This window comes from Melanerpes formicivorus, unplaced genomic scaffold (assembly GCF_026170545.1).
Source record: "Melanerpes formicivorus ecotype bairdi unplaced genomic scaffold, bMelFor1.0.p_v2 SCAF_63, whole genome shotgun sequence".
Classification (NCBI taxonomy): Eukaryota; Metazoa; Chordata; class Aves; order Piciformes; family Picidae; genus Melanerpes; species Melanerpes formicivorus.
Window position 1 is genome coordinate 4,013,820 of NW_027142415.1, and position 112,766 is coordinate 4,126,585.

Here is a 112,766-nt window from a genome sequence, read left to right on the forward strand (position 1 = left end):
CACTTCCAGTGTTTCTCTGTGGCACATCACAGATCTGAAGAGCCATCCTTGCTCTTCCTTCCTGTCTTCAAAGTACCACTGCTTGCTGCCAGACCTCCTCCTCAGTGTGCTCCCACAAGAGCTACATAAATCAGCATTAGGGATCAGCTACTGAGAAGACCTTGTTTGGTTTGGTTTTTTTCCTACTTTTAGTTACAATGCAAATTTATCATATAAATAGAACTTTTAAGGAAATAGAAGCAAATAAATTTGCATAAGCAGAACACTGAAAGACTCAAGAAAGGAATTGAATGAGAGAAACTGTACAGATTTGTACTGTGAAGGTACTTTTTTCAGTGTGTGTGTTTGAATATATATAGGTTTGTGTGTGTGTGTATATATATATATGGGAAGAGGGGGAAGCAGGGAGATGGGCAACATCCTAATTGAGTGTAGGCTCAAAATGTAGGCCTGCAAAAGTAGCATGTCCTGGGAGAAGATGTGCTGTGCTTGGAGAATTGCTGTTAAAGCAGAACTCAGGTGGGATTTTGGAGTGAGCAGTATTCTGCCCCACCACCGTAGTGCTGTTACAAGATGCTCACGTTGACTTCAGAGCCTCAGTGGAAGAATCTGATGAATTTTGTTTACCTGGAGAGATAAAGATCAGTTTGCCACAGCTGATTAGTGTGCTTGTTTTCTGCCAGCTCCTGCTTTTGTTTTCTTCTTCAAACAGTGGCTACAAGCACACCGTAGCTGTCAACAGGTATTTCAGAGTTCCATTTGGATTTGAGGGCGTGTTGCCCCTGTTGACCTTAGAGCAGAAATAGCACCTTTCTGACATCTGCAAATGAAGTGGAGAAGCAGTGACATTTAGAAGTTCCAAGCCTATTGTCAGTGCAAGTCCACTTAGGAACTTGATTTCTTCTGCTGTCAAACATCAGTTTGCTGTTTGTGTTCTGTCTGAGGTTGGAAAGCTGCCTTAAAATCGGTCTTGGGTTTTGAGTGCGTTTTCTGAAGCTATACTTCTTAGTTGTCTTTGGCTTACTCAGGGATTTTTATTCCTTTCTTTAAATGTCAAATAATGAAGATATTTTTGTATTATTTAGGGGGGAAAAAAAAAACCTTCAGACCTCAGAGAGTGAGATAGAGGTAGGTTGGGATTTGCAGCGCAGTCTGTAACGCGGTGTCAAACTGTTCCACTTGAGCATATTTTAGTACTTGAGATTAGCTGTAATTAACTATTCAGTGGCTTCATTTCCTTTCTTTTCCTGGTTCTTTCGAAAGAAGTGTGATATTCTCACAGTCTGGAGCTGTCTTCACTCTGCTGTGGTTGCCATTTTCAGTTTCTGATGGGAGTTACAGTCAGCTTTGAAATGAGGATGCTAGAATGAAGAGCGTAGAAAGGAAGACAGTAGGTCTGCGCTCATTTATATTCTTTGAGTGGAGGAAAGGAGAACACATCTCAACTCCTACCTTCTCATTTCACCTGGGCCATGTTGATTTTTATCAGAACAGATTAAAATCAAAGGGAAATGGTTCTTCATTTTCTACACATAGCAAAACCAGGCATCTTTGACCTTGTTAAAATGAGGGAGTCGAACCTCCCGTTCTCCGGAGAGGGGGGAAACAAAAGGACTGACAAATATTATTTGCTTTTGCTTTTCCATAGAACAAGGGAATATTTCAGGAGCTAGGTAAGGTAGGGATATGGAAGTCTCTTTCCATCCATATAAAACTATTCCCACTAAGTACATAAATACAGTTTTCCATCAATATTATGGCACATAACCAACCGAAATCTCGGTAGTACAGAACTTCATTCAATACAATGTTAGCTTTTAAACAGCCCTGCTCATACCTCAGGCACTCTTACATGCATCACGTTTGTTTTACAAGCATTGATCTCTCACTTTGAGAGAACTTGGTTGTAAAGAAGTCCAAGGATGTTTCTCTTTCATTAACTGGGTCTTTTTTGTGTGACTGTACGCTGAGGAAACCATCAGGCTGTTCTACCCCACCTTTATTAGCTGTAAACTTCATCAGGCAGCTGAATTAACCTGCTAAGGCAGAATTCCTGCTGCTGTCCATTGATCATCACTGATCACTGGGTTTGCTTTCATTGCATTTGATATTTAAGATTATTTATCCTTGTGCAAAGTTGTTGCTGATGGATATCTGTATTCGGACTTGGAAATGCTTAAATCCATTCAGCTCTAGCCTTCTCTTTCAAGCTTGCCTGGGAAATGGCTTTGCCCACCTGCTTGGACCTCTTCGCAGGCATGAGGTCAGAGCAGGCACCCTCCTGGCAGCACCATTGTGTGTACCTGCGCCTGCTGGGGAGGGTTGACTGGATACACCAGTCTGGAGAGGACTGCCTTCCCTTTCTCCACTTTCTCTGCTAATTAGCTGTATTTCATTAATTGGGTCAAGGTTCAGGGCTGCTCAGCCATGTCAGTGGCAGGATGAGTCTGAGTTGATGTTAGTCCTCAGTGTTTGGTATATTTGCAGAGCTTATCCAGGTGCATGTGACTGGAGGTGAGAATAAGAAGCTGATAGAAGTGAGAGGCAGAAGTGCAGTTGTGAGGAGCCTCACACTGCACCTGACCCATCAGTCTGAGCTCTGTACAAAGAAGCCTCACCATGTCTGTCCCAAACAGCACATTCACATCTCTCCAGTGTTATTGGAATGCAGTGAATCACTGTGTGTGATCTGTTACCTTCCTCTGGAGCATTACAAGTGTGTAAGGAAGGAGGAGTTCATCTTTGGCTCTTGGTGTTACTGATGCTGACTCCCTCACTCCCTGGCGCCTTAGCGGTTGTTTTATTTTACTGGTTCTGAAACATTGATCAATGTCAAGTTTTACTTTCTTGAAAGTACAGATTTGCAGGGCCTGTTGCCAACTTAACTCGGTGGTGGTTTGGATCACCATCAGGTATTCTTTTTAGGCAAGGAGCTTTCTGCTCTTCCAGAGACTGCCAGAGCTTGTGTGGTGTTGAGTGGTGCATTGGTAGGGCAGAAACTCTGTCAGAATACAAATCCTCCTGTGATTGAAGAGTTTCTCTTGCCAGTTAGATCTGAGAGACTGTTTAATATTCAATGGCCAAACAATTTGCCATGCAGACTCTTGAGGGTTTTAAATTTCACTTGTGATGTTTTGTTTCTAAAGCAAACCTCACATCGATCTTCATCCTCGGTATGATAACTGTGTAGGCCCAAGTTGTAGATCAGAAATGTGGATTGCTGTTACTGTTGTCATCTAACTCTTCTCTTGCTGATGAAAAGAATCCTGCCTGAGGAAACTATATTGGATAATTTCTTAGTTGCTCTCAGTTTTACAGCCTGATAGTTTCAGAGGGTCAGCTCCATTCCTGATGTCAGTCACAGCCCTGTTTTTATGCAGTGTGGAGTTTGCTCACACATACTTTGATAGAAATATCAGGAAGCATGTCAATAGCCCTTGTGCAGCCACTTCAAATTCTGGTTCACTTCTGAAGAAGCACAAACTACTTTGGAGCTTGTCCCCTCACTTGCAGAGAGATACCAGTGCTGTCATGTAAGTGCAGGAGAGGGCAGGGAATAGGAGAAAACTTCCAAATGACATTCAGGCCATAGGGAAATTGTCAGGGGTCAAGCTTTTCACATGAGAGAGACCTCCTTCGTGCTCTGAGTCACTGATCAAATTAAAACCAGCATCCATAGGTGGGATTAAATACCTGAACATCCTGCTTCCTCCAGTGTAACAGACACTAGCACAGTGCCAGAACTGGAATTAAAACTCTTCAGTATCTTTTGGACTTAGCACAGAAACTTGAACAGGGTGGCACACAGCATTGTCAGAGTTGCATTGCTGATCTGGTTGGTAGCTTATCTCGCTGCTGGTACATGAAAATCCAGCGGAGCCTTGATTCAGCTCCAAGCCTAGCAGTGTTTTCACATAAGTTAGGAAACAATACCCTCAGTTTGGGTTTGTTTTTGTCTTAGAACAGCAAATGTAGCTTCTTGCAGTTAGACAGGACTGCAGCTTCCTGGCTGATTCTTCCTTTGTGTGCATAAGGGCTCCAGATCTTGACAGTCTCTCTCCAGTAAGGAATGGAGCTCTCATACGAGGCAATTAATCACTGATGCCCCTCTTAGCCTGACAGTGAAACACCATAAGGTAGGGAAATGAAAACTGATCTTGGAGGGCATGCTCTGATTTCAAAGGTAAAAATGTGTAATAAGCTTTAATTACTCCCTAGGGGGGGAAAAAATTGACTTGCATTTCTAAGTGTATTTCCAGCTGTTTATTTCTAAATATATATATATATGCTTTAAAAAAAGAGTTCTAGCACCAGTTGGTTTATTAATAAATGCCTATTGGGCAAACATCAAACAACACCAGAAGCCAGCAAACCACTTTTGGGACCTTATTTGGCTTATGAAAGCTTGCAAAAGCAATCTGAAGTGCTTTGGCTAATCTGAGTCAGAAGAAATTGATTGTGTAAAAAGTATTAGGTTTTGGGGTGGGTTTGGGGTTGGTTTTTTAAGCATAAAGCTGGATTTTGCACATCCCTGCTTCAGCACTGTTGCATGCTCACCCCCTGCAGCGTTCATCCTGTTGAACACTTGTCAGCCTGGAAACAGTGTTGTTGAAATGGTCACCTCCTGTTCCACTGAGTGTGATGTTACGAATGCCATGCCACGTTTACCTCATTTCTAGAAGGGAAGTCTCCTTACAGCATCCACACAAGCTGTTCAGGTATTTTACACCTGTCCTGCAAAAAGGGCTGGTGCAGTCAAGAAGCATTTTCATGCCTTATGCAAGCTCTGGCTAAGAAGCAGGCGTCAGTCTTTAGTCATGGACTATCTTTTTGCTTCAAAAATGTGCTCTTAAGAGGTTTTCAGATCAATTTACATGCTGCTGCTTCACATCCAGCAATTGCAAGGACAGGGGTTAGATTTGCAGTTCACTGTTTACTATCTCAGCATGACATGTTTACTCTATTTCCATGTGTTTTACACTCCTTCCCTTCCATATGTCATCATTTTGAAAGTGACTTGTGAGAATGGCTGAAGGTAAAATGGGACCTGGCAAATGTGATCCCCCCCCCCTACAAAGCCATTTCAGTGATGCTTTACTTAAATACCAAGTGCTGAAATATGTCTTTCCTCTTCAGGGCTTTTCATTTTGTGGGGTTTTTTATTTTACATGTAATGAAACAGCACATTTGTCTCTGTTACATAGCTAACCACCTGAGTCCAAATAACTTCTTAAGGTATTTGATAATTGCTGTGACTGTGGGAGGGATAAGGATAATAGGTGCTGGGGTGGGGGATTGGGGGAGGGAACCCAACAGGAGAAACCTCTGAGGAGATTGTCCCAGCTGAACTTTATCCTAATTCTGTGACAACTGCATGAGAATTCTTCCCCTGCTTATACTTTAAGGTGAAGAATTCCCTCTAGAATAGAGTCAGTTTGAATGGCAGGAGGGTAGTGAGATGATGGATCACAGCCTTTCCAGTGTGCAGATTTCTGGCACAACTACAGTGCTGGCCAAAACACTGTGGGTTCATCCAGAAAGCAATTGCTAAGACCACATTTGGAATTGCTTACAAACTTAGGTGGCATCAGTGCTCAGAACTTTCTGTAGGATAGTTCTTAGATGACTAAGAAGTTATAAAACCTGAAAGTAGGCAATTCCATGTGGTCAACACTTGAATTCCAGCCTTGAGCTTGTTTTGTATGATGAGGACTTTTCACTGTGTAAGTGCCTTACTGCTTGAAACAAAGGGAAGTGTTGGTTCCCCTCCATAGAGCAATATGGGATGTTCTGTTTTGTGGACTCCAGCAGGCAGGTTAAGCCAAAGGAACCAATGCTGCTTTGCTCAGAAAGTTGATAATTGTTGTGTTAGTGAAGTTTTCTTCTCCTGACTTACAAAAGTCATCAGGCATATGTATTTTCATTCTGATGATCTCATTTCTGAGGTTTTTAACTTGCTGTGCCCCCACCCCTCTATCTCACTTCAAACTTCTGCAGAAATTCATCTGCTGTTCTTGTCAGAATGAGTTTGGTCTTGCAGTGTAGCCAGCTGTGAGTCTGCAACCACTTGAAAAGATGCAACTCTTTGGGGAAGAGTGTTCAGCTGAAGTCAGGCTAGACCACAACCTCTGTAGTAGATGTTACCTTCAAGCTCCGGGGCTCTATCGTGCACTAATTCATGAAGATGGAAGCACTGAGCTCCCACTTTTGTCAATCTATTGGAAGTCAGGTGCCAAGAATGAGCTACTGTGCTGAGATTATCTGGAATTGTAGGACTTTCTGATAGACCTGACCTCTTAAAAGATATTGAAGCTATAGAAAGATAGGCAGGAAATGAAGTGACTAATGCTAGGGGGTTCAGAAGAAAAATGATGCTTAGAAGATCTGTTCATTGTAGATTCATGATCATGGCATGGTTTTCACAATCTCAGAATGGTAGTGGTTGGAAGGAACCTCAGGAGGTCATCTAGTCCAGCCCCCCTGCTAAAGCATGTTCTCCTAGATGGAGTTGCACAGGAACGTGCCCAGGTCGGATTTGAAAGTCTCCAGAGAAGGAGACTCCACAAACTCTCTGGGCAGCCTGGGCTACAGTACTCTCAAAGTAAAGAAGTTTCTCCTTAAGTTTGAGTGAAACCTCCTGTGTGTGTTCTAGTTTGTACCTGCTGCCCCTTGTCCTGTCTCTGGGCACTACTGAGAAGAGCCCAGCCCCATTCTCTTGACCTAACCCTTTTAGATATTGATTAATGTCAGTAAGATCTCCTCTGTCTGCTCTTCTCCAGGCTAAACAGCCCAGGTCTCAGCCTCTCCTTGTAAGAGAGATGCTCCAGTCCCCTGACCATCCTCATGGCCTCTCTGTTGGACTCTCTCCAGTAGTGTCCTGTCTCTCTTGAACTGGGGAGCCCAGAACTGGGCACAATCCTTCAGTTGTGGCCTTACCACAGCAGAGTAGAGCGAGAGCAGAACCTCTCCTGACCTGCTGGCCACACTCTTCATGCAACCCCAGGAGACCACTGACTGTCTGGCTCAAGAGGGAACTTCTCCACCTGCGCTCCCAGGACCTTCTCCACAGAGATGCTTTCCAGCAGATCAGACCCTCACCTGTACTGTAACTGGGTTTGTACTTCCCCAGAGGGACCTTACACTTGTCCTTGTTGAACTCATGAGGTTCCCCTCCCCCAGCTTCAGCCTGTCCAGGTCTCACTGAATGGCAGCACAGCCTGAGAGGCTGTCAGCCACTCTGCCCAGTTTAGAGTCCCACTTTTGTCTGGCTGTGGTACATTTCCTCCACCAAGTGTGTGGGAAGGAAGGAAAAGAGGGAGAAATTAAGATGAGAAGAGCATCTCTTGGAACCTTCTGAAATTCCTGAGTCTGTCAGAACCATAGCCAGGTAATTCAGCTGTCACTAGCAATGCTGTTTCTTCCTGAAGCATCCCAGATGAGTGTTTAATTAAGTTTCAGCTTGCATATCTGAAGGTTTGGGTGATAGGGAATTTGATTTAGAGTTGTATTGCAATAAAATTGTAAGTGAATTATCACTCTTACAGATATCTTAATAACTTCTCTTGCAGTATTATCTCCCAAGATTTAGGCATTAACTAAGTTACTTTATAACCCATTGAATAGGAGGCACCATGTGTCAAAATATTTCTTCTGAGTTACTGTTTGTTTTAACAAGTTCTTTCCCCAAATGAAATTCTTCCCTTGCAGCCAGCGGGCCCACAACCAAAATGCTGATAAGGTTTTTCCCTTATCTTTCCCTTCTGTTTAGCAGATAACCATATTTTTGTGGTTGTTGTTGGATAGTAGTGCAGCAAGGCTCTTCATGCTGTAATCACTTGATGGAGATACTACAGAATGCCTTGGGCTGGAAGGGATCCTCAAAGGTCATCTTACCCAACCCCCTTGCAGCCAACAGGGACATCTCCAACTAGGTCAGGTTGCTCAGGGCCACATCAAGTTTGAATGTCCCCAAGGATGGGGCCTCAACCACATCTCTTGGCAAAACATTAGGTAGTCTTGGGCAATATTTTACAAAGAATCCATCTTTAAGTTGTTTGGGGTTTGTTTTTCCCAGTGGTGTACCAGTGCTCTCTGCTGAGCGTGCTGCCTTTGGGGCTGCTTTAGGTCCTGCCAGTGTTCTGTCCATTATTTCTCGCTGCCCTCTTCAGAGTGCCTTTTAATTTTTGGAGGTGTAGAGACGGTTCACTGAAGCCTGCTGTCAAATCTGCCATAGTGATGTCTGACTTTTAAACTGATGAATGTATAACTGAAAACCCTGTCCTCTAAAAAGCTGTAGTCGACACAGGTTGCACGTGCACACGTGCGTGCGCGGATACAAGGGAAGGTGTTCTGCCAATGTCCGTCCTGCTGGCCAGGACCTTTTGAAAAGTTTAAGTGAATTTTTTAACAGTTTTATTTTCCAGATGTTACCTCACTAGTATTCAGTGATAGGTTTGTCTCTGTACTGCTTCACTTTGCTCAATACAATCACCATCATGGTAGGCAGTTTCATTTCAAAGACTCTGCGACGCATCCGGTGTCTGAACCGCGGGTGAAGTTCCTGAGCCCGAACTCAGGGTGCTCGGTTTCCGTTGAAGGCATTCCTTTCACTTCCACTGATACCCTAAGCCCCTGTTACCACCCAACTGAAAATAAAGTGCTTCCCCATGATGAAATGGAAGAATGTAAAGTAGCATTTGAATGCAGTCCACCTGTCTTAGAATCAATATTCAGCGATGGGGAGCGGGCCGGGGTGGGGGGTGGGGGCGTGGATTTGATGGGTTGTGGGAAGACAAAATGCTGTACAGTTCGTTCACTTGCACACAGAGGGGTTTTACAATGTCATCCAGTGATGTCTACCCAATAAAGTTTTGGAAAAGAAAGGAAACTTGTCTGAAGTTTTAACTCTTCTTTCAAAGTCTGCGTGCAGGAATGACATTTGGCCAGCTCCGTGGGGTTTTGCTTCGCTCTGTGATGTTTTTGAGGACTCTGATGGAATTAGTGAAGAAAAGAAGAAAGTGCCACAGAATGACTTAAACCTCAGAACGTTTCTGTTCACAGACACTGTGTTGCAGGCCCTTCAGTCCAGTTGCTGATCACTGAAGAGCTCCAGAGAAGGGCAGTGAAGCTGATGGAGGATCTGGAGAACAGGTCTGGTGAGGAGCAACTGAGAGAACTGGGGTTGTTTAGTCTGGAGAAAAAGAGGCTGAGCGGAGACCACCTGGGTCTCCTCAACTCCTAAGGAGGTTGGAGTGAGGTGGGGTTTGGTCTCTTTAGTATCATAGTATCAGTCAGGGTTGGAAGGGACCACAAGGATCATCTATTTCCAACCCTCCTGCCATGGGCAGGGACACCCCACACTAGATCAGGCTGGCCAGAGCTTCATCCAGCCTGGGCTTAAACATCTCCAGGGACAGGGCGTCAGCCGCCTCCCTGGACAACCCATTCCAGGGCTTCAGCAATCTCATGGGGAAGAACTTCCTTCTCCCCTCCAGCCTGAATCTCCCCACCTCCAGCTTCATTCCATTCCCCCTAGTCCTATCACTACCTGAGATCCTGAGCAGTCCCTCCCCAGCCTTCTTGTAGCCCCCTTCAGATACTGGAAGCCACAATTAGGTCACCTCAGAGCCTTCTCTTCTCCAGACTGAACAGCCCCAACTCTTTCAGTCTGTCCTCATAGGAGAGGACAGTAACAAGTGGTAGCACATGAGGAAATGGCCTCAAGGTGCACCAGGGGAGGTTTAAGTTAGATAGAAGAAAATTCTTCACCAAAGGGGTTGTCAAACACTGGCACAGGCTGCCCAGCGAGGTGGTTGGATCCTCATCCCTGGAGGTGTTTCCAAGAGGCAGAGATGTGGTGCTGAGGGCCATGGTCTAGCACCAGTCTTGGTAGAGTTAGAGAATGGTTGGACTCAATGACCTTAAAGGTCTTTTCTACCCAAAATGAGTCTATGATTCAGTCCTCAACTGCATTAAAACACTGAAAAGGCAGGCAGGTAAAAACCAGTTTCCTGTGAGGGCCGTTTTGACATCAACACATCCTGCCATGCAATGTCATCACTCAGCCACTGCTTTCATTTTCAAAGTCCTCTTAAGATGCCACACCACATTTTGACCTTCTCATGACATGTTAAAGTGTTAGCTTAAAATACCACACTACAAAATGAGGAGGAAATACAGTGCTGGAATCCCATCTTCCCACTCCCTTGTTAGGACCACTTCCTAAAGCTCCATGTTTCTGAAGGACAGCTTGGAGAGAAAGCAGCCTGCAGCTACACACTCGAAATCTGTAGTCCTTTGTGAGCTGACAGTATTGATGGCATGTTTTGTTTGATGTGCTGGGGCTTTTTGAAGCACTGTGCCTGATTACAAGATTGCATTTGCATCTTGGAGGTAAAACACTCACCTGCAGTTTTGTTTCTGCAGGCAGTAAAGCTGGAAAGCGATTCCCTGCAGTGGAACCCGCAGCAGAAGTCCTGAGGCCTGTGCTGGGTGCCTCTTGCCAAGGACAAACCTTTCAGCCCTCGCCCCAACCCCCTCCCAAACAGTCAAGATTTGCAATGAAATGTCAAGGGCATCATACCAGAGGTTCCTTATCTGCAGGAATTCCAGCAGGCCGCCTGCAGCAGGGGAAGGATGGTCGGGAGGCCAAAGAAATCGATATCCCTGGGGCTCAAGCTGACGTTACAGGCTCGCTCCTCACCCACAATCTCAAACTGGCTGACAAAAGGCAGCAAAGCAGACTTTGATCGTAAACAGGGGTGGGGGTGGGGGTGTGAGGGGGTGGGGGTCTCTAAGGAAATGGCACTAATGTGCTCATTACAGCCTGGCAACTGCAATTTCTAGATGCTTCCCTTCAAGCGGATTGACGTGCTTCTGTGGGTACTTGCAGCGGTGATGACAGGAAACAGAGAGAGGTGTTCTCCCTAAATCATTCATGCACTCATGCCTCCTCATAACAAATAGCATCTGGCCATTAACAATTAAGTTAACATCCCTCAAATTGTCAAATGAATATTGGAACTTCTCATGCATTTGCTTAGCAGTTTGGCTGCAGCACAGCAGAACGAGGCCCGGGCTGTGCTGGAACGCGGGCTCGGGGAAATAACCAGCTAATGAGAGCAGGGTTAGAATTAGCAGCCACGTGGGTGAAGCTGTCCTGCTGGAGGAAAGTCACCGTGGCTTTTAGGAAAGGGTCTTGCTTTCCCAACCACAAGGTTCATTTGGCAGGTCAGGAAGTCATCCTGTTTGCATAGCCCTACTGGAAACTTGGGAAACCTCTCCTGGAATTTCTTACTAACAGCCTGAAATGAATCGTGGGCGAAGGATCTGGCATGGGCAACGCGGACATCGTGTGGTCAGAAGACAGAATGTGGTTGGAGTAAGTAGCTGTTTGTGGTGAAGAAAGGATGGCAGCTGGGCTCTGCAGAGAGCTGTGTGTGGATTTGGCTCTTGAACAGGTTTCCAAATGATGTGAAGAAAAAGGTAGGTGACAGGGTAACAAACAATGCTGACAATGGAGAGCTACCCGGCACGGTAAAGATGAGAGCTGGGAACAATGGCTGAATGGGTTTTGGCCAACAAGAAGCAAAATAGAGGGAGACTCCTCAGCATGGGAATGATAAAACTGATACATGGTGGTTATGATTGTAACAAAAGTCTTCACTCTGCAGTGATGTTGGAAAGACAGAACAGTGACCAAGTATTTCCTTTATCTGGGAAGATGATGAACCAGGGAGCATCCAATGAGGCTAGCAGGAGCTGTAATTAAAACAAAGCAAAACAAGGAAGCCTTTATGCAAAGAGCAAAAGGCTGATGGGAAAGGACATTGGAGCTGCTGAGGGCTGAAGTGGAAAGTGGAGCAGTTTATAGCAGGGAGATTTGTGCCAAGTCACTACATGTCCAGGGACCTCATCTGTGCCTTTGGAGACCTGGGTGGTAGTAGGTGGTGGCATTTGTTTGCTGTACCCTGCACCCTTTCCTAGACATCTGGGTTTGCTGACTGTCAGATGAGAAATTGGGCTTCCTGAAGCATCATTCTGAGACACTATTTCTAGGTCATCCTCTTATTATCTTTACTTTGTAAGTCACTGTGTAGGGAAAATGCCATAACAGATCCCAGCAGTGATGCAGTGGGGATGGGTGGGGAGGTGTCCATCCTACTTGGCTGTGGAGGACGCTCCCCTCCTTCTCCTCAGGTGGAGAGATGCTGATTGGTAAGATACAGACTTACAGAGCTGAGCAGTGGTGCAAGCCTGTCCAGTGTCTAGAGTGCTGTTGTCACTGTTGCCTAATTCTGTTTCACCTGATCTGAGCAATGCTCTTGCCTCAGCCCTCATTTCCACCTGGCTTGTCCATTTTACCCCCTTTTGGGTCACCTCAGCCTTTCCCAGGCTGGTTTGGGTTTGGCCTTTTTTGCTTGGTTGCTTTTTTTCCCTCTTCCTTAACACTTCCCTCTGCTGGAGTTCTGAAATAGTCTGAAGCTAAGCTTTAGGTTTGCTGCCCAGAACATCCCTGTCTGTGTTCTGTGCTGGACCAGATTTCCTAGAATCATAGAATCAACATGGTTGGAAAAGACCTCAGAGATCATCAAGTCCAACCTATCACCCAACACCTCCTGACAACTAAATCATGGCTTCAAGAGCCACATCTAATCCTTTTTTGAACGCCTCCAGGAATAGAATAGAATAGAATAGAATAGAATAGAATAGAATAGAATAGAATAGAATAGAATAGAATAGAATAGAATAGAATAGAATAGAATAGAATAGAATAGAACCAAACTGAACCAGGTTGGAAGAGACCTTCAAGACCATCAACCAATCCAACCCACCTAAACAACTAAACCATGGCACCAAGAACCCCATTAAGTCTCCTCCTGAACACCTCCAGGGATGGGGACTCCACCACCTCCCTGGGCAGCACATTCCAATGGCCAACAACTCTCTCTGGGAAGAACTTTCTCCTCACCTCCAGCCTAAACCTAAACCTTCCCTGAAACCTCCTTCACCAACCTGGAAATAAATATATTACTTCTTTCTCAACACTTGTATTTCTTAGCTAGAAAGCTGCAATCCTAGGGGTCCATTTCCCCCTTTTGTCTGCCTTCTGCCTAATCAAATTGCATTGTATTTTCTTTTAGATGAAGGTTTCTCTTTTCCTCCCTTTCATGCTAAAAGAAGTGGGATGGCTTCTCAAAATGTTCTAGTAGATGGGAAGGAAAGTGTAGTAAATCAGTGTAAAACTGCAAAGCCAGTTAAGCCTGAAAAGCAGCATTTTGTGACTAAATAGCACTCTGCTAGAGATTCCCCTGCTGGCAATTGTGCACTTGCAGGCTCCTTGGTTTGTGATTTTCATTTGGGGTGGGGGGTGTGGCATGTGTGTGATGCACCTAAAGTGTTACCTCCATACTGCTTGGTGTTTGTTTCTGCTCTGGGTTTGGGTTTGGTTTTGGTGGTGGTGTGGTTTTTTTCTCTGCCAGGGTCAGTGTATGATTGAGGTGATGGCCCCAGCCAGCAGTGTGCCTAGGTGGCCAAGAAGGCTAATGGCATCCTGGCCTGCATCAGAAACAGTGTGGCCAGCAGGAGCAGGGAAGTCATTGTGCCCTGTGCTCAGCACTGGTTAGGCCACACCTTGAGTCCTGTGTCCAGTTCTGGGCTCCTCAATTTAAGAAGGACATTGAGACACTTGAAGGTGTCCAGAGAAGGGCAACAAAGCTGGGGAGAGGTCTGGAGCACAGCCCTGTGAGGAGAGGCTGAGGGAGCTGGGGTTGCTTAGCCTGGAGAAGGCTCAGGGGAGACCTTCTTGCTCTCTACAACTACCTAAAGGGAGGTTGTAGCCAGGAAGGGGTTGGTCTCCCAGGCACCCAGCACCAGAACAAGAGGACACAGTCTCAAGCTGTGCCAGGGGAAGTTTAGGCTGGAGGTGAGGAGAAAGTTCTTCCCAGAGAGAGTTGTTAGCCATTGGAATGTGCTGCCCAGGGAGGTGGTGGAGTCCCCATCACTGGAGGTGCTCAAGAGAGGGTTGGATGTGGCACTTAGTGCCGTGGCTTAGTAGTCATGAGGTGCTGGGTGACAGGTTGGACTTGATGATCTTTGAAGTCTTTTCCAAGCTCTCCTCACAGGGCTGTGCTCCAGACCCCTCCCCAGCCTCCTTGCCCTTCTCTGGACACCTTCAAGTCTCTCAATGTCCTTCTTAAACTGAGGAGCCCAGAACTGAACACAGGACTCAAGGTGTTGCCTAACCAGTGCTGAGTACAGGGCAGAATGACCTCCTTGCTCTTCTCCTAGCAGCTCTCCCCAGGCCTTCTTGATGTTTCCTCTCAAACAGTGAATAGCTTACCCTTTAGTGTGACCACGTGTTGATTATTTATTAGAAAAGCTTTCAAAAACGTGGCTTCATCCTGGATTCATCTAACTTTTATGAGGCAGTGGACAAGTCCAAGCTAATAATAAATAGGTAGTGGCCAACCTTTGCCAAGTCAAACAAGCATTAATTCAGCCAAGCTTTCCAGCAACACCTTCAGTGTTTCAGTGTCTGCTGTTGCCTTTTACTCAGATTCCTTTACAACAAGCACTCTGTGTCAACTCCCTGCTTATGTTGTTAACAAAACACCCACCCAACCCCCCAGATTCTTTTTCTACCATGTTGTGGTCTCAGGCCCAGCCCCAGCCAAGCCCCATGGAGCAGCTCACACATCTGCCCCCCTCACTCCCCCAGTAGGATGGGAGGAAGGAATTCGGAGCCAAATGCAAGCTCCAGTGGGTGACATACAGAGAATTTCACAGAATGAAGCCTCCCATAGCCTAGCAGGCATGATGGTTATGGGATGGAACACTCCACTGCTGGGTCAGCTGGCTCTCCTGGGCATGTCTTCTCCCAGCTTCTTGTGAAGAAAATGAACCCTGTCCTAGCTGCACCCAGGACACACCACCATAACAGTTTCCCTCTGGGGAGGGACATTTAAGGTGTCAGGGAGTGATAGGACTGGGGAGAATGGAACTAAACTAGAAATGGGTAGATTGAGATTGGATGTTAGGAAGAAGTTCTTCCCCATGAGGGTGGTGAGAGACTGGCACAGGTTGCCCAGGGAGGTGGTGGAAGCCTCCTGCCTGGAGGTTTTTACAGCCAGGCTGGATGTGGCTGTAGTGTGAGGTGTCCCTGCCCATGGCAGGGGGGTTGGAACTGGCTGATCCTTGAGGTCCCTTCCAACCCCAGCAATTCTATGATTCTGTGATTTTCCTGCCCTGGGGAAAGACAGAGTTTTCTGCTGTCTCACTTGACCCCATTCAGAGTCTTTATCCCCATTAGAAGAACCAGCTACAGAGAGGACCTAGGGACTTATACTCAGGACAAAGCACAGCTAGAACAGCAGGTATGCTGCCTAAGTGCTTTTTACAGCCTTTCTCTTCTGGAGTAAAGCTTTTTTTGGAACATCAGTCTGGAAGCAAGTGCTCACCCACATGTCACCTTCCTGCCTGGCAATAGTGAGATTAGCAGTTGGCTATAACCTCACTTGTCCTTTTGCCCTGGTTTTGGTTCAGCAGGAGCCATTCAGTCTGTCAAAGCCATTCTCCTTACCTAGATGGAGGCTAAAACCGGTAAGGTAAAGAGTTCACTTTCAGAAGTTCCAGTGTAGCTCAATGTGCTGGGAAATGTGGTTCTATGGAAAACCCTTTCTGCTCAGACTGGTTCTGTTGGCAAAGCTATGAAGCCTTAGAGACAAAGTCCTTCATTTTCCTAAGTCTCTTGTGTCCCTGCTCCCTTAACTTTATTGACATCCCACCATGGCAGGTAAAGGAAATGATCAAGTGAGTTAAGAGACGTGGCATTAGATTTATTGTGTGCTAGTGGCTTACATCATGTTGAAGTAATACTGTCTGACACACTCCTCTGTAAGCAGACACTTCATGAAGTTGTGCAGGAGCTAATGGAAGTTAAAAATGACACCCCACCCCACCTCCCAGAAGAGCAGCACATCCAGCATGTTTGCTATGATAAACTGAATTAAGGCATTCTTATGAGGCATTTTGCATGGAATGTAAATAGAATGGTAGAATGGTCCAGGCTGGAAGGGGCCCCCAAAGCTCATCCAGTCTGGGCCCCCCACAGTCAGCAGGGACATCCCCAACTAGATCAGGCTGCCCAGGGCCTCGTCAAGCCTCACCCTGAATATCTCCAGGGATGGAGTCTCAACCACCTCCCTGGACAACCTGTTCCAGTGTTCCACCACCCTCATAGTGAAGAACTTATTCTTGATATCCCACCTAAATCTGCTCTTCTCTAGTGTGAAGCCATTGCCCCTCATCCTGTCCTTGCAGACCTTTGCAAACAGTCTCTCTCCATCCTTCCTATAGCCGCCTTCAGATACTGGAAGGCTGTTCTAAGGTCTCCCTGGAGCCTTCTCTTCTCCAGGCTGAACACCCCCAGCTCCTTCCACCTGTCCCCGTAGCAGAGGTGCTCCACCCCCCTGCCATTTCACTGAATAAGACTGTTGTGCTCTTTGCTCATGAACAGGAAAGGAAATTGGACTGAACATAATCACTGGAGTGCTGCTCAGAAATGCATGGAAATGGGATAGGGTCACTGTAAGACAGACACTGAGGTTCTAGAGAGTGTCCAGAGAAGGGCAGTGAAACTAGTGAGGGATCTGGTGAACAGGGCTGGTGAGGAGGAGCAGCTGAAGGAACAACATTTGTTTGGCCTGGAGAAAGGGAGGCTGAGGGGAGACCTCCTGGTTCTCCCCAACTCTTTGAAAGGAGGACGGAGCCAGGGGAGTGTTGGTCTCTTCTCCCTAGTGACAAGTGACAGAATAAGATGAAGTGGCCTCAAGTTGCACCTGGGGAGGCTTAGGTTGGGTATGAGAAGAAACTTCTTCACTGAAAGGGTTTTCAAAGCCTGGCACAGGCTGCCCAGGGAGGTGGTTGAATCCCCATCCCTGGAGGTGTTTCAAAGACACAGAGATGGACGAAAGTTTCGCAGTAAAACACCCTACATATTTTGTTCTGAGCATTGCAGTCTGAAGCAGGTGGCCTCCATTTCTCACTAAAGCACAAGAGAAGGGGTTTAGGTGTTCTGCAGAAAGAAGGATGTGTTAATGACCAGACTGAGATGCTAGGTGAACAAATACATGTTTTTGTTACCATAGTATCCCATGGCAGGGAGAGGTGCAGCCTGGCAACACATCACTGGAATCATGCTTGTTTGGAATTTGGAATTCACACTGGGTGCCAGTATGTGTTGTATGGGAAGAGACAGCTGCCAGCCCCTGCTCACTGCTTCCTTGTCACTCATGAGACTTGTGTGTCCCCACCATAGTGGTATGTGAAAATCTCCTTGTTCTCCCTTGCCCAGTGAGTCGTTTCCAAGCTGGGGAGCCCCAGCCTGGGAGGTGCTTACACAGCAGAAATTCCTCCAGAGCTGTCCTGTTTGTTCTCTGTTCCTTTTCTACTTCTGTCAGGTCTTTTTTGAGAGGGGTGGTGTAGTGCAGAAGGTAGATAAGACATGCTTGTGCTCCTGAATATCTGGGGAAATAGGGAATTGTGAAGTGGCTTGGTCATTTTTCATGTACCACTGTCTTGCTCTTCCTCTTCCTCTCTTCATTTCCTTTTCTCTTCTAGTGCTGAATTGCCCCTACACCCTAATATGAGGCTGGCTGCCTCATATCAAATCAATCCGACCCTCTGCCTCATGCCAACCTAAGCCAAGAACCCCCAGAAGAATCTTGTGCTTGCTCTCACCTGACTGCCAACCCCCAGAAGAATCTTGTGCTTGCTCTCACCTAGCTGCTAGCCCCCAGAAGAATCTTGTGCTTGCTCTCACCTAACGGCTAGCCCCCAGAAGAATCTTGTGCTTGCTCTCACCTAACTGCCAACCCCCAGAAGAATCTTGTACTTGCTCTCACCTAACTGCTAGCCCCCAGAAGAATCTTGTGCTTGCTCTCACCTAACTGCTAGCCCCCAGAAGAATCTTGTGCTTGCTCTCACCTAACTGCTAGCCCCCAGAAGAATCTTGTTCTTGCTCTCACCTAACTGCTAGCCCCCAGAAGAATCTTGTACTTGCTCTCACCTAGCTGCTAGCCCCCAGAAAAGTCTTGGGCTTGCTCTCACCTAACTGCCAACCCCCAGAAGAATCTTTTGCTTGCTCTCACCTAACTGCTGGCCCCCAGATTAATCTTGGGCTTGCTCTCACCTAACTGCTCACAGTGCTGCTGAGCTGCAAGCTGAGTCGGCCTCGCTCCACTGCTGAGTCAACCTGCTCAAAGCAGCTGATTTTATTCTGGGCTCGACTAGAACTGAGATGCTTGCAGATGGTGAGGACAGGATGCTGATTTTGGAAATGAGATGACTATGGGGGCGGCACCCACACTCACAGGGATGTGTTGGGATGAAAAGAGCACACTGCAGACGTGTGCCTGCCTAGCTGGCCTTGGTGTGAGCACCAAGGGGGGTGGGCGTCTGAGAAGGGGAGGCCGGATGAATCACTGGCAGACACACACACTGAAAACAGTGTTTATTGCCGAAGTTACAGCAGTCAGCAGTAACACCTCAGAGTCATATATCCACTGTATCAAAGAGAAGTGTGTGTGTGTTGTGAAGATTAAACAGAAGACACACTTCGCCTTAAACCCTGCTCCAAAAGGTGACCTGGTTGGAAGTGGTGCGTGCCTTGGCTCACTGTGCAAAGCATCTGGCGCCCTCAAGTGGTGAAACGTGGTACTGCTCACCCAGAGCATTCGTGGCATAGAACTGAGAGCAATTCACAGAATCGAACAATCACCAGGCTTGGACCTCTAAAGGTCATCCAGTCCACCCTCCCTGCAGTCAGCAGGGACATCCTCAGCTACATCAGGTTGCTCAGAGCCCTGCAGAGCCTCACTTTGAATATCTCCAGGGATGTGGCCTACCTTTCTGGGCAACCTTTTCCAGCACTCAACCACCCTCATTGTAAAGAACTTTTTTCTAACACTCAATTTAAATCTCCTCTAATTTCAAACCATTACCCCTTATCCTGTCATTGCAGGCCCTTGGAAACAGGCCCTCTGCAGCCTTCCTATAGCCCCCTTCAGCTACTGAAAGGCAGTTATTAGGTCTCCCCAGAGCCATCTTTTCTCAAGGCTGTACAACCCCAGCTCCCTCAGCCTGTCTTCATAGGTGTTCCAGTCCCCTGATCATCTTTGTGGCCCTCCTCTGGACCTGCTCCATCAGATCGATGTCCTTCCTCTATTGAGGGCTCCAGCGTTGGATACAGTACTCCAGGTGAGGTCTCAGCAGAGCAAAGAGGCAGAATCCCCTCTCTGGATCTGCTGGCGATGCTGCAGCATTGCAACGATGCAGCCCAGGCTGTGACTTGCCTTCTGGGCTGCAAGCTCCCACTGGCTTGCTCATGCCCAGCTCCTCATCCATCAGCACCCCCAAGTCCTTTTCCTCAGAGCTGCTTTCTATTTGTATAGCTGTAGGTTAGAAAGGAGCCTGATGGAATGTTTGAACCCATTGTACTGATGGCATTTGAAATAACTCCTGATGTTTTCTCAGGAGTTAAATGTTTGTGTTTCTAGCAGAACTAATTTGGATTCATAATCACAAAATCATAGAAGGGATTGGGTTGAAAGGGCCCTTCAAGATTCCAATCCCTCTGCCATGGATAGGGGCACCTTCCACTTGACCAGGCTGCTGAAAGCCTCATTTAATCCTGCTTTGAACACCTCCAGGCATGAGGCTTCCACCACCTCCCTGGGCAACCTGTGCCAGTCTCTCACCACCCTCATGAGGAACAACTTCTTCCTGACATCCAATCTGAATCCACCCATTTCTACTTTTGCTCTAACCCCCCTGGCCCTATCACTATGTGACACCCTAAAAAGTCCCTCCCCAGCTTTCTTGGAGCCCCCTTCAGATACTGGCAGGCCAGTACTGAGTGGGCTTGAAGGGGACCAGTCTGCAAAAGAGACAACTGCAGGCAGGCAAACTGTGCAGCAGTAAAATACAGACTTCAAGAGAGCACAATTAATTTGGCTCTGAAAGCATAACAACAACACAGTCCTTTGGTAGGCCAAACCCAATTCTGCAGTCTGAAGAGACTGTAAATTATGCAGCAATCATGCATCATTTCAATCAGCACCAGCCATGCTGCAGGTAACACTTAATATATGCATAACTTGATTAAAGAAATAATTGACCTACCTGTGGGGTAAAATGGTCTATAATTGCCCTGGTTGATTGTTACATAAATGTTTGTAATTTTGCCAGTGTGTGCTTATCAAATAGAGAGAGAACCTTTTTATTTACCAAAAGGAAGAGGGAAAAAAAAAACAACCCCACCTTGCTCCCATGAAGTAACCTTTTGCATTGCTTAAATGATTTTAATGAGAAGCAGGCTGTAGTGGATGAGATCACACAGCTGAAGAGAAAGGAGAGACAGGCAGGTGAGCTGATCTCTGAGAAGGAATGGAGATATGTCCTGTGAGGACAGACAGAGGGAGTTGGGGCTGTGCAGGCTGGAGAAGAGATGGCTCCAAGGAGACCTCATTGTGGCCTTGCAGTATCTGAAGGGGGCTACAAGAAGGCTGGGGAGGGACTTCTGAGGGTGTCAGGGAGCGATAGGACTGGGGGGGATGGAACAATAATATTTTAGAATAGAATAGAATAAACCAAACCAGGTTGGAAGAGAACTTCAAGATCATTGTGTCCAACCTATCAACCAATCCAACCCACCTAAACAGCTAACCCATGGCACCAAGCACCCCATCAAGTCTCCTCCTGAAAGATAATCGAGTCCAACCTGTCACCACAGACTTCATGACTAGAGTAGGGAGGACACTACTGCCCAGTGCAGGCTTGAACTCGTGACCTTCCCATTAAGGGTGTTATGCACTACCAGCTGAGCCACATGAAGGAACAGAAATAGAAGAAATGAAGGAATAGAAATAGAAGAAATGAAGAAATAGAAATGGGTAGATTGAGATTGGATGTGAGGAAGAAGTTCTTCCCCATGAGGGTGGTGAGAGCCTGGCACAGGTTGCCCAGGGAGGTGGTGGAAGCCTCCTGCCTGGAGGTGTTTGCAGCCAGGCTGGATGTGGCTGTGAGCAACCTGCTGCAGTGAGAGGTGTCCCTGCCCATGGCAGGGGGGTTGGAACTGGCTGATCCTTGAGGTCCCTTCCAACTCTAAGATCCTATAACTTATGCCAGGCAGGTACTGAAAGAGCAGAACAGACAATCCTTACCTTTCAGTCAAAGGCATTTTCCTTGATATGACTGAACAGCTCAAAGCAGGCATTTGGATTGACTCCTCACCTTTATCTGAGGACAATGAGGACAAATCTGAGGACAAATATCTGTTGCAGGAGAATATTTCTTCATTTTGCTGTGGGTTGTGGCAGGTTGAAAACTCCTCCCAACAATCAATTGCCAGTCCAGCCCAGCCCAGTGGGGAGCAAGTGAGGCTGTATTTACAAGCAAAACTACTATCTACAATGAAATGCAAAGGATATGTACAAAATACACAGCATTTGCAAATGCTTACAGGTGTTTATAATGGAGAGAGTGATTGCCCATTGGAATGGACTGCCCGAGGAGGTGGTGGGGTCACCATCATTGGAGGTGTTCAGGAGGAGACTTGGTGGGGTGCTTGGTGCCATGGGTTAGTTCATTAGGTGGGTTGGATTGGTTGATAGGTTGGACACGATGATCTTGGAGGTCTCTTCCAACCTGGTCTGGTCTATTCTATTCTATTCTATGAACAGCACAAGAAACCCCCTGGCCCAAAACTAGGGGAGCTGCTAATAGCTTCCCACTCCCTGCAATCCCAGGCACAAATCCAGGCTGGGCAGGGACTGGTTGGAAAGCAGCCCTGAGGAGAGAGACTTGGAGGTGCTGGGGGAGGAGAAGCTCACCAGGAGCTCTCAGTGTGCACTTGCAGCCCAGAAAGCCAATCAGATCCTGGGCTGCAGCAGGAGAAGTGTGGCCAGCAGGGCAAGGGAGGTGATTCTCCCCCTCTGCTCAGCTCTGCTGAGACCCCACCTGGAGTACTGCCTCCAGTTCTGGAGCCCCTATTACAAGAGGGATGTGGAGGTGCTGGAATGTGTCCAGAGAAGGGCCAGGAGGATGAGCAGAGGGCTGGAGGACAGACTGAAGGAGTTGGGGCTGTTCAGTCTGGAGAAGAGAAGGCTCTGAGGTGACCTCATTGTGGCCTTCCAGTATCTGAAGGGGGCTACAGGAAGGCTGGGGAGGGACTGCTCAGGATCTCAGGGAGTGATAGGACTAGGGGGAATGGAATGAAGCTGGAGGTGGGGAGATTCAGGCTGGAGGTGAGGAGGAAGTTCTTCCCCATGAGAGTGGTGAAGCCCTGGAATGGGTTGTCCAGGGAGGTGGTTGAGGCCCCATCCCTGGAGGTGTTTAAGCCCAGGCTGGATGAGGCTCTGGGCAGCCTGATGTAGTGTGGGGTGTCCCTGCCCATGGCAGGGGGGGTTGGAACTAGATGATCCTTGTGGTCCCTTCCAACCCTGACTGATACTATAATACAATGATACCCCACTGGACACGAAGAAAGAAGAGAAAAGAGCAGAGAGTTATTTTGTTAGGATACTCAGCCAAAACAACACAGCCAAGGTCAAGCAGAAGCAAGGTAGTGTCTCCTACAATGAGGAAGCCAAGAGAGAGAAACATAGCTGATATTACCAGCCTGATATTTGTTGTCTGTTCAATGGGATCAATTAGAACTTCTTAGTTTCCTTTTTACACCCCATAGTGATTTATTGACATCCCACCACTGTCTGCTCAAGATCTAAAACTACCACAGGGGTGAAGAAGATGGAGTTCAGCTTAAGAGAAAATGAAATGATCACTGTTGCAGTGGAAATTTCTTTCTTTAAACCCACTCTTCAGTCAGAGAGGCACAAAAATTCAGTAGCAGATGAAGCCTTAATTCTCTTCTCTTTGTCTGAAATCAGTGTTAATTGAGCCTAGGATTCTGCTGTTAGGAAGAGGAGAGCATATGCTGACTCGAAGAGGATCTTTGAAAGTCAGGATGCTCAGCATCTCCCCACATCCAAAGCTTGTAAGGTTAAGGTTTTCAGAGATCTTTTGGGCCTTCAAAAAGGGACAGGGAATTTGGAAGGTCTTCACAAGGTCTTGAGCACACTTTAGGAAGCTGCATGTAGGAAAAGTCCTGAAATGGTCTTCTTAAGGGCTGGGTGTGACTGCAGTAGCTTGGCCAGCGTCAGGAAGGGACAACATAGAATCATTTCAGTTGGAAAAGAGCTTTAAGATCATTGAGTCCAACCATTCTCTGACTCTACCAAGGCTGGTGCTAAACCATGGCCTTCAGCACCACATCTCTGCCTCTTTGAAACACCTCCAGGGTTGGGGATGCAACCACCTCCTCGGGGACATGTTCCAGGCTTTGAGAAGCCTTTCAGTGAAGAAGCTTCTTTCAGCTTAAACCTCCCCTGGTGCAACTTGAGGCCATTTCCTCTCATCCTCTCACTTGTTACTGGGGAGAAAAGGGCCTTTGATTCCAGCAGCAGGCAGAAGTGCAGTTTGTCCCAGTGTGAAATGCTGGAATCTCAAACACAAATGCAGAGAAATCTCTGTTGTTTAGTAAAATGTCACCCCTTAGTGATTAACTGAGACCAAAATGTGCAAGGCTGCCTCTCTTAAAGTATCACAGAGGAAAGAAAGGCAGACAGACACCTGTCAAAGAGAGCTAGGGATAGAGACAAGGGAGATGTGCTGAGTTTTATGAAGCCTACAACAATTCTTTTGTGCAGTTCCCTTGTACAGACCTCAGCCACTCATCCTAAGAGAGTGACTGATAGCAGCAGTCTGCTGTCATCCTCCAAACCACAGCCTTCAGCAGGGAAGAGGAGGGGCTGCTGCAGGCTTTGTTGTCAGCAGGGAAGATGATCATGCAATGGCAGCTCAGTGCTCTGCAGGCAGAGGTGCCCCAGCTCCCCCCAGGTGCTCCCAACAGGAGCCATGTGTCCCCACGTTGTGTGGTGGGTTGAAATTTCCCCCTCCCCCCCCCCAACATTTAAAAGGCATAGCCTAAAACTACCACACGGTGCCCAGCTCCAAATGCACACAGTCACACCTTGCCTTCAGCTCGGCTCTCTGCACACAGCTGCCTCCTGTCCCTCTTCTGAAAGGCAAACTGCTGCTCATATCTGCCTCCCAAAGCTTTTGTAGGCAGGCTCTGAGTGTTTCATTTCAGGCCTCTGAGAGGAGCCTGCTCTATAGATCATAGACTCAATAAGGTTGGAAAAGACCTCAAAGATCATCAAGTCCAACCTATCACCCAACACCTCCTGACTACTAAACCATGGCACCAAGTGCCACATCCAATTCCTTTCTGAACACCTCCAGGGACTCCACTACCTCCCTGGGCAGCACATTCCAATGGCTAACAACTCTCTCTGTCAAGAACTTTCTCGTCACCTCAAGCCTAAACCTCCCCTGGCACAGCTTGAGACTGTGTCCTCTTATTCTGCTGCTGGTTGCCTCAGAGAAGAGACCAACCCCTTCCTGGCTACAACCTCCCTTCAGGTAGTTGTAAAGAGCAATAAGCTCTTCCCTGAGCCTCCTCTTCTCCATCACACATCCTTCCACTTGATGATCCTCACAGCATCTTGACTCTCCCTGAATTCAGAATTAGCAATGCCCAAAGAAGCAGGCAGGGATGTCACCTCATGGATAAAGCCATGCCTTAGCAAGTGGAGCTGGCTTCGAGGCAGGCTGCCAAAGTGCACAGGCATGTCACAAAGAATATGTAATCTGTGATCTAATTGTTTCCAGTGAGGGTGGGGAGACACTGGAACTGGTCACCCGGGGAGGCTGTGGATGCCTTCTCCCTGGAGGTGTGCACAGCCAGGTTGGATGGGATCTTGAGCAGTCTTAGAGATCACCTAGTTCCAACCCTCCCATGGGCATGCCATGGCAGGGGGGTTGGAACTAAGTGATCTCTAAGGTCCTTTCCAACCCAAATCATTCTGTGATTCCATGATCAGGGAAAGATGAGGAGCCAGTAGAGGCCTTGCTCTGTTTCTAACCACTCATCATTAAGCAGAAGACGAAATCAGGCTGCAGCAGGTTGTCAATAAGCAAACTACCTCTTCTCCTAGTGTACTGGCAGCCCAAATTAGTGGCATGTTTCACAGGCCAGCTGTCAGTTAAGCAAAATTTCAGTCCTCATGGTGATGCTATTTTGCCTCCTTGTATGTGTACCACGACCAAGGTAAAGCACTGCACAGAACAGCAACCAGCCAAGGAGCAGCCCCCACAGGAGGCATTCTGAAACTGCCAGTGGCTGTGCTTGACATGGAAGAGGAAGTGTGTTCTAGAAGGTAAACCAGCTGCAGTGGTTTGGCTTATGGTAGGAGGGATTTTGAGGACACAGGACTCAATTCCAGACCATTCTATTTCCAGGCATTGATTGTGTTCCTAGGGAGGCTAAGTCACTCCACCCGGGCACCCAGCTCTCTGAATGCACTCTGCTCGTTGTGATGAGTCATTGACAGCTCTCCCTTACTCACTTCTCTCCAGAGAGAACAAATAATGAAGCTTTGTTCTGAGGGCTGCTGATTCTACAATTGATTCTGCAGAGGCATCCTTTCCACCATGAACCCCTTTTAAAGAAATCCTATTTCCACCCCCCTCCTTTTTTTTCCTTAGAAGAATCAATCTCCAGTGTTTTGCATAAAGTGGAAAGAAACCTTAGAGACTCCAACCTTTCAGTGCAGTGTGATTCACGTTTGCATCATGATGGTAAATGACTGCTTATGTAAGGGCCTAAAAAGAGAGTTTATACATAATCTATTCCTTCCTGTTGGATATATTTATTTGTTAAAGAATTAGAATTCCCCCTCCCCCCCCACCTTGGTGATCTAGATAATAAATAGGCAGGAATGCAGTCAGGTTGGTTCAGTCACTACCAGTCACATGGCAGGATGAACTTAGAGTCATAGAATTGTCAGGGTTGGAAGGGACCTCAAGGCTCAGCCAGCTCCAACCCCCCTGCCATGGGCAGGGACACCTCACACTACAGCAGGTTGCTCACAGCCACATCCAGCCTAGCTGCAAACACCTCCAGGCAGGAGGCTGCCACCACCTCCCTGGGCAACCTGTGCCAGGCTCTCACCACCCTCATAGGGAAGAAATTCTTCCTCACATCCAAGCTGAATCTACATCCAATCCCCTCCTGAACACCTCCAGGGATGGGGACTCCACCACCTCCCTGGGCAGGACATTCCAATGGCTAACAACTCTCTCTGGGAAGAAATTTCTCCTCACCTCCAGCCTAAACTTTCCCTGGCACAGGTTGAGACTGTGTCCTCTTGTTCTGGTGCTGATTGCCTGGGAGAAGAGACCAACCCCCACCTGGCTACAACCTCCCTTCAGGGAGTTGGAGAGAGCAAGAAGGTCTCCCCTGAGCCTCCTCTTTCCATGCTAAACAATCCCAGCTCCCTCAGCCTCAGAGATCATCAAGTCCAACCTGTCACCCAACACCTCATGACAACTAAACTATGGCTTCAAGTGCCACATCCAATGCCTTTTTGAACACCTCTAGGAATAGTGACTCCATCACCTCCCTGGGCAGCACATTCCAGTGGCCAATTACTCTCTGGGAAGAACTTTCTCCTCACCTCCAGCCTAACCTTCCCCTTCATTTAATGCCCATTGTGACAATCATAGAATCACAGAATCATAGCATCAATAAGGTTGGAAAAGACCTCAAAGATCATCAAGTCCAACCTGTCACCCAAGATCTCATTATTACTAAACCATGGCACCAAGTGGCACATCCAGTCCCCTCTTGAGCACCTCGAGTAACACCTAAGTATGCAAAAAAGGTCAGTATTTTGCTTTTGATTTATGCTGTCTGGCCTCTTTAAAAACCAAACAAATTAACCCCCCCTCAACAAACACAGCAACCAACCACCAAACAAGAACAATCAGTCTTCAATTTCAGCGTGATGGGAGAGACAATGACCATTCTCAGGCAAAAACTAAGCTGCTATGGCTTCATTGAGACCTTCCAAGAGAGAGAGAGAAAACAAAGTCTGAATTATGTCAGCCTCTTCAGAGAGAAAAGTAGGGGGAGAGGGGAGGAGGAGGGAGAAAAATCTCTCACAAGGCAAATTTGATGAGGAACCTCAGCAAATCAATGGTGAGTGTGGAACAACATGAAAATGGGTCCTGCTGTAGGTGATGCAGAAAATGAAGCAGCTACTTGACAATTACATGACATCATTTCAATGGGATATTAGTTTCCCAATCAGATTTGCCTTCAGAGTGCTGACTCCTAACTGTATGTTGCAGGAGAGTATTCACTTGTAAATGACTGATTTGTCTTGCTGTGTAACATGCCATGAAATGAACTATGGATCTCATAGGATTATAGGTTTGCTTCCCTGCAGGTATTTATGAATCTCTTCAGATGTGGAACCAGTTTTGTTGATTGCTAATGCTTCTTAGGTGAAACACTGCTTGTATTATCTTTAGAGTGCATTGCTACTGTGGAGAACTAAGTAATATATATGAATATAAAGAATAAATCAAATACAGCAGAATCATAGAACCATAGAACCACAGAATCACCAAGGTTGGAAGAGACCTCAAAGATCATCAAGTCCAACCTGGCACCACAGACCTCATGACTAAACCATGGCACCAAGTGCCACATCCAATCCCCTCTTGAACACCTCCAGGGATGGGGACTCCACCACCTCCCTGGGCAGCACATTCCAATGGCTAACAACTCTCTCTGGGAAGAACTTTCTTCTCACCTCAAGGCTAAACTTCCCCTGGTGCAGCTTGAGACTGTGTCCTCTTGTTCTGGTGCTGTTTGCCTGGGAGAAGAGACCAACCCCCTCCTGGCTACAACCTCCCTTCAGGTAGCTGTAGAGAGCAATGATGTCTCCCCTGAGCCTTCTCCAGGCTAAATCATAGGATGGCTTAGGTTGGGAGGGACCTTAAAGACCATCTAGTTCAAACCCTCCTGCCATGTGCCTTCCAACAGACCAGGTTGCTCAAGGCCTCATCCAACATGACCTTGAACAGCTCCAGGAAGGAGGCATCCACAGCCTCCCTGAGCAACTTATTCCACAGTCTCACCATCCCTATACTGAAGACTACTTCCTAAGATCCAATGTAACCCTTCTCTCCCTCAACTTCAAACCATCCCCCTTACCCTATTGCTAGACACCCTTATGAAAAATCCCTCTCCAGCCTTCCTGTAGGATCCTTTTTGAGTGTTGGAAAGCAGCTCTAAGGTCTTCCAAGAGCTCTCCTCTCCCTCTCCCCTTCTCCTGCTCCCTCTCCCCTTCTCCTGCTCCCTCTCCCCCCTCTCCCTTTTCCCCTGTCCCTCTTCCATTCTCCCTCTTCCCCTCCTCCCCTTCCCCCTCTCTCTCCCTCTTTCTCTCCCCCTCCTCTCCCTCTCCCTCTCCCTCCTCCCTCTCCTCTCCCCCTCTCCCTTTTTCCCTTCTCCCTCTTCCCCTCCTCCCCTTCCCCTCTCCCTCTCCCTCTTTCTCTCCCCCCCTCCCCCCTCCCTCTCCCCCTCCCTCTCCCTCTCCCTCTCCCTCTCCCTCTCCCTCTCCCTCTCCCTCTCCCTCTCCCCTCTCCCTCTCCCTCTCCCTCTCCCTCTCCCTCTCCCTCTCCCTTTTCCCCCTCCCTCTTCCCCTCCCTCTTCCCCTCTCCCTCTTCCCCTCTCCCTCTTCCCCTCTCCCTCTTCCCCTCTCCCTCTCCTCCCCCTCTTCCCCTCTCCCTCTCCTCCCCCTCTTCCCCTCCTCCCCCTCTTCCCCTCTCCCTCTTCTCCCTCCCTCTCCTTTATTCTCTCCCTCTCCCCCCTCCCTCTCCTTTACTCTCTCCCTCTCCCCCCCTCTCCCTCTCCCTCTCCCTCTCCCTCTCCCTCTCCCTCTCCCTCTCCCTCTCCCTCTCTCTCCCTCTCCCCCTCTCCCTCTCCCTCTCCCTCTCCCTCTCCCTCTCCCTCTCCCATACACACTACCTTTGGTACCACTTTCTGTTGTTCAGTAATTGGAGCAGCACATGCCTCTGTAAGATGTTTAATTATGCTTCTCCATAAACAGTGTTATTGTTGTCGCAGCCCTGCAAGTAAATTGAGTGCTCAGTTTTCATTACGCTTTGTAGGAGCTGCTTGGGCTGAGTTAGAAAACCCTTGCCTGTATTTGCAGGAAAGTGCATGTTCTAATTATGCAGACAGAGACACTAATATCTATTATACCAATGATGCTGGGAGAGAAATTTCTCAGCTGCTTCATGCATCTCTTGCTGGACCTGAATTTGTGTGTTGTTGGTTGGCTTTTCCCCCCCCCCCACACACACGCAGGAGTCGATGGCATTTCAGAGCTCAGCTCTTGTCACGGTGGGATGTCTCTTTGTTTGAAATGATAAGAGTGCAGGAATCCATTCTTCTGACAACCTCTATTCTGCTCTTCTAAGTGGTAAATTCCAGCCCAGGGAGATGTCAAACCACAGTGAAGAGAGGCTGGCCTAGAAAAAAAAGAACAACTAATGGTAATTCATATTCTACAGCGATTCCAATTCAAACCCACCAGCGTGTGCATGTTAAACCAACACACCAGCAGATGTATGCAGATTAAAGCTGCCCTGGCCTTAGCTTCCTGATTTGTTAGAAAAGCCAAGTTGAGAAATAAGTAAATGTGACACTTTGCTCTGGCTGCCCAGGGAGGTGGTGGAGTCCCCATCCCTGGAGGGGTTCAAGAGGCAAATGGACGTGGCACTTGGTGCCATGGTCTAGTCATGAGGTCTGTGGTGACAGGTTGGACTTGGTGATCTTAGAGGTCTCTTCCAACCTTGGTGATTCTGTGGTCCTGTGATTCTTCTGGCTGGATGATGTGTTTAGAAGGATAAATTGCAGCATAGGGTTCTCAAACACTGGCATAGGCTGCCCAGGGAAATGGTTGAATCCCCATCCCTGGAGGTGCTTCAAAGAGGCAGAGATGTGGTGCTGAGGGACATAGTTTAGCAACAGGCTTGGCAGACTTAGAGAGTGGTTGGACTTGATGATCTTGAATGTTTTTTCCAGCCAAAATGATTCTGTGATTCTATGTCCCTGCTCATTGCAAGGGGGTTGGACTAGATGGACTTTGAAGATCCATTCCAACACAAATAATTTTGTGATTCTGATGTGCCCTTGGATCCAAGAAGGTCAGTGATATTCTGAGGTGCATTAAGGTGTGTGGCCACAAAGATAATGAGGGGACTGGAGCATCTCTCCCTGATGAGGAGAGGTGAGGAGAGGCTGAGAGACCTGCGGCTGTTTAGCCTGGAGAAGAGCAGATGGAGAGATCTTACCAATGCTTATCAATGTGTAAAGAGTGGGAGTCAAGAGGATGGGGCTGGGCTCTTGTCAGCGGTGTGCAGGACAGGATAAGGGGCAACAGGCACAAATTAGAACACAGGACAGGCACAAATTAGAACGCAGGAGGTTTCACTCGAACTGAAGAAGAAACTTCTTTCATGTGAGGGTGCAGGATCAGTGGAGCAGGCTGCCCAGAGAGTTTGTGGAGTCTCCTCTGGAGACTTTCAAAGCCCACCTGAGCACGTTCCTGTATAACTTGATCTAGGAGACCATGCTCTAGCAGGAAGGACTGGATCTGCGGAGGTCCCTTCCAGTCCCCACCACGCTGGAATTCTCCCCGAGGGCAGAACCGCAGTAAGCCGGGAAGCTCTGCAGTCCGAAGGGCTCTTCTTAATACTCATCCCGCGACCCCAGGGGCCATCACCCCACCGGCCGCCCGCCGGCGCCCCTCACCCGTCCCAGCCCCGCCTGGGAGGCGAGGGGCGGTGGCGGTGAGCGGCGCAGGCGGCACCCGGCCAGCAGGTGGCGTGGTGCGCCCCGCGCGGTGCTCGCGGCCCGTGGGCGGAGAGCGGCGGCAGCGGCAGCTTGGAGCCGACCGGCAGCACCGCCACAGCACCGGGACCGCGCGGCGCGGCGGCGGAGCACCCCCCGCCATGGAGCCGCAGGCGCAGGGTGAGTCTCCTCGGGACACAGCCCTCCGGGCCGGCGCGGGGAGTCCTGTTCCTTCCCTTCCGACGCTGGGGAAGGGCCGAGCTCGAGGGGGGTCAGCCGTGGAAGGGACCCTCGGTGGCGAGAACCTGGCCGCGAGCCGCAGCCCGGGGCACCGCCCAGCTCGGCAGGGAGGGACCCGTGCGGGGAGCGCGGCGTGAGGGAGCCGTGGGAGACTCCCTGGCACCCCGGCAGCGGTGGCGGCCCCGGGCTGCGCGGGGGAGCGCGGCTCTGCCCGGCTCCACAGCTTTCCCGCCGTGATGCCCAAGTCCTCCATCCCGACCCGAGCTCCCTTTGGCTTTCCTTCTTTTACCGTTCGCTTGGGATGGTGACTGCCGTTTCCTCCTTCTCCAGGTTTCAATGTCGCACGGTCGGGTAGCTGCGTTACAACTTCGCGTTAATTTCGGGGAGGGTTTGGGGCTCGTAAGGTTGTCTGGAGGGTCCTGCCGGTTCTGCAAGCGCAGCTGTAGTTACTTGGAAGCGAACATTTTCTGTTGCAGCACTTGTGGTTAAGCTCGCTGTCCGTATCTCTCTGGGTAAAGTTAATTGGCATCTAAGGAGGAGAAGAAACTTTTCAAGCGAGGTTTAGATGATGTTTTGGGTCAACATGTGCAGATCTTACCTATATGGCCTTGCTTCTCTACCGAAGAACCTTATGGCTTGGCCACAACGTCCATAGGTGGACAGTTCTGACCAGGAGCTTCGGATAGTTCTGCAGAAGCAGAGTGTTTAGAAACCGTTTTCATATCATCTGCAAAACTGGGAGACGGAGTAAAGGGGAGGCGTATGCTCCTTGAAATTAACCAGCAAAAAGAGTTAACGACTGTCCTAAACGAATGCACATAAAAGAGGCAAATGCTGATGGCAGACACAGAAGAACACAGTGGGAAATTTGAGTTTCTGATGCTTGTCAGAAGAAAGCCTATCTAGCAGAAGTGTGGGGGATGGTGTTGCTACACGGCTGAAGCACATGGGCAAAACAGGTCTGTGCTCAGCCCTCCCCCCAGGGGTTTTAAAAGTCAGTGTTAAGATTATCGATGAACACTCACTCTCCCTTCAGCTAATTTTCAGAATACATCTATGCAGATACTGTGGTGGGAGCTCCTGCTCCTGAGACAGGAGCTTCATATGGTAAAAGATTTGATAATTTCTTGTTTTGCAGAGCTGATGGAAAACTGTGTCTGGTTCTAACTAGCCAGGTGGTGGGATATGTGCATGGGATTCTTTTTTTTTACCTTCCCTGATTAGTAAGATGAGTAAATGTGTTCTGAGTACACCTAAACAATTCAAGCCAAATGTTTTGCTAACATTTGTTTTGGTCAGCAACTCTGTCCTTGCTGCTGGCCTTTCGGTGTTCAAGAGGGGATGGGACGTGGCACTTGGTGCCATGGTTTAGTCATGAGGTCTGTGGTGACAGGCTGGACCTGATGATCTTTGAGGTCTCTTTCAGCCTGGGTGATTCTGTGAATATTTGTTGGCAAGTGAGGGAATATAAAACTAATGTGATATTTAATTTTATCTCATTAGAGGTTGTTAAGTCCTTGGCTTTTTCTGCATGCAATGCAAGAGCTCAGGAGCCTTTTTTTGGTAGTCTTATTTGGTAGAAAGACAAACACAGAACTTGAGTTTAGCCTTGAAAAGCCCTTAAGTCACTTTTAGTCTTCTATTTCCCACCTGTGTGTCTTATTTCCACAGTTTCTCAGAACAGCTTCATGTTACTTGAAACAATCTTTCTTTGATGCACAAGCTCAGATTTGTGTGGTAGATGTTTGCATGCCAGCAAACCTCTATTCCAAAATATCCCTCTTTCCCTTAAGACTTCATTCTGTGCGTGCTCCTGCAGTGAAGGAGCCTTGCTGGCTAAGAGAATGTAACCTGTATGTGTCTAATTCGGTTGAATTCATTTAGGCTTATTTAAGCCTTGGCCAGAAATCTGAATTCTGCAAGCCCACTATGCAATTTGCAGAGCACAGGACAACCTTCTAGCATAGCAACCTCCTAGTTCTAGGAGATTACTTGCAAAACAGTAGCAATTTGCTTGGAGAAAAGGGAAACAAAACCAAACCACTTCAGGTATCTGCTTAAGCAGCAGGAGAAACCTGTATACACCTTAATGAATTTATGAGCTGCTTTTAAGGAACCTACAGAGAAACAAATCCTGAATGGTTTGTTGCAGCCTGGTCTGCCTGGAGATTGCATTCCAATTGAGAAGACAAAGTAGGAGCTCTAGGTCTGAAAGCACTGCCACATTTCTCACATTTAACACTTGAAATGTTTTCTTCAAAAGGACTTTTCTACATAATTTAGCTAGTAGTTTAGAAAGAATAGAATAGAATAGAATAGAATAGAATAGAATAGAATAGAATAGAATAGAATAGACCAGATCAGGTTGGTAAACACCTTCGAGATCATCGAGTTCAACCTATCACCCAACGCCATCTAATCAACTAAACCATGGCAGCAAGAGCCCCATCCAGTCTCTTCTTCAACACCTCCAGTGATGGTGACTCCACCACCTCCCTGGGCAGCACATCCCAATGGCCAATCTCTCTTTCTGGGAAGAACTTCTTCCTAACACCCAGCCTGAACCTCCCCTGGTTTGTGCCATTTTATAGCATCCTGAAGGGAGCCTATGCCAGAGTAGATGAATTTGATGTCCCAGAAATACACTCATGCTGTCTTCAGGAAAATAACTTTTGTCAGCATTTTTACATAACCTTAGAAATCTTAATGCAGCTATAGACAGAGGGGGAAAAAGAGAAAGGTTTGTTACCTGTGACTATCAAGGTACTGCAAAGAGCTCAGAGCTAACATGAGGAGACTCTGTGTGGTTGGAGGCACAGCAGAAGGTTTGTCTACACCCCAAAGACTGTGAAAGTGAAATGCACTGATGTTTATCTCAGAGCAGTAGGGAAGGTTCATGCACTGAAACAGAGTCACTATTGTGCTTAAGGTCTGCAGAGGGACCTCGACTGACTGGACAGATGGGCAGAGTCCAATGGGATGGCATTCAACAAGTCCAAGTGCCAGGTGCTGCACTTTGGCCACAGCAACCCCATGCAGAGCTACAGGCTGGGGTCAGAGTGGCTGAGAGCTCCCAAACAAAGAGGGACCTGGGGGTGCTGATCGACAGCTGCCTGAATATGAGCCAGCAGTGTGCCCAGGTGGCCAAGGCCAATGGCATCCTGGCCTGCATTAGGAATAGTGTGGCCAGCAGGAGCAGGGAAGTCATTGTGCCCTGTACTCTGCTTTGGTTAGGCTACACCTTGAGTCCTGTGTCCAGTTCTGGGCTCCTCAGTTTAAGGACATCAAAACGCTTGAAGGTGTCCAGAGAAGGGCAACAAGGCTGGGGAGAGGCCTTGAGCACAGCCCTGTGAGGAGAGGCTGAGGGAGCTGGGGTTGTTTAACCTGGAGAAGAGGAGGCTCAGGGGTGACCTCATTGCCCTCTACAACTACCTGAAAGGTGGCTGTAGCCAGGAAGGGGTTGGTCTCTTCTCCCAGGCAACCAGCACCAGAACAAGGGGGGACAGTCTCAAGCTGCGCCAGGGGAGGTTTAGACTCGAGGTGAGGAGGAAGTTCTTCACCAAGCGAGTCATTCGTCATAGGAATGTGCTGCCCAGGGAGGTGGTGGAGTCACTGTCCCTGGTGGTGTTCAAGAGGAGATTGGACGTGGCACTTGGTGCCATGGTCTAGTCATGAGGTCTGTGTTGATAGGTTGGACTTGATGATCCTCGAGGTCTTTTCCAACCCTAGTGATACTGTGATACTGTGAATATCTCTTGCAGCATTCATGCTACCGAGATGAAACAATCTACCAGAAACAAATAGCCACTGGTGGTAACATTGTGTTCTAAAGAGGTAATCATATGCTCCATGTAAATAAATGCATAGGTATAATAAGAATCATCAATTGTTCTTTACATCAGTTGTTCTTTAAGGCCCCTTGGGTGTGTTTATCTTTGGTCACTTTTTTCCCTTGATGGTCCCAGACCTGGCTAATCCCCGGAACACAGCAGCTATACTGGATGTTAAAAACTCTCTCAGAGCCTATTTGTTTTCCATCCTGTGGCTGTCAGTCATTTGAAAGTGGTAAGTTTGGGACAATGTTTCTGAAAGGCAGGAAAACCAGAAGTATGGATTTGCCTCTTATCATACTCATTCTGCTCCAGGTCCAGAGTAACTCACTACTGTAGTCCTGCTTTCTAGTTTGAAACTGAACATGCTGTAATGATGTCTTCATCTGTCTGATCTGAGAATCCCAGGTGACTTTTAACACTAGAACTTTGCTCTTTGTAGGTGTCTCTCCTTTTGCAACAATTCTCCTTTTTTTCTTCTTCTTCTTTTTGTATCCAGCTGTAATTGCACCTCCTCCTTTCTCTGTTGTATCCTGTCTTGATCCTCTCCCTGATAAAGCTTTCTGCCCTTTTACCTACCCAGGCAGCTCAATCAGCTTCTTGCACTGCTAATGGTTTCTGAGGCATCTCCTTGTCCTAGCAAGACTTCTCACAGGTGTCCTGCATTCTCTGCCAGTCATGCTTGTAGTGAATTATCACAGCTGTGGCTGTGCATGCCCCTTGAAACTGTTGTGGTGAGAGCTGTACTTAGTCCAGATCACAGAATCAAGGTTGGAAAAGACCTTTAAGCTCAAGTCATAGAATAATAGAATCAATAAGGGTGGAAAAGACCTCAAAGATCATCAAGTCCAACCTGTCACCCAAGTCCTCATGACTACTAAACCATGGCACCAAGTGCCTCATCCAGTCTCTCTTTAAACACTTCCAGGCATGGTGACTCCACCACCTCCCTGGGCAGCACATTCCAATGGCTAACAACTCTCTCTGGGAAGAACTTTCTCCTCACCTCCAGCCTAAACTTCCCCTGGTGCAGCTTGAGACAGTGTCCTCTTGTTCTGGTGCTGGTTACCCAGGAGAAGAGACCAACCCCCACCTGGCTACAACCTCCCTTCAGGGAGTTGTAGAGCAAGAATGTCTCCCCTGAGCCTCCTCTTCTCCAGGCTAAACAATCCCAATTCCCTCAGCCTCTCCTCGTAGTGCTTGTACTTGAAGTCTCTCACCAGCCTCATGAGAGGCCTCAAGCATAAGCCCTACGAGGAGCACCTCCACCTCATGAACACCTCCAGGGACAGTGACTCCACCACCTCCCTGGGCAGCCTGTTCCAATGCCCCATCACTGTCTCAGTAAAGACATTTTTCCTAATATCCAACCTAAACCTCCCCTGGCACAACTTAAGCCCATTTCCTCTGGTCCTATTGCTCATTACTTGGGATGGTAGATGACTCCTCCTCTAGGCCTGCAGCACTGCTTTCCTCTGCTCTCTGCATCTAACTTGCTCCATCTGTGATTTTCAGACCAGTTGCATCTGGTGTGTGAGGTTACAAAGCAGAGAAGCAGCACCTGAGTGGGCATGTGCCATCTGGCTGGTGCTTGCAATCAGAAGGCAATCATTGCAAGCTGCAGCACAGCCCAGCGGCCCTCCCCCTGCCACAGTGGCACCTGTCATCTTACAATCAGGTGGTGTGAGATCTCCCTTGGTGGGAAGCACTGGTGAGAAGGTGTGGAGTTACCTGTGATAAGACTGGCCCAAACTGGGCATTGGCACCTTGGTCAGCATTCTCTTTCCATCTTGATCTTCACTAACTGCTCTTGTGGTTACTAATACAGATACGAATCTGGATGGAGTGGCAGCCTCAGGGTTGGGAAGGTGAGGATTAGGAACACATAGAATTGTCAGGGTTGGAAGGGACCTCAAGGTTCATCCAGTTCCAACCCCCCTGCCATGGGCAGGGACACCTCTCTACAGCAGGTTGCTCACAGCCACATCCAGCCTGGCTGCAAAAGCCTCCAGAGATGAGGCTTCCACCACCTCCCTGGGCAACCTGTGCCAGGCTCTCACCACCCTCACGGGGAACAACTTCTTCCTAATATCCAATCTCAATCTACTCATTTCTAGTTTTGCTTCATTCCCCCCAGTCCTATCATTATCTGACACCCTAACAAATCCCTCCCCAGCTTCCTTGTAGCCCCCTTCAGATACTGGAAGGCCACAATGAGGTCTCCTTGGAGCTTCTCTTCTCCAGATTGAATAGCCACATGGAGATATTACTTCACTGTGGCAGCAGTGCTGTGGTGGTCACACCAGAGCATAGTCTTGCTGGAGAGGAAAGCATCTTCCCTAGCCTTACAATTAGACTTTTGTCATGTTTTTGTAAGAACTGAAAGTATTTTTAACAGGCTCAGATTAGTATTCAGTGCAACACAGGAGCTAGGGCTCTAGTGGAGCTTTGGCAAAGAGAGATACAAAAATGACACTCTGAAAGCTTGCTTTCATATTCATGAAAGCCTAAAGTTCCTATAGATATGGTGTTGGTTTTCCCAGTGAAAAGTAGAAGAAAGCTGGGGAGGGACTTTTGAGGGTGTCAGGGAGTGATAGGATTGGGAGGAATGGAACAAAACTAGAAGTGGATAGATTGAGATTGGATGTTAGGAAGAAGTTGTTGCCCATGAGGGTGGTGAGAGACTGGCACAGGTTGCCCAGGGAGGTGGTGGGAGCCTCCTGACTGGAGGTGTTTGCAGCCAGGCTGGATGTGGCTGTGAGCAACCTGCTGTCCCTGATGATGTCCCTGCCCATGGCAGTGGGGTTGGAACTGGCTGATCCTTGAGGTCCCTTCCAACCCTGACAACTCTGTGATTCTATGAAAATGCTTTTGTAGCAGGCAGTGCAGTTTATATGCATCTGCTTTCCTGCTGAAAGGACTGCTTTTGTTTGCTGCTTAGTGAAGTTGTAGTTTGCTTTCCCAGGCCCCACCAGACCAGATCCTGCCCTAAACTATTTCTTCCTCTTTTGAGAACCACTCTTTCTGCTATTCCTTTCCATTTGTACAGTCTGATTTCTGTCTAGCTCTTGCTTTTACTCCTGAAACAGCCTTCCTCTTTAGCCACACAAATATGGAACTTGTCTCTCTTTAGTAGCTGTTCTACATTTTAAAGTGGTACTTAATAACTGCCTAATAACTGAAGTTACTAAATTTTAGATTCACAGAATGCAGTGGGTTGGAAGGGACCTCTAGAGGTCCTCTAGTCCAATCCCTCTGCTGTAAGCAGGGACAACTTTAACTAGAGCAGGTTGCTCCAAAGAGCCTGACCTGGAATGTTTTCAGGGAAGGGGCCTCCACAACCTCCCTGGGCAACCTGTTCCAATGTTCCACCACCCTCATTGTGAAAGGATGTCCTCTTAATGTCAAATCTAAGTCTGCCTTTCTCCAGTTTAAAGCCTTTGTACCTTGTCCTAGTGCTACAAGCGCTTATAAACAGTCTCTCACCAGCTACAGGTACTGGAAGGCCACTATAAGGCCTTCCTGGAGCCTTCTCTTCTCCAGGCTGACCATCCCCAACTCTCTCAGCCTGTCTTTGTGAGAGAGGTGCTCCAGCCCTCTGATCATTTTTGTGGCCCTCCTCCATACTTCTTATGTTGAGGGCTCCAAACTATATAAGTAAAGTATGGAAAGCATGATTAAAAGCAATGCATGGTGTGGGTTTCAGAGGCTGAATGGTTTGTATCTGGTAAATAATTAGAAATGGGGGCTGAAGGGAGCTGATACTTAACCATGTTTGCTTCTTCAGTAAAGAGTTAGGGTTTTCTGTGCTCCAGGCAGAAAGGGACCTGGGGGTACTGGTTGATAGTAGGCTGAACATGAGCCAGCAGTGTGCCCAGGTGGCCAAGAAGGCCAATGGCATCCTGACCTGTATCAGGAACAGTGTGGCCAGCAGGAGCAAGGAGGTCATTCTGCCCCTGTACACTGCACTGGTTAGGCCACACCTTGAGTCCTGTGTCCAGTTCTGGGCCCCTCAGTTTAGGAAAGAGGTTGAGTTGCTGGAAGGTGTCCAGAGAAGGGCAACAGAGCTGGGGTGGGGTCTGGAGCACAGCCCTGTGAGGAGAGGCTGAGGGAGCTGGGGTTGCCTAGTCTGGAGAAGAGAAGGCTCAGGGGAGACCTTCTTGCTCTCTCCAACTCCCTGAAGGGAGGTTGTAGCCAGGTGGGGGTTGGTCTCTTCTCCCAGGCAAGCAGCACCAGAACAAGAGGACACAGTCTCAAGCTGTGCCAGGGGAGGTTTAGGCTGGATGTTAGGAAGAAGTTCTTCCCAGAAAGAGAGATTGGCCATTGGAATGTGCTGCCCAGGGAGGTGGTGGAGTCACCATCACTGGAAGTGTTTAGGAAGAGACTGGATGGGGTGCTTGGTGCCATGGTTTAGTTGATTAGATGGTGTTGGGTGATAGGTTGGACTTGATGATCTCGAAGGCCTCTTCCAACCTGGTCTGGTCATTTCTATTTCTATTTCTATTTCTATTTCTATTTCTATTTCTATTTCTATTTCTATTTCTATTTCTATTTCTATTTCTATTTCTATTTCTATTTCTATTTCTATTTCTATTTCTATTTCTATTTCTCTATTTCTATTTCTCTATTCCTATTTCTATTCTATTCTCACCTGTTTGCTCAGGTGCTCTCTTTTAACCCCTTTCCTCACCAGGAAATCGCCTTGCCACCTGGCTAGAACTAAGGTGGTGCAGGTTTGTGGTTGCCCCAAGAGGCTGCTCATAACCATCATAAAGTTATTAAATACTTCTGCATAGTTTCCTTGGCATAATTATTTTCCTTGTTTAGGTGGAGTTAGTAATAAGTTGTCATGCTGATGTTGGCTCAGGTATTTTAGGTGCTTATCTCATCCCTCAGTGTTCCACACTTAAATGAACATGATCTTAACTCCATTGAGCAGCTCACACAGAGGTCAGTCTAGGAAATGCTGGCAGGTTTTTGAGGGGATGATGCAGAGCCCATGTGCTTAGGCCTCAAATACATGATGTTCTTTCTCTGCTGGTTTTGGTACACACCAAATTCTCATGAAAAAGTGCACAGAGAGAGTTGTGTTTAAACACAGCCAGCTTTCCCTTAGAGACGAGTCAAATACATGTACATGGCAGAGTTAGAGGGGCAATTATGCCAGGAACAGAAGATTATCTTCTGCTCAAAGTATTTTAATAGGCAGATGGCAGCTATTAACTTATTACTGTGGGAGGAAGGAATCAAAGTCATAATCAGGGAGAATGATGTTTGCCATGCAATTAAACTGCCTAACCAGTGCTGTACACTGCTATGTGCTATGAGAGCAGTGGAGAACCAGTGAAGTTGTGTGGTCTTGCAAGAGTAAGTCCTTCAGTTGTGTTGTGGGTCAGATTTAATAGCAAAGAGAAGATGATGGCAGCCAAGGAACAATCACTGGAACGACCTGACTGATTTTAAACTAATAATAATGACAGGAAAAAGGCTGCTGAATAATGTCATTCACAGAACCTGACTCACAGTGTGGTTGTGCACATTTAAATAAGGTCTCTGCAGAGCTATTGTCAGGAAACTGGAATTCATACACTGCAGGTAGAGGAAAAATGTCTCTATTGCTTCAAGCACTGGAGAAGTGTAGATAGTGAGCAATAGAGGTGTAGTCTATACATTGAGCACAAGAAGAGTATGCAGTGATAGTTTGTACCCCTTTGAGAGAGGTTCAGAGATAACAACTGGATTTAGATCTAGATCCTCCCCCTCTACTCAGCCCTGCTGAGACCCCACCTGGAGTACTGTGTCCAGTTCCGGAGCCCCTATTACAAGAGGGATCTGGAGGTGCTGGAAGGTGTCCAGAGAAGGGCCACGAGGATGATCAGAGGGCTGGAGCACCTCTCCTATGAGGACAGACTGAAGGAGTTGGGGCTGTTCAGTCTGGAGAAGAGAAGGCTCCGAGGTGACCTAATTGTGGCCTTCCAGTATCTGAAGTGGCCTACAGGAAGGCTGGGGAGGGACTGCTCAGGCTCTCAGGTAGTGATAGGACTAGGGGGAATGGAATGAAGCTGGAGGTGGGGAGATTCAGGCTGGAGGTGAGGAGGAAGTTCTTCCCCATGAGAGTGGTGAAGCCCTGGAATGGGTTGTCCAGGGGGGTGGTCGAGGCCCCGTCCCTGAAGGTGTTTAAGACCAGGCTGGATGAGGCTCTGGGCAGCCTGATCTAGTGTGGGGTGTCCCTGCTCATGGCAGGGGGGTTGGAACTAGCTGATCCTTGTGGTCCCTTCCAACCCTGATTGATACTATGATCCAGAATTACAGATTCTCAGACTGCACTGGTTTGGAAGGGACCCTCAAAGGTCATCTTGTCCACCCCCCCTGCAGTCGGCAGGGACACCTCCAACTAGATCAGGCTGCCCAGGGTAACATCAAGTCTGATCTTGGATGTCTCCAGGGAGGGGGGCCTCAACCACATCGCTGGGCAGCCTCTCCCAGTGTTTCACCACTCTCATTGTGCAGAACTTCCTCCTAATGTCCAACCTAAATCTCCCCTGCTCCAGTTTCAATCCGTTGCCCCTCATCCTGTTACTACAAGCCCATCTAAACAGTCCCTCCCCAGCCTTCCTGTAGGCACCCTTCAGATATTGAAATGTATCACTAAGGTCTCCCTAGAGCTTTCTCTGGCTAAGCTGAACAGCCCCAGTTCTTTCAGCCTGTCTTCATAGGAGAGGTGCTCCAGCCCTCAGATCATCTGTGATCATCAGCTGCTCCTCTGTGTCCAGGCTTGCACAGAAGCACATAGCATGAACATGTCCAGAAAGGGGAGCAGCAGTATTCTAGTCCTACTTAGATGCTGCATATGGTCACCAAGGGCAGGGAAGGATAAGAAATGCTAATATTTTAACAGTTAAGTTGAACAGAGACAAAGATGTGGATGGAAGTTACTAGCAGAGATGCAAGCTTCGTATACTGGTTTATATTGGGGAGGAAAATGTGATATGTCCATCCTGCAGCCTCCTCAGAAAAACCTTACACAGAGTAGTAGAAAAGTGAAGAGAAGACAAGGACTGGCTTGTGTCCTCTTCCTAGAGCTTGTTAAGGCACTGAAGTTAGCATAAACCATTGGAATGTGCTGCCCAGGGAGGTGGTGGAGTCCCCATCCCTGGAGGTGTTCAAGGGGGGATTGGATGTGGCACTTGGTGCCATGGTCTAGTAGTCATGAGGTGTTGGGTGATAGGTTGGACTTGATGATCTTGGAGGTCTTTTCCAACCTTGTTGATTCTATGATCAACATGATAACACATTAGGTGATCTGTATGGATTAGGGTAGAGGTTTGAATCATGTTCTTGCCATTGAGTGTGATCTGATGCAGCCTCCAGGGTGTAGCAGCTCATGCTATGTGCTTAGATAAACACCTTCCATCTCCCATGAACTGGCCTGATGTTACCTGTGTCCAGAGCAGCTGTCAGAAGAGCTTAGGGTTTATCTTCCCTGCTGGCCCTCAAGGAGTAGAAACCATATTCTGTGACAGCTGCTGGTTTTGATTGCATTTGAGGGTGAATCAGAGACCTCAAAGAAGCTGTACCATGCATCTGAAAGTGCCACTGGGTCTCCTGGTCTGATAAATAGCCTCCCCTCCCACAGTATGGTCATTCGTGTAACTTGGGCCAACTGCAGAGGCTGCCTTCTGTCTTCAAACCCAACCCAATGAAAGAAAGTCCAAGAAACCTGTTTCTATGGGAACTTCACAGCTATCCAGGACCTTAAAGCCCAGATGTCTCCACCCACAGCCTCACCAAGCAAGCACATTTCTTTGTGTGCTGCAGAACATTGAGTGGGCAAAGTCACAAAATTAATGATCCCCCAAACTCTGAAGGCCTTGCCATGGAGCTTAACACGGAGAGCAAAATGATAAATGCTTCATTTCAGAGGTCAGGGTGCTGGCAAAAGCCTGGAGGAAAAACAAATGGACCTTTGAGGTGAACTGGCCTGGCTAGATGGTGCTGTGCCAGTGGAGAAGTATTTTGTGTGGCCTGTGTCCAGGGAATTGGCTCCAAACCCAGCTTTAGGAGAGCAGCCCACTGCAGCAGTGACTGCCAGGCTGTTTGCAAGCAGGGAGGTGGTGCAGATTAAAGCTGCTTTGCTGCATGTTGGGAGTCTTTGCTTTAACAAATAATTCCATTTAAACAGAGGTTTGGGGGGGGGGAGTTGTATCTTAAACAGGTTTCCTGTGTTAGGGAATACATGGCCCTTGTCTTTGGTGAAATGCAGTGCTTTCAGGTAACATTGATATAAATGAGCTTTATAGTCATTGGTTTTAAATGGGAATTCAGTTGTGTTGCACGTATCATAGAATGACAGAATGCCAGCTAGGAAGGGGCCCCAAGCATCCTCTGGTGCAACCTTACTAGGTGTGATGGGTTATGCCTATCCTGAAAGCAGGGTGAGGAGGGCTTGTGAGAGCTTTGCCCTCCCTGGAGGGTGTTTTCCCCCTGGGAAACTGAGTTAGTCTGTTCCACTCCCTCTTCCTGTCCAGCAAGGCTAGAAAAAGGAGGACACTGCAACCATTAGCTCTCTTGTCCCCTGCCTTTGCCTGGATGAGGACTGTTGCTGGCTCCCTGCTTCTCTGCCACGTGGTCCTCCCTGCTACATCCACACCTCTGCAAAGGACTGGGTTTGGATTTCATAGTTTTCCCCCATCCATCCTTGTTCCCTACCCTTGTGAACCCTTCCTGTTATTGTGACACATATGTATATTGTTTAAAGAGAACTCTTTACCTCTCTACTTCCAAGCCAACTCCAAGTTATTTCTTGGTGGATTTGCTCCTCCCCTTTTTTTTTTCCTCTCTATTGGAAAAGAGAGGGGGGGGGGGGGGAGTGAGGGAGGTATTCTCAGCCTTGCCCCCATCTGAGCTCTTAAATCCCAGTTAAGGCTCAAACCACCACACTAGATAATAGCATAGATGAAATGAGCTGGCCCAACACTGTGTCAAACTGAGGCAGCACTGTGCAGTGTAGGGGACTCCACTGCTTCCTTTGGGAGATGGTTCCCATGTCTGGTTGTTCTCATGGTGAAACATTTTCTTCTGGAACTCAGTCAGAACCTCCCCAGGTAGATGCATCCATGAGCAGGTCAGGTTTGTTTAGGGAAGCCTGGAGGAAGTCTGCACTGGCAGATGACCCTCCCTTAAGAAAGCAAAAGTGCACTGATGCAAAGTAGCTGGTCTTCATTATGATGGGGTTAGGGGGTGTAGCAAAGCAGGAGATGCTTAAAACAATGGAAGAAGTGAAGAGTGTAGGACACAAGACATGCTTGCTCTCAGGTGTGTGTTGATTCACTGCCTCTTCCTCATATTCATCATGGGAATGATGAATTTGAGCCCAAAGGGAATAAAGAATCTGTTGTGTACCCAGTTATAATCCAGCTCTGATGCCCTCAGCACAGAAAGGATGTGGACTTGATGGAGCAGGTCCAGAGGAGGGCCACAAAGATGATCAGGGGGCTGGAACAGCTGCCCTCTGGGGACAGGCTGAAGGAGCTGGGGTTGTTCAGCCTGGAGAAGAGAAGGCTCCAAGGAGACCTAATAGCAGCCTTCCAGTACCTGAGGGTGGGCTACAAGAAGGCTGCAGAGGAACTGTTTCCAAATGCCTGCAGTGATAGGATGAGGGACAATGGTTTGAAATTCCAGAAGAGCAGGTTCAGATTGGACATTAGGAACAAGTTGTGCACCATGAGGGTGGTGGAGGACTGAAACAGGTTGCCCAGCAAAGTAGTTGAGGCCCCATCCCTGGAGATATTAAAGGTCAGGCTCAACAAGGCTCTGAGCAACCTGCTCTAGTGAAGGGGCCCCTGCTGACTACAGGGGGTTTGGACTCAATGACTTTTGGAGGTCCCTTCCAAGCCAAATCATTCCCTGATTCTATGCTAATTGTTTGCTGTGTGCTTTCCCTTATTGAGTTTAGAGGCTCAAAAGTGACACATCTGCCTTGCATCTTGAGATGGCAGGATGGAGCTGTGGGGAGAGCAAGGACCTCGCTGTGGCTGCTGCAAGAGTTAGCTCATCTAACAATTAGACTTCCAACAGACTGGTTAGCTAGGTGTTTTGTGAGCTAAAGGAGACAAATTGCAGCTGCTTGAGGAGCTGATTTCCAAAGCTACAATGTTATCACTTCTTGCAGCAGAGGTACTTTTGGGAGAGCTAATTGAGGAGGCTTGTGAGTTGAATTACGCTGCCGTGAGATCGCTGTCGAGCGCCGTTCTCCGGCACCTGGCTGTAGGAAAGTACAACAAACTGCCTCTTCCTTGGGAAAGGAAGTTTATTCAATCCTGCCATCAGGTCCCTATGATTTTATTTCTAATTCAGTGAAGCAGATGTGGAGCTCAATTGTGCAGTTGATGGGATCACAGCCACTGATGGGACCCAAGGTGCCTAAGTGAGAGATGAGAAAAATGCACCTCGTGTATTTTTAGTTTGAGAGGGTGGGTTTGAGAAATGTGACTGACAACTTCCACCTCTGACTGCCAGTGTTTCCATGTCACAGCTCTTATCTTCCCCTACATTGCCTTTTCTGTGGTCTGATTATCTATGCTTTATTCCTTCATTTGATTTCTGCAGTCTGTTAGAGTTTCTAGAGCACCTTCTCAGTAGAGAACAAGTCTCTTTTGTGACTCAGTGTCATCCCCTCTCTCATTCCCTATTATTCCATCATGACTTGATATTTTAATATCTTTCCCCCTGTTCTGCCTAAAGAAAGAGATCACAGAATCACCAAGGTTGGAAGAGACCTCAAAGATCATCAAGTCCAACCTGTCACCACAGACCTTATGACTAAACCATGGCACCAAGTGCCACATCCAATCCCCTCTTGAACACCTCCAGGGATGGGGACTCCACCACCTCCCTGGGCAGCACATTCCAATGGCTAACAACTCTCTCTGTGAAGAACTTTCTCCTCACCTCAAGCCTAAACTTCCCCTGGCACAGCTTGAGACTGTGTCCTCTTGTTCTGGTGCTGGTTGCCTGGGAGAAGAGACCAATTCCCTCTCGGCTACAACCTCCCTTCAGGTAGTTGTAGAGAGCAAGAAGGTCTCCCCTGAGCCTCCTCTTCTCCAGGCTAAGCAACCCCAGCTCCTTCAGCCTCTCCTCACAGGGCTGTGCTCCAGACCCCTCCCCAGCCTTGTTGCCCTTCTCTGGACACCTTCAAGTCTCTCAATGTCCTTCTTAAACTGAGGGGCCCAGAACTGACATAGGACTCAAGGTGTGGCCTAACCAGTGCTGAGCACAGGGCAGAATGACTTCCCTGCTCCTGCTGGCCACACTGTTCCTGATGCAGGCCAGGATGCCATTGGCCTTCTTGTCCACCTGGGCACATGGCTGGCTCATGTTCAGCTGCTGTCTATCAGTACCCCCAGGTCCCTTTCTGCCTGGCTGCTCTCCAGCCACTCTGACCCCAGCCTGTAGCTCTGCATGGGGTTGCCATGGCTAAAGTGCAGCACCTGGTACTTGGATTTGTTGAATGCCATCCCATTGGACTCTGCCCATCTGTGTAGTTGGTTGAGGTCCCTCTGCAGAGCCCTTCTGCCCTGTAACAGATCAACATCTGCTCCTAACTTGGTGTCATCTGCAAATTTGCTGATGACTGACTCAATCCCCTCATCCAGATCATCAATGAAGATGTTAAAGAGCACAGGGCCCAGCACTGCTCCCTGGGGCACACCACTGGTGCCTGGCTGCCAGCTGGCTGTGGCACCATTCACCACCACTCTCTGGGCTCGGCCAGAGATGATGATAGCCCTTCCACTTGTGGCATTGTTTTCTTACCCTTGACCTCAGGGAAAGCCGTACAGAATGAGCAAAAAGAATGCACAGTAAGTGGTACAATGCTGCCATTAACTTTCAGTATTGACATAACAGAAAGAAGGATCTGCTGCCTTTAAACTGTTACATTTCACAACAGTTGCTTTGTATTTCCATAGCTACAGCTTTGAAAGCAATGTCTGCCCCGTCCTCCCCCAGGCAAGAAAGAGAGAGAGCTATTGTGGCCTTCCAGTATCTGAAGGGGGCTACAAGAAAGCTGGGGAGGGACTTCTTAGGGTGTCAGGGAGTGATAGGACTGGGGGGAATGAAAGAAAACTAGAAATGGGTAGATTCAGATTGGATGTTAGGAAGAAGTTGTTCCCCATGAGGGTGGCGAGAGACTGGCACAGGTTGCCCAGGGAGGTGGTGGAAGCTTCATCCCTGGAGGTGTTTGCAGCCAGGCTGGATGTGGCTGTGAGCAACCTGCTGTAGTGTGAGGTGTCCCTGCCCATGGCAGGGGGGTTGGAACTGGCTGAGCCTTGAGGTCCCTTCCAACCCTGACAATTCTATGATTCTATTGGACAAAATGGGCAAGGTCCTGCCTTGCATTTCTGGAGGGTTCAGGTAATTATTTCACTTGGAATTTCAGTTCCCAGGTTGAAGCTTGGCCCCTGCTTATAGACTTCATTTACTTTTTAGTGTGATTGCTTTCTCACTTTTCTCCATTGCACTTCTGTCTCTGGGATGATTATCAAACTCTTTACCTTTTCAGTGAGGAAGTCAAGCAGTGGAGTCTGTTTTCTGCCAGTCATTTGTGTGTATGTGGATTGAGTCCTTTTGCTGGTGTAGATTGGCAGCTGTGTTAATGGCTTCCAGAGGAAAAATAACCCAGAGAGAGAAAGAGATATTCTCAAAGTATGATTAATTGCTTTCTATTTCACTAAAACAGAGGAAAGAAATAGCACTTTACGACTGGCTGTTTATTCAGGAGCTTCAGATAGAAGTGTTCCACTGTTTGGAAACTTGCCAATCTGTCTTATAGCTGTGAAGGTTCAGAGATGGAATGGAGAGCCTTAGTAAGGTCTTCTCATGAGCTACTCCAGGGCAACTGGGGACACTTACTCTGAGATGGCAGACTACACCCTGGAGCTCTTAAACACCCAAAAGCTTTGCTGCTTCCCTTTACCTGACACCACCCCCAACCTACAGCCCAGTAAAGAGGACATAAAGACACTTGCCCACCCATGTCTCTCTTCCAAGGATAGGATAGGATAGGATAGGATAGAATAGACCAGACCAGGTTGGAAGAGACCTTCAAGATGATCACGTCCAACCTATCATCCAACACCACCCAACCAACTAAACCATGCAACCAAGCACCCTGTCAAGTCTCCTCCTGAACACCTCCAGTGATGGTGACTCCACCACCTCCCCTGGCAGCCTATTCCAATGGGCAATCACTCTTTCTGTGAAGACCTTCTTCCTAATATCCAGCCTAAACCTCATACTCAGGGCAAGGCAGTTTGAGCCTCCATGGTCATAGGAAGTAGAATCTGCAGCTTTCTTTAATGTTTACCCTTCTGATCTACACAACCTGTGCAACCTGAGCTCTTCCTTCTCTGAACCAAGACAAACCCAACCTCTGGGTTTTGTTTTCACATCACAGCTCCAAAATCAGCCTTCCTTCCCTTCTGAGTTCTGAAGTCCTCTCAGCAGAAAGGCTGTGTGGGAATTCCTATGCTCAAACAGTTCAGACTTGACCACAGTTAGAGCCAAGCACAGAAGGGAAGGTCTTCCTTCAGGTAGTTTGTTTTCTAGGGGGATGATATGAAAGGATGATATGGGGGTGCTGATCGACAGCCACCTGAATATGAGCCAGCAGTGTGCCCAGGTGGCCAGGAGGGCCAATGGCATCCTGGCCTGCATTAGGAATAGTGTGGCCAGCAGGAGCAGGGAAGTCATTGTGCCCCTGGACTCTGCTTTGGTTAGGCTGCACCTTGAGTACTGTGCCCAGGTCTGGGCTCCTCAGTTTAAGAAGGACACCAAAACACTTGAAGGTGTCCAGAGAAGGGCAACAAGGCTGGTGAGAGGCCTTGAGCACAAGCCCTATGAGGAGAGGCTGAGGGAGCTGGGATTGTTTAGCCTGGAGAAGAGGAGGCTCAGGGGTGACCTCATTGCCCTCTACAACTACCTGAAAGGTGGTTGTGGCCGGGAAGGGGTTGGTCTCTTCTCCCAGGCAACCAGCACCAGAACAAGGGGACACAGTCTCAAGCTGTGCCAGGGGAGGTTTAGACTCGAGGTGAGGAGGAAATTCTTCACCGAGTGAGTCATTCGTCATTGGAATGTGCTGCCCAGGGAGGTGGTGGAGTCATTGTCCCTGGAGGTGTTCAAGAGGGGATTGGATGTGGCACTTGGTGCCATGGTCTAGTCATGGGGTCTGTGTTGATAGGTTGGACTCGATGATCCTCGAGGTCCTTTCCAACCTAAGTTATACTGTGATACTGTGATATTTTCCTACTTAGAGCCTCCCATGAATCCGTCAGAGTGGGAAAATGGTCCTGGAAATCCTTGCAGTTCTAAATATGTAACATTTTTATTCTGATCAGTTTAGCTATTTACTGTGCATGCTTCTAGCCTGCTTTCCCCCTCCCCCCTCCTTAATCTTTATATCTGGCATTAAGGCTACACTATAAAGACGATCAAAGACACTAATGCAATGTCTGGACAGTTCCTTTGTTCTTCTTACCATTTCATCCCTTTGAAGACTTAATTGCAAATCTAAATCTGTAAACAAGTGTCTCCCAGGGTTAAAATAGGAAACAGTTCTGCTGCACACCTTGGAATGCTGTTAGCTCTGTGTAGTTACCTGGCAAAAGAAGCTAGAAGGGTTATATAATCCCAGATGTGCTCTCATTATTTGCTATGCACACAAGATAACTAGGTGGGGATGCTATTTTTACTTGATTGGGGAGCAACAGCAAAACCCAGCAAAAAGCAAATCCAAAGCAGTAAAAGGGCTTCCATTCCATCCTGTTTCATCCCATCCCCTGTTTCATCCCATCCCCTCTGTTTCGTCCCATCCCCTCTGTTTCATCCCATCCCCTCTGTTTCATCCCATCCCCTCTGTTTCATCCCATCCCCTCTGTTTCATCCCATCCCCTCTGTTTCATCCCATCCCCTCTGTTTCATCCCATCCCCTCTGTTCCATCCCATCCCCTCTGTTCCATCCCATCCCCTCTGTTCCATCCCATCCCCTCTGTTCCATCCCATCCCCTCTGTTCCATCCCATCCCCTCTGTTCCATCCCATCCCCTCTGTTCCATCCCATCCCCTCTGTTCCATCCCATCCCCTCTATTCCATCCCATCCCCTCTATTCCATCCCATCCCCTCTCTCTCATCCCATCCCCTCTCTCTCATCCCATCCCCTCTCTCTCATCCCATCCCCTCTCTCTCATCCCATCCCCTCTCTCTCATCCCATCCCCTCTCTCTCATCCCATCCCCTCTCTCTCATCCCATCCCCTCCCTCTCATCCCATCCTATCCCATTCTATTCTAGCAAAGGATTATTATATATTTCCCTGAACTGAGTATCAGCAAATGTCCAGGAGCAGAAATTTGGTGTTCTTGCCTCAAATTCTTGCTGTCATGATTCATTCAGCAAGTGTCACAACCAGCAGTGTGAGCCAGGTGGTTTTTTTGCTTGTTTGGTTATGTTATGGGTTGTTTGGGGTTTGTGGACTTGGTTGCTTGGGTTGGGTTTTCTTTCAGCATAGTCAACATACAAGTATTGCTCTGATACATAATGCTTCAGAACATGGGTCTGAGATGAATGTCTTGAGGATCTTGAGAGCAGTCTTGAGGAGAAGGAGTTGGGAGTGTCAGCTGGTGAAAAACTCCACATGAGCTGGCAGTGCTTGAAAGCAGCCCAGAAGGCAGCCATGTGCTGGGATGCATCAAAAGCAGTGAGAGCAGCAGGACAGGGAGGGGATTCTGCTTCTCTGCTCTGGTGAGACCTCACCAGGAGTACTATGTCCAGTTCTGGTGCCCCCAGCACAAGAAGGACATGGAACTGCTGGCACAAACCCAGGGGAGGCCACAAAGATGATCAGAGGGCTAGAGCACCTTCCTTGTGGGGACAGGCTGAGAGAGTTGGGGCTGTTCAGCCTAGAGAAGAGAAGGCTCTGGGGAGACCTTTGAGCAGCCTTCCAGTACCTGAAGGGGCTACAGGAGAGCTGGGGAGGGGAGTTTGACAAGGGCTTGTAGTGACAGGGTGAAGGGCAATGGCTATGAGCTGGAAGAGGGGAGATTGAGACTGGAGATCAGGAAGAAATTCTTGATAGTGAGGGTGGTGAGACACTGGAACCAGTTGCCCAGGGAGGTCATGGATGCCCCCTCCTTGGAGGTGTTCAAAACCAGGTTGGATGAGACCTTGAGCAACCTGGGCTGGTGGGAGGTGTCCCTGCCCATGGGAAGGAGGTTGAACTAGATGGTCTTCAAGGTCCCTTCCAACCCAAACCATTCTATGAATCTGTAGAAACACCATAAGAAAACCCTAATTAATAAACACCTTCCTGCAGGTCCTCTTCAGATACCAACCATACACAGAGGGACAGCGCTGAAGCAGTTTGTGGGATGGAATCAGATTTAACAGCAGGCTGTAGGGTTTGGGTTCCTAGTCTTAGTACAGCTAGCATGACCTTTGGGAGAAAACTCCAACCTGCCCATGAAGTGTCTCAGCAGCCTGCAACTCTTTGTGTGCTTGCTGTATTGTCATCACGTCGTGTGAATCCTGCAGGAGATCGTGTTCAGTGTGTTCCCCCAGCTATCCACCTCCTACTTTTGCTGTATAAATATCCTAATACAAAGGGTTGTCTGCTCAATCATTCTGAGTTAGCTCCTTCTGTATGACTTGCAGTTCCTGGTGGCTGAGAAGCCCATACTTTTCGTGCTTCCTGCATATTTTATCTCATTATCTGTGACAGTAGGTACTAAAACTTTCTTTAAAGGAAAAGCCAAACAGCTCTGCACTGATCTATACCTTCTCTACGCTTCCCTACACTTGATGGGTTTGGGTTTCATTTGCTTTTGAAGTAAGATATGTCCAGACAGTGCCTAATCTGCCTGTTTTGGAAGGATAGGTGTGTTGCACATGAATAGCACTTTTATTATGAGTGTAATTTGCAGTAGGAATGAGCATGAGGCCATAGGGACCTTCAGGTTGTCTTCCCAGTAACCTTAAGCCACAAGAAAGCCTGTCTGGAAGAGATAATGAGGCAGGTGAGCTGAGTTTTGCATCCATCTCTGAGCAGGGGCCTGTGATGGGACATGGGGCTCAGAGCCAAGTCTGGATTGAGCCTGATTCCAGCTGGAAATGGAGGAAAGGAAATAGACAATGAGGAGTCCACAGCTGACAATGGAGAATGAAGGATGAGAAGTTTCATAGATTCATGGGCTCACAGAATGGCTTGGGTTGGAAGCCACTAGGAACATTGTCTGGTTCCAACCCCCCTGCCATGGGCAGGGATGCCTTTCACCAGCCCAGGTTGCTCAAGGTCCCATCCAGCCTGGCCTTGCACACCTCCAGGAGGGAGGCATCCACAACCCTCCTGGGCAACCTGTTACAGTGTCTCACCACCCTCACTGGAAAGAATTTCTTCCTAATCTCAGTCTAAATCTCCCCTCTCTCTCATCCTGTAATTCCAAACCCTTGTAAGAAGTCCATCCCCAGCTTTCTTGCAGGTCCCCTTCAAGTATGGGAAGGCTGCTGTAAGGTCCCCCTGCAGTCTGCTCTTCTCCAGGCTGAACAGCCCCAGCTCTCTCGGGCTGTGGCCACAGGGGATGTGCTCCAGTCCTCTGATCTTCTTAGTGGCCTCCTCTGGATTTGCTCCAGCAGTTCCACATCCTTCTTGTGCTGGGGACACCAGAACTGGATGACTCTTCTTCCCTGCTTGGTTTCTCTGATGAGCTCATCTAGCATTCTCTCTGTCTGTGAAATCACTTTAAATCCTCTCTGCCAACTGACTGGTTTCATCTAATTCTGTTTGAAATCTAATGCAGAGCTCAGTGGTTATTAGAGGGCAGACAGGCACAGGCACATGAAAAAATAAAGAGTAAGAAGAACAAAGTCTTGGGAAGCTTGCCCACATCCTTTGCTGTGCAGTTGCTTGAAATTGAGGATGCTAAAGTCTCTAGGACATAAATCACAGGGACAGAAATTGTTGTTTACATTCTCAACAGGCAGAAGGAGTCAGAATCTCTGCTGCCTCAGGAAGCCTCTTTGCTTCTTATTAATGTCTTCAGGTTTTGTTCCTCCATTCCCTAAACTGAAGACTATGGCAGGAAAATTAGAGCAGTGGTCTGTGAGGGCAGCCCCAGACACTGGTGAAGGGACCTGTCCAGTTGTGATTCAAGAGATTTGTTTCTGTTGCTCAAGTGGGGAAAAAGACTGAGAAATTCAAAAGACTTAGCCCTAGACCTGAAGCATCCAACCTGTGCTGACAGACCTGGCTAGGACCTAAGTGGTCAGAGGATGCTGGTGAAATTGTCTTCAACAGAGTAGAATGGCAGCAGAACATGAGGTCCAGGGCTGAGCTGCTAGGTGTGGCTGGAAAAGACAAGGATCATGAAGGAAAGATGGGGACTGAGAACAGCAAGGGAAGAGTGAGGGAAGGTTGCTCATGACGGGGCTCATGTGGGGAAGTTTCACATCTGAGACTGTCTGAAAGCAAACTGTGATCTGCAGTGAGGTGAAGGGACATTCAGACTGGAGCTCTGAGGTGACTGAAGCAAAGGCTGTGTGGGAGGACAGTGACCATTAGGGAGGACTCTGGTAGTGGCTTGAGCAAGCAGAGACTGAAGGATCAGATTAGATTTTAGAGGACTTAGAGGAGAAGCAAGGCACAAGAATTGGGTCTGGTGCTGGGTGAGGTTTCAGAGGGTCATGCAGAAGTCTGACATGTACGTGCTAGTTCAGAATGGGTTGTAACTGCAGCTCAGTCTTGAAGTTTGAACTTCACCTTTGGGTCTAGTTAGGTGTTACTCACTCATCCTTGGTGATGCCCGTGCTGTCTTCCATCTGTACCTACAGGCTGCCCAACAATCCTGGGCTCTTTACCTAGACAATCCCAAACTAATGCTGCTCCTTGAGCACAGATCTGCCTTTTCTTTTTTTAGCTCAAGTATCAGTTGCTCCAAGATCACCTCACATCTACCCCCAGACTTCCCTTAAGGGCTTCCAGGCTTAGCCCTGTTGCCCCTGGGATTCACAGGCAGTATCACAGTATCACCAAGGTTGGAAGAGACCTCGAGGATCATCGAGTCCAACCTGTCACCACAGACCTCATGACTAAACCATGGCACCAAGTGCCACATCCAATCTCCTCTTGAACACCTCCAGGGATGGGGACTCCACCACCTCCCTGGGCATCACATTCCAATGGCTAACAACTCTGTGAAGAACTTTCTCCTCACCTCCAGCCTAAACTTCTCCTGACACAGCTTGAGGCTGTGTCCTCTTGTTGTGGTGCTGGTTGCCTGGGAGAAGAGACCAATCCCCTCCTGGCTACAGCCTCCTTTCAGGTAGTTGTAGAGAGCAATAAGGTCACCCCTGAGCCTCCTCTTCTCCAGGCTAAGCAACCCCAGCTCCCTCAGCCTCTCCTCACAGGGCTGTGCTCCTCTCCTCTCTCCAGGCCCCTCCTCAGCCTTGTTGCCCTTCTCTGGACACGTTCAAGTGTCTTGATGTCCTTCTTAAACTGAGAGGCCCAGAACTGGACACAGAAACTCTTCCCAGGGTTTCCAAGAGCTGCCCTCTACTGCTGCTCCTCCATCCAGAAAACAAGAGACTGCTTTCCAGACCCTGGGGACTAAGCTTAGCCTGATGCTCTTAGCAAGGCTATTAATCTTCAAACAAATACCAAACAACAATTGTGTTTGGAAGTAGAGGGATGTTAATAAAGGTGAATTGGGAATATTCCTACTGGATAAATGTGCTTTGCTTTTGTTGTGACTTTGGCAACCTAGGTTTTTCTGGCAGGCTGCTTTCTGGGTAACAGCTAAGGTATCAACTACTGCAGTATGCTTTTATGATTCTTAAAAGGGTTTGTGCTTAAGGGTGGTGCTCTGTTCTTGCACATGGTGCCAGGCAGGAGCTCAGCACCTGTGTTGCTGCTCTTTATCTTCCCACTCAGGGGAGGCTGTAATTAACAAGGCTGAGTTCAGCACATTGTGCTCTGCAGTGAAGCATGAATCGAATCTGTTCTGTTCTATTATACAGGGGGAAATCCAGGTACAGTGGGGGACTCTAGGTGAAAGAAGTGATAGAAAGCTGGAGGGAATTTTGCTCTCTGCATGAGGCTGTGAAGTACTTGATTGCAAGCTGTGGAATTGTTGTTTGCCATTGGAATGTGCTGCCCAGGGTGGTGGTGGAGTCCCCATCCCTGGAGGTGTTCAAGAGGGGATTGGACGTGGCACTTGGAGCCATGGTTTAGTCATGAGGTGCTGGGTGACAGGTTGGACTTGATGATCTTTGAGGTCTCTTCCAACCTTGGTGATTCTGTGAATACTCCAGGCTTGCTGCTTGTGACCTCTGTTCCCTGCTGCCAGACTTTGCCAAGGTTAAATTCTAATCTGCCTGTACCAGAGTACACAGGCCCCTGTGGACCTGAGAAAGGAACACTTCTCTCCTGGTTTAAGCAGGAGAGAGATGTCAGGAGTCAGCTGAAGTGGCTGATTACCCCACTATAGCTCTGGAACACAGGGAGAGCGCTGTCCCAGACATTTTGCACAACAGAAGTGGATTGAGGACTTTAAAACCAGTTCCAAGAGAGCAAGAATGTTTTGTGTTATCCCACGTTTTGTGTTGTTTTCTTTGCAGACAGTGAAGAATGAGAGGCTATCAATGGCTGGGACCCCAGCACACCTCCTCCTCTTGGCTGAGTGATGAGGAGATAGGGTGTGTTTTGTTTCCTCTGGATGGATTATGCCAGGCAGGCCCAGGGCTCACAAACATTTCTGCACGTGCTTATCTTGGTTATCATACCTGCTGGTCCTGGTCTTGGGTATGCAGGAGGAGAAAGAAACGGGAGGTCCAGCTTAATTGTTCACCCTTGAGAGGTTTAGATTGAACAATCAAGATATGCCTCTCCCTAGTGTTTAGAACATTCAAACAGGGGATCTGGCAATTGCTTCTGCACACTGTGGAAGGGTTGCAAAGCTCTGCAGTCAGAGGGGCTCCTCAAGCAAGCTTGGCTCAGCAATACTCTGCCTCTGCTAGTGTACAGCTCCCTCTACTCACACCAGTGAACCACACCAAGCAGCTTTCTTATTTTGAAGAGAAAGCTTTCTTTTTTTCTTTGCCAGTGTTGTTAGAAGGACAGAAATGCCTCACCAGGGACTGCTGGGGTGCAGGGTGAGTATTTTTTGGTCTGGGACTGAGTGGTGCTTACTCATCTCAAATTGCTTTTGTGCTAGTTACTATCCAACACTTCCAACAGCTTTTCAGGAGCCAAGAGAAGCAGAATGCCCTTGACCTTTAGCAGGAAAAGGTGGGTTTGTTTTTCACTTGGTGGTGCTTGTTTTTTCCCCCCAGTGGGTTAATATCATCTCATCCTTAGATTTTTAGGGGAGGTCAGCATCAGAGCTGGGAAAATGGGTAATGTTTGTCTTGACCTTTTCTCTCTTTTACTTTAAGGCCTCTTGGAAACCCATTCTTTGCATGAAGCAGATGAAGATGTGGTCACTGATGTTGATTTCACCAATGTGATTTCTGAGGAGGAAAAAGAAGAGTTAAAGATCGAGCTAGCCAAGGTAATGAACTTGGATTTCTGTGAGTGTTACTCTTTCTGCTTCCCTCAAACCAGAAAGTATCAATTGTAGGATGAAGTCACCATAGAAGTCTGCTCTTCCTTGTTAGTAAAATGATTCTAGACTGCAATAGTGCAAAGCAATTTGCTGCTTTAGATGTTTGTTAAGACAAAATATCAGTTGGAGAGAGAAAATTCAGTTCACCTTACCAGTTGAGTCAAGACCTGTGTCTTCATTTCTCAACCTGCCTGTCTAAAGGATGAAAAGTGTGCTGCTTAGATCTGTGGTATCATTGTTGCAGTGGTTGTGACACCTGAGGGAAAAGCTGCTTTGTGTGCTGCTCAGAGGAAAAGCTGATGATGGTGCCTGCAGGAAAAAAAATATAATAATAAACCAGGTTGGAAGAGACCTTCAAGATCATCAAGTCTAACCCATCAGCCCATCCAACCCACCTAAACAACTAACCCATGGCACCAAGCACCCCATCAAGTCTCCTCTTGAACACCTCCAGTGATGGTGACTCCACCACCTCCCCAGGCAGCCCATTCCAATGGGCAATCACTCTCTCTGTATAGCATTTGTTCCTAACATCCAACCTAAACCTCCCCTGGCGCAGCCTGAGACTGTGTCCTCTTGTTCTGGTGCTGGCTGCCTGGGAGAAGAGACCAACCTCTGCCTTTCTACAACCTCCCTACAGGTAGTTGTAGAGAGCAATAAGGTCACCCCTGAGTCTCCTCTTCTCCAGGCTGAGCAACCCCAGCTGCCTCAGCCTCTCCTCACAGGGCTGTGTTCCAAGCCCCTCACTAACTTCATTGCCCTTCTCTGGACATGCTCCAGCAAGTCAACCTCCTTCCTAAACTGAGGGGCCCAGAACTGGACACAGGACTCAAGGTGTGGCCTAACCAGTGCAGTGTACAGGGGCAGAATGACCTCCCTGCTGCTGCTGGCCACACTGTTCTTGATGCAGGCCAGGATGCCATTGGCCTTCTTGGCTGCCTGGGCACACTGCAGGCTCATGTTTAGCCTACCATCAATCAGTACCCCCAGGTCCCTCTCTGCCTGGCTGCTCTCCAACCACTCTGACCCCAGCCTGTAGCACTGCATGGGGTTGCTGTGGCCAATGTGCAGAACCTGGCACTTGGATGTGTTCAATCTCATGCCCTTGGACTCTGCCCATCTGTCCAGCCTGTCCAGGTCCCTCTGCAAAGCCTCTCTACCCTCCAGCAGATCAACACCTGCCCCCAGCTTGGTGAATAAACCATGTTGGAAGAGACCTTCAAGATCATCATGTCCAACCCATCAACCAATTCAACCCACCTAAACAAGTAAACCATGGCAGTGATGTCATAGAATGGTCCAGTCCAGAAGGGAGCTCCAAAGCTCATCCAGTCTGACCCTCCTGCACTTAGCAGGGGCATCCCCAACTAGTTCAGGTTGCCCAGGGCCTCGTTGAGCCTCACCTTGAATATCTCCAGGGAAGGAGCCTCAACCACTTCCCTGGACAACCTGTTGTAGTGTTCCACCACCCTCATAGTGAAGAACTTGTTCCTAACATCCAATCTAAATCTGCCCTTCTGTAGTTTGAAGCCATTGCTCCTCGTCCTGTCACTGCAGGCCTTTGCAGACAGACTCTCCCCATCCTTTCTGTAGCCTCCTTCAGGTACTGGAAGGCTGCTCTAAGGTCTCCCTGGAGCCTTCTCTTCTCCAGGCTGAACACCCCAGCTCCCTCAGCCTATCCTTGTAGCAGAGGTGCTCCAACCCCTGATCATTTTCATCACCCTGCTTCTTTTCCTTTGGCACTGATGTCTTTGGAGAAGTTGATATTTTCAGTTTGCATTTGGGTTTTGCTTAGTTAAAGAACTCCAGGAGATGTCATGACACCATGGAGAGGCTGTCAGCCATTGGAATGGGCTGCCTAGGGAGGTGGTGGAGTCCCCATCCCTGGAGGTGTTCAAGAGGGCATTGGACGTGGCACTTGGTGCCATGGTCTAGGAGTTATGAGGTGTTAGTTGACAGGTTGGACTTGATGATCTTTGAGGTCTTTTCCAACCTTACTGATTCTATGATTCCATGATAAAAAAATAATAGCTAATGACAAGGAGAGGGGAGGAAAAAGTTGTGAACCCTGTGGTCTTTTTCTGACAAAGGTTAAAGAGATTGCCTAGGTTCAGTCCACAATGGGAGGATGGATTCAGTTTTACTGCTGCTGAATCAATACTGCAGAAAGAGAAGTGGAAGCCTAAAATGGAAGATGAGAGGGTGAGGAAAAAGGGAGGGTTTCCTTATTTTAGATATGAGACAACAGAAATGGCAGCTGCATGAAGAGGGAGAGTTGTCTTTTGTCTGAATTGAAACACTGAGTTTTGAAGGCAATTTCACGTGGCAGGAGTAAAATAGCAACACAGCTGAAAGGTAGGAAACCCAGAATTTGGGACTGTGAGGGTAATACCCTCCAAGTGTAAACTGCTGAGGGAGAAAACAGCCCTTCAGAATTGTTCTGTTGTGTTCTGTGAAGCTTTTACTGCAATTACACACAGGATGGGATGCCCAGAGGCCAGTTCCTTTGCAAGGATTGATCCTGTCATATCTGTAAATAAGGAGGGGGAAGCTGAAGCTTTCCATGTGCATCACACAGAAATCACAGAATCATCAAGGTTGGAAGAGACCTCAAAGATCACCAAGTCCAAACTGGCACCACAGACCTCATGACTAAGCCATGGCATCAAGTGCCACATCCAATCCCCTCTTGAACACCTCCAGGGATGGTGACTCCACCACCTCCCTGGGCAGCACCAGTGAAGAACTCTCTCCTCACCTCCAGACTAAACTTCCCCTGGTGCAGCTTGAGACTGTGTCCTCTTGTTCTGGTGCTGGTTGCTAGAGAGAAGAGACCAACCCCCTCTTGGCTTCAATCTCCCTTCAGGTAGTTGTAGAGAGCAATGAGGTCTCCCCTGAGCCTCCTCTTCTCCAGGCAATGAGACAGGAGTTGGGATGTTTATTCCAGGCTTTTCATTATGACCACAGAAACACAGGAGGTTCCCTCTGAACATCAGGAAATACATTTTTACTGGGCGTGTGACTGAGCACTGAGTTTCCTGGAAAGGTTGTGGAGTCTCCATCCCTAGAGATACACCTGAGTACAGTCCTGGACCATTGGCTCCACATGGCCCTGCTTGGGCAGGAGGGTTGAGACCAGATGACCTGCAGAGATCCCTTCCAAATTCAACCATTCTGTTGCCCGGGGAGGTGGTGGAGTTGCTTTCGCTAGAGGTGTTCAGGAGGAGACTTGATGGGGTGCTTGGTGCCATGGGTTAGTTGGTTGGGTGGTGCTGGATGATAGGTTGGACATGATGATCTTGAAGGTCTCTTCCAACCTGGTTTCTTCTCCTCTTCCCTTCCCTTTTCTCTTCTCCTTTTCCCTTCCCTTTTCCCTTCCCTTTTCCCTTCCCTTTTCCCTTCCCTTTTCCCTTCCCTTTTCCCTTCCCTTTTCCCTTCCCTTTTCCCTTCCCTTTTCCCTTCCCTTTTCCCTTCCCTTTTCCCTTCCCTTTTCCCTTCCCTTTTCCCTTCCCTTTTCCCTTCCCTTTTCCCTTCCCTTTTCCCTTCCCTTTTCCCTTCCCTTTTCCCTTCCCTTTTCCCTTCCCTTTTCCCTTCCCTTTTCCCTTCCCTTTTCCCTTCCCTTTTCCCTTCCCTTTTCCCTTCCCTTTTCCCTTCCCTTTTCCCTTCCCTTTTCCCTTCCCTTTTCCCTTCCCTTTTCCCTTCCCTTTTCCCTTCCCTTTTCCCTTCCCTTTTCCCTTCCCTTTTCCCTTCCCTTTTCCCTTCCCTTTTCCCTTCCCTTTTCCCTTCCCTTTTCCCTTCCCTTTTCCCTTCCCTTTTCCCTTCCCTTTTCCCTTCCCTTTTCCCTTCCCTTTTCCCTTCCCTTTTCCCTTCCCTTTTCCCTTCCCTTTTCCCTTCCCTTTTCCCTTCCCTTTTCCCTTCCCTTCCCTTTTTTTCTGGTGAAAGGGAGTTGAGAGACATGTGGAAATGAGAAGCAAAGCAACGAACCCTTGCAGCCATCTGGGAATGATGTGCTTCTCCCCAGAGAATCAATCTCAAGGGTTTCTGGGCATCCTTCCTGCTTGCTGATTCCTGTGGGAGCAGGGAGCTCTCAGTAGCTCATGGCAGAAATGCTTTAATTCGTGTACCAACACACAAGTGAGAGATTGCCTTTCAAATATTATGATCTTGGCTGACATAGAAATGATTCTCTGAATTGCTCACAGCAGTTTACTGGCACACAACTTAGGCTTGGAAAAAAAACCCAAACCCCACAACACACCACCAAAATAAAACTGATAATTATACTTCAAAAAGAAAAACAAGGGGGATTGGGAAACTTGAATTTAGAGTGAGCAAACTCTTAGCTTAAATGAGCCTTATGGTGCTTTGTGGGAAAAGCAAGTGTAAAACCTTGACTCCTTCAGAAAGAAACCCCTGGGGGAATTGGTTCATGGTTCTCTTTGAAAAGCTCTTAGGCTTTGCTTCCAAGCCCCTTCTGCTCCACTGGTGGTAGTTTTGTTTTCTTCCATGCCCTTATGTGCTGGGTAATACCTGTGTGAGCCTGCAGGCTCTCATTGCTCTGAAAGGGTCAAACCTTCCTCAATCATAGAATCAATAAGGTTGGAAAAGACCTCAGAGATCATCAAGTCCAACCTGTCACCCAACACCTCATGCCTACTAAACCATGGCTCCAAGTGCCACATCCAGTCTCCTCTTGAACACCTCCAGGGACAGGGACTCCACCACCCCCCTGGGCAGCACATTTCTGTGGCCAATTACTCTTTCTGGGAAGAACTTTCTCCTCACCTCCAGCCTAAACCTCCCCTGGTGCAGTTTGAGACTGTGTCCTCTTGTTCTGGTGCTGGTTGCCTGGGAGAAGAGACCAACCCCCACCTGGTTACAACCTCCCTTCAGGGAGTTGTAGAGAGCAATAAGGTCTCCCCTGAGCCTCCTCTTCTCCAGGCTAAGCAACCCCAGCTCCCTCAGCCTCTCCCCTAACAACTCTCTCTGTGGAGAACTTTCTCCTCACCTGGAGCCTAAAGCTCCCCAGTGCTGCAGTCACTCAGTAGTTGATATAATGGGGAGCTGTTGTGCATGTTTAAACACTACACACATGTGCAGTGCTTAAACATCAAAAGGGAGAAGGGAACTTTGTTCTTCTGACTGTTGCACCTGGAAGGGAAGCAGAACTAGAAGCTTGTATTTCTGTTGCCTGAAGCCCTCCTTTATCAAAGAATCCTAGAGGCAAGCATTTTATCATAGCATTGTTGTGGTTGGAAAAGCCCTCAAAGATCATCGAGCCCAAGCATCAACCCAACCCCACCACAGCCACTGAACCATGTCCCAAAGTGCCATCCATGTCCACATGTTTCTTAAACACCTCTTTCCAGAGCTGTGGCTTTCTTCACTTAGCTTCTGTAGTCTGTAGCTCCATGAGATGCACCTAAAGAAAGCCTTCTGTGACTGTGCTATCTCCTCATTCCCTCACAGCTCCCAGCTGTGCAGCCCTCCATGCTGGCTGACCTGACCCCCAGGTCCTCCAGGTGGGCATTGCCCTCACCCAGCAGCATGGATGTTGCACTCTGCCAGTTCCTGCCTGGTGGTGTCTGTCAGTGTCTCAGCCTGGCTTCTCCTGCTGAAGCCCAGCCTGTTGTGCAGCAAGAGCACTCCAGCAGCTTTTGCTGCAGTGCTAGCCCATATGGAAAGCATTCCTGTTTAACTACACATAGACATGCTGCTGCTGGGTTAAGTTCTTCAGCAGTGCTCCTCAGACAAACTTGTGCACTAGCTGGTTTGCTCTGGGTAGGAAACAACTAAAAGGAGCTGAGGAATGGATCAGAGGCCTGGCAGCCCTGCCATGTGAGGAAAGGCTGAGAGGAGTGGCTTGCTCAGTCTTGAGAAGGCTTAAGGGAGACCTTATTGCCATGGACCAGTACAGAAATGGTGGCTGCCAGGAGGATGGAGACTCCCTTTTAACAAAAAGGCAAGGGGGCATGGGGGCAAGTTACTGATGGGGAGATTCTAGTTGGACTCCAGATGAAAGTGTTTCCTCAGGTTAAGAAAGATGTTGAGTTGCTGGAAGGTGCCCAGAGAAGGGCAACAAAGCTGGGGAGAGGTCTGGAGCACAGCCCTGTGAGGAGAAGCTGAGGGAGCTGGAATTGCTTAACCTGGAGAAGAGGAAGCTCAGAGGAGACCTTCTTGCTCTCTCCAACTCCCTGAAGGGAGGCTGTAGCCAGGTGGGGGTTGGTCTCTTCTCCCAGGCAATCAGCACCAGAACAAGAGGACACAGTCTCAAGCTGCACCAGGGGAGGTTTAGGCTGAATGTTAGGAAGAAGTTCTTCCCAGACAGAGAGATTGGCCACTGGAATGTGCTGCCCAGGAAGGTGGTGGAGTCACCATCACTGTTTAGGGAGAGACTGGATGAGACACTTGGTGCCATGGTTTAGTTGATTAGATGGTGTTGGATGATAGGTTAGACTTGATGATCTCAGAGGTCTTTTCCAACCTCCTCTGCTCTATTCTATTCTATTCTATTCTATTCTATTCTATTCTATTCTATTCTATTCCTCATGATAACAGTCAGACCCTGGAATCCTCTCTCCCAAGGGAAGCAGCAGAGTCCCCTGCACTGCTCAGTGTTCAGACTCATCCTGCCAGGCTCCTGGCCAGCTCATTTCAACTACACCATCACCTAGAAAGGTTGGACCAGATGATCCTTGGGGTCCCTTCCAACCTGGCATTCTGTGAATGCTGCCACAGTGATTTCTTTTTCCTCTTAGCATGTCACCAGTTGCCCTCTCAGAAGAGAAACTCGAGATGCCTCTTGACAGCTTTTCCTTTGGAGGATGGGAATGAAACGGAGTATAGGCAGAGTGGCTGGAAAGCAGCCCAGTGGAGAAGGACCTGGGGGTGCTGCTTGCCAGCCAGCTGAAGATGAGCCAGAAGTGTGCTGATCTGAGAGGTCTTTTCCAACTGGAACAGTTCTATGATCCTGTAAAGGACATGGGGAGGAATAAAGCAACTTTAAGTATGTTGGCATCACAGATGATAACTGCTTCACTGAGGTTGTGATCCTGCTCTGGGTTCAGTCTTGGGGCTTAATTCCTGAGCTGCTTGAATAGGTTAGGCAGCAGGTAGTGACAGAGCAATAGCTGGGGGAATCAAAGGTGAGACTCTTCATAGAGCTTGCAGCCAGCTTCAGAGGCCAGGGGAATGTGTCAGTGTGTAAAACAAAAGCAGTGCAGGTTCTGCCATCCTAAATATAGGCCTGGAGGTCAGCAGCTGACTCAGCTGGTGCTTGCCTCCTTCCCTACAGCCTATGGAGTTAAATCACAGGAGGACTCTGGTTCCAGGGAACTTAACATATGGTAATCAGATACATTACCATATGTTATCCTAATAACATATGGAGGGAGGAACACAGTTGGTAAGGGAATTTCTAAACCTGAAGTGAAAGGCAGCTGCTCTGGTGTCACTTGCCCTTGTTAGCTCCAGTACCTCTGAGTGCTGCTGGTGTAATTAATTGGCTTGGGAGGCTTCATGGTGAAGAACACAAACTGTGCCCACAGGAGTGCTGCTCGAGCAGGAGCATCCTGAGCCAGTGGCAGCCTGCTTCAGGGGTCCTTTCTCAGCCAAGTGTTCTAGCCCTTGCCCTGCTAAAGCACTGGCTCAGTTTAGATGTTCCAAAGCCCTCTGCAGGGAGAATGATGCTGAGCTGCATCTTTACAGCTCGAATCCACACAGTTTGGTTAATGACTAGGAGCTCTGAAAAGACTAATCTGCTGTGTCTGCTGAATGCTTCTGTGCTTTAGGTAGGGCTTCTTCGCTCATTTTAACAGTCCATCTGCTACATAATTTTTGTTAACCAATTTGAAATAGAGAAGGGCCTAAAATACAGAGATGTGACAAGGCTGTAACTCATTATGAGACTCTCAACCACATTGCAATGTGATGATGTTATTGTTGTTGTTGTTGTTATTTTAACCTGCTCCTTGAGAATTTGCATCTGTTTTATTGAGTGGAAGACTGAAAAGCTGCAAACATGAAATTAAAAGCCTGGGCATTCATTCCAGAGACATTTGCCTGGCTTGCCCAGTCTTCTCTTGTTCTGCCTGTTCCTGTTTTACAAGTGAGTGACAAGCTGATCTTTGAGACTCTTAATGCTCTGTGGCAGATCTTGGTCAAGCCTCTGACTAGTCACCTCCTCCCTGGAGAATTCCCTCTTGTTAGATGCCTGATGGTGCACACAGGTGACAGTTTGGGACATTGATTTAATGGAGTGTCAGCTCTGCTCTGATCATTTCTTTCTTGTCTGCACAAGCCCTTGAACCTCTCCCCAGTCACCTAAGAAAAATGCAAGTCTGTGTGAGATCCATTTAATCTCTGAGCATTGTGTTCATCCTTCTGTGGGAACTGGTTCACACCTTTCTCCTTTCCCCTCCCTCTTTTTCTCTCAGCTAGAGGATGAAATTTCAACTCTGAGGCAAGTGCTAGCAGCCAAAGAAAAGCACCTGGTGGAGATCAAACAAAAGCTTGGCATAAGCCTGATGAATGAACTGAAGCAGAACTTCAGCAAAAGCTGGCACGATATGCAGACAACTTCTGCGTGAGTACAGACCTTGCACAAACTCATCCTTGCATGCTGTGGAGCATGCTGGGGGGATTGTCTTGATGAGCCCTGCTATGAAATTCACCAGCTGAAATACCTGCCAGGAGGAGCAGATGGCAGGGGTGAATCTGTGAAGCTTTGCAGAGCAAGGAGGCCTGAAAGCAAGCCTCCCGTAGTCGCCAAGTGCTTTGCTGCTGTGTTGCATCTCTTGCAATGTCACAGCAGCTAAAACTGTTGTGCTCCTGAGCTTGTGCTCCTGAGGTTATTCTCCTGTCTCACTGCACATGCTTACAGTCCATGCTGAGGAGAGAAGGAGCCTTTTTTACTCTCAATGTATTATTGTTTAGCCTGGAGAAGAGGAGCAGGGAGGTCATTCTGCCCTGTGCTCAGCCCTGGTTAGGCCACACCTTGAGTCCTGGGTCCAGTTCTGGGCTCCTCAGTTTAAGGAGGACATTGAGACACTTGAAGGTGTCCAGAGAAGGGCAAGGAGGCTGGGGAGGGGTCTGGAGCACAGCCCTGTGAGGAGAGGCTGAGGGAGCTGGGATTGCTTAGCCTGGAGAAGAGGAGACTCAGGGGAGACTTCATTGCTGTCTACAGCTACCTGAAGGGAGGTTGTAGCTAGGAGGGGGTTGGTCTCTTCTCCCAGGCACCCAGCACCAGAAAAAGAGGACAAAGTCTCAAGATGTGCCAGGGGAAGTTTAGGTTGAAGGGGAGGAGAAAGCTCTTGACAGAGAGAGTTGTTAGCCATTGGAATGTGCTACCCAGGGAGGTGGTGGAGTCACCATCCCTGGAGATGTTGAAGAGGGAATTGGATGTAGCACTTGGTGCCATGGTTTAGTAGTCATGAGGTGTTGGGTGACAGATTGAACTTGATGATCTTTGAGGTCTCTTCCAACCTTGGTGATTCTGTGATTCTAACTCCCAGTACAGAATACAGAATTAACCAGGTTGGGAAAGACCTTTGAGATCATCAAGTCCAACCTATCACCCAGCACCGTCTAATCAACAGAACCATGGCAGCAAGTGCCTCATCCAATCTTATTTTAAACACTTCCAGTGATGGTGACTCCACCACCTCCCTGGGCAGCACATTCCAATGGCAAATCACTCTTCCTGTGAAGAATTTCTTCCTAACACCCAACCTAAACTTCCCCTCCCAGCATTGCTGTGGCCTCCTCTGACCCTGCTCCAACAGGTCCCTGGCTGTGCTGAGGACTGCAGAGCTGCCCCAGCACTGCAGGTGAGGTCTCTGCAGAGTGCAGCAGAGGGGCAGAATGTCCAGAAGTGGTTATGTGGCTCTGAGCAGCAGGACTCCATTTGTGGCATTGAAAACCCTCCCTGATCCAACTTCCATATGATTCTGGCTGGCACTGGTGCCAGCACACTGATGCCAGTACAAGTCATGGCAATCTGGCATTTTTCAGAATGGAGCTGTTCAATAATAGGGGTGATTCATTGCTGCTGCACCAAAATAGCACTGGGACAGCATTACTCACCCAGTTTCTCTGAGTTAGAGAGAATCAGAGAATAGAATCATAGAATCAAGAAGTTCTTCACCATGAGAGTGGTGAAGCCCTGGAATGGGTTGTCCAGGGAGGTGGTTGAGACCCTGTCCCTGGAGGTGTTTAAGCCCAGGCTGGATGAGGCTCTGGCCAGGCTGATCTAGTGTGAGGTGTCCCTGCCCATGGCAGGGGGGTTGGAGCTAGATGATCCTTGTGGCCCCTTCCAACCCTGACTGATTCTATGATTCTAATAAGGTTGGAAAAGACCTCAAAGATCATCAAGTCCAACCTATCACCCAAGACCTCATGGCTACTAGACCATGGCAGGGAGGTGGTGGCAGCCTCCCGCCTGGAGGTGTTTGCAGCCAGGCTGGAGGTGGCTGTGAGCAACCTGCTGTAGTGTGAGGTGTCCCTGCCCATGGCAGGGGGGGTTGGAACTGGATTAACCTTGAGGTCATTTCCAACTCTAACCATTCTGTGATTCTATGATTCATTGAAAACTGTGTGAGCAGCTTAGTTGTGCTGATAGGGAACCTGAGGACACTCTTATGGGTTTCCACAAAGAGTGGGAGCTTCATATTTTGTAGTTCAGGTTTCTGCCAGGTGATGAGAAAATGGAAAGCAGTAGCTGCACTGTGTGGGGTTTAGCCTACAATCTGCAGTACCAGCAGTTTTAATTAGTATAACTTTAAATGCATACTTTAAACACATTCCAGAGGTTCAGAGCTTTCTCAGGAAGTTGGATATGATTTAGGGACAGCCACAGTCCTGCTGTGACTCTGGAGTGTTCAGTGTACCGTGTTCCCACACACATGCTTGTTAGGAGGGCTAGTAGAAGAGCTGTGGGTGTTGCTGCTCCTTGCAGTGTGTAATCACCTTTTGACATTTTCCTCACCAGATTTGCAAGAAAAATGAAGCACTTGTGTAAGGGAAGAAACTGCCTGTTGGCTTCAGCAGGCACATTGCCCATGGGTGAACCTGTGCTGTGTGGAAGTACAGGCAGCCCTCCCTCCTTTCAGCCCTCCCTCCCTTCAGCCCTCCCTCCCTTCAGCCCTCCCTCCTTTCAGCCCTCCCTCCCTTCAGCTCTCCCTCCCTTCAGCCCTCCCTCCCTTCAGCCCTCCCTCCCTTCAGCCCTCCCTCCCTTCAGCCCTTCCTCCCTTCAGCTCTCCCTCCCTTCAGCTCTCCCTCCCTTCAGCTCTCCCTCCCTTCAGCTCTCCCTCCCTCCCTTTCACTGGCACCACAACAACTTACAGTTCCCCTCCAGCAGCACAGTGAAATAAACACTTAGCAGAATTCAGACCTCCTCAGTTTGAAAGTTAGGAAGTTGATCATAGAATCACAGAATCAATAAGGTTGGAAAAGACCTCAAAGATCATCAACTCCAACCTGTCACCCAACACCTCATGACTACTAAACCATGGCACCAAGTGCCACATCCACTCCCCACTTGAACACCTCCAGGGATGGGGACTCCACCATCTCCCTGGGCAGCACATTCCAGTGGCTAACAACTCTCTCTGGGAAGAACTTTCTCCTCACCTCCAGCCTAAACATCCCTTGGCACAGCTTGAGACTGTGTCCTCTTGTTCTGGTGCTGGTTGCCTGGGAGAAGAGACCAACCCCCTCCTGGCTGTGTGCCCTTTGGGTCAGAGCAGGCAGTGTTCAAAGCCTTCTTCAAAGCATTTTTGTCTTGCTGCTTTTCCACATGTATCTCTGACCTCAAATTTGGAGGAGTGGAGGTAGAAGGTTGGAGAAAGGACTTCAAGAGGGTTAGCTTAGGCTGTTCTCATCAACCCTTTTCTAAGAGCTGTGTCCCCACTTGTTTACACCAGAATCTCCAGCTAATGGAAGTTCCCCAGCAGGGCCAGGTGAGCTGCTCCAGATCAATGGGTCAAGTGATAATTCCCTGGAGCTGGAACTATCCCACAGCTGCTTGTTTTTTCCCCTGTTCTATGCAGCATTGCACCAATTGTGCCTTTCACACTACTGCATCCCAGTTTTTTACCAGGTGTTTTGAAGATTGCAGTGCGGGACAGCACAGGCTATTTGTCACCATTGCCTGGCACCTTTCCTGACCTCCAGCCTACTGAACAGTTGTCACCTCTAGTGTGCTGTGCACAGATTTCTGGCCTCAGGCAGGTCCCCTGCCACCTGCAGAAGTTTGGTTCCTTCCCCTCTCTGTGGGAGAGGAACTGCCTGGGGCACACTTCCTTGCACTGATCTAGGCATATGTACCCATCCAAGTGCCAGCACAACAGTTAACTAATTGTTGACCTCGATGGCAAAGGGAAGAATGTCTAAAGAAGTTCATCTGACCTTTGCTTTTGAAGCTGAAATAAGTATCAGGTAAGCACTAAAACCAAACCCAACCAAACAGGAACCTCCAAACAGACAAACAAAAATGCACAACACCTTAGAGTCCATTTGGGGGCAAAATATGAACCCTCTTGGAGTATGTTTTGTGTAGCTGTTACCTGCTGTTCATCTGTGCATTGAATTCCTGTCAGCATTGGCAGGGTTTAGGTAGAAACATAGAATCAATAAGGTTGGAAAAGACCTCAGAGATCATCAAGTCCAACCTGTCACCCAACACCTCATGACTACTAAACCATGGCACCAAGTGCCACATCCAGTCCCTTTGTGAACACCTCCAGGGACAGTGACTCCACCACCTCCCTGGGCAGCACATTCCAGTGGCTAACAACTCATTCTGGGAAGAACTTTCTCCTCACCCAAAGCCTAAACCTTCCCTGGCACAGTTTGAGACTGTGTTCTCTTGTTCTGGTGCTGGTTGCCTGGGAGAACCAGCACCAGAACAGGAGGTAATGCTGAGCCCTGCTTCTCCCAGAAAACCAACAGGAGAGTAGAGTAGAGTAGAAGAGACCAGAAGAGACCTTCAAGATCATCGCATCCAACCTATCATCCAACACCACCCAACCAACTAAACCATGCTAGCTGAGAGTTTGTCAGAGATCCAGATGCTTTAGATTGATTCCAGAGCTGCCATTCTTAAACTGACTAATGGGAAAATAAAAGGAAGCAAGCTCCATAGGGCATGGCTTGTGCCACCAGGCTCTGCTCTGCTCTGTGGATTTGTTGTCAGTTGTTTGCATTTTGTTGCATCTTGTGTCAGCTTGCATCACAGAAGAGGGTTTCTCAAGGGGAGTAATTTTCCAAGCAAGCATTGATGGAGAGGCACAATGCTGAATGATTTTCCAGTTAGCAGATGTTGGAATTTTGCAGCAGCTGAGTTTGGATTCTTCACTTTGCGGTAGTAGGTTGAATGCGCAGCTTGTGTTCGTAGCCTCTGCACTGCTCCTGCAGGGGAAGGTTGGGTTTATCTCTGCCATGTGAAGAATAGAATGGAATGGAATAGAATAGGAATAGAATGGAATTGGAATGGAATGGGAATAGAATGGAATTGGAATGGATTAGGAATGGAATGGTAATAGAATGGGATTGGAATGGAATAGGAATGGATTGGAATAGGAATGGATTGGAATAGGAATGGATTGGAATAGAATTGAATGGAATAGAATGGAATTGGAATAGGAATGGAATGGGAATGGAATAGGAATGGAATGGGAATGGAGTGGGAATGGAATGGAATAGGAATGGAATGGGAATAGAATGGAATAGGAATAGAAAGGAATGGAATAGGAATGGAATGGAATTAGAATGGAATGGGAATGGAATGGAATAGGAATGGAATGGGAATGGAATGGAATAGGAATGGAATGGGAATAGAATGGAATAGGAATAGAAAGGAATGGAATAGGAATGGAATGGAATTAGAATGGAATGGGAATGGAATGGAATAGGAATGGAATGGGAATGGAATGGAATAGGAATGGAATGGAATAGGAATGGAATGGAATTGGAATGGAATGGGAATGGAATAGGAATGGAATGGGAATGGAATGGAATAGGAATAGAAAGGAATGGAATAGGAATGGAATGGAATTAGAATGGAATGGGAATAGAATGGAATAGGAATGAAATGGGAATAGAATGGAATTGGAATGGAATAGGAATAGAATGGAATAGGAATAGGAATGGAATAGAATGGAATAGGAATGGAATGGAATAGAATGGAATGGAATAGGAATGGAATGGAATAAGAATAGAATAAACCAGACCAGGTTGGAAAAGACCTTTAAGATCATCGAGTCCAACCTATCACCCAACACCATCTAATCAACTAACCCATGGCACCAAGTGCCTCATCCAGTCTCTTGCTAAACACCTCCAGTGATGGGGACTCCATCACCTCCCTGGGCAGCACATTCCAACATTCAGGTGTTTAGGAAGAGCCTGGATGAGGCACTTGGTGCCATGGTTCAGTTGATTAGATGGTGTTGGGTGATAGGTTGGACTCAATGATCTCAAAGGTCTTTTCCAGCCTGGTTAATTCTATTCTATTCTATTCTATTCTATTCTATTCTATTCTATTCTATTCTATTCTATTCTATTCTATTCTATTCTATTCTTTATTCTATTTTCTATTCTATTCTATTCAGCACCTGGCTTGATGCTGCTCAGCTCAGGGAGGCTGTGGTGACTTTGTGTCAGTTTAAGGAAGGCACAGAGTGTAATGATGTGTTGGTTTCCAAATGCATGCCGTGGGTTGGATGGGAGGTGGGACTGCTGGGATCTCTCTGTCCTAAATTCTCTGAGTTTGGCTCTGCTGGAGCATTTCTGCCTTAAGTTTCAGGGTCAGTGCTCTTATTTCAGCTGACTGCTGAGATTCTGGCAGCTGTACTGATGAGCTGGCTGGTCAGTACATGTCTAAGATTTGCTCAAAGGATGAGAGTGTGCAGGTGGTGGAGATGACCAAGCATGCTGGAGCAGATGGTGGTGTTAGGAGGACAGCCTCTTCTGCCTGATGGCAAGTGACAGGACTAGAGGAAATGGTTCCAAGCTGCACCAGGGGAGCTTTAGGCTGGATATTAGAAAATATTTCTTCATGGAAATGGTTCTCAAACATTGGAACAGTCTGCCCAGGGCAATGGTGGAGTCACCATGCCCGGTGTGCAGACCTGGTGCTTAGGGACATGCTTTAGTGGCAGCCTTGCAGTGCTGGGTCAAAGGCTGAACTGGGTGATCTTGAAGGTCTCTTCCAGCCAAAGATCCTCTGTGATTCTGTGGCTTAAGCCATATGTGCAGCACCTTTCCCAATGATTAAATGTCAGTAGGTGTTACCTGGAGTATCCATCTTTCCTTTTGCTCTCCAAGGCGTTTGGAGACCAAAACATCTGTTCAGTGCATTAAAACAGAACTGCAGGCTGCTGTATTCTGCATGAGGATATGAAAACTGCTGGCTCAGGTTGTCAGTGCCACCCCCAATAGAAGACTGGCAGAGGTCAGGGAGAGTGTGCTGAAGAGATCATTGCTACCAGAGTGTTTGGCAAGGTATCAAATGAACGCTGTAAGGATGCTGATAAAAATAGCTGAGCCAAAACCCCTGTGCTGTGTATAGTCCAGAGCATCCCTAACAACTGTGAGGAAATGTGCTCTGTGGCAAGATTATTTATTGATGAAGAAGGCACAGTGATATGCACAGTGGTGGAGAGGCAGGGATGCAGGGGGCTTGATTTTGAAGCTAGCAGTGAGCTCTGTTAAGATGCAAATCACTCTTTGAGCTCTGCTCTACTAAGTCTCTGCTGACAGGTAGTGCAGGCTGCAACGCATTTTTACCTTTGTGAGTTTGTTGCTCCTTAAAGATCCTCCTGAGCACTGCCAAAGGCAGGAGGGGTTCACATCCCAGGCCATTTCTGTTGAAGTTGGTGCTGAAAAAAGGCCAGTTGTGTAACAGCCTTAGCTGGCTTTACACTGTTATGTAATGTCAAAAGCATTAGGAACATAGAATCATAGAGGGTAGAAGAGCTCTGCAGAGGGAACTCAACCGGCTGGAGAGATGGGCAGAGGCCAACAAGATGACATTCAACAAATCCAAGTGCCAGGTGCTGCACTTTGGCCACAACAACCCCATGCAGAGCTACAGGCTGGGGTCAGAGTGGCTGAGAGCAGCCAGGCAGAGAGGGACCTGGGGGTGCTGATTGACAGCTGCCTAAACATGAGCCAGCAGTGTGCTCAGGTGGCCAAGAAGACCAATGGCATCCTGGCCTGCATCAAGAATAGTGTGGCCAGCAGGAGCAGGGAGGTCATTCTGCCCTGTGCTCAGCACTGGTTAGGCCACACCTTGAGTCCTGTGTCCGGTTCTGGGCCCCTCAGTTTAAGAAGGACATTGAGAGACTTGAAGGTGTCCAGAGAAGGGCAACGAGGCTGGGGAGGGGTCTGGAGCACAGCCCTGTGAGGAGAGGCTGAGGGAGCTGGGGTTGCTTAGCCTGGAGAAGAGGAGGCTCAGGGGAGACCTTCTTGCTCTCTACAACTCCCTGAAGGGAGGTTGTAGCCAGGTGGGGGTTGGTCTCTTCTCCCAAGCAACCAGCACCAGAAGAAGAGGACACAGTCTCAAGCTGCACCAGGGGGGGTTCAGACTGGATGTTAGAAGGAAATTCTACCCAGAGAGAGTGATTGCCCATTGGCATGGGCTGCCCAGGGAGGTGGTGGAGTCACCATCACTGGAGGTGTTTAGGAAGAAACTGAATAGGGTGCTTGGTGCCATGGTTTAGTTGATTTGATGGTGTTGGGTGATAGGTTGGACTTCATCTCAAAGGTCTTTTCTAACCTGGTTTGTGATGTGATGTTCTATTCTATTCTGTTCTATTCTATTCTGTTCTATTCCATTCTATTCTATTCTATTCTATCCTATTCTATTCTATCCTATAGGGAGGGTGTTTATTAATCTCCAGGGCATTTTGGCACACATTTACAGCCTTACAGAATGGGTTCAGAGAGGAATCAGAACCAGTGGAACTGTATTTCTGGTGTGTTGGTTTTTTTCATGGCCAGTCCTTCAGCTCATGCCTACCAACGCACACCACAGGACACAGGGGTGATTAAATGTGCTCTCTTTTTGTTACTGGGTCAGTGCTTCTAATTCTGGGCTTGTCTGCATCACCAGCAGTAGCAGATCACGTACTCAGAAGGGAGCCTCTGAGATGCTCAGAATCAGTTTGCTCAGCAAAAAAGCCTCTGTGCAGAAAGGCTTATTGATTCCTCTGGGAACGAAGCTTAGGTGTGCTGAAGAGCCTGGCTGGGTCAGGGCAAACAGTGCAGGTCAGGAAATGAAGAGAATTCTGGGTTTGAATGTATAATACAGAGAATGGTTTAGGTTGGGAGGCACCTCAGAGAGCATCTGCTCCAACCTCTCTGCCATGGGCAGGGATGCCTCTCAACTAGACTTGGCTGCTCAAAGCCTCCTCCAGCCTGGCCTCGAACACCTCCAGGGAGGAAGCATTCACAGCTTCCCTGGACAACCTTTTCCAGAGTCTCACTGCTCTTGTACTGAAGAACTTCTTCCTAAGATCCAGTCTAAACCTACTCTCTCTCAGCTTCAAACCATTCCCCCTTGTCCTATTATTGGACACCCTCATGAGAAGTCCCTCTGCAGCCTACCTGTAGGACCCCCTCAGCTAATGGAAGGCAGCTCTAAGGTCACCTCAGTCTGCTCTTCTCCAGGCTGAACAACCCCTGCTCCCTTAGCCTGTCCTCATAGCAGAGCTGCTCCAGCCCTTGGATCATCTTTGTGGCCTCATCTTGACTCAGACCAGCAGTTCTGTGTCCTTCTTTTTCTGGGAGCACCAGATCTGGACACAGTATTCTATGTGGGGTCCCAGCAGAGCAGAGTCAAGGGGCAGAATCCCCTCTCTTGCCCTGCTGCCCACTCTCCTTGTGGTAGTTTTAGGGTTAATGTTGGGGGGGAATTTCAACCCACCACCACTCCTCTTGATGCAGCCCAGCATATGAAGTAAATGCCCTAAAAAAGGATTCAGGCCTGATTAGAACACGCTCTTGGGTTTTTATCTTTCTCTCCCCTGTCCCTCCCAAAACCTTCTTCCTTTAAAGGCATTTTCCTAATTCTAGCAGATGGAAACCATTAGATCAATTTTGTCTAATGAGAAATCATTCTGAAGCACAGCTGTTACATGTACCAAATAGCTCTATGCAGGGAAGGAGAGCAGACCTGCTTATGTCCTGCTTCTTTTCTCTGCTTTAGACAGCAGGCTTTGCTCCCCAGTCAGTGCCTGCTGCAAGGATGCTTATTTGAGGTAAAGTGACAAAATTGCATCAAACAGCTTCAGAAATTGCATCAAAGAGCTGCTCAGCAAATCACTGGGGTCTGCTTTGAGCCTGCCTGCAGTACTGTGTCCAGTTCTGGGCCCCTCAGTTTAAGAAGGACATCGAAACACTTGAAGGTGTCCAGAGAAGGGCAACAAGGCTGGGGAGAGGCCTTGAGCACAGCCCTGAGGAGAGGCTGAGGGAGCTGGGGTTGTTTAGCCTGGAGAAGAGGAGGATCAGGGGTGACCTCATTGCTCTCTACAACTGCCTGAAAGGTAGTTGTAGCCAGGAAGGGGTTGGTCTCTTCTCCCAGGCAACCAGTACCAGAACAAGAGGACACAGTCTCAATCTGCACCAGGGGAGGTTTAGACTTGAGGTGAGGAGAAAGTTCTTCACCGAGCGAGTCATTCGTCATTGGAATGTGCTGCCCAGGGAGGTGGTGGAGTCCCCATCCCTGGAGGTGTTCAAGAGGAGATTGGATGTGGCACTTGGTGCCATGGTCTAGTCATGAGGTCTGTGTTGATAGGTTGGACTCGATGATCCTCGAGGTCTCTTCCAACCTTAGTTATACTGTGATACTGTGGTACTGTGACCTGCTCAGGGGTGTTCTCTGCACAGGGGAGAGGCACAGTGAACTGAATGCTCACAGGAGGATTAAACTGCACTCAGGAAGCTGTGCAGGGGCAGCATCTTTAATTTTTGTGCTACAGTTCTTTTTTTGCTTCTTAACCTTCCAGTGGGTGATGGTCTGGTAAGATGTGGAAATAAGGGGACAGTGAATTGATTGGAGGGGATTCTATAGCATCTCTTTTTTCAATGCTTATTACTTATGTCTGTTCTCTTTCTTTGCTTGTTTCCAGTTACAAGAAAACACATGAGACCTTGAGCCACGCAGGACAAAAAGCAACAGCAGCTATCAGCAACGTAGGAACTGCTATCAGCAAGAAGTTTGGAGACATGAGGTACAAGGCTCTACTCCTCCTCTGCTTTTATTTTGAAGACAAGAAGCATAAGTTTATCTGTCAGCTCTTCTTTTTCCTTCTGCATGAGTGTTGTCAATGTCCAGGTAGTTTGTAATCAGAGTGTTTCAGAACGTTGCTGGTGTCAACCAAAAGAAGAAAGGATAACAATGACTTAAGGTAGAATTCTTGTTTCACACAGAGTCACCCAGAGGGAGTCCTAGCTTTTAAGTAAGTGCAATTTGAAGTCCTTTTGGAATAACTGTGCAAGCTTCAGGGAGTGGAATGGAATGGGAATAGAATAGAATAGAATAGAATAGAATAGAATAGAATAGAATAGAATAGAATAGAATAGAATAGAATAGAATAGAATAGAATAGGAATGGTATAGGAATGGGAATAGAATAGGATAGGAATGGGAATAGAATAGGAATAGGAATGGGAATAGAATAGGAATAGGAATAGAATAGGATAGAATAGAATAGGAATAGAATAGAATAGGATAGGAATAGAATAGGATAGGAATAGAATAGGATAGGAATAGAATAGAATAGAATAGTAATAGAATAGAATAGGAATAGAATAGAATAGGATAGGAATAGAATAGGATAGGAATAGAATAGGATAGGAATAGAATAGAATAGAATAGTAATAGAATAGAATAGGAATAGAATAGAATAGGATAGGAATAGAATAGGAATAGGAATAGAATAAGAATAGGAATAGAATAGAATAGGAATAGAATAGAATAGAATAGAATAGGAATAGGATAGGAATAGACTAGAATTAACCAAGTTGGAAAAGACCTTCGAGATCATCAAGTCCAACCTATCACCCAGCACCATCTAATCAACTAAACCATGGCACCAAGCACCCTATCCAGTCTCTTCCTAAACACCTCCTGTGATGGTGACTCCACCACCTCCCTGGGCAGCCCTCAGGTCCTCTTGCTTGTGCCTTGCATAAGATGAACTGCAGAGGGAGAAATGTCTTCGCAGTAACGGAGGACTTTAGTATTTCCCTTTATTAACAACTGCTGCCAGATTCCTTTGTCCTACCCCTCAGTGCCAGCCCCCACCCCCACGATGATGCTTCTGACTAGCACTGGGCAAGCAGATGGGTGACATTTATCCCATTAGCCAAAGGCTCAGAGCAAAGGCTAAGTCCATCAGCATTTTGATTAAGCAAGAAGCTTGATTCCAGAAGCTGATTGGGAATTGTTCAGGAAAAGAGGAGCTGCCAGCATTACCTTTTTTTATTGTGTGGACAGTTACTGTTTTCAGTAACTTACTAGGGTGTTCTTGACACTTGGTAATGAAGAAGCAAGTGGTACAGCCAGGCCTACACAGTGACACAAAGAAGGCATGGCTTGGGCCTTCTACATCTGCTAAACATCCTAAATGTGGGCTAGTGGTCAGTAGGCTCCCCTCAGCAGCAGAGCTGCCCACAGATCTTGGCTCAACTTGGGCAGGTGCAGTTCTGTGGTGCATTCACCCTGTAAATCTTCTCACTTAAATCACCTGCTTTAAAAATCTTAGAATCATAGAATCAACAAGAGTGGAAAAGACCTCAAAGACTATCAAGTCCAACCTATCACCCAACACCTCAGGACAACTAAACCATGGCTTCAAGTGCCAAGCCCAATCCCCTCTTGCACATCTCCAGGGACAGTGACTCCACCACCTCCCTGGGCAGCACATTTCAGTGGCAAATTATTCCTTCTGGGAAGAACTTTCTCCTCACCTTCAATCTAAACTTCCCCTGGCACAGTTTGAGACTGTGTCCTCTTGTTCTGCTGCTGGTTGCCTGGGAGAAGAGACCAACCCCCTCCTGGCTACAACCTCCCTTCAGGTAGTTGTAGACAGCAAGAAGGTCTTCCCTGAGTCTCCTCTTCTCCAGGCTAAGCAACCCTCAGCTCCCTCAGCCTCTCCTCACAGGGCTGTGTTCCAGACCCCTCCCCAGCTTTGTTGCCCTTCTCTGGACACCTTCAAGTCTCTCAATGTCCTTCTTAAACTGAGAGGCCAAGAACTGGACACAGGACTCAAGGTGTGGCCTAACCAGTGCTGAGTACAGGGCACAATGACTTCCCTGCTCCTGCTGGCCACACTATTTCTGATCTTCCCCTCTCTCACTCCAGTGCAAGCAGTGTTTGGAGCAGTTTGGAGGCATTCATTCTTTTATTTCAATGCTTGCTTGGGTTTTTTCCTAATCCAAATAATTTTCAGTGGTCTAGTGTATGGATTATCACCACCCCCTCCCCTCAGGCTGATTTAAACCCACATCAAATTCTCCCTTAATTCTCTTGGGCAGGCATTAAAGCTGATAGTCACCAATGGCATCCAGATGCAAAATCCTGCTCTGCTTTCAGCCAGAGCAGACACTTGAAACTGATTTCTGAAATCATAGTATCAGTCAGGGTTGGAAGGGACCACAAGGATCATCTAGTTCCAACCCCCTGCCATGGGCAGGGACACCCCACACTAGATCAGGCTGCCCAGAGCCTCATCCAGCCTGGGCTTAAACACCTTCAGGGATGGGGCCTCAACCACCTCCCTGGACAACCCATTCCAGGGTTTCATCACTCTCATGGGGAAGAACTTCCTCCTCACATCTAGCCTGCATCTCCCCACCTCCAGCTTCATTCCATTCCCCCTAGTCCTATCAGTACCTGAGATCCTGAGAAGTCCTTCCCCAGCCTTCCTGTAGGCCCCCTTCAGATACTCATCATTCCAGCATGTTCAGTAGTTTTACTCCCTGCCTGTGGTGATGGTGATTTTGAAGGGGTCTGCAAGTCAGCCTCACTCTAAATAGAGTAGAGTAGACCAGACCAGACCAGACCAGAAGAGACCTTCAAGATCATCGTGCCCAACCCATCAACCAATCCAACCCACCTAAACAACTAACCCATGGCACCAAGCACCCCATCAAGACTCCTCCTGAACACCTCCAGTGATGGTGACTCCACCACCTCCCCAGGCAGCCCATTCCAATGGCAAATCACTCTTTCTGTATAGAACTTCTTCCTAACATGCAGCCTAAACCTCCCCTGGCACAGCCTGAGACTTTGTCCTCTTGTTCTGGTGCTGGCTGCCTGGGAGAAGAGACCAACATCTGCCTGTCTACAACCTCCCTTCAGGTAGTTGTAGAGAGCCTGCCTTCTTTGTGAGACAAAATGCTGTCTCCCAGCTTCCTTGCAGTGTGGAATGTTCAGAGCCCCACAGGAAGCACAATGCTGTCCTGAAGATGCAGGATCTTCATTTTCACCTTGGATTGTCTCAGAACACACTGCTAAAATAGTCACCTCTCAGGAGGAGGCCAGAGAGATTCCCCTGGGGTGCTGTTTTGCTGTGGTGGAGCTTGAGATGAAATAGATAAGAAAGGGAAAACAAATGACTAAATTCCATGTGTGGTCCAAAGAACAGGAGCCACTCTGTGGGGACAAAGTGCTTTTCATACAGCTGCTGTGCTTCTCTTTCATCCCTACCCCAGCTTCCCAGCATTACAACTCTCCAACTGGCTTGGTGCATGAATAATCACTGGGGCTTTACAGCTCCTGCCCTTTGGATTGATGATTAGTGCTGGCAGGGTCTTGTTACAGTTGTAATCCACAGAAGGACAGAATGTTAGGGGTTGGAAGGGACCTCTGATGGTCATCTAGTCTGTCCCCCCTGCCAAAGCAGCATCACCCAGGGCAGGTCACACAGGAACACATCCAGATGGGTTTTGAATGTCTCCAGAGAAGGAGGCTCCACAACCTCTCTGGGCAGCCTGCTCCAGGGCTCTGTCACCCTCACAGTGAAAAAGTTTTCCTTCTGTTCCCATGGAACCTCCTCTGCTTCAGCTTGCACCCATTGCCCCTTCTCCTGTCCTTGGACATCCCTGAGCAGAGCCTGGCTCCAGCCCTGTGGTCTCTCCTGTGTGAGCATGGAGACAATCTGAGTATGAGATGGAAACCTTTTGTTCTCCAGGCACAAGTGCAGGAGTTACAAAGAACAGTAAAGAGAAGAGAGAGTTGCTCCAGCAGGGGAGCTGCACTGCTCTACCATGAGTGGTTCTCTGATCCTGGTACATGGGCAGCAGATCCAAATTTGAGTAGGGAAAGATCTGGATGAGGCACTTGGTGCCGTGGTTTAGTTGATTAGATGGTGCTGGGTGATAGGGTTGGACTTGATGATCTCAAAGGCCTTTTCCAACCTTGATTCTGTGAAATTCCATCTTCATATGTGAAATTCCATCTTCATCCCCAGCAATGAGGGCAGCCCTCAGGCAATCTCCCAGGAAATCAGCATCAGAACAAGAGGACACAGTCTCAAGCTGCACCAGGGGAGGTTTAGGCTGGAGGTGAGGAGGAAGTTCTTCACAGAGAGAGTTGTAAGCTATTGGAATATGCTGCCCAGGGAGGTGATGGAGTCACCATCCCTGGAGGCATTCTAGAGGAGATTGGATGTGCCACTTGGTGCCATGGTTTAGTAGTCAAGTGGTCTGGAGTAACAGGTTGGACATGATGATCTTTGAGTTCTGTTCCAACCTTATTGATCCTATGATTCCTCTGCTCCAAGCTCAAAAGCCCCAGCTCCCTCAGCCTGGCCTCACAGGGAGATGTTCCACTGCCTGCAGCAGCTTTGTGGCTCTGTGCTGGACTCTTTCAAGCAGTTCCCTGAGGTCCTTCTTGAAGTGAGGGGCCCACAACTGGACACAATACTCTGTTTTTATACTCCTAGAAATGCCAGCAATGGACAGGAAACCAGTGCCCTGATTCTTCTGCTATGGGTCACAAACCAGGCACTGGTGATATATTTAAGGCAGGAGACTCTTCATTAGTAGCTCTTGGGATGAATTATGTGCCATCAGCATTTCTTGTTACCCCTCCACTTAGCCCATACTACGTCGTTTAGCATTTTCTGACATGGAAAAGGAAGGCAAAGAGGAAGAGGGGGGGTCCCAGGTCACTCAGAGGGCAGCAGTGTGGGCTGAGCTATTAGGAGCAGAGGTGACACTAACATTTCAACGTGGCTCTTGCCCTGCAGAGCACAGAAGTCATGTGGAGGGGAAGGATCCTTGCTTCTTTGCGTGGTGGTGAGGCTTGGAGGAGCTTTTCAGGCAGTAGTGCTGGACTGCTCTGCAGCTGTCTGTGAGGAGTGAGGAGTTTCAGCCTTGCTTGATAGCCTCTGTAGAAATGTGGTAATCAAGAGGGAGACTTTCTGAGCTTTGGAGATGCCTTACAAAAAAGAGGAAAGGAGGAATAAAAAAGGAAACAAGACACTACTTACTCCATGCACACTACCACATATGTTACTGCCACATAAGTAAATGTGTTTAAGCATTAAGCTAACAAAGGCTTGCATGCAAATGAGGATGTCAGCAGTTGCACTGCTTCTGCATCCTTCATTCAGCTGTCTCACAGATTTCCTCAAATTGCATGATCACAGGGACCCTTTTCAAATGCAGTGCCTGGGATGAGCCAGCTCTCAAGATGAATGAAGGTAACACAAAGCCTCATTACTGCCAGGAGTTGGAAGGCACCGAGGAAAGACACAGCCGACTGCAGGGAGGGAGAGCTTGGGGGCATGAGTGGCAGCCGAAGTCCCTCAGAGGTGGCAGGAATCAGGGAAGAAGGTGTATGTGGTCCCAGAGGGGTGGGGGAAGGCAAAGTTCATCCCTCTGGAAAGGGGCAAGGGAAGTTCAGGGAAATGCTAAGCAGGTACTGGGGGGTGGGGGGATGCATTAACCTGTTCTTTTCTAGGCAGCTAGAAGATAGGATGATGGCAAAAACATAAAAGGGTTTGTCAGGAACAATTACCTTGAGCTGACAGCACCTGTCAGAGAGAACAGAGAGGAGGCAGGAGATGTGCTGGAGCTTGGCTTTGATAAGGCTGTCCACACTGCTTCCACAGTGCCAGAGAAATCCAGTCTGGGTGTTACTGCTTTTGCAGGAAGAGGGGACAGGGAGCTGAAAATTGCACACAAAGAGAGTCACAGTGGCTCACAGCAGCGCTGGGTTTTGCAGGCACCTGTCCTGACTCTGCTGCTCTTCAGCATTTTCATTCCTGGTTGAGATGATGGCATGGTGTGTGCATTTAAAACCCCCAGATGACTGCAGTGGGAGGGAGTGCAAGCACTTTAGACACCAGGATTAGAATTCCCCATTATTTTCAATGATAACATCCAGTGCAGGAGAGTGTAAGATGCTTCCCTGACAGATGGAAGAATAAAACCCAACCAAAAGCTGAGATGGGGAGCTCTGACCAGGCAGCTGAGCAGTGGCTTTGCAGATAAAAGCCTAGCAAGTGCTGGGCTGGTGGCTTACAAATGCAGCTGTCCAGGGGCACAGGCTGCTCCTGGATCTCAGAATCATAGAATCAATAAGGTTGGAAGAGACCTCAGAGATCATCAAGCCCAACCTGTCACCCAGCACCTCATGACTACTAAACCATGGCACCAAGTGCCACGTCCAATCCCTTCTTGAACACCTCCAGGGATGGGGACTCCACCACCTCCCTGGGCAGCACATTCCAGTGGCAAATGACTCTTTCTGTGAAGAACTTTCTCCTCAGGCTGTGAAATTGGAGGCTTTTAGAAGCAGGAGGCTTTTTAGGGGCAGCTGAGGCCAGTATCTGTTGGAGGTGGCACAGGTAATCTGCTTTAGTGCTGGGGGAGTTGCCTTTTGTGGTGGTGGTGGAGTTCTTGCACAGCCTGGTGACTTGCATTTCCAGGATGTCTGTGTTCTGGGCACTTAGAACTGCTGCTGAACTCACTGGGAGCTGAACTCCTGGAAATGCTGTATTTGTCATACCCCAAACTACCCTTCTTAAACCTGTCTCTGATGCCCCTTATAAAGGAAATAGTAATACTGCCTTGCAATTCCCCAAGCCTTTCTTTTGGTGATGGGTGAAGCAGTTACAGAATAAACCAGGTTGGAAAAGACCTTTGAGATCAAGTCCAACCTATCACCCAACACCATCTCATCATCTGAACCATGGCACTAAATGCCTCATCCAGTTTCTTTTTAAACACCTCCAGTGATGGGGACTCCACCACCTCCCTGGGCAGCACATTCCAATGGCCAATCTCTCTTTCTGGGAAGAATTTCTTCCTGACCTCCAGCCTAAACCTCCTCTGGCACAGCTTGAGACTATGTCCTCTTGTTCTGGTGCTGGTTGTCTGGGAGAAGAGACCAACCCCCTTATGGCTACAACCTCCCTTCAGGTAGTTGTAGGGAGCAGTAAGGTCTCCCCTGAGCCTCCCTTCTGTTTTCTCTCATTTCTACTGACACTTGCCCCTTGATTTGTGCTGTTTCAGAGCTCTGCAGTCGCACAGATTTCCTTATGTGGCTCTACAAGTGTCTGTGTTAGCATGGAGAAGGGGTTGGGTGCTCCTGGGAGCCAGCAGGTAGTGGCTGTGTATGGCAACATTACCCAAGTTGGTTGAAGGAGAAATGGGTTGTGGAGAGAGCTCCATGAACGTTTGGGGAGACCCCAGAGTAGGTGAGGATGAGCCCTGTAAACAGCCCTGAAGCACACAATGCTGTTCTCCAGAGTTGCTATGCAGTAAGTACTGCATCACACCACACACTGACAAAAGGATGTGAGAAGTAAGTATTGCGACGTTCATTAAGTGTGCACCAGCTCTCTGGCTCCCTGCAGGAGGCAGGTGCTGCCTTGAAGTGGTCTGTAATTAAAGACTACATCAGCAACACACAAGATGAAGGAGAGGCTGGCTGCCTCATTTCTCAACTTCAGAACCTTAATGACACCCTTGGAATATTGACTATCAGTGTGTCTCTCCCATTACCTTGCTTCTGAGCTGGAAAAGAGAGGCAAAGTGTCTCAAGTGTTGTTTTGAACAAGAAAGAAGTATTGCAGTAAATGCCACTTGGGCAATGAAAAGCCCCTTATTCCCTCCCCCCTCCCTTCCCCCCCAACCTTCTCAATTGAGAGATGATTAAAAAATCCAGAGGGGGGTGGGGGGGAGAGATTTGCTGCTGATGTACAATTTCAGTTCACCTCCACTTTCACTTATGTGAGATCAAGGTAAGACCTGGGGAGGGAAAGCAGTTACCACTGCCACAATCTGACCCTAGGAGGAGAGCACACAAGTTCAGGCACCCAAAGCTTGGGTGTTCATGGCACACAGAACAGGTGACTGCAGAGTGAAGGAATGGAATGGGAATAGGAATGGAATAGGAATGGAATAGGAATAGAATGGAATAGGAATAGACTAGGAATGGAATAGGAATAGGAATGGAATAGAATGGAATAGGAATGGAATAGGAATGGAATGGAATAGGAATGGAATAGGAATGGAATGGAATAGGAATAGGAATAGAATGGAATAGGAATGGAATAGGACTAGGAATAGGAATGGAATAGGAATAGAATGGAATGGAATAAGAATAGGAATGGAATAAGAATAGGAATGGAATGGGAATAGGAATGGAATGGGAATGGGAATGGAATGGGAATGGAATGGGAATGGAGTAGGAATAGGAATGGAGTGGGAATAGAATAGAATAGAATAGAATAGAATAGAATAGAATAGAATAGAATAGAATAGAATAGAATAGAATAGACCAGACCAGGTTGGAAGAGACCTTTGAGATCATCAAGTCCAACCTATCACCCAACGCCATCTAATCAACTAGCCCATGGCACCAAGCACCCCATCAAGTCTCCTCCCAAACACCTCCAGTGATGGTGACTCCACCACCTCCCCAGGCAGCCTGGGACACTGTTTTCCTTTGAAGGGAATCTCAGCTGATCCACATTGCAAGTCTGAATTCCAGCACTGGGATTTGAATGGAAATGATTTGCTTTTTCTCCTCAGGCACTTTGACTTGCTCCAGCTATGTATGTGTGGTGTTGTTACAATTTCCTAACACTGTTCACCCTTGCTCTTCTTCCCTTGTGCATCCACCCCAGATCGCATTCAATTGGGTAAGACACATTAATCTCCTTGAATGCTGCCTCTGTGTGTGACAGGATGTGTTTTGTGGGCTGGCATGCAGTAACCTCTTTCCTTTCAGCATTGTTGTATATGACAGAAACATATGCTGCTTAAACTGCAATGCCTCACTGCTACAGCATGCTGAGTATAATGTGAAAAGGACCAGGTGGCCAGAGTGTTTCTGCCTTGCTCTTAAGCTGATTAGTCTCAGATTCAAATGAAGAACTCGTAGAATCAGGCATAGAATTGTTAGGGTTGGAAGGGACCCCAAGGGTCAGCCAGTTCCAACCCCCCTGCCATGGCCAGGGACACCTCACACTACAGCAGGTTGCTCACAGCCACATCCAGCCTGGCTGCAAGAGCCTCCAGGGATGAGGCATCCACCACCTCCCCGGGCAACCTGCTCCAGTCTCTCACCACCCTCATAGGGAAGAACTTCTTCCTAACATCCAGTCTGAATCTACCCATTTCTAGTTTTGTTCCACCCCCCCCAGTCCTATCACTCCCTGACACCCTCAAAAGTCCCTCCCCAGCTTTCTTGTAGCCCCCTGCAGACACTGGAAGGCCACACTAAGGTCTCCTGGGAGCCTACTTTTCTCCAGACTGAACAACCCCAACTCTACTCCAACCTCCCATCCATGTGCAGGGACACCTCTCAGCTGGACTCAGCTGGTCAAAGCCTCACCTAACCTAGCCTTGAACAGCCCTAGGGAGGAAGCATCCATAACCTTCCTGGGCAGCCTGTTGAGCAGGAGCCTACACAAACTGGGGGCCACTGACTGAAGCAACCTCTTGCTTGGGCAGCCTGTTGAGCAGGAGCCTACATAAACTGGGGGCCACTGACTGAAGCAACCTCTTGCTTGGGCAGCCTGTTGAACAGGAGCCTACACAAACTGGGGGCCACTGACTGAAGCAACCTCTTGCTTGGGCAGCCTGTTGAGCAGGAGCCTACACAAACTGGGGGCCACTGACTGAAGCAACCTCTTGCTTGGGCAGCCTGTTGAGCAGGAGCCTACACAAACTGGGGGCCTCTGACTGAAGCAACCTCTTGCTTGAGCAGCCTGTTGAGCAGGAGCCTACACAAACTGGGGGCCTCTGACTGAAGCAACCTCTTGCTTGGGCAGCCTGTTGAGCAGGAGCCTAACAAAGTGGGGGCCAGCACTGGCTGTTTGGGCTGTGCATGCTGTACCTGCAGCAAGGGCAAGTGCCTGCTTACCTACTGCCTTAAGCCAGGTCTGCCTGTGCTCCCAAACCTGAGGAGCCCTGCCCATCCCCTGTCCTTGTGGGACATGGAACCTCTGTTTCTCTGTTGCATGCTGCATGTCTCTGCAGGTAGCAGGGCTCTGTGCCATTTACATGGATGCTCCCAGGAGCTGGTTCTCCCCACTCCTTGGAGCCCAATTAAATTGCTGATCACTCCACCTGAGAATGGGTGGTGGTAGGCTCTTCAGTGCTGCAAGTGAGCTGGAGGTCACAGGTGAGTTTCACAAGCTGCTGCCTTCAGGAGAGGAAGAATGCCTCAATGAAAAAAAAAGAACGAACCCAAAGCTTTTCTTAAAGGTAATACAAAGTGGTTTAATCTTAAGCAGTTTCAGGGAGGTTACAAGTGAAGTGAAAAATGTTGTCTCTGTTCTGTGTTGCAAAGTGGATTTTACAGCTTTGTTTCTTACCTTCTGCTTTCACCTCCCCCAGTTACTCCATTCGCCACTCCATCAGCATGCCTGCAATGAGGTAATCTGCTCCCCGTGGTCTGTGTGCTGTGGGGATGGGTCAGAGGGGGTGGGGGGGATCTGCAGGCTGTGAACCTGATCCTGCAGTGGTTAGCTGGGTGAACAGCCCCACTTCCATCATTAAGGTTACATAGAATTACACAGAATAAACCAGGTTGGAAGAGACCTTCAAGATCATCGTGTCCAACCCATCAACCAATCCAACCCACCCAAACAGCTAACCCATGGCACCAAGCACCCCATCAAGTCTCTTCCTAAACACCTCCAGTGAGGGTGACTCCACCACCTCCCTGGGCAGCACATTCCAATGGGCAATCACTCTTTCTGGGAAGAACTTCTTCCTAGCATCCAGCCTAAACCTCCCCTGGCACAGCTTGAGGCTGTGTCCTCTTGTTCTGGTGCTGGGTGCCTGGGAGAACAGACCAACCCCCACCTGGCTACAACCTCCCTGCAGGGAGTTGCAGAGAGCAAGAAGGTCTCCCCTGAGCCTCTTCTCCAGGCTAAGCAACCCCAGCTCCCTCAGCCTCTCCTCACAGGGCTGTGCTCCAAACCCCTCCCCAGCTTTGTTGCCCTTCTCTGGACACCTTCCAGCAAGTCAACCTCCTTCCTAAACAGCCTGAGACTGTGTCCTCTTGTTCTGGTACTGGCTGCCTGGGAAAAGAGACCAACATCTGCCTGTCTACAACCCCCCTTCAGGTAGTTGTAGACAGCAATAAGGTCACCCCTGAGTGTCCTCTTCTCCAGGCTAAGCAATCCCAGCTCCCTCAGCCTCTCCTCATAGGGCTGTTCATGCAGATAAGGGCTGCAGGCCAGGCCAGCTGTGGGGACTTTCCTGTTAATTGTATTAAGTGTTTAATCCCTTGTCCGAGCCTCTGAGTAAATGAAGCAGCTCTGAGATGTGTTTAGGTAGTTGACTGTCGTCAGGTTTGCATTCCTGAAGCTGAAATTCAGTTGCTCTGCTGTCTCTACAGCATCATCCAAAGCCCATTAACGTCAGAGATGCTTTCTGCTCCTGCCTGCTTTGGATCATGATCCTGTGGAGGGATTTTAGGAGTGCTTTCAGATTTTAATGGCCATAATCATGCTTTACTTGACTGCAGCCAAATATTGATGTCTGCTCAAGTAAAGCTCCATCTGTTTCCAATAAATACTGGATCCAGCTCTCTTTTTTACCCCCTTGGCCTCTAAAGATATGAATATCTCCATTCCCTCCCAAGCATGTGGGGAAAACAAATCTCCTCACTGTGTGATGGATGCTAATTGGTTCAGCTTCAGCAGGGGGACAGTGTAAGGCAAGCACTGAGCAATGTGACCTATGGGTCAAATGGGAGTCATCAAACTCAGTTTCTCTCTCCTTTTGACCCTTCTTGCCCTATGAAAGGTTTGTCACCTCCTGAACAGAAAGCAAATCTGTATTATTTTCCCAGCTGGCTTCTGTTTGCCCTTTTCTTACCTTAGGATCAGTTTAATTGAGGCTGATGAGGGATATGATGTACATGTATCTACAGACATTTCCATCATGGAATCAGGGAGTCAGAGGGTTTGGTTGCCCAGATTTTATTTGGTTATATTCAGCTCACAGTTGTTTTGAAAACCAAGGATGTGTTCTGTTCTGCAGGGAGGGGAGGGCAGAGGAAAGCTTAACTTTGTCACAGGGGCACCCTAGGAGCAGTCTTCTTAATGTCCTTGCCTTTGAAAGCAGCAGGATACACCTGCAGGCACAAAACCATGCAGCTGGGGACTCAGGCTTCCTCAAAGCCATTTGGGAGACCCTTCCTACATCATAGAATCATAGAAGTGTTAGGGTAGGAAGGGACCTCAAGGCTCAGCCAGTTCCAACCCCCCTGCCATGGGCAGGGACACCTCACACTACAGCAGGTTGCTCACAGCCACATCCAGCCTGGCTGCAAACACCTCCAGGCAGGAGGCTTCCACCACCTCCCTGGGCAACCTGTGCCAGGCTCTCACCACCCTCATGGGGAACAGCTTCTTCCTAACATCCAATATAAATCTACCCACTTCTAGTTTTGCTCCATCCCCCCAGTCCTATCACTCCCTGGCACCCCAAAAAGTCCCTCCCCAGCTTTCTTCTAGCCCCTTTCAGGCACTGGAAGGCCACAATGAGGTCTCCTCAGAGCCTTCTCTTCTCCAGACTGAACAGCCCCAACTCTCTCAGTCTGTCCTCACAGCAGAGCAGCTCCAGCCCTCTGCTCATCCTCATGGCCTTTCTCTGGACACCTTCCAGCACCACCAGATCCTTCTTGTAATAGAAGCTCCAGAACTGGACACAGAGCTCCAGGTGTGGTCTCACCAGAGTGGAATAGAGAGGGAAACTCTCCTCCCTGGCCCTGCTGGCTCTGCTTCTCTTGCTGCAGCCCAGGATGGGATTGGCTCTCTGGGCTGCAAGTGCACACTGCTGGCTCCTGTTGGGCTTCTCATGCACCAGCACCCCCAGGTCCTTTTCTTCAGGGCTGACATCATTCCAATCCCCTTCACTCCAGCCTCAGAACATGACACTGTCACCTTTTTGGGGATGTAGGTTATGAATTTGCTCATCAGCTGAAAGGAAAAATGGATTTCTTGCCAGCAGCACCACCAATGAGTCAAAGCAGCCAAGTGCAGCAGTGGAGGTGCTGCTGTCTGGTTGCTCTGAGAGCAGGCTCAAAGGAGGAGGAAAGGGAGGCCAGGCCCTGCTTGGGTTCAGTTTTGAGGCAGGTTGTGCTTTTGCTCAGCAGCACTCACACAATCATCCCAATCAGGTTCGAGTGGCAGGGCACAAGTGACTGTCCACAACTCAGTCTGAAGCCCTGTGCTGCCAGCCAGCCTCCTCTCTGCCCAGCACTGCTGCCTGGGAAGAACTCAGCAGCATCTGCAGTTACCTCATTCATTATGCTTGCAACTGACTCTTCTCTTTCTCCAACTTCCTTTTTCTCCTAGGAATTCTCCAACATTCAAATCATTTGAGGAGAAGGTGGAGACCACTGTCACGAGCCTTAAGGTACAGGTTCTAACCTTGACTTGTGTGGCTGTGCCTGTCAAAAGGTGACAGCTTAATTGTCCCTGCCACTTGTGCAAGAGACTGGTTGTAGTCACTGCTCCATCAGGAATGAGATGGAACTGCAAGAGCAGTAATGGAGGATGAAAAGAGTATGCAGAGGAATATTCTGTCTCTGCTCTGTCACTCAGAAATGACTCCTGTTGTCTGTCAGAGTGGTCTCAGGACTGCCCAAACCAGGGCCATACTACCTCAGAAAGCAGAAACATCTCCTAAGGTTAGCAGGGCTGGGCAAGGCACAACTAGGTGGGGATGCAGGGTCGGAATTTGGAAGCAGTGTGTCCTGATGAGCTTCATGCTGTGCCCTGCAGAGTGACCCTGAATCCCCAAGCTACTCCTTTCAGTGCTGGAGACTGACTCACCAGGATCCCCTTCCCCACATGAAATTGCTGTGCAGTTTTGTGCAGCAGTATCTAAGCAGCTACAAGTATCTGAAGGGAGACAACCTGCTGGGCTTGTTCTTTGGTTACTGTCTGCTTTCTACTGTCCAAAACCCCAGCAGGGTGGCTGTGTTTTGAGAGCAGCTGTCACCATGGCTAGCAGATGGGGCACTAGACTCTCAAAGCAACCTGTTGGTTTCTATGCTCTCACCCAGAAGTCCAGAGTGAGTTACTCCTGTAAAGAACTGACCTAACTGCAGTGGTAGGAGCTGAGATCCTGCCTGCTCTCTACTTAGGGATTGGTTCCTTTAAGCATAGGTTAAATGCCACTGGCAGGTTTTCTGTCTGCAGCCTAGGAGTTCAGGACTTGGGGGAGGAAAGGGCTTGCTTTACTTCACTGCTTTCATGCTCACAGAATTGTCAGGCTTGGAAGGGACCCCAAGGGTCATCCAGTTCCATCCCCCTGCCATGGGCAGGGACACCTCACACTACAGCAGGTTGCTCACAGCCACATCCAGCCTGGCTGCAAACACCTCCAGGCAGGAGGCTTCCACCACCTCCCTGGGCAACCTGTGCCAGGCTCTCACCACCCTCATGGGGAACAACTTCCTGATGTCTAATCTAACTCTTCCCTCCTCTAGTTTGGATCCATTCCCCCCACTCCAATCACTTCCTGACACCCTGTAAAATCCCTCCCCAGCTTTCTTGTAGCCCCCTTCAGACACTGGAAGGCCACAATGAGGTCTCCTGGCAGCCCTCTCTTCTCCAAGCCAAACCACCCCAACTCTCTCAGCCTGTCTTCACAGGAGAGGTGCTCCAGCCCCATGTTCTCTGCCTGCTCTGAACAGCCCCCAGCCCTCCATGCCCATGGGATGGATTGCAAATGGCACTCACTGCAGTGTGAGCTGAGGAACTCACTCTTGTCTTTTGCTTGCTTTGTTTCAGACCAAGGTTGGTGGCACAAGCCACACAGGGGGCAGCTTTGAAGAAGTTCTCAGCTCTACAGCCCACGCCAGCGCTCAGAGCTCTCTTGCTGGCACCAGACTCCCTGAGAGTGAGGAAGAGCTTCAGTGTTAGAGCTCAGGCCCTCCTGAGCCTCCTGCCTCTCCTCAGGGACTTGCCCAACCAGTGATTTTGAGACCCACCTCACCACCCAACTTGTGCAACAAGGTTTTGTCAGCTTTGGAGAACTGCTGGAGAAACTCTTCCTGTTTTTGGATGGGCCAACTATCATCAGGTATTTTGTACACCACCCTCAAGCCACTGACTTAACAATGCTCTAAATTCTATGTGAAGTGACCAAAAGAGTTTCCATTGTCACCTGACTTCCCTCCAACTATCTCCTAGCCTCTGTTTCTCGTTTTACTCTTCTCTATCCCCTCTCAGTGCCACATCAGACAGATGGACCTAGAGCTGTGCAAAGACTTGTGCTGCCAGCAGCAGCCCATGTACCAGCTGTCCACCAGCCAGACCAGGTGCCCTTTGCTCAGGAGTCTGTACACAAGCTAGTTCCCAACAGAATGAAAATCACTTATTGCCACATAAAGCTTTTCCTCTTCTGCTGGTTCAGTCTGGCACTGCCCTCCCCCCGTTAAGGAGGACAGGAAGAGACACCCAGTTACACAGAAACTGATCCCAGCTGCTCAATTAGAGGATTATTGTAGCTGGAATAGCTGCAATTTAGGGAATGTTCCATTGCATGCTCTCTGTGGATTCATTAAGACTTGACAATGTGAGTTAATTACAAAAGGAAGTGGAGTGGAGGGAACCTCCAAGGTTTTTGCCTCCATAGCCTCCCCTCAGAAATAAGGGGAAGGGTATTTGTAAGCCTCAGTCAAGACACAGCCTTAAGTGCAAGACCACAAACCCAGCCAATAGCTTAAGATGTGCCATAGGTTAGAGAGCCTTCAGCCCACATCCCAGAGCTGCCTGCACCCCCCCATTACCTCACACCCCCCCCCATGAGGCACTTCATGTTTGGTGTCAAGCTTCATTGTGCTTCGCTCCAGGACCTAATTCCTCCACCAAGTGCATCCTGCTTCATCACCAGAGCCAGTCCTCTCCCAGCTTCGATGCAGCATGGCTTCTTGCACCCTTTGAACAGCTGCTCTAGGAGCAGAGCAGCACCTTTGTGACAGCAGGTGCCAAGTCTGTGGTACTCAGGTTGGGCACAACTTGCTCAGTGACCAAGCTGGAGCCCAGGCTGGCTGCTTTTCTTGAGCACAAAGCCAAAGCTTCAACCTCGTGTTCGTGAGTGTGGTGTTACAGACTGCTTAAAAGCTTGTGGGAGAACTTGGCTTGAAGTGATTTCCTTCCTGAATGGCTTCTGTTAAGAGTCTGTACAGAGCTGGAAGCCCTTTTGTAACATCCTCCTGGAGATGAGTTACCTTTGGACATTTCTATCTGATGCCTCTGATGATTTTTAGCATGGAAGCAAATCTCGTTAGGGTTTGTTGTTGTGGGGTTGGCTTTTTTTTAGCCCAGGTTTCTTGTGCCACTTTGCTAGCCTGTTTGATGTGGTTTTTTGTGGATAAATGTGAATTTAGTTCAATAAAGAAGACCTCAGTATTCACTTCAGCTTGTGTAAATGAGGTTAGTGGTACTGAAATAAATTTCTCTCCTGCTCTTTTCCACCTTGTGATGTTTCAGTTTGAATTCTGGGGCTTCAGCAGCGTTACTGCACCCCTCCTCAGCCTTGCTGGGTCACAGCAGAGCTTCAAGGTGAATTGCAAGATCATCTGCCATTTCTAGAGCTTTGAAAACCTGTTCACAGAATGGTTTGGGCCAGAAGGGACCTCCCAAAGGTCATCCAGTCCGACCTCCTCGCTGTCGGCAGGGACATCCCCAACTGGAGCAGGCTGCCCAGGGCCTTGTTGAGCCTCACCTTGAACACTCCCAGGGAAGAGGCCTCAACCACCTCCCTGTTCCCTTTGGAGTACCTTGAGTCCTGTGTCCAGTTGTGGGCCCCTCAGTTTAAGAAGGACATTGAGAGACTTGAAGGTGTCCAGAGAAGGGCAAGGAGGCTGGGGAGAGGCCTTGAGCACAGCCCTGTGAGGAGAGGCTGAGGGAGCTGGGATTGCTTAGCCTGGAGAAGAGGAGGCTCAGGGGAGACCTCATTGTCCTCTACAGCTACCTGAAGGGAGGTTGTAGCCAGGTGGGGGTTGGTCTCTTCTCCCAGACAACCAGCACCAGAACAAGAGGACACAGTCTCAAGCTGTGCCAGGGGAAGTTCAGGCTTGAGGTGAGGAGAAAGTTCTTCCCATAGAGAGTTGTTAGCCATTGGAATGTGCTGCCCAGGGAGGTGGTGGACTCCCCATCCCTGGATGTGTTCAAGAGGGAATTGGATGTGGCACTTGGTGCCATGGTTTAGTCATGAGGTGCTGGGTGACAGGTTGGACTTGATGATCCTCGAGGTCTCTTCCAACCTTAGTGATAATGTGGTACTGTGATACTGTGGTACTGTGATATTGTGAAATTCCCCAGGTTTTGAAAGGCTCAAAAGGAGAAAAATAAATGAAGCAGGTTCAGGAGAAGTGAACCACGTGGCAAACACCATCCAGGTTTAAAACTATTGGCCTGCTCCTCAGCTGTGGCACTGAAGTACATGGCTCAGTGGTCTTGCCCAGGACTTGGCAGTGCTGAGTTGAGGCTTGGACTTGATCTTGGAGGTCTTTTCCAACCTGAACAGTTCTACCTTTAAAAGGGATAACAAATATAGTTCCATGCTGCCTCCTCTGACAGGGCACTGGACATAGAAAAGCTTACTCCAGGTGCAAACTTTCCTTACCTGGTCATTGTGACAGTGCCCTGGTGACCCCCAGCTGCACACAGGACCCAGCAGACACTGCCCTCATTTTGCATGGACCACCATTCCTCTGCTTTCTCCACAAGCAGACTTTTACATCTGCATTATTGTTTCCACCAAAAGCTGAATCAGCAGCAGTGGGGAAGAGCAGGAACAGGGGACAGGCAGCATTACATAAATCATGGATTTGTTTGGGTTGGAAAAGACCTCTAAGATCATGGAGTCCAACCCTCAACCCAACACCACCATGACCTCCATGGCCCAAAGTGCCATGGCCACATATTTTTTGAACACCTGCAGGGATGGGGACTCCACCTCCTCCCTTGGCAGCCTGTTCACTCTTACAGGAAAGAAATCTTTCCTGATATCCAATCTAAACCTCCCCTGATGCAGCTTGAGGCCATTTCCTCTCCTTCTATCACCTGACACAGGGAGAATAGGCCAACACTCACCTCACTACAACCTCCTTTCAAGCAGGTGTAGACAGCAATGAGGTCTCCTGCACAAGCCAACCTCAGCTGCTGTGTGACTCTCTTCCCTCTGCAGCCAGTTAGGGCTGAGGGGGACTCAGGAATGGTGGCTCTGGGGAAATGCCAGCACCACTCCCTGACACACCAAGTGTAAAAGCTGCTTGAAACAATGAACACACTGAGGAAAGTAATGAAGGAGATGATCAGCAGTTCTATCCACCACCACTTCTTAAGGCTTATGCACTCCACAGAAATCACATCCCCAACATGTGGAACTCTCAAAAGCTTCTAGAGGTGTTTAGGAGGAGATTTGATGGGGTGCTTGGTGCCATGGTTTAGTTGATTAGGTGGTGTTGGATGATGGGTTGGACTTGATGATCTTGAAGGTCTCTTCCAACCTGGTCTGGTCTATTCTACTCCACTCTATTCTACTCCACTCTATTCTACTCCACTCTTCTCTATTCTACTCTATTCTACTCTACTCTACTCCACTCTATTCTACTCCACTCTATTCTATTCTACTCCACTCTTCTCTATTCTACTCCACTCTTCTCTATTCTACTCCACTCTTCTCTATTCTACTCCACTCTTCTCTATTCTACCCTACTCTATTCTACCCTACTCTACTCTTTGGTCTCACTTCTGTGTAGCAGAGAGAACTGCCACTAACCCATCTGATGCAGAAGTTACTTCAACCCAGTCCCAGCAGAGCCTGCCTTGTCCCAGCTCTGCCCATCAAACAGCTTCAACTGCAACCAGCTGGCTTTTAAACTCACCTGAATTTCCCCAGTGGAGAATCTCTTTGGAACCAAGACTGCATCAATCAGAGAACAATTAACAGCAAACCAACCCCAAACAACCTCTTTAAAGATACCTGGTCCTTGACACAACCTCAGCTCTGGCAGGTTCACTATTCCAGGTGCTCCTGGGATTTTTTCAGCAGCAAATGAAGGGACAAAAAGAAATCAATCTGCTGGCAGAAGTGGTGTTGTTAGGGGATGAAAAATGATGCACAGACTATAAACCAGCTGTTTATTACCACCTCAGGACTGGGGGGGAGATGCAGCAGCTATTTTCTTGTTCCTTTCTGTATTAATCAGAGCTACAAGGTGGAGGATTTCTGGGTGAGCAAACTTGCCTGCAAAACAGAAGAAAAAGCAAGTCAGTTGAAAATGCTCTTCTTTTCCTGTGCCTGAAGGGTTGGCAGTGAAGCATTAATAGAGGGGTTGCTTTAGGCTGAAATGCCAAATTAGGCTTTTGAAGGAGAGAGTTTTTCACTCAAAACTATGGGCTGACTGTCAGAGTACCTACAGCTATCCCCCCCCCCCCCCCAAATTTGCATTTCATGCTCTATTAAGATACTTCAGAGGTGAAAAAGGAGGCACCCTGAACAGGAATAGTCCCCTGCTGTGTATCTTGCTGCAGGAAACCACCCCCCAGCTCAGGTTACTGAGTTCCAGTCAAAGGGCAAAGATGTCCTAGAAACAGAGAATTGTCAGGGTTGGAAGGGACCTCAAGGATCAGCCAGTTCCAACCCCCCTGCCATGCCCAGGGACACCTCACACTACAGCAGGTTGCTCACAGCCACATCCAGCCTGGCTGCAAACACCTCCAGGCAGGAGGCTTCCACCACCTCCCTGGGCAACCTGTGCCAGGCTCTCACCACCCTCATGGGGAACAACTTCTTCCTAATATCCAATCTCAATCTACCCATTTTTATCTTCTTTCCATCCCCCCCAGTCCTATCACTCCCTGACACCCTCAAAAGTCCCTCCCCAGCTTTCTTGTAGCCCCCTTTCAGATACTGGAAGGCCACAATAAGGTCTCCTCAGAGCCCTCTCTTCTCCAGCCTGAGCAGCCCCATGTCCCATGTCAGTAAATGAAGCATTCCAGCTATGCTAATGTTGCCCCTTTTCCCCTAATCAAATCATTGCATCTTTCAGAGAGCTTATTGCTTCTCTGAGCATTCATCAAAGTATAAATGGGACTCATGAGTACTGGTCCCTTCCCTGAGTTTGCCTGTCAGCTTCCCAGGGCAGGAAGACCTGGAGTCACAGAGTCCTCTTCTGATGTTCAACTCCCTCACTAAACCAATCAAGACTAATATTTAACCTATTTTTCCTTTCAACTAGCAATTTCTTGTGCTGCCCTGGGAGATGGTGGAGTCACCATCACTGGAGGGGTTTAGGAAGAGACTGGATGGGGTGCTTGGTGCCATGGTTTAGTTGATTAGATGGTATCACAGTGTCACCAAGGTTGGAAGAGACCTCGAGGATCATCAAGTCCAACCTGTCACCACAGACCTCATGACTAGGCCATGGCACCAACTGCCATGGTGTTGGGTGATAGCCTGGACTGGATGATCTCCAAGGTCTTTTCTAACCTGGTTAATTCTGTTCTATTCTAAAATGATTATAATATTTCTTCTAGAAAGGATTAAAAGCATCAGAGGGGAAAAAAAAGTAGTACATTTCACCTTTACATTTTCCCAAGGGCTTGCAGTGCCAGGACAAAGGGCTTTGAGCTAGAAGAGGGGAGACTGAGACAGGAGATTAGGAAGCAATTCTTTCCAGTGAGGGTGATGAGACACTGGAACAGGTTGCCCAGGGAGGCTGTGGATGCCCCCTCCCTGGAGGTGTTCAAGGCCAGGCTGGATGAGCAACCTGGGCTGGTGGTAGGTGTGTGGCTGGTTGGAACTGGATGACCTTTAAGGTCCCTTGCAACTCCAACCATTCTGTGAGTCTATGACTTTGAACATAAACATTTCCCTGAGCTAGCTGTCACATCTATCTTGGGCAGGTCACACAAGTCCACAGCTCACATGGGAATGACAAATTCTACTTCACTGGCTCATTTTTACACAGAGAGAGTGATTGCCCATTGGGATGTGCTTCCCAGGGAGGTGGTGGAGTCACCATCCCTGGAGGTGTTTAGGAGGAAACTTGACAGGGTGCTTGGTTGCATGGTTTAGTTGATTAGGTGGTGTTGGATGATAGGTTGGACGCGATGATCTTGAAGGTCTCTTCCAACCTGGTCTATTCTGTTGTGTTCTATTCTATTCTATTCTTTTTCCATTCCATTCTTTTTCCATTCCATTCTTTTTCCATTCCATTCCATTCTTATTCCATTCCATTCCAATTCCATTCCATTCTTATTCCATTCTTATTCCATTCCATTCCATTCTTATTCCATTCCATTCCAATTCCATTCCATTCTTATTCCATTCTTATTCCATTCCATTCCATTCTTATTCCATTCCATTCTTATTCCATTCTTATTCCATTCCATTCTTATTCCATTCCATTCCATTCTTATTCCATTCTTATTCCATTCCATTCTTATTCCATTCCATTCCATTCTTATTCCATTCTTATTCCATTCCATTCCATTCTCTTCATGAAACACTAACAAGGCAGAAACAAGCTGCTCTCACAGCATGGGTGAAGCCTGAAGCCTCCTTTACACCCCCTCTGATGTCACAGGCAGTTCCCTAAACACATGCAAAGGTCATGAAAGCAGGTCCTGTGGCTGGGTAAAAAGTGATGTGAAAGGAACTTGGCAGACAGGGTGAGAACTATGTTTTATTTATACATAGCTAATCTGTTTAACTGGCTTCTCCTCTTCCAAACGTGGCACAAAGAATTGAGATGGGTGGTATTCTACACATAGGCCACAACAACCCCAGGCAGTGCTGCAGGCTGGGGTCAGAGTGGCTGGAGAGCAGCCAGGCAGAAAGAGACCTGGGGGTGCTGGTTGACAGTAGGCTAAACATGAGCCTGCAGTCTGCCCAGGTGGCCAAAAAGGCCAATGGCATCCTGGCCTGCATCAGGAATAGTGTGGCCAGCAGAGAAGTCATTCTGCCCCTGTACTGAACACTGGTTAGGCCACACCTTGAGTCCTGTGTCCAGTTCTGGGCCCTCAGTTTAGGAAAGATGTTAAGTTGCTGGAACATGTCCAGAGAAGGGCAACAAAGCTGGGAAGGGGTTTGGAGCACAAGCCCTGTGAGGAGAGGCTGAGGGAGCTGGGGTTGCTTAGCCTGGAGAAGAGGAGGCTCAGAGGAGACCTTATTGTTGTCCACAACTACCTGAAGGGAGGTTGTAGCCAGGTGGGGGTTGGTCTCTTCTCCCAGGCAACCAGCACCAGAACAAGAGGACACAGTCTCAAGCTGTGCCAGGGGAGGTTTAGGCTGGATGCTAGGAAGAAGTTCTTCCCAGAAAGAGGGATTGGAATGTGCTGCCCAGGGAGGTGGTGGAGGTGTTTAGGAAGAGACTGGATGGGGTGCTTGATGCCATGGTTTAGTTGATTAGATAGTGCTGGGTGATAGGTTGGACTTGATGATCTCGAAGGTCTTTTCCAACCTGGTTAATTCTATTCTATTCAATTCTATTCTATTCTATCCTATCCTATCCTACCCTATCCAGGTTCCATTTTTACACACACATGTCAGCCATTGTCACACTGCAGGAACCTTCCCAATCAAATCTACTTGAGCACTGAGTAAAATAACTACTTCTCCCTTGCTCTGCATGTCTGTCAGGGGGAGAAAAAAGAAGAAGGGGGGAAAAATAAAGCTCTTTGTACATTTCATTTATGAAAGAAAGACCAAAAGATAAAGCCCAAATGGCCTACCAGCAGTTGAGTCATAAAAGTCCTGCAGCCTGCCAGGTGTGTTTTCCAGCTCTTCATACTCAAATGCTTGCAGGATCATCTCACACTGATCCAACTGTTTCACAAACTTGGCTTCTGCAGTGCACTGGTTTTCATACTCCTGAAGAGATGTGCAGTTGTTAGAGGGGGGAGGGGGGGAAAGGCAAATCAATACATCTCTCAGTCTGAAACAGAGTATTAGAAGCTAGAGTTGTCTCCCTTAGCCCAAGCCACCCCACAAATATTCAGGAGAGTTAGGTTCTGTCACTGCTGATCAGCAAAACACTTGAAGGAACTGTGCCACATTTCTATTAATGCAGCAAGACTTAAGAACACAATTCTGTCACTCCAAGCATGCCAAGGGCTGAATCAGGGCTGAGGAGGAGACAACCTGACCTGATACACACAGTAAGCAAGAGGTTCCATGTGCTAAGAGCCCTTCAGGCCTGGCTAAGGCTACAAAGGACCCACTGTGTGTCTGTGCACTACCATTACTCATCTTTAAGACCTCTTTTGCACTTTTCTGTGCAAAAGGAACTGTGTCACATTTCTATTAACGCAGTAAGACTTAAGGGCACAATTCTGTCACTCCAAACATGTCAAGGGCTGAATCAGGGCTGAGGGGGAGACCTGACCTGATACACACAGTAACCAAGAGGTTCCATGTGATAAGACCCCTTCAGGCCTGGCTAAGGCTACAAAGGACCCACTGTGTGCCTGTGCACTGCCATTATCATCATAGTATCAATCAGGGTTGGAAGGGACCCCAAGGATCATCTAGTTCCAACCCCCCTGCCATGGGCAGGGACACCCCACACTAGATCAGGCTGCCCAGAGCCTCATCCAGCCTGGGCTTAACACCTCCAGGGATGGGGCCTCAACCACCTCCCTGGACAACCCATTCCAGGGCTTCACCACTCTCATGGGGAAGAACTTCCTCCTCCCCTCCAGCCTGAATCTCCCCACCTCCAGCTTCATTCCATTCCCCCTAGTCCTATCACTACCTGAATCAGGGCTGAGGGGGAGACAACCTGACCTGATACACACAGTAACCAAGAGGTTCTATTTATTAAGACCCTTTCAGGCCTGGCACTGTGTGCCTGTGCACTACCATTAGTCATCTTTAAGACCTCTTTTGCACTTTTCTCCACCACTTGCTGTTTTCACAAGGAGTTGCTCTTTACATTTCTCCTGTCACTCCTCCTTAATCTCTTTGGTCTAATCTGTCTGAGCTGCTTATGTCTTTATGTCTCTCCTAACGGAGAGGGAGGGGAGTCATTGAGGGGTTTCCCCCCATGCAGACTTTAAGGCCTTTAATCTCTCTGCTATCTTTTCCCTCTCTCCAGTCATCCTCAGCATGCATTTGTGAGTCAGTCAGATTTCTAGTCAGCCTGTGTTGTCATCTGCTTCCAGGCATGGCTGTGGACAGCCTTGCTACTTCATTTTCTCTTTCCTAAATCTACTGTGTTCTATCTGATGTCTCACCAGCTGGTCTTCTCCTGACTTCCACAACTAGCCACAGCAAAAGGCTTCTTTCTGCACAGGTTACCATCACCTTGATACTCTCAGCAGATCCAACCCCATTCCTCAGCAACACCAGCAATAATCAGACCAGAGGCTTAAGGACATGGTTTAGTGGTGACCCAGCAGTGCTGGGTTGAAGGTTGGACTGGATCATCTTGAAGGTCCCTCCTAAAGATGTTCTGTGTTAGGAAGAAGTTGTTCCCCATGAGTGTGGTGAGAGCCTGGCACAGGTTGCCCAGGGAGGTGGTGGAAGCCTCATCCCTGGAGGTGTTTGCAGCCAGGCTGGCTGTGGCTGTGAGCAACCTGCTGTAGTGTGAGGTGTCCCTGCCCATGGCAGGGGGATGGAACTGGCTGAGCCTTGGGGTCCCTTCCAACTCTTAACAATTCTCTGATTCTATGATACACATTGGGCCCACCTGTGCTTTCAGATCCACACAACCCCTGGCACACAGCAGCTCTGCAGATGAGAGCAGCATGAGTGCAGGAAGAGCTTTTCCTGCTGACCATAACACATGGCATCTGGTCCTGCATCTCAAGAAGACAACTGTGAGTGCAGGTGTCATTCACACAGGTAAGATCCTGCTGTAACTCCAGCACAGTGCTGCTCAGCCAAGTGTCATCAGGAGTCCTTTGTTTGACAACCTACTTATGCTAGAGGTCCACAGAAGAGATGGAAGTTTCACAGGCAAGCAGGCAAAGGACACTGAGTCACCCTGAATGTTAGCAAAGGATGTCAAGGATACAAACTTACCTCCCAGAGTTCATAGATCTCTTTGCTGAGGTCCTCTGATAAAAGCTGAGTCAGCTGTTGCATAGCTGCCTGGAAAGAACAACAACAAAAGCCCCACATAAATCAAAAAGCCCTTTCCATAGATCCTTTTTTTAAGGCAAGCACACTTCTGGCATGATTATTTTAACACCTCCTTCCCAAGTTTGCAGAAACACACAGCACACAGTGTATTATGCCAGGGTGCCTGGGGACATTAACCTGCCACAGAAGCAGTGGGACCACTCAGGGAAGAATCTTTCCTGGGAGCTGCTTAAATGAATTGTTAGAGAACTAATCTTAAACACAAGAGAAAACAGCCTGAAAGTGCACCTGATAGATCTTCAAGAGTCCAAAAAGAAGCCCAGAGCAAAACATGCAAGGCAAAGGCCAGGGAACTGCCATTGACTGCAACCAGCACCAGAACAAGAGGACACAGTCTTAGGCTGTGCCAGGGGAGGTTTAGGCTGGATGTTAGGAAGAAATTCTCCATAGAAAGAGAGATTGGCCATTGGAATGTGCTGCCCAGGGAGGTGGTGGAGTCACCACCACTGGAGATGTTAAAGAAGAGATTGGATGAGGCATTTGGTGCCATGGTTTAGTGGATTAGATGGTGCTGAGTGATAGGTTGGACTGGATGATCTCAAAGGTCTTTTCCAACCTGGTTAATTCTATTCCTATTCCATTCCATTCCTATTCCATTCCATTCTTGTTCTTTCCTATTCCTATTCTTTCCTATTCCTATTCCATTCCTATTCCCACTCCATTCCTATTCCATTCCATTCCTATTCCATTCCATTCACATTCCATTCCTATTCCATTCCATCCTATTCCATTCTATTCCATCCTATTCCTATTCCATCCTATTCCTATTCCTATTCCATTCCTATTCTCTGCCTTCCAGATTTAACTGGTGGAGGCAACATCTGAGCTTCACAGGTTACAAGTGCAGCTTCAAAACACTATACTCCTAGTGCTGACAAGCAGCTGCCTCCTCCCAGACTCAGCTAGCAGCTACTGACAGTGGGGCAGGCAACACAACATAAGCCTTTGAACACCTCCAGCTTTAAAACAGAGGGGGGGAAAAAAATCCCTGCACTGCCCTGCAGCAATGAAACAGTGCTCCCAGCCTCAGATACCAGCTGCTCAACAACAACAATCTTGGCACAAAGGTCTAACACAGCATCAAACTGAGGGTACAACCCACAAGCAGGAATTGCTCTGCATGCTCTCCCAGCTGAGCAGTCTCACTTCTGTGCTATTTCTGTTTTCCTAGGATGCTAAGGGCTGCTTCTGAAACAGACAAGATCTTAGGCAAGGTGAAGGGTTTGTGCCACAACTGCTTCTCTACTTCAAACACAGGCTTTAGTTTCACAACATGGCTTAGCTGAGCCAGCTGCTCCCCACCACTGAAGCACCAAGGTCTCATTCCTTTCCCCACCTCCTTCCAGGCCTGGAGCTCATCAGATTTCAAGGTCAGCTGGGCAAAATTTACCTTCACAGAAGGAATCACAGAATTAACCAGGCTGGAAAAGACCTCTGAGATCATCAAGTCCAACCTCTTACCCAACACCATCTAATCAACTAAACTATGGCTCCAGGGACAGTGACTTCACCACCTCCCTGGGCAGCCCATTCCAATGGCCAATCACTCTGTGAAGGATTTCTTCCTAACCTCCAGCCTAAACCTCCCCTGGTGCAGCTTGAGACTGTGGCCTCTTGTTCTGGTGCTGGTTGCCTGGGAGATGAGACCAACCCCCACCTGGCTACAACTTTCCTTCAGGTAGTTGTAGACAGCAATAAGGTCTCCCCTGAGCCTCCTCTTCCCCAGGTTAAACACCCCCAGCTCCTCAGCCTCTCCCCACAGGGCAAAGCAACAAAAGCAAGCTGCAAACTACAGGGTGGAAGCCTCATGTTAAATCCTGTGCAACGTCCGGCACAGCCTGGGTAGATCCAACCATGCCACACCAATCCTGCCACCCCTCTGAGGTGGAAGCCACAGAGGAACACAGCCCACTCAAAGCCCTTCACTAGAAAATCTCCTGCTGAGTTCCCTGCCCTCTCTGAAGCAGTCAAGTGCTCTTCCCAGGGGACTTCATTTCTATGGGACTCTGCTTTCAGACAGTGTTCAAGCAGGTCCCAGGGTCCAGTGACCACTCTGGTTCAGATACACATTGAAGTTGGCTGTGGTGTGCACCACAGAAGTTCACTCTGGGCTACATGGGCTTTGAGAGTGCAACAAGAATTGGCTGCTTCCTGCCACCAGCCAATAACTGATACCATCCTAACTCTTATTCCCAAATGCCCAGAGACAGTCTTTTGCTGATTAAGTGCTCTTAAGAGGTATCAAAGCAAGTTGCCTTTGGTAAGTCACCCAGCCTTGTGCTGTGCTGGTTGCCATCAGCTCCCTCACCCCTGGAACTGTGCTCCTGAAATACAAGAACCCTTAGGGTTCCTGGGTGCATTTCAGCCTCCTCACCAGCAAAAAGCATCCTGGGACTAATGTACCTCCCCAAAACCCCCACCAAAACGACCCCAAACAAAACACACAGAGCCCCAAACCAACAGAACAAACAGACCCAGCCCCAAACCAACTAACCAAACCAACCCAACCAGGCAAACAAACAAACAAACCCCACAACCAACTCTTATTGCCTTAGTTTTGATCAAGTTCCATCTCCTGCTGCTTTAGCCTGGGTGAGACCAGCTGATGGGAGTGCACAAGCAGCAAGAGAGAACCAGCAACAAACATCAGCTGCAGGGCAGAGGGAATAAAAGCAGAACTCTGCAGCAGCAGCATGTTGGTAATTCAGCTCAAGACACCTCAGGAAACTCTTACCCTTGGTGTACTTTTACAACAAAGTATTTCAGAGTCAGCCTAAACCTTTACTGCTTGACCCTCCTCCCCACAGCCAGCCTGAAATGGGAGCAGAAGGAGCTGCAGATGCTTAGTAACACTTTTGAATGCATTTGGGGAGCAAAATATCTTTTTCATGGCCTCAATACACATGAGAATTCCCTCTAGGCAGAGCTGAAGACCAGTCTGTGGTGATAAAACCACCTTTGGAGGCTTCCAGAAACGAGGGCTGGGGTCTGGGGTTTGGTTTCCAGTGTAAGAACACAGAAGGAAGGCTGGGGGTGAGGAGGAAGTTCCTCATAGAAAGAGTGATTGGCCATGGGAATGTGCTGCCCAGGGAGGTGGTGGAGTCACCATCACTGAAGGTGTTTAGGAAGAGACTTGATGGGGTGCTTGGTGCCATGGTTTAGTTGATCAGATGGTGCTGGGTGGTAGGTTGGACTTGATGATCTCGAAGCTCTTTTCCAACCTGGTTAATTCTATTCACAGTATCACAGAATCACCAAGGTTGGAAGAGACCTCAAAGATCATCAAGTCCAACCTGCCACCACAGACCTCATGACTAAAGCATGGCACCAAGTGCCACATCCAGTCCCCTCTTGAACACCTCCAGGGATGGGGACTCCACCACCTCCCTGGGCAGCACATTCCAATGACCAATGACTCGCTCGGTGAAGAACTTTCTCCTGACCTTGAGTCTAAACCTCCCCTGGCGCAGCTTGGGACTGTGTCCTCTTGTTCTGGTGCTGGTTGCCTAGGAGAAGAGACCAACCCCTTCCTGGCTACAACCACCCTTCAGGGAGTTGTAGAGGGCAATGAGGTCTCCCCTGAGCCTCCTCTTCTGCAGGCTAAGCAACCCCAGCTCCCTCAGCCTCTCCTCACAGGGCTGTGCTCAAGGCCTCTCCCCAGCTTTGTTGCCCTTCTCTGGACACCTTCAAGTGTTTCGATGTCCTTCTTAAACTGAGGGGCCCAGAACTGGACACAGGACTCAAGGTGTGGCCTAACCAGTGCTGAGTACAGGGCACAATGACCTCCCTGCTCCTGCTTGGCCACACTATTCTTCCTGGCCACCTGGGCACACTGCTCATTCTATTCTATACATTGTAAAAAAAATAGATAAGAGCAAAACTGGTGGGAAGATAAGACTCCAAACATGCTGAAAATTCCTTGGGTCTTTCAATTTCCACTTCCTTAGCAAACAGCTTCCTCCCCCAGTTTGTCACAGGCTCCCCCTCCGCCCTGCCAAGCTTTAAATTGATAAGCACAGAGCTGTGGGGGGGGGGGAAATAATCAGTGCAGGGGTTTGATAGCTCTCCTGGAAGAACTAATTGCAGGCTCTGCAAAGCTTCTGAGGCAACACGTTGCCCTCTAGCTGCGGCTGGAGGAGCTGTTCACATGCTCCGTGCTCTTCAAAGACTGCAACAAACCAGCAATGACAAGCCCCCAGTGTGGGTGTGTGCCAGGACCAAACTGCATCCAGTGCTGGCGCCCCCAGCATAAGAAGGACACAGAGCTGTTGGAGTGACTGCAGAGGAGGCCACAAAGGTGATCTAAGAGCTGGAGCACCTCTGCTGTGAGGACAGGCTGAGGGAGATGGGGACGTTCAGCCTGGAGAAGAGCAGACTCAGGGGCTTAGAGCTACCTTCCAATACCTGAAGAGATCCTACAGGAAGGCTGCAGAGGGACTTTCAATAAGGGTGTCCAGAGACAGGACAAGAGGGAATGATTTGAAGCTGATGGAGAGTAGGTTTATACTGGATCTTAGGAAGCAGCTCTTCAGTACAAGGGTGGTGAGACTCTGGAACAGGTTGCCGTGGGAGGCTGTGGATGCCTCCTCCCTGGTGGTGTTCAAGGCCAGGCTGGATGGGGCCTCGGGCAGCCAAGTGGTGAGGCATCTCTGCCCATGGCAGGGAGGTTGGAGCAGATGATCTCTGAGGTCCTTTCCAACCTAAGCCATTCTAAGCTGCCATGCTGCATGACAAAAGAAGACACCTGTGTCCAGAGTCCTGTGCCAAGGACTGAATTAAAATCTCTGCCACAACCAATCTGGCACCACACAAATGACTCCCCATGAACTGTCACCCACCCTTCCCAGTGCACCTACCCCCTGCTCCCCACCTCTGGTCAACATGACCAGCTCAGGCCACCAAAAATCCAGGTAGATCAGGAACAAATGGGCAATGTGAAGACTATTTCAAAGGCTCTCCTTCCTCATTTGGTACTTAGTGATGTTACATGGACAAAAGCCACAAGGAGTTAGAAACTTTGATTGTTTCTGGCGTATCTACCTAAAGTGCTGGGTGCTGCACTTTGGTCACAACAACCCCATGCAGTGCTACAGGCTGGGGACAGAGTGGCTGAGAGCAGCCAGGCAGAAAGGCACCTAGGGGGACTGAGCCAGCAGTGTGCCCAGGTGGCCAAGAAGGCCAATGGCATCCTGGCCTGTATCAGGAATAGCAGGGCCACCAGGAGCAAGGAAGTCATTCTGCTCCTGTACTCAGCACTGGTTAGGCCACACCTTGAGTCCTGTGTCCAGTTCTGGGCCCTTCAGTTTAAGAAGAACATTGAGAGACTTGAAGGTGTCCAGAGAAGGGCAAGGAGGCTGGGGAGGGGTCTGGAGCACAGCACTGTGAGGAAAGGCTGAGGGAGCTGGGGTTGCTTAGCCTGCAGAAGAGGAGGCTCAGGGGAGACCTCATTGCTCTCTACAACTACCTGAAGGGAGGTTGTAGCCAGGTGGGGGTTGGTCTCTTCTCCCAGGCACCCAGCACCAGAGCAAGAGGATACAGTCTCAAGCTGTGCCAGGGGAAGTTTAGGCTAGAGGTGAGGAGAAAGTTCTTCCCAGAGAGAGTTGTTAGCCATTGGAATGTGCTGCCCAGGGAGGTGGTGGAGTCCCCATCCCTGGAGGCGTTCAAGAGGGGATTGGACATGGCACTTGGTGCCATGGTTTAGTCATGAGGTCTGTGGTGACAGGTTGGACTTGATGATCTTTGAGGTCTCTTCCAACCTTGTTGATTCTATGACTCCATGCCAGTGACAGATTATGCTGCTTAGGAAGGATTCCTTTACTACCACCAGAACATTAAAAACAAGCAGAACACTTCACAGATGTGGCTCCACACCTTATGCCCGTACCTCTTCCCTCCTGTGCTTCTCCTCTTTGGGGATATTGTCTGCAGGAGCAATGTCTCCAACGATGCATTCAGCCATGTCATGAACCAAAGCTAGTCGTATGCACCTGGCCAGAAACAGAGACAGACTGATTAGGTTTCCAGCACTGAAAATTCCATCTCATTCATCACAAAGCCAGGACACTGCACAGTTCATCCCCCTTGTCCAATTTACAAGGGTTTTTTTGGTGTTGTTTTTTAATTCTATATAACTTTTTCACTTCTTTGTTAAGGGGTGTCCATCTAGACATGAAGTCCAAGTGCTGGGTGCTGCACTGTGGCCACAACAACCCCATGCAGAGCTACAGGCTGGGGTCAGAGTAGCTGGAGAGCAGCCAGGCAGAAAGGGACCTGGGGGGACTGGTTGACAGCAGCTGGACATGAGCCAGCAGTGTGTCCAGGTGGCCAAGAAGGCCAATGGCATCCTGGCCTGCATCAGGAATAGTGTGGCCAGCAGGAGCAGGGAAGTCATTGTGCCCTGTACTCAGCACTGGTCAGGCCATACCTTGAGTCCTGTGTCCAGCTCTGGGTCCCTCAGTTTAAGAGGACATTGAGACTCTTGAACATGTCCAGAGAAGGGTAAGGAGGCTGGGGAGGGGTCTGGAGCACAGCCCTGCGAGGAGAGGCTGAGGTAACTGGGGTTGCTTAGCCTGGAGAAGAGGAGGCTCAGGGGAGACCTTCTTGCTCTCTCCAACTCCCTGAAGGGAGGTTGTAGCCAGGTGGGAGTTGGTCTCTTCTCCCAGACAATCAGCACCAGAAGAAGAGGACACAGTCTCAAGCTGCACCAGGGGAGGTTTAGACTCAAGGTGAGGAGAAAGTTCTTCACTGAGAGAGTCATTTGTCACTGGAATGTGCTGCCCAGGGAGGTGGTGGAGTCCCCATCCCTGGAGGTGTTCAAGAGGGGATTGGATGTGGCACTTGGTGCCATGGTTTAGTCATGAGGTCTGTGGTGACAGGTTGGACTCAATGATCTTTGAGGTCTCTTCCAGCCTTGGTGATTCTGTGACTGGAGCCATCCCCAGTTCCATAGCTAATCTGACACTCACAGCTCTGCAGCTATGTCAACTTGCAGCAGAATACTTCAAAAAGCCTTCAATATTTTCACCAGCTCCAGAAGGGAGAAAGCAAGTAGGAGCCCATGCTAGACTTGACCACTCACTCAACACTAATGCTGCCTTCCCCTCAGTGCTACAAGAGGCTCCTACTGCTGCTGGGTGCTAAATCTGTCAAAATCCACATGGTGTATGGCTTTGCCCTTCGTGTCTGTTACTCCAAACTGTGTTTTAACTGAGTATCTCCAGCTTCTTTACCTATGATGTGAGAGAAGGCCAGCTCAGAGCCTCTGTATCAGTAACACCTCAGCACCTAGAATTCAGAAACATAAATTTTAAGCTCCTTTCAGTTCTCCAAGTAAATAGCACCCCATCGAAGGGATGCACAGGAAACAGTGGGGAGAAAGGACTTCAAACTCTCTCAGTGAGTTTTTAAAGCTCTTCCACAGAACAGCAGCATTTTGGTTGTACCAGGACATAAAGGGTGGCTAGCAGGAGGATGGAGAAGAGAAGGGTTAATAGGTACAAGTTACTCCTGGGGAGACTCCAGTTAGACTCCAGAAGAAAACTGTTCACCAGAAGTACAGTTAGACACTGGAATCATCTCCCAAGGGAAGCAGTGGATTTCCCTACACTGGTCACAATTAAAGCTCAGCTTCACAGGCTGCTGGGCCAGCTCCCTTCAGCTACACCATCACCTAGGAAGGTTGGACCTGATGATCCTTGAGGTCCCTTCCAACCTGGCATTTGTGTGAGTCCGTGGTTGCAGCTCTCCCATGAACAGGTGGTCATGACAACCACAGGCAGCCTCACCTGTCCTTGTTGAGGCTTTTGTCTTCAGTCAGCAGAGCCATCATGGCCATCCTGTACATGTGGTCAGAGACGCTCTCTGGCTGCGCCACCTTCCTGTACACCCAGCCCGTCCGCGGCACTCTCTGTGTGAGGAGCGGCACAGCAATGCCAGCGTTAGAACCTTGCCATTTGAGGGACCTTGTTTCAGAGACAGCAGCAGGGATACTGCCCCGCCATGACCTCCATGCTCCAGGGACTTTTCATGCTTCTGGGAAATGCCTGCCTCAACCACCTGGATCTCCTGAGGTCGTGATTGAATAGCTTTGCACCGCTGTTCACAGGCAAGGGGAATGCACCGCCACCAGCAGCACCACCAGCATCACCACCATTAGCACCAGCACCACCAGCATCACCACTATTAGCACGAGCACCACCAGCATCACCACTATTAGCACCAGCATCACCACTATTAGCACCAACACTACCAGCATCACCACTATTAGCACCAGCACCACCACTATTAGCACCAGCACCACCAGCATCACCATTAGCACCAGCACCACCACCATCACCACTATCAGCACCAGCACCACCAGCACTACCAGCATCACCACCATTAGCATCAGCACCACCAGCATCACCACCATTAGCACCAGCACCACCAGCACTACCAGCATCGCCACCATTAGCACCAGCACCACCAGCATCACCACCGTTAGCACCAGCACCACCAGCACTACCAGCATCGCCACCATTAGCACCAGCACCACCAGCATCACCACTATTAGCACCAGCACCACCAGCACTACCAGCATCGCCACCATTAGCACCAGCACCACCAGCATCACCACTATTAGCACCAGCACCACCACCACCAGCATCGCCACTATCAGCACCAGCACTACCAGCACCACCAGCATCACCACCATTAGCACCAGCACCACCAGCACTACCAGCACCACCAGCATCACCACTATTAGCACCACCACCACCCTCATCACCACTATTAGCACCAGCACCACCAGTACTACCAGCATCACCATCATTAGCATCAGCACCACCAGCATCACCACCATTAGCACCAACACTACCAGTATCACCACTGTTAGCACCAGCACTACCAGCACCATTAGCACTATCAGCAGCGCTACCAGCAGCGCCAGCAGCAGTACCAAATGTCTCCCTGCTTGGCCTCTCGGTGCTCGCTCCGAAGCGCGGGGCCCAGCCTTGCCCTCCCGCAGCCCGGCGCCTGTTTCCTGGCGGCACCCCCAGCTGCGGGCCGGCGGTCTGCGCTCCGCAGGCGCCACCGCAGGCCGGCAGCCCGGGCTCTCCGCCTGCCGCGCCGCTACCAGGCCGCCGCGGCCGGGCCGGCGGCCGCCATCCCGCTCCGGCAGCCCAGAGAAGGCCGCAGGCGGACACGGCGCCGGCCGGCGCGGCCCCCAGCAGCCCTGCCGCCCCGGGCTCACCTTGAGCCGCCCCGGGCGCACCTTGAGCCGCCCCGGGCGCACCTTGAGCCGCCCCGGGCTCACCTTGAGCCGCCCCGGGCTCACCTTGAGCTGCCCCAGCAGCCGCAGGAAGGGCAGCAGGCCGCCGCCGCTCGCCCCCGCCGCCATCAGCCTTCGCAGCCTCCGCCCGCCCTGCCTCCTCCTCCTGCCGGCCCGGGCGCCCGCGGCGGCTCTGGGCGGCGCCAGGGGAACGGAAAGCAGCGGAGGGCCGGGGCCATGCTCCCCGCCCCGGCAGCGAGCGGCGTGCGCACAGCGGAGGGGGCCCTGGGGTAGCGGGGAGGAGGAGCTGCGGGGTCCGGGCGGCAGGCGCTGGGCCGGGCAGAGCAGGGCCGGGTCGTGCAGCGCTGCGGGCGCCGCAGGGCTGAGCGGAGCGCAGCCAGGTCTGCAGCAAGGAGGGCTCGGGTGCAGTCCCACCGCGCCGGTCCGGTGCGCACCCCCGCGGGGTGCTACTGACCTGAGCCCTGCGCAGAGCCGGGCGGTGGGCACGCAGCTGGGCTTGCCTGTGTGCCGTCTCACACGGTTCTACAAGTCCCAGTAACGTCCCCGCTTCTCTGCACCTCTTATTATTCTACTTCTTGACTTCAATTAAAGCATCCCGCTACTGGCGATAGGACGAGAGAGAATGGCCCCAACGGCATCAGAGGAGGTTTAGGTTGGATGTTAGGGGAAATTTCTTCGCTGCAGGAGTGGTCAGAGACTGGGACAGGCTGCCCAGGGGGGTGGTGCAGTCGCCATCCCTGGAGGCGATCACGAAGAGTGTAGATTTGATACTGGAGGATATAGTTTAGTGGTTGTGGTAGTTGGGTTAAGGTTTTTAAGACTTTTAAAGGTCTTTTCCAACCTTTAATGATTCAACTTCATCAAGTACCAGCTAGAAATAATGACTTGGTTTCTTTTTCAGCACAGAATGTCTTTTGAAGTCTAAAATCTATGCTGTTTGCATGGGATCAAATAGAAATGAAATCCACTCGTGCTTCATCCAGCTGTCACAGTACTTTTGTTACTTGTCTTTGTGTCATTTAGTACGTCTGTAATTTTTGGTAGCAATTGTGATGCTTTGAGATACTTGTGCCTACGTCATTAAGTGCATTTAAGTCATGTTTGTGGCTTTTTGGTCATGCTTGTAAATTTGAAAGGGTTTGTGTGTATCCAGCTCTTCAGCATGCACTTTGCGTGCTGTTTTCATGTCTTGCTGGTTGACACTGGTTTTCACTCATTTTGGGACAGCACTAAAGGTGTAATTTATATATTGATTACTATAGACTATGATTTATACTATAGATATAATTTATCTATTGATTACTATAGTGGAGGCCAGTGACAAGCGGAGTCCCTCAGGGATCAGTCCTGGGACCTGTCTTGTTCAACATCTTTGTGGGTGACATGGACAGTGGCATTGAGTGCACCCTCAGCAAGTTTGCTGATGACACCAAGCTGTGTGGTGCAGCAGACAGGCTGGAGGGAAGGGAGGCCATCCAGAGGGAGCTGGGCAGGCTGGAGAGGTGGGCACAAGCCAACCTCATGAAGTTCAATAAGAGCAAGTGCAGGGTCCTGCATCTGGGTCGAGGCAATCCCAGGCACAAATACAGGCTGGGCGGTGACTGGCTGGAAAGTAGCCCTGAGGAGAGAGACTTGGGGGTGCTGGTGGACAAAAAGCTCACCAGGAGCTCTCAGTGTGCACTTGCAGCCCAGAAAGCCAATCAGCTCCTGGGCTGCATCAGGAGAAGTGTGGCCAGCAGGGCAAGGGAGGTGATTCTCCCCCTCTACTCCGCCCTGGTGAGACCCCACCTGGAGTACTGTGTCCAGCTCTGGAGCCCCTATTACAAGAGGGATGTGGAGGTGCTGGAATGTGTCCAGAGAAGGGCCACAAGGATGATCAGAGGGCTGGAGCACCTCTCCTATGAGGACAGACTGAAGGAGTTAGGGCTGTTCAGTCTGGAGAAGAGAAGGCTCTGAGGTGACCTCATTGTGGCCTTCCAGTATCTGAAGGGGGCTACAGGAAGGCTGGGGAAGGACTTCTCAGGATCTCAGGTAGTGATAGGACTAAGGGGAATGGAATGAAGCTGGAGGTGGGGAGATTCAGGCTAGATGTGAGGAGGAGGTTCTTCCCCATGAGAGTGGTGAAACCCCGGAATGTGTTGTCCAGGGAGGTGGTCGAGGCCCTGTCCCTGGGGGTGTTTAAGAGCAGGCTGCTGAGGCTCTGGCCAGGCTGATCTAGTGTGGGGTGTCCCTGCCCATGGCAGGGGGGTTGGAACTAGATGACCCTTGTCGTCCCTTCCAACCCTGAATGAAACTATGAA

The 112,766-nt window shown here is 48.8% G+C and overlaps 2 protein-coding genes across 5 annotated transcripts; one reads left to right on the forward strand and one right to left on the reverse strand.

Moving 5' to 3' along the window:
- The first annotated feature begins 30,924 nt into the window (after positions 1–30,924).
- Positions 30,925–92,512, forward strand: TPD52L1 (TPD52 like 1). Of its 4 annotated transcripts, XR_010990305.1 has the most exons (9): positions 30,925–31,006; positions 56,375–56,490; positions 64,980–65,128; positions 75,675–75,776; positions 84,692–84,706; positions 86,409–86,447; positions 89,384–89,444; positions 90,827–91,118; positions 91,891–92,512. XR_010990305.1 is itself a non-coding variant. In XM_068162345.1 (8 exons), the coding sequence occupies exons 1-8, from the start codon at positions 30,988–30,990 to the stop codon at positions 90,956–90,958; spliced, it is 633 nt and encodes a 210-aa protein (XP_068018446.1). In that variant the 5' UTR covers positions 30,925–30,987; the 3' UTR covers positions 90,959–92,512. The 4 variants fall into 4 exon arrangements, 3 of the variants coding, with proteins under 3 accessions (XP_068018446.1, XP_068018447.1, XP_068018448.1); XM_068162345.1 differs by having other exon boundaries at positions 90,827–92,512; XM_068162346.1 differs by lacking the exon at positions 84,692–84,706 and having other exon boundaries at positions 90,827–92,512.
- Positions 92,513–95,174: 2,662 nt separating this feature from the next.
- Positions 95,175–110,663, reverse strand: HDDC2 (HD domain containing 2). Its single transcript, XM_068162348.1, has 6 exons — positions 110,512–110,663; positions 108,983–109,104; positions 107,083–107,185; positions 101,079–101,147; positions 98,786–98,924; positions 95,175–95,294 (listed from the first exon to the last, which is right to left on the reverse strand). The coding sequence occupies exons 1-6, from the start codon at positions 110,572–110,574 to the stop codon at positions 95,200–95,202; spliced, it is 591 nt and encodes a 196-aa protein (XP_068018449.1). The 5' UTR covers positions 110,575–110,663; the 3' UTR covers positions 95,175–95,199.
- Positions 110,664–112,766: the final 2,103 nt, after the last annotated feature.

What these genes read in the sequence shown, in the direction of transcription:
- HDDC2 (XM_068162348.1), bottom strand. Translation starts at nt 110,574, where the DNA reads ATGGCGGCGGGGGCGAGCGGCGGCGGCCTGCTGCCCTTCCTGCGGCTG. An exon ending in GGCTGCTGGGGCAGCTCAAG is followed by an intron (nt 109,105 to 110,511) that starts GTGAGCCCGGGG and finishes CTCCTCACACAG; the next exon opens with AGAGTGCCGCGGACGGGCTG. An exon ending in AAAAGCCTCAACAAGGACAG is followed by an intron (nt 107,186 to 108,982) that starts GTGAGGCTGCCT and finishes GTTTCTGGCCAG; the next exon opens with GTGCATACGACTAGCTTTGG.
- TPD52L1 (XM_068162345.1), top strand. An exon ending in ATCAGCATGCCTGCAATGAG is followed by an intron (nt 86,448 to 89,383) that starts GTAATCTGCTCC and finishes TTTTTCTCCTAG; the next exon opens with GAATTCTCCAACATTCAAAT. An exon ending in CCACTGTCACGAGCCTTAAG is followed by an intron (nt 89,445 to 90,826) that starts GTACAGGTTCTA and finishes GCTTTGTTTCAG; the next exon opens with ACCAAGGTTGGTGGCACAAG.